The sequence below is a fragment of the Amphibalanus amphitrite genome, unplaced genomic scaffold (genome assembly GCF_019059575.1).
Source record: "Amphibalanus amphitrite isolate SeventyFive unplaced genomic scaffold, NRLGWU_Aamphi_draft 000138F_arrow, whole genome shotgun sequence".
Lineage (NCBI taxonomy): Eukaryota > Metazoa > Arthropoda > Thecostraca > Balanomorpha > Balanidae > Amphibalanus > Amphibalanus amphitrite.
This window is the reverse complement of record NW_024881633.1, coordinates 395,713-533,744: the sequence shown is the minus strand read 5'-3', so window position 1 is coordinate 533,744 and position 138,032 is coordinate 395,713. Positions and strand designations below refer to the sequence as shown.

Below are 138,032 nucleotides of genomic sequence, written 5' to 3'. Positions count from 1 at the left end.
CATCATATCATTTGCCCCCCCCCCCCCTCAAGCAACCGATGGGCCCCCATAGGTGTATGGGACCCTGGCCCTGATTCGATCGTCACGAGGCTAAAAAACACGCCCACACCGGTCTTTGAGCGTCCAACACTGACCTCTGAGGGAACTTCAGTGGCGGTCAAGCGCCCACGTTGACCGCTAAGAGCCCACATCGACCTCTGAGGCCCCACATCTGACCTATGAGGACCCTTTACCGGCCTCAGGGGCCCCAACCGGCGTCTGAGGGTCTCACACCGGTCTCTAGTGGCCTTATTGCTGTCTCTGGTGTCCCAAGACGAACATTTAGGTGCCAATGAGGGCCCCGCATTGGCTGCTGAAGACCCGATGCTGGCCTCTAAGGGCCTGCATTGGCCTCTGAGGAGGGCTCATCTTGGCCTTTGAGGGCCCTCTGCTGGCCTCTAGGTTCCAACGACGGCTCATTCCGGTCTTTTAGGGCCCCACGCTGACCTCTGAGGGCCCCATGTTGGCCTGTAATGAGTAGGACCCACATAAGCCTCCGAGACCCCAACTCGGTCTCTGATGGTCTCAAACTACTGGCCTTTGCAGTTTGCAGGCCCTGTACTGGTCTCTGAGGGCCCTAAACTGGCCTCTAAGTGAAAACATACATGGGTGGGCTTCTGAAGATCACAGGGCTCACGCAGACTCCTGCACAGCCGTACGTTGGTCTTGATCGAGATTACTTTACGTCCTGATGGTCCCGCGCAGATTTCCTCATATTTCGACGTCGGGACCCCATGAGCCGGTGTGGGTCCTGGGGCTGGCAGAGACTGATGAAGTCCTTAGGGCTCAGGGCAAGTCTTTTTAGCAGTAGGACTATAAGGCAGGTTGAGTGAGCCCCAATAGAGCCGTTGCGAGGCCCCGCGCGAGTCGTGCGCGGCCCTCAGATGCCAATTTTGAAAACCAAGAAGCTGTGGGGCCGGGGGTCTCCAGAGGTCGGTGTACCTATTCTCTCCCGCCGCCAAAGAACTATATGGGTAAATGTCATAGTCTGAAAATGATCTCTGGGTTTCACATGCTTGTTCAAAGCAAGAGGTATCCGTACTTTTCCGAATTGTTTTATTGTGGTAAGGTCATGAATCCGCGTGCCCGACCTTCCAGTATATGCTACACCGATCCGTCGCCATGGTGCAGTGGCCCGACCGGTGGAAACACCGTGGGACGGGAAATGGAACTGGTGCTTTTGCCTTAAATTGAGCTTAAAGATTTCACGCAAGAATGAGGTGGATGAAGCATAAGTAATGCCAACTGCGCGGCGCCTCGTGGACGTAAAAAATTAGCCGATCACCCCCCCCCCCCCCCGGTGACTGATGTTATGTTGATGTTAATGTTATGTCCCGCGAGTGTGACTTTGGCCCCCCCTTTTGCGAGCGGCTGCGACCGCCAGTGATTCTATAGCGATGAAAGACCAAGCATTCTTCTTAGAATCGTATAATGTCATTCGGGGTTAGGCATACCGTAGCGATCACCGTGTGATAGGGGAGAGTGGGGAAAGATGCCCAGGGTTTTGCTAATTGCTATGTCATATATTATTGGAAAATGACAACCGGAAAGCAAAAACTTGGAGTTTCAACGGAAGCCGACATCATTTTTCTCGAAAAATATCACACTTTCGTGCCTGAAATATGATAGCTTTTTTTTGCTATTAAGCATTTTCCTGAAGAAGTGAGAGGGAGCATCTTACCCTACAGGGTGGGAAAGACGCCCCCTGGGGTTGGAGAAGATGCCCCCTGCACTATAAGTGACATAAATGGGCACGTGCATCGCCTGAACGAATCAGTAGTCCCTTCGAGCCTGCAGTAGACACCAAACGTCATCGTAAGGGCCCTCAAAAGTAGTCGTAAGGGGCTTCAGAGGTCATCGTTAGGGCCATCATAGTCCAGCGCGGCCAAACAAGCCTCCGTGGTGGCGTTCGGAGACCACTGTGGGGCTTTTGTAGGTCTTCATGATTCTTAAGGGCCCTCGAGCCCATCGTGGGGACCTCAGATGCCAGCGCGGCCCGTGGAGCCAACGTGGGAGCCCTCAAAGGATGTCGTGAGGGGCCCTGGAGCCAATAATGGGGCCCACAGAGGCCGTCGTGAGGGCTCTCAGAGTCAGATGCCGCCCAAAAAGTCGCTGTGTGGGCCGAGAGACCGGCATGGGGAGCACCCGACCGTACTGGACTCTCAATAGTCCCAGATCGGCTTTTGTCTCTCATCACAAGTATGTAATAAATGATTTGATGGGCTGCTTGAAGGACAGCCTACGGATTTAGGGGGGGGGGGGCGTCTTTCCCCATCAGGACAGGGGGCATCTCACCCCAAGGTACCGAAGTAACATTAAATCAGTACAATTTGTTAGCCATAAAACTACACCCTGAAACAAACTGTTTGGGACACAGTACATGCATGTTAACCCTCGCCGGCCGAGGGGGGGGGGGGCGGGTGCCGCCCCCCCATAGGGTTTTTTCGCGATAGCTCCGAACATGCTGGCGATAGAGAGCTGAAACTTGGCATACCTGACCTTTGATCCAAGCCGCATCTTTTGACACCAACCGTATTTTTGGGTCAGGTCAGGTCACTGACCTATGACGTCATAAGTGAACCTCTGCACGGTCTTCAGATGTCGCAACTTCGCAACGCCCTCACTGCCAGAGGAGATGTCACAGGGAAATGAAACTTGCAGGATCTAGTATCCATTATGAGTCTCACAACTTGTATATCTCGGATTTTTCCTAAAGGTCATATGAGGTCAGGTAATTTTCGTGACCTCACCATTATAAGTCAATGGGGAAAAATGAAAACTGCTATTCTGTCGCCGGGAACGATCTCCAACTATCTCAAGCACACAGAATCGTGATTTGATGCACTCCTTGCAAGGTCAGATGCGTCACTTTTGCAATGTTGACCTTGCGTGACGTCATTTATGACGTCATCAAGGTCATATTAGTTTTTCGTCAATAACTCTTGATCAAATTGAGCTAGCGAGTCGGAAAAGCCACCAATGGACTCAGGAAGACCTTGCCGAATCGAATGATATGCGACATGACCCCTTTCGACCAACTTCGTGACCTGGGGGTGCTGACCTGACCTTGACCTGAGGTCAACATCCCAAGTTGACCTGACCCGGACAAAAAGTATATCATTCGACGCGCCTGAGCGAGGCGAACACGATGCTGCCAAAATCGCGGCGCTGCGGCCGTTTTTTGCGAAGTTATTCACCAAAAACTGAACCGTACCCTGGGGCACTTGACCTGACCTCAGAGGTCACCGGTTGACCTAGGACCTTAAAATCGGGTACCAATCTCTGCGTCTCGTAACGGCGCACACGCTCGTTTTTTCCGCGACGCGCTAGCTCCACCAGGGGCGAAACGGCGAGGGGGGGTCGTACCCGCACCCCCCCCCCCCCCCCTCGGCCGGCGCGTATGTAGAAAACCAATAGGTCCGGCGAGGGTTAATGTAGCACGACTACCTATAGCAAGGGACGCACAAATTATCCACCTTCTTTGATATTTACAATGTTTTGACACCAAAATATTTTTTGAAAGCAGCAAATAAAAAACATACAATCACCAGCCAGCCGTTGCCCAACTGAGCTTCGCAAATTTTTGTGCAGTTAGCAAGGCAGGCTTCCGCTTTACGCTAAGAACATTAATTTCCAGGTTCGATTCTTTGTTTCCCCGCTAGAGGGGGTGGGGCGTCTTTCCCACCCTGGGCATCTTACCCCACTCTCCCCTATGTTTGTCCCCTTAAGGAATCACCTACAGACATTACTGTGTGATATACCGTTCGGCGTTCGAAGCACCAATCTCGATCCTGCCGATCGGACAACTCAGCAACAAACAACCTACCAGGGTCGGTTCGTCGCGCGAGCAGAACAGAACGCATAGACGTGAAGAGGGTAAATGTGGCGGAATAAATATGCATCAGCTGAACTCGACGAACCGGTGAAGGTGAGCTGATCTCATAATCTGCCGAACGAATTAACAGACACGGCGCCGCTGCCGCCGAGCCCCGAGCACACCGACCTGCGGGTCACTGAATGATTCAGGGACTAAATGATAAGCATCGGACGTCAGTAACAAAGGTCAGGGGGCATCAAAGGCATAATCAGACAGATAATGTCATCAGCTTTTTTTTGCAGCACGAGTAGCAAAAAACTTTTCCTGGCCCTCAGTCTCAATATGTAAATTGCGAAGTGACCGTGGCGAAGGCGGCACGCAATTAGACTTCAGTCTCCGACCATGATATTACACCTGGCCGAGTCACGTGTGCCGCCTGGATTTCTCGGAAGAGACACATTTCAGAGTCACGAGGGGTCAGCGGCGCCGGTCCCACCGATCGTCCCATCACCGCCCTCAGGGGAGGTGGACTCCTTCACCAAGGCCGGTTGGAGCAATCCCAAACACCCTCCAACGAACAGAGATGCCGTGTCGAAAACCGCTCGTAAACCCGGCCCGAGGGACATCCCCAGCCTGGCTGCGTGGATTGCCCGGTGATGGCAGGGGCCATGGATGGGTTGACCCTAGGGTACCCGCCGCACTGTAATGGCTGACACCTGCTTGCTAATTGTGTGAACAGAGACGATAACAAGCGAACGGACTTCCCCGAAACATCGATGGGGACATGAGTTACAAATATTTATCTTATTAGGCATCATGCTACCTAAATTCATGATTTACGTATCGTTAGAGCTGAGGTGATTACCTATACAGTGAATACATATAAATATGAAATAAACACCTGCAACATCTCATACAGATTCGGAATGCATCCATTAAATCAATTTTAGATGCTGCTAAATCAAACTAAGCGACACCCCTGATATGAGCCTATAAAGGCGATGCGTTTAAATATGCGAATACAAACATTACCATTGTTTGTATGGAAACAATTTGCAAACAAAACGTGGGCAATGGGTGCACAGTGCACACTGCACATAAATCCTCTCAGGTCGAGAGTAAGATGTGCGCCGGCCTATTTTTTTGCGACTGCTCGGGGTGTGAGAAAGTAATACGTTGTCATACCATATATGCAATTATTCATTACATTATGTATCCTCATACTTTGTCTGAGCTCAAGCCGAACGGTTTGTCAATTACCTCATTTGAAGGTGAGGTCACTGGTCTATGATGTCATGCGTGAAGTGTATACGGTGCAAAAATGCATCATTCCGCGTTTTTTATCCTCTCGACCTCTCAGGTGTCATGAATCACCGCGGCCATCAGTTCCCTGTAGGTAACAGTGAAAAGAGGTGGCATTTCATGCTTCACGTAAGTACAGAATAGTGAAGCCACCCAACACACTGCTGACCGTGTCCAGTGACACGGTCAGAGCTGCCGTTGAGCTCCATTCGCGCGGTGACGGTCACTCTTTGTCTCTGTCCGGTGGCCAGTCACGAGAGCAGCTGGGGTAAACCATAGCCCAGCCCGGCAGCTCTCCCAAGGCCACGGCCAGACGCTGAATAACGACCCCCGCTGACTGGAAGGTCTCCACATCTCGGGTAGATCGAAATTCATTAGTGAACTTGGTCAGTCGCTTTGTGAAATGCGCTCAAGTCATGCTGAAGCGAATGTAGAATGACAGTCATTGCGCCCACCGTGAAGGTGGTTTCTCCAGACGGTAATTTATAATTTCACTGTCAATTTTATGCTCATTTTATCTGCCAAGCGCTATTTTCATACGATGCATCAATGAACGTTGCATTAAAATTGTTTATTTTGCACAGTTCATAGTGACTTCACACCGGACCATGCGACCATTCCTCATAAATTGTGTAGGTAGATCCACACGAGTCTTCCGATCACTCCAAGCCCCATCGGCCATCCCCGATGTTTTTACCTCATGCTTGGAGCCAAATGATCACCCGGACGGACCCACTCAGTCCATAATGACCCAGACCCAACCAAAGCCCTATATTGACATTCGGATTCGACAAACAGTGATATGATGCCTGAACGCTGTCAATGTAAAAGGCTGTAAAGGTGATGCAACTGTAATTGCACGACATTTCGCCCAAATCGCCTGCATTTACATTTCCTCTTGCCATTTTTCTCATCAGTCTGTCTATCCACATAACGCATTCGGAAACGCCTCCGCGCAATTTGGATTTATCTTGAAACGTAAAAATATCAGCACAGACCCGGAGGCCAGAGCAGACCGGTTTCGTACTCCAAACTCTCATTATGGGTCACCAGTACCACACGGGCTTCATACTCCTGAGAGTTTAGGATGCTACCTCGACTGCCAATCCTCCCCTTCCCAGTGGCCGCCCTTGCTTCCCGGTGCAGTTTTGCACGGCAATACGTACTTCAGGTGAGTCAGGCGACTGCCTGTAACTATCTGGTTCTGTCTGTATCTGCACTTCAGGTGGCCAGAGGGGCGAGGGCAGTCTCACGTCACCGCGCCGGTACAATAATCTGTTGAGCCGGCTATCGTCCACAGCGTGACGTGAGCCCACTCTCCACTGCGAATCGCTGCACTCAAGAGCTATCAAATCAATGATCTTATTTCGAGCAGTATCTGAAGACTCAAGGTAAAGGAATGTTGTGCAACGGCCAAGCCAACGCATTGCGGAATCACGATAAAACGTCAGCAAATGTTTTTTGTCAGTACCGGCGGAACACCTTCAATTAACCCGCGACCGCCTGGGGGGGGGTCGGATCCGACCCCCCCCTCCGTTTTTCTTGAATAACTCATGAACCACTTTCGCTATCTACTTGAAACTTGGCATACCTTCTCCCCTATCAATTTGACGTCTCCTGTGCAATTTTTAAGAAAAAATTTCCAAAAAATTTTGAGATATATCGATTTTAGTGATGTAACTACATGGCGTTTTTAGTCAAAAAGTGGTAAATGTTTAAAAAATCGCCAAAAATCAGGGTTTTAAGCAAATTGCAAATTAAGGACATGAAAAGACGCAGCTCAACGAGTTCTTTAAAATGGCTATCTCGGATTTTCCATAAAATGCGTTTTTCACCCCTAAAAATTCAAAAAACTATATTTTTTGGAAAACAGCTAATAAAATCCAAAATTTTGGGAATTTCCAAAAAACCGGAATATATGTTGTAGAACTCTATTAGAACATTAGATGCCCCAAATTTCAACTTTCTATCTTGATTTTTGACCCCCAAATTGTAAAAAAAAATAGCTCCAACATGCATAGGGCATGGTGACGTCATAAGCATTTTCGTGAATTAGAGGCACTTCTGAACATCGCATGTGAAAACAAATGGCACCACTAGATTCCTGGGACAAAGCTCGTCTAGAAAAGTGCATTTTTATGTCAAAAATAAAAAGTTGAAAAATTGACCTTTTTTCTCAGCCCTCGTATAGTACCTACCTATAAACGATTTTTTATGCTTTCAATGCACACTTATCACCAGCACAATGACTTGGGGTCACATATAACCATTACCATCGGATTCGGCGTGAAAAAATAAGCCATAAAACATGTGTCGCACGCCCATGTAACAGAAATTGAAAACCGTGACCTTTCGTGACCTGACCTGACCTTGACCCGTACTTAGTATGACCCCTATACGCACATGGTACCTTCACTAGGCCTTTGAGGTCATTTTTGGTGAGTTTCGAGCAGCAGCTATCGATTCCGCTGTCCGTAAGCCTAATCATGCAAAACCCCTGAATTTGACCTTTGACCTGACCTTGACCCGAAAGTTGACCTCAATCTTAAAATCTTAAGAGTGCTTTGGGAAGGTCTCGTAGAGACCTTTCGAACGCCGCCTCGCGGGGCTCGATACGACCATTGGTTCTCGAGATAACAGGGGGGGGGTCGGATCCGACCCCCCCCCAGGCTGTCGTGGGTACGGAAATAGCCCAGGCGGTGCCGGGTTAAGGGGGGAGGGGGGCACTGCCGAGTGCCGACTTTTGGTCCCATTCTTTCTATGCAAAGCCCATAGGGCTAATGTTAAAATGGCAAAATTAAGGAGAGGGGCACGGTGCCCCGATTCCCCCCCCCCCCCGTTCCGCCGCCTATGTATCAATGATCCTATTTCGACCAGTATCTGAAGACTCAAGGTGAAGGAATATTGTGCAACGACCAACGCATTGCGGAATCACTATAAAACGTCAGCAAACAATTTTTTGTGACCTGATAAGCCCACTTCAATCACCTGCACATATGAGCCATGCTGCTTGTGGGTGTTTCAAGGTAGAGACGGGAACGCCGGACAGGCGCTCAGTTACGCTACCCCACAGTTACGTTACCCGAGTCTGCACGGCCGACGATGACCGCAGCCCACCCACCGACAGCACCGGACTGCTCCCTGTCCCCCGGCAGTCGGCACCGCCCCGCTCGGCGTTCCGCTCGCCTGGTGACACAACCGGCTGGGTTTCCCGTGCCATGGGAGACCGAAACAGTGCCGGCGACGGCCAGCCGCGGGATATTACAAGGGCGGGGCGGTTCGATATGAGGATGATGGTTAATGCTCAGATGCCATAGCTTTGTCTCGAAGACCGTGTGACTTGTGAAAATGGTAGACGAGTAATGTGATGCATTTACAGGTGCTGATGATAAAAAATAAATGTGTGAGCATAAAAGTCGTAAATGAGCATAGGATGTGTACCTACTGAACTGTGGCGGGTGTTTAAATCATGCTAGCACCAATTTCGATGATGGGAAGACTTCACCGTCCTAACCGTTCAACGAATATCTATCACCGAAAGATTGCTGAGAAATAACGAAGCTGAAGAATTGTGTGACGAAGAGCGTGTCTCAAGTTCGTGGCCAGAGCCCACCCGGCTGTCATCGGCCCGCTGCAGCCCCGCCCGCAGAGGTGACCCAGATTAATTAGCGTTGCTCACGGTCAGGTTGCAGCTCCAGCTCGTGTGGCGCGTCACCCTACCGAGCCCCGAGCCCCGCCCGGCACGGGCGTGCTCCCCGCTCGCCGCATTCCTCTGTTTATTACCGCGGGACTCTGCGCAACACGGCAGGCCACCGGGCGACAGGCCGGCGCCGGGTACAGCGGCGGCCCAGTTGGCACCCATCGCCGACCGGTCAGCCCCGGGGGCACACCCCCGGCACCCGCCCGCCCGCGCCGCGCCCGCCCGTCCGGTGCCTCCGAACCTCGAGTCCGTCAGGCAGCTGCTCTGAGGGCCTGTGTGGCCCGCAGAGGGGTGGTGTGAGGTTCAAGGCCGCCCTCCCTGCCGTGAGCTGACACCCCCATCAACACGCCGAGGTGGCGACGCGCCGGGGCAGGACCGTATAACGAACTGCGGAGCGAGGAGGGAGCACCGACAATCAGGTCAGAGTCGAGGGGAGCCTGTGTTAGGGGTCCCAGCCAGAGAACAGAGTCGGCAGGGGACCAGTCATCTGACTGGATAGGACCGGTGAACGCCTATAGGCACCCCGACTGGCTCCCTCACGCCAGCTGGCCACGTTACCAGACTGAGTGCGAAAGGAGCCGTCATGATGACGGGCCATGAATAAGACAGGAGCTGGCCCATACAATGCGGCTGACACACTTACCAGATGACTTGGTCAAGGGGAGGCGGGCGGGCCGTATCACTCTGGCCATCTTCCAGTCATTTGGCGTGTGACACTGACATTGGCTCTCCACCGTATACCTGCAGCGGTGGCCCCTCAGTCGGAGTTCAAGTCAGCCACGGTGATTGGAGGGTCACGTTGGACAGAAGAAGTGAGGACAGGCGGCAAGGAAAATGTCCCGAGGCACAGAGTCAGGTATCAACTTGATAAATCTTGGATATGATTTTTAGTCGTCGGCTTATGTCAGTTTAATTGGTCAAAAATCAACTTCAACAATGAACAACCAATATGTATTGTCGAACGAATGACAAATGATGGAAACTCAAATGCAGTAGGCAATAAATCATCGATTCTGACTCCTGACAGTGGCGGATCCAGACAGTGGCAGTGGCAATGACAGTGGCAAAATGGGCATTTGCCCCCCCCCCCCCAAAACGGCATAATTTTAACATTACGCCTATGGACGATGCATGGAAAGAATCGATAAATTGTTATGGTTTGCCCCCCCCCAAACCTCTGAGCTGGATCCGCCTCTGACTCCTGATAACGCGACGCGCTCGCCACGCTCCTGTACCTTCTTTCAGTGTACCAGCGGTATGTTTTGCATTAATTTTCTTAAAACCTATACCGTGCCGGTTGGTTTCCCATTGCCCACGCCCCACATATCGATAGGCGGCTCGACAGACGGCACCTAGGGCATTTCACACTACACAGTCATAAAGTAATTGCACATAAGAGCCAGGGGAAGTAACAAGCAACCAAACCAAGTGCTGCTCCGATTTCAGCGAATGTCGTTACCTCAGTTATGAAACGGAGCATATGTGACATTGTATGAAGTTGGTTTTATGAACAGGTTTACGTACTCGTATGCCCACAACCGCACGGAGAGGTAATAGTTCACACCAGCGCGATAGCACAACTTCGGCAGCAAGTTACCCACATTGGCAGGTTTACTCACGTGAGTGACGACGTAACGGGTGGTCTCAACGCTCCGTGCTGTGCTTACCTACAGTTTATCACAATTCACACACATAACACTGAACATACCCAGCCCTTGGAAGCGTGCATTGCGGTAGAGCATTTTCCATTCCATTCTGATGTGATTTACTGATTACTGTGTTATATCCCGCAACACAGTAAAACATACAATATACCCAGTCCCGCGAGTAGTGCGGTGCAGCATACCAAGTTACTGTGTGTTGCGGTACAGCATACCTACCCAGTTCCGTGTGACGTGCGTTATACTTTTAACAACATACCCAGCTGTTGTGTGGATACCGTATAACACCCAGTTTTGTGTAACTGTATGTAGTACGGCACAGCATACAGTTGTGTAGTGCGGTACAGCATACCCAGACCAGTTTGTGTGTAGTGCGGTACAGTATACCCAGCTGTTGTGTGCATTGCCGTACGCCATACCCAGTTTTGTGTGTATGCGCCCTTACAAGTTACATTATATATACCCAGTCCCTGACAGCGCGTAGTGCGGTAGCTGTGTACAACATACCCAGTCTCTGTGTGTTGTAGTGCGGTGCAGCATATATCCTCAGGCTCAGCAACGTTACCCGTCCCTACGACAAGGTGAAGAGCAGTTGGCAGCAGACACTTACGCTCAGCTAATTGTATTTTTTCGGCTTTCCGCATCTATTTGTCGCTCATTACTCATACAAGGTTACTGATTAGGTACGTGATAGAAGGACATTTCATATAAAGTCATCGATATTACCGTAGCCCCTAATTGGCAGCCTTTACACAATCATGCATTGACTGTAGAGTGCTTTCTCAGGGTTCAATAGGACGTCATCACTCTGAATACGACGCTTAGAGCATAAATTTCGTCTCCTGTCTTATCACATTGTATAATATATGATCGCACGCTAAAATGGCACCATCATCAAGCGATGGTCGATGCCGATTACGGACAGACAGGACATTAAATTACTCAATAACAGCCAAGCCGGTTTTATCTATAAAACGGTTGAACCGTCGGGGGAATCTTCGGCCATTGGGAAACTCCCGAGACCATGTCATGACCCCAACGTTCACCTTTCATGAGCAAAAACCAGTTCTGACTCTGAGCTAAATACACCTTTTTGCACTCAAAATAGGCATCTTTTCATTCAATTTCGGCGAATTGCATTCAATTTTAGCGATCTCTCATTTGCTTCGAATAGAGAGATCGCTAAAATTGAATGCAATTCGCCGAAATTGAATGAAAAGATGCCTATTTTGAGTGCAAAAAGGTGTAGTTAGGCGCCGAGGCGCTGCCTATCACTAAACGCTTCCACGACACGTCTAAATCGATTTAGCGAAATTTCACATGCGTTTTTTTTTTCGGATAATTTTCACCTCATGCAAAAAAATGAACGCAGGCCAGCTAAACCCTATATGTGGTTTTAGCTGGCACCTAGTCCTATATTTACATTACTAAATGATGCCTAAATGCTATGATGGAGCATATCCATTTTGCAAAATTGGCTTAACTTGTGTCATGAAACGTAGTCTATGAAAGTGTCAGCTCAGCCAGTGTGCGTTGATCAGTCAGCCTCAGTCAGAGTCGATACGTAATGCAGGTGCACGCCCTACGCAAATAAGCTCCATTTGACGAGTTGGGATAGACAGCCGCGCGATGACGGGTACGTTCGTCTTTGTTTGCGCGCAGTCAGTCGGCAACATTCCACCACAACCCGTCTGGCCCGAGCTGGGAGCTGTATGAGGGGTTAACGTTTAGAGTTTGGCCCGACTTAGGAAACTGAACACAGGACACCGACCGGTGACACCCGGGTCTGCAGAGGGGGGGGGGGGGCGACACCGTAACCTGACACCGATTGGCGGATCGACGACGGATGATTGTGCGCGCGCTAGAAACTATACTCGATATTGATACCAGCTTATCCTCGATGACATGGCCTGTCGGGACCGAATTGCTAACTCTTTGAGCTACTTCGGTGCAACTGTTACGGGCGGCTGTGACCGCCCGTTGTGGCATGCCTGGCGCCGCCCGTGGCGCCTCCCCGGCTGGCCGCGCCCGGCGCCGCCCCTGCCGCGTGGCCCTCGGGCGGGGTCGAGGGCTGGCGCTGGCTGGGCGGTCGGCGGCCCGGGAGAGGCAGGGAGACCGTGGTTACGAGCGGTTGGCTCTGTGGTTCTTGTTTGGGCCTCTGCCGATAATACAGTAAAGCATCGAGTCTGAGTGTGTTCAGCTCCCGCAACATTTGGCGCGGTCGGTAGGACAGCAGAAGACGACAAAGGGTGAGTTCATTAATTTCATTTGATGATATTTATTGAAATTTAGTTCATGAATATTGATTGTCGTAACTAGTCTGTGCTCGACAAAAAGCGGGCGGTTTGCTCGAAAATAGAACGCCGATATTTTCTGTTCTGAGGGGAACGTTAGGAATAAGGCGGTCCGCCTGGGTGCAGTTTTGAATAATTTGGTGAATTGTTTCCGCTGGCCATGGATTTCAACGACACTATTTTGGTATCGCGAACCCCTCGTTTTGCGGGTATAGAGACAGATGATTGGGAGCGGTGGATATCTCGTTTCGAGTCGTTAACGGTGGGACTCGGAGACGTTGAGCGAGTTAAGCGGCTGTTGCCTCTGCTGGATGGCGTCGCACTCGATTATGCGCATTCGCTGTATCAGGGTGACAGTTCGTACTCTGAGATAAAGTCAGGACTTGGGGTCCGGTTTGGTCGGTTAATCGAGCCCTTACAGGCGCAGGCCGAGCTGGGGCGCGCCTCCCAGTCGCCGGGGGAATCAGCTGAGAGCTTCGCTGACCGTATTAAGAGACTGGGGCGGGCTGCGTTCCCTCATTCTACCGGTCCGTCAGGGGAGGGAAAAGGTCCTGAGGAAACGTATGCAGAGAGGGCGTTCGTGATGAAAACCCTGACAAGTCGGTTCATATGTGGACTTCGGGATGAGTGGCTCCAGACGAAACTGTGCCACCGTAATCCTGAGTCACTGTCTGCGGCTGTAGCGGTGATCCGAGAGCTGCATAAACGCCAGGAGGTCGTCCAGGCGGTACGCGCTGCTAACCCATCGACGCATACAGGTACTGGGCCCCTTCCCCTGGGTGCTGTAGCGTCAGCTGTTCATGCAGAGGTAGGAGGTGGGTCGCAGCAGGATGCAAGGATAGCTCAGCTGCAGCAGGAGATCGGCCAGCTGCGGTCTTCGTTGGAGGCGTTCGCCGTTGCCAAGACGGACCACCTGCCTGAGGCTGTCAAATGTTACGGGTGTGGTGCCCCCGGCCATTTTCGGCGTGACTGCCCGGTGGTACGCCGTGGTCAGCCGAGAACTGGACCGAGAGCCACCAGGGTGAAATGTTTTTCGTGCGGGCAGGAGGGTCACATTCGGAGTAACTGTCAGTCGGCTGTACAAGCTGCCACCCCGCTCCAACCGTTTTGTTTATTCTGTGGCGAGGCTGGGCACTGGATGGCGGCATGCCATTCTCGCCTGCAGCAGGGGCCTCCAGCAATGGGTGGACGTCGGGGGCTGATGTCGAGGGAAGCCCTTCCATCTGATAAGCCGGCGGAAAACTAGGGGCAGCTGGCCCTGTGGGACAAGAGCCGGCTGCGTGTATCCAGTCCCGATTAACTGCAACAGCCATTCGAGTCCACTTGGGCAGCCTCGAAGTATGGGCGCTGGTCGATTCGGGTGCCGACTTTTCCATGGTCAGGGATGGGCTCCAGCAGCGGTTGAAAACGGAACTGGCTTGTCAGGCCACCACCCCGACGCGGTCCGCGAAGGGAGCTGGTGGTAGCCCCCTGAACATCGTTGAGGTGCTCCGTGATGTCCCTATCCAGGTGGAGGAGGAGTCGATTGTGTGTCCACGACTGGCTGTGGTGTCGGGGCTGGTCTATGACGTGATCCTTGGACGTGACTTCTGTTGCCAAAACAGAACTATCATTGACGATGAGAAGGGGGTGATCCGTATGAAAGGGATGACGATTCCACTTCCAACATACCCTGAGATCCGTCCCCCGCGGGCTAGAGTCATTCTTGGCGATGCAGTAACACTACCAGGTCGTTCGGTAACAACGGTAGCAGCAGTGGTGCAGCGACTTGATGGCCAGGGACCTTTTGTGACGTCAGCAGGCTCGGTAAGTGGGATGATGGAGCCAAGCCGCACGGCGGAGCGTGAGGATCTATTGATTCCACGGGCTGTGGTGGTGATCGCCTCCAATGGCACCATACCTATCCGGTTGACGAATGTCGGAGCGGAGGGCGTCCGTCTCTTGAAGGGCTCTGATGTCGGGACGTTCCTTGCGTTTGGGGGCGGTGAAGACGCCCTGTGTGTTTTGTGTCCCGGGGCAGACTGTGCCGATTGCAATGTGGCGAGCTGTGGAGATGGAGGTAATCCAATCTGGCCGGGGATGAATGAGGACATCCGGAGCTTCTGTGCCTCGTGCACGCCGTGTCAGCGGCGGTACAGACCGGCACCCAAAAGACGAGCACCGATGGTTACCGAGGTTACCTCACGACCCTTCCAGAGAATAGCCATGGACATCACGGAGATGCCTGTGTCGAGAAGAGGCAACCGATATGTGCTCGTGATCATGGATTACTTCTCAAAGTTCGTACGAATCTTCCCGATGCCGAATCAGAAGACAGAAACGGTGATGGAGGCACTCCTTCACTGGGTTCAGGAGCTTGGTGTTCCCGAGAGGCTTCACACAGATCAGGGCGCTCAATTCGAATCTCTGATGATGCGTGAGCTGTATCAGAGGCTCGGCATCCACAAGACTAGAACAACGCCTTATCATCCTGAGAGCGACGGGATGGTGGAGCGCTTCATGAGGACCCTGAAAGACATGGTGTCGAAATACATCGACAGCCAGGGCCTTGACTGGGACGAAAGTACCAGATCATACGCCATGGCCTACAATTCTTCCCTCCACGAAACCACCGGTCACACACCTTTCTACATGATCCATGGCTTTGAGCCTCGGTTGCCTTTGGATGTAATGTACGGAACCGATGAAGTCGCAATACCAGCTGAAACCTTCCTGAACAAACGGCTGAAGAACATGAAGCGGGTCTTCGCACAGGTGAGGAGAGCCTCCTCCCAATCAGCTGCTCGAATGGCGGTTCGCCATGACAGCAAACTCAATTTTACCGCGTACCCAACGGGCTTGAAGGTGTGGGTACGAGACCACACTGCCGCTGTGGGAGGAAAACCGAAGCTGGGTCTGCCGTTTAAAGGACCGGTGACCATCGTCGAGAGAAGAGGCACACCGGGGGAGGAAGTTACCTACCGGATACAGGACGTCCGCGGCAAGACACGCGTCGTGCACCACAACGACCTCAAGGAGTTCATCCCTCGTCGGACCGACTTGCGGCCAGTTCAGGATCCGAGTGGTCCAAATGGACGTGGTGAGGCCGTGGGGGTGGATCCCGTGAGCGACTGTGGTAACGAGCATGGCGTTCTGCTCGAGGTGCCGCTAATGCACTTACTCGGGAGAGCTGGCCCATCTGGTGATGTGGGCGTCGCTCAGAGGGGAATGTTGCCGCCAATGTCATACGTGACCAGATCAGGCCGAGTGTCGCGACCACCTGAAAGGTTCCAGGCGGGACTATGAGTGTGGTGGAGGTGGTGAAGGCTGTGATTGTGTATATAGTTGTAATGTAAATAGCGTGTCGTAAGTGTCGCATTGTTCAATGTATGATTGTTTCCGTGAGGGGGGAGGGGTGTTACGGGCGGCTGTGACCGCCCGTTGTGGCATGCCTGGCGCCGCCCGTGGCGCCTCCCCGGCTGGCCGCGCCCGGCGCCGCCCCTGCCGCGTGGCCCTCGGGCGGGGTCGAGGGCTGGCGCTGGCTGGGCGGTCGGCGGCCCGGGAGAGGCAGGGAGACCGTGGTTACGAGCGGTTGGCTCTGTGGTTCTTGTTTGGGCCTCTGCCGATAATACAGTAAAGCATCGAGTCTGAGTGTGTTCAGCTCCCGCAACACAACCGTGATTCGAAGACAGTGAAGACAAAGAAATACCGTAAGGTGCAGGGGCGGCGCCACGGGTTTTCGATAGGGGGGGGACGGGGACCTGCCTGACCGAAAATCCCAAAAGTGGATACTGATCGTGTATGCAAAAAAAAAACAAACAAAAAAAAACGAGGCACGTAACGCCGCGAAACTTGGTAAAGCCCAAAACACATCGAATGGTGCATCCCGTTTCCAAACTTATCCTAGGACACCTAAGATCGATCACCTTTTCAAGCATCCTTGCCTCTAAATCAAAATTTGCAGTCTTGCCAACTCAAAGCTGGTTTCCTACAAGCTGCGAATTAGGTACTTAGGTATGATGAGTAGCAGTGCCAACCATTCTTACGTTTCGTACTTTCAAATTTTCAATCTTACGTCTGGTCAGCTTCATGGCTTCACCATCATATAGTCATGGAGGAAAAGTGGGAATGTCTTCTGCTCTGACAAGTGCGCCAAAACTGCAATATAATTTCAGAATCATGACATCACCACCACCACCTGATCCATATGCAACGGGCAGGGTGCAGCTAATGGCTAGCCTTCAGTGGTCATGTCATCGGTGGTCACTGAAAAGGTCATGCTAGGTCATGGAAGGTCACCAGCCATTATTTGATCACACTTTCTGATGGATTTTACTTACCAAGAGCTTCGCGGGAAAAACGAGCGCATGCATCGTTGAAAAAAAATGAGTGAAAGGGTCTCGGGTCCGGCGACCTCTGCAGGTGAAATGCCCCAGGGTAGGATTCCGATTTTCACAGCCGCTGACGTAAGAAGGGGAGTGGGGGGGTTGGCTCGATTAGACCCCCAGCCGTTCGGCCGCCGACCGAACTTATTTTTGCAGAAAAAAAACGAGTGCTATCGAACCCCTTGACGAGAGGGAGCCGATGCTACCCAATTATAAGGTCTTGGGCTACTGCGTGCTTTTTTGGTCCTGCCTGTGATCTATCCGAACACTTCTCCCCACAAGTGCTGGGGTTAAATGGCATAGATTTCAAATGGTTCCTGTGGTAGAACTGCCATGCTTGAATTCAACTAATTAGGAATGGAAAATATCCATATAGTAGCGGAAATCTATGGAATTTCAGTAAACTTGGTTTTGTCGGCAATGGGGTCTGGCAGTGGGGTGGGGAAGTAATAACCCTGCCTGGCGCCCCAAAAAGGGGGGGGGCACGATCCCCGAGGCCCTGCCGATCACCTTATAACTACAGGCATCACAGCTCCACACCTTTTGCAGATGGCCAGGACCCCCTGCGATACATCACAACAGCAATCTTTATTCAGAACCTGCCTTGATTAACCAACGATGCATTAAATGCGACGGATAACTCTACAATGCATTATTATCAACTATTGAACGGGCCTCGCCGATAGGGGGTACTGTACCCCCCCTAACTTTCGATAGCGGGGGACCTGTCCCCCCCGTCCCCCCCGGTGGCGCCGCCCATGGTAAGGTGGGGCTATTTGACACAGTGGGGCTATTTGAGACAGTATTTAACATTGTTATAAAATAAAAACCGTTTGAAAATTATGCTTAATTTTTGCTCAGGCGATGTATTCCACGCCTCCCTGAGCAAAAATATCAAACAAAAATTAACGATCTTCATTTTATAGCGATTTTAAATACTGTCTCAAATAGCCCCACTGTCTCAAATAGCCCCACTTTACGGTAATGGTTCTATCACCATACAGAAATCGCGGGTTCTTATAAAACAGATTTCTGGCGGATCAAGGGGGAGGGACACATGAGGCAGCTCCCGAAATCGAAAAAAGTTTGCGGTTTTTCGAGAATTAAACGAAAACTTAGCAACTTTTATTGGGAAAAGTTTGTTCTCAATTGCACAGCAGTGCGTAAGAAAGCGAAATCCGACGAGTTTTTGGAATTTGGAGAAACTTGTTTGGGGACCGATTCACACTTCCGATATTCACTCTCAGTCTCCGCCGAATGGCGAATGCCCAACTTAGCTGCCATCGGCGGCTGGGATAAGCCCTATGCATTTCACGTACCTAAAACCTCTGCATGCATGCGTGAATGGAGGTTTTAGCAGGGTGATCCGATTAAATGGAGCGTTTTTCACCTTTTTTTCTGGGTAATGATCATGAGCGACGAGAGTCTGCACAGGGGCCCTCTGCAGTGCGTCGGCTATCGCAGCCACTGTAATTCTACCGGTCGTTTTTGTCCAGAAATTTTAAAATTTCGAATTTTTCTGTTAAAAAAAACATGCCATAGCTAGAAGGAAAACTTCGTCACCATCGGATTCCTCGCACCATTGCGCGTCGAATGATATGTAAAACGAGTGAGTATCGACTGGGGAAAGGCAAGATTTAACACAAAAAAATGATTTGCCCCCCCCCCCCCAACCGAAAATCTCTGGTGACGCCTATGTTTGGGGTACGCCCCCCCCCCATGGAACGTCCAAGACCACCTTTCTGGATCCGCCAATGTTTTCATATATTTCCAATTTTGATTGCCCGTTATAATATAACCCTAAACACGCTCTATTCGTAATATGACGGTATCTTCAACGGGTAGCAACGTTCGGTGCGCCGTACTATTTTTCACGCAACGGTATAAAAATGATCGCTAGGTACTGGTATCTGAAGTCAGCAGAGGAAGCCGACTGCCGAGTTGTACGTGATGTAGTTATTTGCCGTTCTCGAAACGCTGACGTCTGCCAACAGAGCCGGCAGTAGTCAACACTGAACATATCGACGTCACCGCCTTGTCAGCAATGCATAATAAGCAAATGTGCCTACACCTGACCTTCGCCAACCGGGAAATACTCCAGTGAAGGCACTGCGGAATCCCTGCATTGCGCAACCACTTGCATGACTGCATAACCTATTGTTATGAACGCCAAATGACCTCGGCATGTAGAGCAGCCTCCATAAGAACTACAATCGCTCATTGGTGCCCAGTTCATTATTTTACCGCTGGAGATCAGCCAAGGGAGGCCCACCCGACGACTCGACGTCATGCTTTGCACCATGGAGAGGTGTGCTACTTCAGCAATGCCCCGCTTCCCCAGCACATTCGCATAAAGTTACATCCCATTCCCATCTGTATCTATAATATCTAGGTATAGCCGTATCGACGAAATACACCGGTCCCGCAATTTCGCCTAAAGGTAATGGCGTAATGCCGTCTGATTATATGGTTTGCAAGCATTTCCCCAAGGTTCGACTTAAAATCCCTCCCCGGCAGGCGGCACCAAAAACCGGACACCAACCTTAACTTTTGTACTTGACCTCATAGGTCACCGACTGACCTGAGATCTATAGCAATGAATGAGTAGTGACAACGCTCAAAAGGGAGTCAGAAGTTCGCTAACAAACATCAAACAATCATCAGTTATCCTATTCCCGACATCAAATACCCCGTGAGGATCGCTAGTCGCTACCATCGTTGAGATATTTCACAGAGCAGCTTCGTCTTCATACCACAGCAGTGCATGACTTGAAACACGGATGGGCCAATCTGACGCACAAAAAGTGGCCCGATCGCCGAGCGAGGCCGCTGTGATTCCATTCAAATAGGTCCGTCAAGCTCGCTCGGGCGCCATAGCCACGGTGCTAGTGTGAAGATGGACCTCATTGGAGAGGAGCTGATCGCTCCTGATCGGGTCAGCTCGGCACAGGTCAACAAGGGACAGGTCAGAGGTCTGGTAACATGACTGGCTGGTCACGAGACAAACAGTTTTCGGATCCAGTCATGCCATTGGTCAAACAAGACTGGAAAGCCGTGTGTTATTCCGGTGAACCCAACCGGTCCGGTGAACTCGGTTACTCAAACGCGCGCAATTTGGACATCCTCACTAAGGTGACAAAGAAAACCCCACACGCCTCGAGAGAGCATGAATTAGCTCAGCCTCAAAGCCAAAAGCATCCGCAGTTGCAATTCGGATAGCAGGAATATCGCATTTTCGGGACGTTATCCGAGTGGTGAAAGAGACCCGTCCGGCATCACGGTCCCGAAATGTCCCCACTAATTCGTAATGAAATTCATAATATAGATTAGGATTGCAAAAAACAACACACGTGACCCCGTAGAAGTGTCCGATTGACAATTCATTTCGATCTAACATTTCGTTTATCCACTAGGAAAGTTGTATTTACAAAACAGCAGCTTTATATCCCAGCACAGGAGCCACCATGAAGCATTTCGACATAAGCACCCTTCAGCAACATAGCCTAATATTCCAATAGTATTCCAATAAATAAGAGGACGGAGAACGCTGCAGTTAAATACAGATTGAGTAGGGATAACGGTCGACGGTGGTTGATATGTCACAAAAAATAAAACTCGATGTCTCATTTAATTTACTTGCCATAAATTTGTTTCCACTTTCGTTCATAAAACAGGTATCAATCATACGCGTTGTCTAGCGTTTGATGGCAATGTCGTAAACTTATACGAACATTGCACACAGGCAGGTTCCCCGGATTCGCTGAAGCCACGGCAATGCGCGGCCTTGTCAAAACAGCCGAGCTTTGATATGCGAGTCACTGGCTTCTCGAGATCGCAGTAAAGTCGCTCTAAACGACACTGCACCGCTGATAGGGCGCCTTGTGGTACGTATGAAACACCTACTAGTGCCAACAGGGTCACACTTTTTACACACCCCGGGACCCCATTTGGCAGTGAAGGCCGTATCAAGCACAAATGCACACTCAAACATGATCGCGCGCACACAAAGGCACACATGCACACTGCACAGTCTACGGAAGAAATAGAGCGGTGAAGGTGGGTGATGCGTCACTGTGACAAAAAAAAAAACCTATGACCATGACGATCACTAAAATATTACCCTTGCGTTACAAAACACTGCTAGTTATAAGAAGAGTCAAATACATATATGACCGACGGTAATTTTCATTTATAAAATAAGATACGTGCTATGAAACAATCAGTCGTTCTGTCGGGTCGGTAAAAATGATCGAATCGAATTACAATCGGTCCCAGTAGAACACAAAAGCATGATCTATCCAAAACATAGATCGAGTCGGCGAGTGATATAAATCGTATCTGCGATCGTGTCGGTCGTGAGCAAACGACCAATCGTGTTTCGTAGGCCGATCGTCTCGAGTCATTTTCATCGCGTCAGTCAAATTGCAACATCAATCCACGAATTCGTGCCCACCCGCTAAAAGTCCTCGCATTCTGTCGCCTTCTCTTTGGCCTGACTGATTTTGGTCTCCGCAAACTTTTGTCCGAGCAGTCGCATCACATCGGCATGTTTGGTGCCGGTGCCGGCGGAGCGCTTCATAGCGCTGTAGTGCTCCTTCACAAACAGGGCGAACGGCGCGGCGGCCCGCGGTGTGGCCGGGGTGGCTCCTCCCCCGCCCTCCTCGCCCCGGCGCGCCGTCAGGACACACTCGAACACGCCCCGGCAGCGGCCGCACACCTTCCTCGTCACGTCCAGCGACTTGGAGTGTCTGCCGAAGCTGTACCCGCAGCCGGTGCAGCGGTACGTGTACTTGCAGTGGATCTGGTAGCTGTGGCAGCGCGTCACTGGCGGCAGCTCTGGGAAGCGGCGCTGCACGCGCGCCGCCCAGCCGCGCCACACGGGTCCGTGGCCGCCCCGGTAGCCGGACACTATCCAGGCAGCCGCGTGGCACAGCTCGTGCACCAGCGTGTCCCTCAGTCGCTCGGCACTGTCCACCACCTTCTCGGAGAGTTCGACGCGCGCTGAGCGGCCGGCGGCGACGTCCGGGCCCGCGGACACCGCCTGTCGGCTGTAGCAATAGCCGGCCGTACGCAGCATCCGCTTGTTGAACTTGATCTCCATGTCGGGAGGCAGCTACAGGGCGGGGTCGGGGGCGGGTGTGATCGTAGTACCTACATCTTATTTTAGTAAGTGTGTAAACGTGACGGTAGCCGTGCTTCAGGCCTATGTTGTCGGCTAACTGCATATATCCACCCATAACTGCACCGTAAACCACCGTCGAGCCGCGACCCTTCCACTCGGTGGTTACAACAAATCTACAGAACCATAGCTAATTCCGTACACTAACCCAACAGCTACAGCGAACTATCACTTCAGCTAATATGAATGCGAATGAATGTTTACGTCATCCGGCAGGTAGCTAATTTTCATATATTCAGCTCGAATACACCAGCACTAGGCGCTTAAAGCGGGCATTAGTTGGGGAGTCAGCTGATTTAATTGGTCACATTTGTCGCGTAACAGATGTCGAATGAATCTGTTACGGAAAGTGATAAAACGGGTCCTAACGAGGTAGATAGTTTCGAAATGACTAGGATTTTGTCACCCAACGACGTCGCACTATTCCCCTATTATCCTTCACACCCCATCTAGCGGCGCCCTCTCTTGTCTTCCTTCTCTAACTCCGCCCCGCGGCTCCCTCCCCCTCCCCCCTCCGCTGCCCTCACCTTGCTGTCAAACACCTCCGAGTTCACCATATCAAACAGCCTCCTGGCCAGCTCCAGGCGCCGGCTCTTGAACCTGCCGACAAACGCAGCCGCCTCTGGGTGTCGCCGGGCGCCTTCCACTAGGTGAGAAGCCAGCGACGACATGAAGCTGAGCGTGCCGCCCTTCTGCGGGGTGGGAGTCGCACGCGCTGCGCCCGCCGGACGCCGACGCACCTAGCCGAAACGCGGGGTGATGGGTGTTAATGAGAGGGAGGGAGGGACGGAGAGAGAGAGAGAGAGAGAGAGAGAGAGAGAGAGAGAGAGAGAGAGAGAGAGAGAGAGAGAGAGAGCGAGAGAGAGAGAGAGAGAGAGAGAGAGTCAGAGGAGTCACAAGCTTTAGCATTGGGAGACAGAAAGGTGAACTTATCCCCAACAGTCACTTCGCGTCCTATTAAATCTGCTCACTCGGATACATTCAGCTCCCTCCCGATGCCTCCGGTACCCGCACTCTCATCCCGGTGCTCTCATTTCCCCCTGTTTCTCCCTCTCCCCTCTCCGGTACTCTGATGCCCTCCCTCCTCCCCAGCACCCCCTCTCTCCCTCACCTGCCCATATCGGGGTCAGCCCCGGCCCCGGCTCTGTGCCACCATTCCATCCAGTGCCCCAGTGCCGGCAGGCTCCCCTGGCATGCGCCGCGTGCCACCACGCCGTATGGCACTTCGCCACAAGGCCGGCCCACACCGGCAATCATAATGAGCAAAACGGTAGCTGACGCCGGCGGGCAGCTCACCCCGGACACACTCCGCTAACTGCGCACCAGATGACGTCACAGGGGGTACGGTAACGTCATAAGGGGGAATGACGGCCGTGTCATAACGATTATTGCACTGGGTTCGAGGAAGGAAGGTGCAGTCACCTGCCAAGACGTAATCTTATTTTGTTATTTGATTCACAGTAACGACGTGCATGGGGGCATTCCCTCGTCATAAAGAGACATCTGATCTGTTACTTTATCTATAAGACGTTGATAACGCTGAAGATCTCATTCTCGTGTCAGTATCCGTAACAATGCCGTGTTTTACGAAGCAAACCAATAAACCTGCCTGCCACTCCAAAGCACAAACCTCCTTGCACATCAGCCCACCGACCGTTAACCAGAGCCTTATCGAAACACGCCCAAACATTGACATCACGCCGCCGCGTTATCTGTTCGTGGCGTCGCTCTGACGGCACCTGCTCGACGCCGCATACCGCCCCCCCCCCCCCCCCACCGGACGACCGGACTAGATAATGGATATGTCAATCGGATTCAAACTTTTTGGTAAAATAATTCCGAGCCGATATGAGTTTAGCATTTGGTACTTACTACTTTCCATCCAATGTTTTTGATATTTTCTTGGCTTTAGATAGCGTCACCTATGTAGGTATAAAACCCTCTTGCTTTGGTAAAACATAGTATTTTTCTTCATATCCCAAGATGGTTTTGGTTTTGGGCATTCTTTGACGATTTTGTTGGATAGTTGGTTCGATACAGGCTCCCAAATATTCTGTTATTAACATCCCTAGAAAAAAACGACGAACGGACGACCACGTGGTCAGCCGCGGAGTATCGTTCACCCCTGTCGGGAGTGTGCCGGCCGCGGTCCTGGTCCACGGCAGGACCGTGGTAGCATCAACGGTGTTCCCGGGGGTTCACGAGCAGGTACCATGTTTGCAGGAGGTTTACCAGTGCTTAGTCAAACAGGAGCTAGACACGATAACCGGGCGCCAGTCGCGACAGCTGCACTTGAAAATAATCCGTGAGATTACGCTAAGGCAAGTGCAGCTATCCGAGCATGCTACCCAGTAATCATGCACGTCCATGTAATTTTGCTTGACAGAATGAAGCGACGGCGTGGGTCGCCGATGCATGTTGCCCAAATCAACCACGGACTAGTCCAGCCTGGACTAAAATATGCCTGAGAATCTCGCATTGAAACAAATGATTTACACACTTACGCGAACCCGCCTCGTGACAGCCATGTCTCACCTGCCAACGACAGCAATGTCTCACCTGTCTCGGTGGAGGAGGCAGGAACGGCTGCTCCTCTGGAGTCGTCTCGGCAGCCTCCAGAGACTCATCGCTGGCCCGAATCTGGGGATTCACACTGCCGGAGACACATCGGATCAGGTTAGGTCAAACAGCATTCCCAACGGACGTGTGAAATGATTATTAGACGACGGAGTGAGAACGTGGTCTATACATTTACACAAGAACATTCACATGTTCTTGTATTGCAACGCTATCGATGCAATAGAGCCAAATACCGACCGCCAACGACAAAATTAAAACCTAACGTAGCATATACAACAAAACTCCTGACAACTAATTCCGTAAAGCCTTTGAAGCTCGATAACACATCATACGCTACGCAGCGTAGGTACAATTAATCTCGACTACATAGTTCATAGACTGCAAAGCTCATGCGAGCGCAATGCCACGCATATCTAACGGCAGACGCGACCAGTCGGTGTAACGATGCTCCCATTTCGAAACACAGCAGACCGATAAAAAGACGCCCCGCGACCCGTCCAGACGGGTGACTGTGTACGCAGCATTAGCGGCGCGCTCAGAGAACGGCATCAGAAGCGGGTCGACAGTCAGGCGGGCGGTTACAGTGGATAATCGGAACGACGTATCAAATCAATTGAGTCTGCCCCCCTCCCCCCCCCCCCCAGCTCTGTCCAACTCCACTCTCACCCCTATATTTCTATTTTCTTCTCTTTCACTCTTTTTCTCTCTCACTCTTTCTCTTTCTGTCCTCTCTCTCTCTCTCTCTCTCTCTCTCTCTCTCTCTCTCTCTCTCTCTCTCTCTCTCTCTCTCTCTCTCTCCCCTCTCTCTCTTTCTTCCGACTCTCTCCCCTCCATTCATCTATCTCTTCCATTCTTCCATTCAGCGGCGCTTTGATTTATGCATTTTGTTCTTTCAACACGCCCATTTGTCTCCCTTATGTACTCACTACTACCATTTTGTTTACACATTTGAAATGAAATGAATTGTTTTTTCACATCACACATTTCCCCACCACCCTCTTTTCCTCTTCCCACGCCTCTCACCGTGGCGTTCGCCTGGCGGCCGAGTCGGTAGCCACAGCGCGATGGTAGCTGCTGTCGTCCGAGCTGATCGAGCCGTCGTCAATGAAGTTGTTCTCGCCGTCGGACGGCGACGGCTCGCGCGCCTTTCGAGGGGTCACAAATTGGCGTTTGACTGGGGGTCAGTGGAGAAGCGCGGGTCAAACACACACACAGTTAACGTTGGCCGAATGTTGAGTGAAAGGAAGTCAAGAACCAGTCAATTGTAAAACATGACATAAGACATAAAATACAAACTCTTAATGATGAAAACGTCGATTAAGGAGAATTCCATGCTGATTGGAAGCGTTTTTGTCCCACGTTTGACAGTGAAATTTGGTTAGCCTATTATCCCTCGCCCGCACATGGGGGGGGGGGGTGGTTGCCACCCCCCCCAGGCAGTCTTTCTGCTCTGCACTCAACATTTTTAGAGCTAGAAGGCTGATTTTTCGTATAGCTGCTCGTCTATCCTTTCTTGATGTCCACTGAAAATTTCAAGTTTCTGTGATTTTTTGTTTCGGAGATATGACCTTGTTTTTCAGGTCATGTCATGACCCAAATGGCCAATTTTCAACATCTTGCGTTTGCCATGGGCCTTGTGAGCTTTTGACACCCTGATTTCGGCCTTTTTTGCCAGTCTTACCTCCCACCTATCATGGAACATGTTGTTCGACGATGTACAGGGGTCAAGGTCAGGGTCAAGATCAACCTAGGTCATCTAAGATAATTGCGTTTTAGGCAAGCTGAATTTACTTTTTGTGAAGTATTTTTTGACTGCATTTTTGGTAAAAGCTTCTCAGATCATGATTTCATGTGATATGGACCCAAAAACAATCGGTGCACACATCAGTATACACACAGACACACACAGACATACAAACACATATAATTGACCTTGACCTAACTTGACCTGAAATGACCTCAGCAGCAAAATTCTGGTCGGATAGTGTCACAAAGAGGTTCTAGCTGGCTTGGCACCAGAAAACAGCATCGTCATCGGTATTTGATAAGCAGCGCACTTGATATCCAACGGTGACCCAAAACAGCAACATTTTTTAGTTTGACCTGACCTGGAAGGTCAATGACTGACCTGAGAAGGTAAAACTGGGTATCATTGGATTCGTCTCTTCCCAAAGAATCTTTTTGGTCTTCACTGCTAAGCTCTATCTCCAACAGGAACGAAATGGCGCGGGGGGGGGTGGCAACCCCCCCCCCCCCCCCATGTGCGTTCTAGGATGGGAAAATGGCATGTGCGGGCGAGGGTTATAAGCCAATAATATGATGGGTTTCAAATTCAGCAAAGCCACAATTCATTTTCTCGAGAAAGAATCAATGACCAATAGCATAGGTAAGTTAAGCTGCAGCCAGGCATGGTAAATCGTTCTCACATTTCTCGAGCTCGTCCTCTGACGCCGACGAGCCGGACGACTGGCGCCGAGTGTTGCGCGGCGGGGGCGCCTGTGGCGACCTCTCTGGCCGCGCCCGGCCGCTCCTGGGCCGCGGCGGCGGCGGCTCGAGGCCCGAGTCGGGCTCCACCAGCGCGGCGGCAGCGCGCTCAGACACGCTGAGCAGGTCCGAGTCGTCCCACTCGTGGTCCGAGTCGATCACCACCACATCTGACTCCTCCGAGACGGCCGACAGCAGCGGACTCTCCTCCAGCCAGCGCGCCACGTCCACGGCCGCCGAGACTCCGGGCGGCAGTCGCGGCGGGCGGGCCGCCGGTGACGCCGCCGGCCGCCCTCCTCCCGCCGCCGGGGCGCGCAGAGGAGCGCGGGCCGCCACTGCCGGGACGGCTGCCGGCGACGGAGGAGGGGAAGGCTGCCTGACCGCCGGCGGGGGCGGCTCCCTGACCGGCGATGGTGACGATTCGACCGGTCGCGCTGTCTTCTGCCGGCGAGCGGGCGCAGTCACTAACTCCACGGACGGGGAGGAATCCTCAGAGGTCTCCTCCGCGAGCGTGCGCTGCGCGGCGGGAGCTGCCCCTCTCCGGTACTCCCCCATGATGACAGACGAGCCCGCTCCCGACTGTTCCACGGCGGTGTTCGCTCCATGTCTCTCTCCACCGGCTTTAGACGCCACACCACCTGACAGCGCCCCTTCAGCCTTCTGCGGTGACCCTATCTTATTCAGCCGCGCAAGAGGCGGCGACGGCGTCGGATCCGCCTCCAATACCGGTGAGGGCATACCGGTGGCGTCCAGCCGCCAGCCAGCCGCCACACCCGGCGCAGGGGTGGACGTGGTGGCTGGTAGTCGGCGCAGGGCGCGAGTCAGCAGTGGCGCCTGCCTGCCGCCGCCGGCGTCACTGGCCTCGTCCGACGAACTAGAGCTCTCCTGGACGGCGGCGGGCGCTCGGCGCCGCGCCGGACGCCGCGGGGTGAAGTAGGGCAGACTGCGCTCGGAGCCGGAGTCAGAGTCAGAGTCGGAAGCTGAGCGTCTGACGGAGTCGGGTACAGGAGAGGCAGCTGTGACCGGAGGAGCGGCGCGTGCAGCGGGAGTGCGGGCCGCCGCCGGCCGACCCACCACAGGAGAAGACGCCGCGGAGACGAACGAGTCTGAGGACGGCTGGCGTGGCTCTGATTGTACCGCGGTCACTGGCGCAGGGTCCTCCGCGCTCCGTGACTCACTTCTGGCGGGAGAGGGCACGTCTGTTGGTCGGCCCGGTGCCGTACAGGACCCCGACGGCGACCGCCGTGGAGGTGCCCCCGTACACCGGCGATCCGGAGACTCGGCCGTCACCGGTATTCTGTCAGTCACCTCGACTGTGTCCGCTTCCTCATCTGCTGGAGTTGCTGTTGACCGCTCCTCGCCATCCAAGGCACCACGGGGCGCGGGCGCCTCTGACAGCGACATCTCTGTCATTTTCTGCAGTAGTGCGTCTGCCTCCAGCCTACTCTCCTTAGCTTCTTCACACAGTCGTGGTTCCGCAGGCGATCCTTGTGTCTGGGAAACCTTCTCCTTTCGGCGGCATCCTTCCATCAGTCCCGACTCCTGTGTGTTACTCTGCTGAACAACCGTCGGTCTAAGTGGCGGCCGGGCCTTCGGCAGACCCACAGGCGGCGGCGGCGGCGGGGGCGGCAGCTCGGCCACTGGCTCGATCTCGACTATCTCCGGCTGGGAGAATAGGCGGCGGCCCTGGCGGCGCGGGGTCAGCGGCGGCGCGTTCTCCTGGTCGGAGGGAGGGCCGGCTACCGGCTCCGGTCGGCGCAGTGACAGCTTACTGGAGCCTAGAGCAGGGAGTGGAGGGTCACTGCGTGGTCAGGGAGAGGGGAGAGACATGATGAGCCCATTAAAAACACATACAAATGACTCAGTTTGACACGGATGATTTGATCAAGACAGATGATCTAATATATTATGCAAATTATGACGAAAAATACAGCAACTTCTATAATATATCTGGTAATATAAATGGAGAATAGATAAATGTAATGTAAGTAATCCATTCTCAACAAAGAAAAAACATAACATATGATAATGCCACTCCTAACACTGAGCAGAACAACAACACCATCCTTCATCAAAACTGATGTTGAATCCATTGAATTCTTTGATCACTCACTTGCACCCTTTTTGCTGGACTTTGGACCTCTCCTTCTGGTGGTGACATTTCTGTCCATCATTCCAAATGGTGTTGTTGGATCATCTGGGCAAAACATGGACATTCTGATTGTTGAACTCTTCTTCATATCCCTGCAACAGAAAACAAATAGCATGGCCACTACGAGGCATTAAAGGCAGTAAGTAAAGCTAAAGGCCTAATATAAATAAGCTTACACAAAAAGAAGTAAAGCTGTTGTAGCTGACATTAATTACACATCCTAAAAGATGTCATAACAGAGCAGCATTCTAATGCAGGTCTACATAAACCCCTCAAGTGTCTGCACAGAAAGTTGAAGTACAACCCCCAAAAGAAATGTTGAAACAGAGGCATCCTCAAATCTCAGGTGCCATGCAATAATATTACATCAAAAGCTGCAGACTGCAGAGTAGGTATCAGGTCAAATACAAAATACCCATAAAAATACTAACAGCCAGTAATTTTTCTGTTGGTAAAACTGGTTGGTCTCAATTTCAATGTTATACGATTTGGCATAATAGCTCCAAATAGGATTAGACTTAATGAAATTCCTAATTCCTTCATCTTTTGTCACTACATCTTCCATTCAAATTTGCACTGAGAGCACTGATTTAATACGATAAACTGCTGCCTGACGCTTCAGCTTCCAGCCCCGGAGTAGAGCTGTTTGTTTGTTTGTTTGTTGGGGGTTAGGGGCGCACCGACTGCGAGGTCATTTTGCACCCATCCACAGTAGAGCTGAATTGGCTGCATTCCAAAAACAGGAATCGCTAAAAAATTATTCATACCAATTGGGAGCAAGCTATAATTTTTTTGTTGCATTTGATTCTTATAAATAAACCGACTAAATTAGCAATCTGAATCATACGCAGGGCCCCCTGTCCTTGACAAGCTGTGATGAGTTGGCTGAGGCTCAGACCACCTCAATGGTATTTGATTTTGATGCACCTGAAGCCACTTGCTAAATATGCTCAATAAGGGCACTGAATCGACACCTACCTATTCTTTAAAATCGCAAAAACTCCTAAAAAATACTTTCGAATTCCGCACCTGACGAATCAGGATTTGTCACTGACGCGTCAGATTTTTGAACTGCTACCAAATTGGAGGTTGCTACCATCTGAAGGATTTTCACTACGGTTGAAGTTTTTAGTGACCGGCCTCGAACCAAACAGGCGATAAAAGCTGAAAAAAGAGCTGTAGGCTGAATACTGAAAACTTTTTGCATAGATTTGAAGTCTCCATCCTGACTTGGGCCCTCTCGAGCAGTCTGCACTTTTTGGGAATCTTGGTCCGCACTTTATGGTAAGCCGGAAGAGGACACAGCCAGGATCAGCGCCATGGGCAACACAGCATAGTGCCCATTCTCCTCCCACCACAGTCAGCTTGAGGCCCATTACCCATACCATCAACGTATCTCCAAGCATCAACCTCAAAATCCGCCTCTCGGCTGTCCATACTCCGCGGATCACGTAGGTATGGGTATATGCTATGAGACATTTATGAGCTCCATTTTTCGCCTCATGCCAAACACCAAGCCGGCAACGATACAAATATATTGGCGTCTGTGCATATCCAGCTACACTGCATTATGCGGCACACAATGGAAACATTCAGCACTGGGTACTCGGGGGCAGGCTGTGGTCCGGCCCGCGGCAGCACCGGCTCGGGACTCGACTGAAGCGCGCGGGCGGCGCGGCCCGGCGGCTGCCGACACGGCCCGGCAGGCGGAGAAGCGCCGATCGCCGGCCGGCAGCGTCACGGAGGCATACGGCCGGGCGCCGCGCCCGCCCGGAATGACGGCCGGCCGCCGCCGCCGCCGCCGCCGCTACAAAATAGACCTATCACACCATCCACAGACGCACACAATGCGGCGTAAGAAAGACACGGTAACAAGCGGGCCGGCGGGCGGCCGGTGTGTCCGTCCGCCCGCCGCCGCCAATCTGCCCGGTCCCCCGATCATGCCCAGTCACCCGTTCAACAAAGCTCCACAAATGAACCTGATAGGCGCCGTGTGGACCATCCACTCTCATAATGAAAATTGTTCAGTGCTGGACATAACATCCCCAGCAAGTGCTCTAAAAATCCTTTATTACACATTGAACCCCTCCGCCCATAATATGTGCCTCTGGGTCGACAGCCTTCCACTCAATCACCCGGTACTTCACTCCCCTCCTAGACATAATTATCATCACAATTCCTGGCTATGGTAGAAACACATCTCTCTCTTCCCGTCCCCTCTCTCCCAAACTCCCATCCCTCTCTCCCCTCCCCTCCGTAATCCCCCCTGTTCACTCTGTCGCCTTCCACTTGTCGATGGCCTCTCGGCGCGCGTCGGGCGCCAGCTGGTTGCGCATGCCTCCCAGCACGTTGCTGGTGGCCTCCGAGGCCAGCAGTATGGGTTTGACCATGGTGGGGGGTATCTGTCGGAGCACGCCGCCCACGGCGCCCGACACGCCCTTCTGGTCGTGCTCCTCGGCGGCCACGCGCGCCAGAGTCTGCGCCGTCTCGCCCAGACCCTGTGGGTGGGTGGCGCGGGACGGGTCACTAGGAATCCCAATAGAGGGAGTGAGAGGCCAGAATGGGCGATTTACTCATCGGGATGTCAGAATATGATTCATTGCACTAAGCGGTTCAAACGTTATTGAACTGAGCAAAAGAAATCCATTGACGATTTAATTGGATGCGATGCCTGTGGAGTGTGGATCACACAAACACAGAACATTTTCATCCAATCCAAATGAATGTTTGTGATCTAAGCGCCTCATAAAAAACTAGCATTTGTATATAAAGACAAACCGATAAACATTTCAATTCTCCTCCCTTCTCTGTCACGAACTTTCAGCCTTTGGTTATCATTGTCATGATAACACCACAGTTCACACCGTCCTATGAACCTCGCAGCCATCCTCCAGCCATCAGGCCCGCATAACCCACCTCCTTGACGAGCTCGTAAGCGTTCGTGACGCCCTCCCGCAGGTCCTGCGGCAGGTTGGAGGTGCGGCGTCGGCTGCGCTTCTGGCGCCGCTTCTGTCGCATCGACGGTCCCGGCGACAGCATGTCGTAGGTGAACTCCGAGGCGCCCTGCCGGCGGACACACAGAGGGGAAACGGGTCAGCAGGCGGACAGAGGAGAAGGGAAAGGGAAATTGAGAAGCGCCCCAGTCCACTTACATTGAATGTATTCTTTTTTTTTTCTCCAAAGATATTAAGTCTAACTGAATAAACGGATGACTGTGGGCTCGGAAGCCACGCCAAGCGGTGCAGCACCACTAACCACTACTTAGCTTGTATCATCGTAACATGTACCAATCATCATGACTGCATAATATTTGTATCCATTTGCTTCTCACCCATGACTGCCCTTGACGCCTCATCAACCATCCGAGACACCCCCATAGAGATCTTATATACATAGAGATGACATGCACTTAAAATCGTGGCGATTCAGTGGGTCTTTTTAAGCAACTTATTTTCAGCCAGTAGCGTGCCAATATGGCTGAGGCATTGTTAGTCTGAAGAAATCATTACGGAGCGAGCGAAGCGAGCGTAGTCTTTCGTAGATTAACGGAAATTTCTGAGTATGAGCGGCCGGCCGGCCGTGGTTACGCTTTTGCGAGGCTTATATCTCAGCAATCACTTGACCGATTTACATGCAATAATTTTTGTACGGTAGCTTCATTCCTTCTACCAAGTATTCATTCCTTCTACCAAGTATTGGACTATTCTCGATGCATGTGGGTGACCGCTTATGCACGTGGCACGTGCAAAACGAAGAGGTGTCAGTTTTGTAATTGTTGCAATATCTTGGTAACTACTTGGCCGATTGCGCTGAAACATGGTATGTAGGTAGGCAACCACTAGGCAATGCATATCCATGTGCCACAGTTGGGGTGCTGCTGCACGTGCGCACGTGCAGGGGTCGATTCCAGATCTCGAGAACGGCTGAACCGATTGTGCTGAAATTTGGTACACCGCTAGCGACCGGTTAGAAGGGTGCTTTGCACAAGCCCGTTAGAAGTACCCTGTCGCCCTTCCGCACGTGCAGGGCTCACTATCTCGCTCGCTCGTTCTACGCCCAAAAGGCGTTTTACTGGTATGTATATATGTTGCTATTAGGGGTCACTGATAATACCATGTCAGGTCACAGGTCAGGTCACCAAGGGTCAGCACATGAACCCAACTTTACTTGGGTTGTGCTATGCATGTTTTATGGCCCCTCGACATGGTCCCCCCAAAAAGGTCACAGGTCTAAGGTCATTTGGGTCAGGTTCATGGAATTTTCAGGGTAGGTTTCTTGAGATTTGGTCAAGTTTGGCGCTTCCGGTCAACCGTCGTGAAAACGGCTGTTCTGAACCTTTCTGAGCACGGTGCAAGCTCAAATATACATATGTTACATGTTCCCATTCAATGATACATTAACCCTCCCCGGACCTATTGGTTTTCTACATACGCGCCGTCCGAGGGGTGGGGGGTACGATTTCCCTCGCCATTTCGCCCCTGATGAAGCTAGTAGTGATGTCAATTTCAGAAAACATATGTCCAATGTCCGTCCAATGTCCAATACTTACGTCGACTGTCCGTCCAAAAATGTCCAAGCCAGCCATTTGTCCAAAGATGTCCGACATCTACGCAATACTTTACATTCAACACCGTTAATTAATTTGCTTTTAATGTATCGTTACCAGCTCAAAAGTGGTAATCATATCGAAAGCTGAGCTTTCTAATAGCCAATCAATGTTTAACACGATTACTTTATAAGAATGTTGAGGTGTAGCAAGCGATTGTCCAAAGTTGTCCAAAGTGTGCTGTCATTGTCCAACCGAATTCCGAATTGGACATTGGACAAAATCGGAATTCCGAAGATTCAAGTTCCGATTGACACCACTAGAAGCTAGAGCGTCGCGGAAAAAAAAACAAGCGCGTGCGCCGTTGCAAGACGCAGCGAACCCGATTTTAAGGTCTCAGGTCAACCGGTGCCCTCTGAGGTCAGGTCAAGTGACCAAGGGCAAGGGTTCAGTTTTTCATAACTTCGCAAAAAACGGTCGGAGAGCCGCGATTTTGGCATCATCGTGTTCACCTCGCTCAGGCGCGTCGAATGGTATACTTTTTGTTCGGGTGAGGTCAACTTGAGGTGTTAACCTCGGGTCAAGGGCAGGTCAGCGCCCCCAGATCACGAAGATGATTGAAAGAGGTCATGTTACATATTACTCGAATCGGCAGGTCTTCCTGAGTTTTTTTTTTGTGGCCTTCCCGACTCGCTAACTCAATTTGATGGGGAGTTATTGATGAAAAACTCTAATGACCCAAGTGACCATAAATGACGTCACGCAATGTCAACAATGCAAAAGTGAAGAATCGGACGTTGCAAGGCGTGCAAGAAATCACGATTCCATGTGCTGGAGACAGTTTGAGATAGTTCTCGGCGCTAACATAGCAGTTTTCATTTTTCCCCATTGAGTTATACCTAATGGTGATTATTGGTGAGGTCACGTGGCCGACCTGACCTCATGTGATTTTTAGGGAAAATCCGAGATATACAAGCTGTGAGACCTCTGGAGGATACTACATCCTGTATGTAAGTTTCATCTCCCTGTGAAAGTTCCTCTGGCACTGACGGCGTTGCGAAGTTGCGACATCTGAGGACTGTGCAGAGGTTCACTTATGACGTCACAGGTCAGTGACCTGACCTGACCTGAAAATGCGGTTGGTGTCACAAAATGCGGCTTGGATCAAAGGTCAGGTAGATATGCCAAGTTTCAGCTCTCTATCGCCGGCGTGTTCGGAGCTATCGTGAAAAACCCTATGGGGGGCGGCACCCCCCCCCCCCCCCGTCGGCCGGCGAGGGTAAATGATACATGTAGTGCCTGATACGAGCATAAGGTTAAAACATGCCTAATTTCATTTCAATAATAACGCTCGAAAGCGTCACAGCTAGACAAAAAAGAAAAGCTGTACTTAAAAATAAGCGGATGTGAACACAATCTCCTTGACCGAATCCTTACAAAATGCAAGTCACGGGCCATGGCACCCCAGAAAACCTTGCTTAAAAAGACCCACTGAATCGCCACGAAATCAAGTGCTTTAACATAGGCGTGTCATCTCTATGTATATAAGATCTCTATGGACACCCCGCCCACCTGAACATATCCGACGAGCCGGTTGGTGAGCTCGAGGAAGGCCATGGCGGTGGAGGTGGTGAAGCTGTTGGCGCCCCGCTGCAGGCCCTTGTAGATCCTGCCGTCCTTCTGGTACTGCTCAATGGGCATCCACACCAGGTCGCGGATACCCTGGACTGCAGCCGGCGGCAGACCAAGGGAGTCAACATAGGGAGTAGTAACAGACATTTATAGTGAGTGGCTGAGGACGTCAGGGAAGGAGGTGGGTGCTGGCGGGACGGGCGTGACAGGCGGGAGTAGATGCGAGTCTTAGCGGAGAGACGAGGGACGAGATAAGCGACCATTGAAGCATTCCAAAACATAATCGACAAATACTGAAACGCTAAAGAAAAAATCACATTACACGTTTCAAGCACGTCCTACAAGTAACTCCAGGGCGAATTAACACTGCATATAAACCGACCACCCCGACGAAAATCATTCGCCCTCTTATTCAACACATCCTACCCCGACTCTCCAGTCCCCAACCTTCCCGACACCATCCCGCCACTCACACAGCTGGACGAAGGAGTGCATGGGTCCGATACCGCCGAGCACGCTGGGCAGCTGGTTCCGTCGGATGTCCGTCAGCCACTCGTTGAGCGCGTGCTGCACCAGACGGTCCAGGCCGAGCAGGCTGACGGGGCGGCGCGGAGAGAGGTCAGAGACTTACCGCGCAGGGTTCCCTTCAGTAAAGGTCTCTCATAAGCACTAACAAAGTACACTGAAGCGTACGCGATTGAAGCGCATACAGACTGATCACTGAATAGCAATGGTCTCTTAGCCATCATTTTAAAATCTGATCATTTTACAGCTGATGAGACCTGTGTGAGTGCGAACCAGCGTGCGCAAGCTAATAAAAGAGAACAGCCGACGTACCCGCTCTTGTGGCTGATGCGTTTGAGTCGAATCTCAGAGCAGCTGAGCTGGCCCAGTCCGATGATGAGTCCGATCACCGGTCCGAACTGGCCAATATCCACACGCTTCCCTTGGTAGTCGATTCGGATCAGTACCTCCGGGGAGAAGGTAAACGTTCTGCCGCAGAGGACGGGGGAGAGGGTCACGGCACGGCACTGCGGGTCAACACTTCAAACGATGGTGTCGTTTAATGATAAATCGCTATTGATCAACGACGGCAACTTGTCCGGCTGCCAGCTGGTGTAAGTAGTGGAACACGATGCACTCCATTTTGACGGTTTCTGATAAGAACTGTTGATTAAACGCCATATTCTTTATCAGTCACTCCAAAAGTAGGTAAAAACAAAGAAGCCTTTTGAATGCACTACCGCCAATAAGCAGCCAACAGCGCCTCACTATACGATATTGCTCCCGGTTAATTAAAAGCCCGATCATCTAACGCACTCTAGCCCTGCCCTCTCGGCACATACCTGAAGAACGTTTTTTGCGTGTCGGCGGCCGCCGAGCGGGCGGCCTGCGGGGGCAGCCTGTCCTCATCCTCTCCCTCATCGTCGTCATCGTCTTCTCCCTCTGCGTCGGCCCGATCGTCGGCCAGGTCAAACGGTGCGTCCTGCTGGGTGATGGATAGGACAGGGGCGTCCGAGCCGGCCGGCACCGGAACGCCGGAGCCGGAGCCGCCTGCCGGAGCGGGGAAGGGGGAGGTCAGAGTCGGCGAATGGGGAGGGGGGGGGGCAGAAAATGATGAAAACGATTAGGATAATTTATGCATAATGATGAAAGATGAACTAGCTAGCACACGAAACATAACATTTAACTACACTTGGCAGTATCCGGTAGGACACGCCATACGGTGAAACCGGTGTAAAAATAGATTCTAATGTCGCTAAAAATACTCTTATGTAGAGACACATCAGTCCTACGACTAAGCACATTAGTTTATATCCACACGGATGCCCCTTTGCTTACGGAAGGTCAAATCATCTGAACGTCCGCCCTCTAAACACAGATCTCATCAACATCCGTTCACCCAACCCCATCACTTCCCCGCACAAACCCTCCTACCCTCCCTGAGCACTCACCAGCCACGTCCCCTGCCACCTCCTTGAAGAAGTCCCGGAGGAAGAACAGGGCGTCCTGGTCGACGTTGAGGCGGATCGGACAGAGCGAGAGCCGTACGTCACACTCCTCCGTGTCCACGGCAGGGTCCGGCCGGCGGCTCAGCGCCTTCAGAAGAATCTGAGGAAGACAGAAGGAGAGTAAGCGATGTGAAACAGGCAGGCGGTGAACGGGTAAAGCGATGACGCTTTAATGATGTTTAGGTTTTAGGGGCGTCATAACTGCATTGATCCTTTAATATCAGTTTGAGTTTGAGTTTCAAAGTAACCTGCAAGATGTTGGTATCATTAATACAAAACGCGACGTTGGGAAAATGCCAACTGTACTTTGCACACGCATTACAAATAGATTTCGAGTTTTCAGTTTGGTGCGATAACATTTTCCCACCAAGCCTCTGTCCTGGCTCCAACATCACGCACCATATTGGAGTGCGCCTGTCGGGGACAGCTCTCTGACGAGTACTGGTAGAGGAACTTGTTGATGTCCGAGGTGGCGATCCTGTCCAGCATCTCCACGTCCTGGACGGCCAGTACAAACCGGCGCGCCTCCTCTGTGTTCTCCGGGTACTCCTCGGCCTGACAGCGCACCTGAGAGGGAGCGAGGAGGCGTCAGTTAAGACACCTGACAGGAATAGGGAGACGAGTTAGTTTAGACACCTGAGGGGGACGGGAAGGATCAGTTAAACGAAGAGATATGAAGAGCGAGGGACTTAGCTTTGGGAGGAGTGGAGTCTAGGGATCGATGACAAATCTGAGCTATTGAATTACACGCACGCAAAGAGGCCCGGTCAGTACTCAATCGCTCTCCTCTCCTAGTTCTACCCTCTCAATTCTCCGTCCCACCTTGTTGAGTCGCAGCTCCATCATGGTGCGGGGCAGCCGGCCGGGTCCTCCGCGCAGTCGGGCCGCCACCGTCGGACTGGGCGGCGGCGCTCCGTCCGGCGGTGTCAGCGTCCCGAACCGCACCTGTCGGGGGAACAACTGAAACGGCGACAGGGAGCCCCGTCACAGCGCACCGCGACCGGAGCGGCACCGCACCCAGGGGGCATGCGCAGCTGGCTACCAAAGGGAGGGGGCGGAGAGGGGCCCATAACCTGCGGGGTGGGGATGGTGGAGCCACAGCTCACACTACCGAGAGGTGTCTAGAAAGGTATGTTGTAAGATACAACTAATAAGAGTGACGCAGCTGTCATTCTGTCAGTAAGACACACCCAACACCCAGCGCGTAACGCGTAACCACTTCTACGAGCATTTGCATTCAGAAACCGGCAAACCACTGTTAATAATTATGAATCCAGTTTGAAAGGTAAATCACTTCGCAATGCATTCAGGAAGTTAGTAATTTTGCCTGGTTCCAATTATCCTTCGAGTGTTTAGTGATACACGAATTACAAAATACCATACCCTAACTCTACGTGTTCTTAACCAACGCCTCTAAGGTCACTTATATGCTGTTAGTGAATTCCCTCGATAGTCACACGGCCTATCCCGACACCATGAAAGATGAACACAGGCAGACACTAGCCACCAACACGTCATGGCAAGCACTAGCGGAAACCTTGTTGACAGTCGCAGGCAAACAGACCCGAAAATAATCCAATGAATCAGATACGTTAAACGAAAAGTCACAAACGTCATCGTTTGCCAGCAGGAGACAATTTTCCAGCTTTATCTTTAATTCTCTCAGCTTAACAGGTTTATTGATCTAATTTTGAATTTGACCATTCCAGCCACCACCAAATGGGCGGCATGACAGACAGGCCACATATCTATCTGACCGTCCGTCTGCCCTTGTCCAACCATCTGACCTTCCGTCTGGCCCTGTCTAACCATCTGACCATCCATCTGACCCTGTCTAACCATCTCACTGTCCGTCTGAGTCTGACCCTGTCCAACCACCTGACCGCCCGTCTGACCATCTGACCGTCCGTCTGACCCTGTCTAACCATCTGACCATCCGTCTGACCCGCCTGCCCCATATCTCGCACCTGCTGCGCGCCGTGTTTGCTGAAGGCCACCTCGATAGGCGAGCCGGCCGAGCGCTGACCGATGCGGGCCCGTGGACTGCCCGGAGGGGTGGCCGATGGCGACTCGATCCGAACCTGGAGGCACGATAATAATGGTGCTGTCGTGATTCATTAAATTCGTCACAAAGAATCGTGTTATGGTGCACGATATGACAGGATGGCCATCAGTTAAGTGGAAAGCATCAGTAATGTGAGCATATTAAAGATAAGTCACATCAATGACGGGAATATTAGATATTCCAATAGCGACATGTCTGGCCATTGTCTGTTTATTGGGGCTTTAGGGCGCGTGATGACTGCATAGGTCACTCATATTGCGCCCAGATATTTCTGGCCAAATATTCCCCACAGACCATTCCCTTTCATCAGGCGTCCTGTACCTTCCTAGCCTGTCTGGCGGCCGTGGTGCTGGCCAGGTCGTGTCCGCCGTACAGACTCCAGCTGACCGACATCTGCTGCAGGGTGCAGCGGCGCAGGGGAGCGGCCAGGTGCGCCGGGGCACGGAGCACGTCCGCACGACTCAGCGGGGTCGGCAGAAAGTTGTCCACTATGCGGATCGGCTCGGTGGTGAGCACACGCACTTGGGGTTCCCCTGAGCGAGACTGAAGGGAGGGGGAGGGATAGTGGAGTCAGCAGCGTCGACAACATGAGACCAACTACTATATGCCAGCTGGCTGACCGTAAACATACGTCCTGTTATCATATCCACATCTATTCGCGACTAGGATGTTGTGCCCTTTCATTACTCGACTCGCAAACTCCGTTGCTGATGAGGCAGATGCTAGAGTTCTAGAGGAGCCCGGTCTCCATAAATGCTATTCGTTCATTTTGTTTATGAGAACTAAAAAGTAACTGCAATTAAAATCACCACATAATATGTCAAGCTCAAGAGCCGCCTCAAATCCGTCCATCCCCAATTTTAATGTGATAGCCCGAGATCGCCCTTCCCGGTTGACTCACCCTGATTCCTGAGCCGGGGTCGTCATCCAGCAGACAGAAGCTCTCGTCGACGTCATCGAACTCGTCCTCAATGTCGGCCAGCGCCTCGGCCATCGTCGCCATCACCTGACCGGAGAGACGTTCGTGAGACGATAGCACGGAAATGGTAGAACAAAAAACCATTACTAGTGGCAGTACATCGTAATCGCCAACGCAGAGACCTTAATATGAGGTCAGATAATAACCGACGACTTATTGGCAAGTCAGAAAATACGGACACTAGGGCCTATAATTTTATACACTAAAATGAAAAAAACAGCAGCCGGTATTTCTGGTGCATTTTTTCGACATAACACGTGGCCCCGCACGGACACGCGCCTCGCGTGACCACCACACGGAAAGTGTTGGTCGTCTTACCGTGCTCGGAGGCTCATCAGTGGCCGGCTGGGGCGGTGGCGGCGGCGGGGAGCCCGGAGACACGTGGGGCTCGTTAGGGAAGAAGAAAACCTCCACGGGGCCCTGACTGGCCGGCGCCGTCGCTGAAAAAAGAAACAGCCAAGGTTAGGTTGAAAACACCTATGCCTCGAATCGCGATGTGATAAAGGCGAGCGTTGGCCGTTAACACTCAGACCCACTTTTCCAACTAGGATACTTGAATCTGCAACAGAATAGCAACATCTTCGCTGTCATAAGTGCAAAGCTACTTTTGTCATTGTAAAATAACCTGAAAACAATCATCACACCAACAATCGTTAAGCCCCGAAGCTGCCGACAAAGATAGTGTCAATACCCGTCCCCTACTCCCTAACTGTTCGGCCCACACGCTGAATCTATTACCCCACGTCTGCCCCCTCCGTCCCCTACTAACCGGGTCTCGGCGGGCTGGCCTCCTGCATGGCGTCCTCCATCAGGTCCGCCAGACCGGCCCCCTCTCCGGCCGCCTGGCGGGGCTGCACGCGCGGCGTTGGCGGCGGCGGGGGCGGCGGCGGCGCCGGCTCCGACTGATCACCCTCCCCAGCTGCCAGGTAGGTCACCAACTGAACCAGAGCGCGCAGCGAGTCCGCACACGTGCGAACCTGCACCGAGTTATTGCTGCAGCGAAAATCAAACAGTGGCTGACCGCCGACGGGCGCGTCGCTCTTCCGGACGGAGAGCTCGAGCAGACCGGCCTCGACGACACAGACGTACTGGGCCAGGATGTCGGCCAGCGCGCCGCCGCTGCGGTCGGCCACGTGCAGCGCGGCGTCCTCCAGGATGAAGCGCAGGACGGTGGTGCCGGTAGCAGCCGCCAGGTGGGAGGAGAGTGTGAAACTGTCCACCGACAACAGGTACTGGTACGGCAGGCTCAGCGGTCTGCGGAATCGGAGGGAGACAGATACGTTAGAATCAAACGTCTGGGACGAGCTCTTAAATACAAATTGCAACGTAACACGTGATCTCATACAGCTACATAAACACGAAACACGAGTATTTTATGTTACAGAAACACAGCCAGACAAACAATTGCAAACTATCAATGTTCGTCACCCAGGTACCATCGCTCATAATCAGCCACCAGAATCGGCGGTCTAACTGACCTGAAGTCGAGCGCCGAGTCGGCTACTCTGAGGTGCAGCTGGGTGACCGTCCCAGGCATCTCGTACCCAGCCACGGGGAAGTCGACCACGTCAAACATGTCCATCAGCTGGGCGACAAACAGCTGACGCGAGGGCAGCATCCGCGGCCGGAGCGCGCAGCCGTCCAGCCCCACCGCCACCGTGAACGTCTGTGAAAAGGGGGACGGGGTGATCAACGTCGTACACTAAGCAGAACAGAACTCGATCAGAAGAGAATCAAACAGAGCGGCGTCCACGATAAGAGTTAAATACAATTACAAAATACAAAAGCCGGTCCTCGATAAAAAGCCTTTCAGGTTTGTCTTATTATGCGCAATACAACACGGCGCATATCGCACATATTTTTTCCTGACTCCCATAGATGGAACTTCGTGTCGGACTGGGGGATGGGGGGGGGGGGGTGCCCGGGCACAAAAAAAAAATCCGCCGCCTCCGTCCTAGCATCCGCCGTTTGTTGAGGCTCCAAAACCAAGCTGGCGTGGAATTGGGAGAGTTCGGGCACCCCTAGCTCGGCATAAAACTCTACCTATGCTTACTCCTCTACCCAGCTCGTCCAATCCACAGCTCCTCACCTTTATGTTATTGGTCTCGTCCAGCTGGTACTGCACCGTCACGGACAGCATATCCGCGGTGGAGCGCTGTCCGACGCCGGCACCGGTCGGGTCCCGCTCATAGGGGGACACCAGTCGGTCCAGACAGGCCGGTATGGCGTCCAGACTGGGCAGCAGCGGTGACGAGCGGGTAGGCATCTGACCTGGGGTGAACGGGTCGGGTCAGGAGTGGAGAGGGCGGAGATGACATCTGAGATAGGGGTTATCCGGTCAGCTCATTTTCGAAAGGCCAAGTCTGAGACACATGCCATCCACCTTAGGTTTGCCATTAGCAGATCTTGTGGTAGAAGTTGCTCCGGAGCATTTAAACACCCACCTTTATGGTAGAGGCTGGCCCGGTGCGCCGACAGGCAGATGAAGCCGTGCCCGTACAGCCCGCCGTAGCCAGAGGCCACGAACAGGGAACCAGAGTCGACCGCCAGCTGCACCTCGCCGTGGTGGCCGGGAACGGGGGTGTCCTCCTCGGTCTGGGGAGAGGTCAGGTCAGGTCAGGTCAGCTAAACCTCGCCGTGGTGGCCGGGCACCGGAGTGTCCTCCTCGGTCTGGGGAGAGGTCAGGTCAGGTCAGGTAAGGTCAACTGTGTGGTGACCGGGCACGGGGATGTCCTCGGTCTGTGGAGAGGTATGGTCAGGTCAAGTCATCACTCATCAGGCCAGCTCTGCTTCACTTACTCGGTAGTTGTAGCGACTTGAATCAACTGGATCATCTTTCTAGATGCCCACTGAGGCGGTGGATATTGAAGTCCTCGCGTTAAATAAGTTATCTCGTAATCACTAAGTGCACATGTAAATTCCAAAACAACTTCATAAAGGAGATACAGAAATAAATAGCCAACGCGTAACAAAAGCAAACATCTCCTCCGTTTACTCATCCCTTGAAACATTCGACTGATCCACCCTTGCCGCTCTGCATCCCTGCTCACCAGACAGGGCGTCTGAAGGGCCGCGATGCCCTGTCCGAGCTGCAGCCGCAGACAGAACCGGCTCTGTCGGCTGCGCACAGCCTCATCCTGGTGTCTCTGCCGGCGCCGCTGTCGCCGCCGCTGGCTATACACTGACTCGTACACACTGGCCTCGGCGTCACCGTCAGAGTCGGAGTCTGCCGAGCGGGGGACGGAGTCAGTCGGGTGAGCCGAAAACGGGAGTCAGGTTCGGTAAGGCGGGCAGGAAGACAGGGAAAGGGTCAGATTCGCGGCCTACCTAACAGTATGGATGAGCCAGAATCCACCAACCGAAAAGGGCAAACGAGAGAACCAGAGCCGGATGGAGGGAGGGGGCGAGGACGACATGAAATCCCATCCCATGTCTACATGTTCCTGTGCATGCATACAAGTTCAACAATGTTCAAGTCAAACAAACAAAGCTCGAATGTTTCACAACTCCCTGCCGTGCAAAGGCAAAAACGCATAACTAACAATTTTGACAATTTTTTATACCATTCGATTCTTCTCGATGAGCTACACATGTTCATATCAATATTTAAGTTTAATAACTAAATATTTCATATATAAGTTTGGAAAAAGCACACACAACACAATTAGGCAGGCATCCACAGAGGCAAAAACACATAACTTGTACATATCTGCTCCTGTATGTATGTATGTATGTATTACATCAACAGACACTCCACACATGGTTGTGGCTATTCTGTGCCTTAAGTAAGATAGATAAAACAAAGTGTCAATGAGGTGGGAGGGATGTCACGCAACATGTACACAGCATACATACACGCACACACCGCTCATGCAGCACACACGGTCGTAAAAGCTACTGCAGTACCAGCGACTTGGCAGCGCGCTTAAAAGCAGACGGGCCCAGAGCTCGGGTCTCGATTGGTAGGCGGTTGAGAAGCGTCACAGCTCGGTAACTAAAAGATCGCTGTCCGGTCACGGTTCGGAAAGCCGGCGGCCGAAGACACCCGTCCTGTCTAGTTGGCCGGTCACAATTGCGCGCGTCGGAAAAGCACTGGAAGAGTGAGGCCAGTTCGGACGGCTCTCCACTGACAAGTATCTTGTGAGCTGCAGTCAAGGTATACAAATCATGCATTTGCCGCGGCACCATAAAACACAACTGATTTCGCGCTCGAGAGATGTGATCAGATTTCCTAAGACCGGTCCTGCTGGTAATCATCTGGATTAAATAATCATCCTTCCAAAACAAAACAAAAAACGCATATCTGTTGCAGATATGCGTATTGTTGGTCTCCGTGTGCAATAATTACGGAGCGAGCGAAGCGAGCGTAGTCTTTCCTTAGATTAACGGAAATTTCTGAGTATGAGCGGCCGGCCGTGGTCACGCTTTTGCGACGCTTATATCTCAGCAACCACTTGACCGATTTACACGCGGTAATTTTTGTAGGGTAGCTTCATTCCTTCTACCAAGTATTGGACTATTCCCGATGCATGTAGGTGACCCCTTATGCACGTGCCACGTGCAAAACGAAGAGGTGTCACTTTTGTAATTGTTGCAATATCTCGGTAACTACTTGGCCGATTGCGCTGAAAGTTGGCATGTAGGTAGGCACCCACTAGGCAATGCATATCCATGTGCCAGGGTTGGGGTGCTGCTGCACGTGCGCACGTGCAGGGGTCGATTCCAGATCTCGAGAACGGCTGGACCGATTGCGCTCAAATTTGGTACACGGTTACGGAGCAGTTAGTAGGGTGCCGTGCACAAGTCAGTTGGGAGTTGGGACCCATTTTGCACGTGCGCACGTGCAGGGTGCCGCTTCCAGATCTCGAGAACGGCTGGGCCGATTGTGCTCAAATTCGGCACATCGCTAGAGACCGGTTAGTAGGGTGCCGTGCACAAGTCAGTTGGAGGTACCCCCTCGCAATTTCGCACGTGCAAGGCCCACCCTCTCGCTCGCTCCGTTAGTCGCCCCATAAGGCGCTATACTGGTGTCTTTGCATTCCATTTTCCAAGACAAAAACGCATATCTGTGTAGATACGCGTTTTTGGCTTGGTAGTGGGTAAACGGTGAACGAGCAACGTGGAACTGGATGTGCGTTTTTGTCGTGGTGGAACGATTCACAATTATGTTCATTCGACGAGCTTTGCAGATATGCGTTTTTGACCGCTTCTCCTAAGCGGAGGTGTCGTAGTGAAACACGTGATTCTTTTTTCGATGTTTACCTACGCCTTGGCCTACGCTAGGTATCTTGGGCCTACGCACCTAAGATCCAGGCTCCAGCTAAGATCCTTTACCTAAGACATCGAAGACATCTGTATCTGTAAGAATCTTGCCTAAGACAAGGCCCTATATACTCCTAAGATCGGGTTCACTAAACTTGGTGGTGAGGAGTGCGAAACGAGTAGTAAAGCAATCTTGTGCGAAACATGCATGAGACACACAAGGCCGAGACACCAGAGCAGTGCCTCGAAGACGCATGCGAAATCTGTGTGACTAAGGTGCACATGGATGAGGTTCAAAAAGCAAGAGAAGAATATCGACGTGAAGCAGAGCAGCCATGGGACGATGGGGAAATGGTCGCAAGTGCCGACATGATGCGAGGCAACTAACTTCCACAGCTGCCGCACAAGACCTGCTTCTTTACCCGCCGAGTCGTAGCCTTCAATGAAACGTTCAGCCCATTGCAACCGAAGGAAAAAAGCAGGCACAGAGATCACCACTCCCTGGCCGTGCTGTGGCACGAAGGGGTGGCAGGACGAGAAGCGGCTGACGTCATCTCCGCTTACTGGGCTTTTTTTTTGTCTCCAACAGGGATCTGACAAAAATCACGATGTTCATAGACAACTGCAGCTCGCAGAACAAGTGCTGGACATTTTTTGGCTTCCTCTTGAGTGCAGTGAACTGCGACACCTTGGCCGCCGAGACGATCACTATCAAGTACCTGACGCGCGGCCACACGAGTATGAGCGCCGACTCCATTCACCAAACCATCACCAAGAGGCTGAAGTCCGCTAAAAAAGTGGAAGACTTCTCAGACTATGTGGACCTGGTGGAGAGCTGCTCCGGCGTTAAGACTGTCACGCTAAGGCCCGAAGGGCTGATCGAAACCGAAGATGCCTTCAGTCAGGCCAAACTGAGAAGTCTCCAGAGCACCGGCCAGCGCCCCTACCCGCGAAAGTTCAAAACCGTGCAGGTTCGCCGGGGACAGGGAAGCCTTTGGACGAAAACAGACTTCTGCCAAGAGTCATGGACTGTGTATGACATGGCCAGAGATTCTTTTGACCCAAAAGTGGTGGTCTTCAAGGCTGTACCTCGATGCGTGAACCAGTCGAAGATTGACCGGCTGTGCGAAGCAATGATGCCCCTGATGGCTCCTCACAAGTGCGTCTTCTGGAGAAACCTCCAGCGAGAGGCCAAAGAAGAATCGGGTGATCTCGCCTGAGGTCGACGCGAGCTCCTTGTATGTGACGTGTGCTAGCCTGTAGCGGCCCGGAGTCGCCGTTATAGGCCGCTGCCGGTCGGAATCGTTCTGTCCCGGCTCCTTGCCACCTTTACGACGCTGCACGTGCACAGCCGTACCAGGGTAGCACTGCACCGGCAGACGGCCACCGCCGGCTGCTATCCGTCGCCGTCGCGATGGGCAGCGTCTGTGCCCAGTGGTAGGCCGCAGACGGATTATGCTCATCAGTGGCATTGTGTGATGTGTTCGACAACCAGTGTTCTGTTACTGGTGTGTTGTTTTGTACTTCACTCCAATTAGTGTTTGTCGCGGAGAAAATATAGCCATTTCGCGCACATAAAAACTCTGTCGAGCTTGGTGGAACTGCAAAGGAGCGCCGAACACTCATATAGTTCATAATCCATAGTTAATGCTACGTTCTCTATAATGCCATTGCAATGTTTGAATGTCAACACCTATAGGATAATGACAATGGCCTATGCACCCACCAACGTTGCTTAGATGTGTAGGGCTTCTGACACAATAAGCGGGCAACACACAAAACTTCAAGGTCAAGGTCATTGGTTGACTTTTCAGGTCAGGTCAATGACCCCAAAGTCGGGAAAATTGGGTACTGCTAGAACTTCACAAAATAAAGCTGTAGTGCTTCGGGTGCTTATCACGAGTTCCGTAGCAGTTAACCCGGCGGCCGCTGGGCCTCCGCGCCACCCGCCGGCCGCTGGGGGGGGGGCATATAGTTGCCCCCCCTTTACTTCCGCGGCGATATCGTCGCAACGCGAAGAGATAGAGAAGCGAAACTTTGCACACATCTTTCTGAATACCTAGCCGAGGTTGTGTCCAAATTTCGTGTCGATCCCATTTGAAATGACGTCACAGTGACGTCATAAGTCAAATTATAGATTCGCGACTCTCAGTTTCCTCACGATACATCAGGTATATGGGACCGAATATAAAGGGCCGATTATTGGTTAGGAACTAGATGGAAGTGTACTTAGACGTTTTAGGATGACAGCAGGTGCTGTCTAGTTCATTTGCAGTTGAGTTTCATGCTCAGCGTCATCAGAAACGGTCCATATCGGAAAACGACAAAACTTTATGACGTCACTGTGACGTCATCGTAGATGCTACAACCACCAAACTTTCTTCAAACATTGCCTAGGTATTCATTTGAAGCTATGCCAAGTTTCACGTTCGTAGCTCATCAGGTTTCGGAGATATTCCACAAAACGTAAAGGGGGGGCAACTTTATGCCCCCCCCCAGCGGCTCGTGGGTTAATTCACAGATGATGTCCTCATGCATTCAGGCCAGGTCGGGTCCAGTCTGGTCAGCTCAATTAGAAGGTGTCCTGCCGGCTCTCCGAGGAGTCAGCCAGTACCGGCGTCGTGGTAACAAGTAACGAAGACACTTATAGTCCAAAACTACTTCTAAAACGTTCAAATGGATGCTCAATTCGAATTCAGCTCGAAAACCACCCTGGAAACAAATGAAACTCGAAACAGTGAGCCAAGGTCATAAAACGTCAATGACCACGGTCTGACGTTACGTGACCTTGACAGTTGACATCCACCATAATGTGTGGAACCGATAGCATTTCACATAATCAAACGTTTACAATTACATTAAGACTGGAAACGCGCGGACAATGTGAGTTGATATACGCCGAATCGCGATTTCGGCCAAACACGGTCTCGAGAAATAAGTCACAGCTCAAAGGTCATTTGGGTCAAGGTCATCAAATTGTTTCCGAGTAGGTGTAAAATTTCTAAACTCAAGGGCAAGTAAAGTTTTCTTGCGATCGGCCGCTTTTTGCGTGAGTAATTCTCGAAAAACCAAGGGGTCCATACGACCTCTCCCCCGCCCTACAAGTGCGAGGGTTTCAAGGCCGGCAACCTTTTTACGGAACCAGGCACTTGGGTGAGGATCCACGACAGCGTCACAACATTAGGCATACCACCCAATACCACCGCACAAACGTCTTGCAGCTATGTGAATCTGCATCTCCCGTAATTGATCACAGCGTGTGGTCAGTTACGTGTGCATATGTATGTATTTACGGGCATACGAGTAAGCTTTGTATGCACGAAATAACAAACGTATCACCCAATATGTTAGTTGTCTAGTTGGATAGGACGATTGTGGCAATTATGCATATCTTACTATACGTCTCTTTTCCAGCTAGCTGGTGGCGTCTGTGTCCAATGGCACGTGCGCATATCTCCCAATACGCGCATTTGCCTATAGTGCTACCGCCTTGTGTCGAGTGGCAAATACGCATATCTACCGTTGTGCGGATTAATGCCCAGATAGGGTACGCGCCAAGGTACGCGCAAGGCCATAGAAACTACAGGTAGCTCGACAACACGCGTTTGACCTTGAATTCCGCCGGCCGGCGGGTGACGTCACTGGCGGCGAGCCACTCGGCGGCCCCGTCCGGCGACGTACTAAAACCGACTGTTTCAAACCTCGTAATGGTAAAGTTTGTCTTAAAATGAGATGCATTTAAATGCATCACAAGGTAATATGAAAGCAGCCTTACCTTCTGATATGCCACGACGGCTCTTATTCACGCATATACATACTAAATACGATCCTGTCGGGCTGTCAACATCGACTACTCCTGTCAACATCGACAGGCGCCGGCACATGGAAGATTAAGAGCTCGTCGGCTATGTACGCATCCAAGCTGTAAAACTGCTATTTCAGTTTAAACTCCCATGTTAAAAGAAATATATTAACAATCGTCGTCGTCACCTCCCAGTAAACATGCCGACGTCGGCCCGACGTCGGGGTGACGTCGGCAACTCGGCATCGGCATGCCGACGTCGGCCCGACGTCGGTCCAACCTCGGCACGACGTCGGCTGGATGTCGGATATGCCCGCATGTTCCGACGTCCAGCCGAGGTCCAGCCGACGTCGGGCCGACGTCGGACCGAGATCAATTGCTGAGGTCCAGCCGACGTCGGGCCGACGTCGGGGCGACGTCGGACCGACATCGGCCGCTGTTTTGACCGTTAAAATAATATAAAATACATGTTTAATGTTTCATAAAGAGCTTCTGTATCCAAAATATCCTCAGGAAACTCAAATCTTCCTCCACGCCGCAACCCCCTGATCCGGACTGGACGGGAAACTTTATCCCATTTGGGATTGCCCGTAAGCCGAGCTCGCCCGTAGCCAGGTGCGGTGAGTGCTTTGGGGCTGCTCGGCCTATCCTTTGGTCAGGCTCAGCCCCGGCAACTCACCAGGGCCGGGGCCCAGTTCCCAGTTCATATAGAAAGGCCAGTCGGCAAGTGTCACTTTGCCAAAGTGCCACTTATCAAAGGGACACTTTGGGAAACGTTGGTGCAGGTGTGTAAGAGTGGCTATATGAATCCATTGTGGGGTCGCCCTTTCCAATAAGTGCCACGTAACAGCAATGGGACCAGGGACTCTATATGAACTGGACCCAGGGTGCTCGCCAAGAAGACCAATGTCTCCATCCTATCATCCTTCCGGCTCTGAAATGGACTTGTCAGACCGAAAGGGCATAACCCAACAAAACAAACCACATTCGTTAGCTGGATGCGTGGTGTAGTGATTAGCGCACTTACCCCGCGTTCGAATGACAGGGGGTTCGAATCCCATCGCCGGCAGATGCTTTTGGCGTGTTGTCCCAGTAAACATGCCGACGTCGGCGACTGGGGGGCTCGAATCCCGCCGCCGGTTGATATTTTTGGCGCGTTGTCCCAATAAACATGCCGACGTCGGCCCCGTCGGTCCAACGACAAACGATCTCGTCAACCTCGGCAAACGATCTCGCCCCGACGTCGGCTGGACTTCGTCTGGACGTCGGAACATGCGGGCATATCCGACGTCCAGCCGATGTCGGGCCAAGGTTGAACCGACGTTGGGCCGACGTCGGGCCGAGCCTCGGCCCGACGTCGGGCCGACGTCGTCATGTTTACTGGGCTGTGGCCACTTCGTCGACAGATGCGCGCAGCGCCAGACTCCCTCCTACAGCGCCGCTGTGGCGGCACACACTCGCTTTCCCGTGCTCCCTCCTAAGCCGCTGTAACAGCCACACACGCTGAAGTGGGGCTGGACCTTCACCGCGTGCACAAAGAACGAGCATCTTATCGGATGGACAATGCTAACATCGGACAAGACTGTTAGTTATCACTTGTGACTTTATTCAAACATGGTTCCGCCAGACGATTCCCGGCTCCCGGTCAGCGGAGAACACCGTGATCTGGGAGAAGTTTATCTCAAAGTTCTGCACGACGGACATCCACCAGACGGACGGCACATACAGCTGGCCCCGGCTCACCACTTGAAGCCATCCTCTTGGGTCCGGGACAGATGCTATTGCTCTTTTCCATGTCAAGCCTTCGGCCGAAGTGCCCCGCTGAAAGCAGAATAATATAAGCAGATGCATCTGAAAGCAGATTTCTGTACATACAGCTAGTAACATTCAAATACGCAAATTATTGAGCTTAGGAGTAGCTGCCGAAGACACTCCGACCACGAGCTTGATGTGGAACGAAGTATAGGGCCTCTGCAGATGCATCGTCCATCCTAACACAGAGTCTGCGGTCCAAATGGCGGCATTTTTGAGCCACGAAGCCCGCAGCGAAAGCCATCGTCTGGTAGGATATGTCGGCTTCGAGGCTGCTGGACTCTGAGTGGGCGGCACCGCGGACCTCTGCACTAGCCACGCGCTGGAGATCCTCCTCCAGTTCCGCCAGCTCATCTGTGATCGGTCCAGCCACGAAGGGCTCGTCGAGCTGGAAAAGTAACACCAGCTGCGTTAGTAAATTTAAGCTAATTGACACTGAGCGATACCATTGGGCATAGGAACTTGGCAACGAGCTGCGCAAGTCAAATGATGTTGCCATGGTTTGCAATGTCCGTTTCTTTTAAAATTAACTGAGCTATTGTAGACAAGCTAGAGCAATGGCATGGCAATGAAAAATAAACACAATCACCATGGAATGCAAACCAATTACGATTCACAAAACATGATTCTAAAGAAATACAAAAAGTTTATAATTCCAAAGGGAAAATACGAGGACCAGGAAAATCCCGTAACGTTTTTGATAATTCTCATAAATGATTTGTATTTCTAATTTCAAGTCCTAAAATTTCTATAAATTGAAAATAGCATTTTAAATACTACAAATTGACAAGTATCATAAATAATATACCTATTCCATACTACTGCTCGCTCAGCATTTATATTAATAAAAAAAACACCGCAAACGCTTACATTTACCAAGACATAAAAAAACAACTTTCCCATACTAAATATTGAGGTTACTCACCTTCACATCGATGCCTCCGGCTTCCAGAACAGAGTCCGACAGTGTGATTGGGCATTGCCAAGATTCTTCAAAATGTTGATATTGATATTGGGCAATGCAACCTCTTTGTTTACATATTAGTAGATTTTATTTATGAATTAGTCCAAAGTTCAACCACTTCACAACCAAGTAACCACTTAAAATGATATCAACTCACAAATAAACCTCTAAAATCAACTGGTTGTGTCAGCCCTATATGAGTGGCCATAGCAAGGGCCACGGTAACCATGGTAACGACGGTTACGACTTGTTTGTCACCTGAAAATAAATGAGCCCAAGGCGCCAATACTGTCTTTGCTTAATGTTCACAAGCAGCAGAGTCTGGTTTTTGTTAGCAAATTCCTGCGCTCTGATTGGCCGCCATCGGACGCCGCCAAGTACGTCATCGGAGCTTCTTCAGCAAGCAAAACCGTGACCAATGGCGTTCCATTAGGTGTCACCCCCCTGACGGTACGCGTTTGTTGTTGGCGTGGGTCACCCCAACAAAGAAAATATTGCAATGGCAGAAAAACCTTTATGTAATTATATGAATATTTATTACTTTTGGACGATGATACGCATGTATGTACATAGGTAGAGCGCGTTATTCTGTTTCGAATGATATATACATTGCTGCGCTTCTGGTCAAATGGAAGACCACAATGACCGAAAAACACAAAACTCGCTCCTGTGTAAAACTTTGTGCTGACAGAAAAAATGTTAGATATGCGTATTTGCCTTTGCACGACAGCAGTTGGCCGTGAAGTTGAACTTTGAAGCATGGACCAGTCCTCACCGTAATTAGTGGCCGATTTGCACATCTGGTATCCGTCTGTGAGCAGCATGAGCGGGTCGGCCGGCCGGTGCGCCGCCTCCGGGCTGGAGACGGTGGGCGCCGCCGGCTCCCACAGCGCCAGGTCCGTCGCCAGTCTGAGTGAGGGCAGATAGGGGGTACGTCAGAGAGGGACGGAGGGGTACGGTAACCACTGCCGGCTCCCACAGCGCCTGAGGTCCGTCGCCAGTCTGAGGGAAGCAGACAGGGTTGTCAGTGAGGACAGAGGACGGGGGCCGTTGCGTCAGAGACGGTGGGTGCCGCCGGCTCCCAGAGCGCCGGGTCCGTCACCAGCCTGGGGGAATCAGTGGGGGTACGTCAGGGGTACGTCAGGAGGACGGAGGGGAGACGGTGGGTGCCGCAAGCTCCCAGACAGCTAAATCTGTGGCCAGTCTGGGGAGGGAAAGGAGAGGTTCGTCACGCCGATTAGTGACCGGCTAATGGCTGACAAGGATTCTGTGAAACAATGATGCGTACAGGTGGGTTCTGCAAAATGGCTAAGAACGTCTTGTCATTGCAATATTCCAAAGTTAGTTAGGTACCACGGCGGCAGACTTCTCGCCCCACACCCAACGTGAGAAGTCAGTGGGAACGCCAGGATCACGTCCTCCCCACATCCTTCAGCGCAAAGTAAGTGCACACCTGTTGTAGATGAGCTCATAGAACCGTTTATTGGGCAGTATTGCCTCCATCACAGGCAGACTGAGCTCCAGCAGGGTCTGGCAGTTGGAGACGGTGTCCTCGACGAAGGCGTCCACCTCCTCCCGCGAGCCGGGGATCACCAGCTCCTCACCCTCTGCAGAAGGAGAGAGGGGGAGGGAGAGGTAACAAAAAGCACACAACAGTACAGCTCCACGGAAGCATATATATCCTCTAGACCGGCGCCAAAGGCTGCGGTAGACACCATCTTAAACGAAAAACTTATTTCAAATGCAACGGTTTTATTTGATGTCAACTTTTAGTTGACACACAAGTTTTCTTCCGATGAACTATCCTCATTTGCTCATCTGTTGACTCCCTGTCTACCTCTACCCACCTGAGGCGGTGTCCGGCTCGCCGCGCCAGTGCGCGTCGGTCTCATACACCACGCGGCGGCGGCCGAACGGACTCGGCTCGCGGTCGGCCGCCGCTGCTCTCAGACCGGCGAACGGTGATGACGAGGATGAGTCGGCGGCCGGCGAGGAGTCGCAGCCGCCGTCCGGCTGGTCGGCCTCCAGCAGCGGCGTGGAGCGGGTCGGGTATAGCGAGAGCACCGCCCGCGGCCAGTCCAGGCCCACCGCGCCGCCGGCCGACAGCGAGTCGCCGCCGGAGGCCGATACCTGGACGGGGCAGCGCAACGGGGACCGTCAGCAGGCGGCAGAGAGCCAGAGACAAGTCATCTGCAAGTGTCTCTTTTAGGATAAACCCATTGAAAAAAAAACCTTTGAGCCTTGAACGAGGCAACATAAATTTTTAGCTTTAACTCAGCATGTCCTCCAATTACTGAGACAACAAGTGAAAATACACCATGAAAATCATTGTCTATGAACGACCTATATGTATAATAACGCCTTAGTCGGTTTGCACTGCACATTACCTCCCAAGCCCATATTTTACACAGCGCTGCCTGATGATGATTCGGGGGTTTAGGGTGTCCGTACTGCGGCGGTCATCGGCGCCCATAACATCACATCAGAAAATAGTCAGACCATAGAAAGTTAAAGCAGGGTGCCACTCACATTGATGAACACGACGGGCGTTGCCGCCTCGGTCTCCTGGTACCCGACAGCGGCGTGCCGCGCCTGCAGCTCCAGCCGCGTGCTGTCGTCCCGAGAGTGCAGCGTGGAGCGTACTGACGCGTCGCGCAGTCGGATGTGGAACGAGTCGGGCCGCACGTGCCGCTGCCACCAGGACGGCCGGTCCATGTCGCTGAGAGGCCGCAGGTCCGGTATCGGGATCCTGAAAGGCCAGGGGGAGAGGGTGGATCAGTTGACAGATCGGGTCGGGCAGATCCTTAGGAGAGTGGAATGTGAAAGGGAGGGATCAGCAGCATCTGCTGGTAGTGTGCCCAAAAAACCTCGTGGGAGATTATATAGACCAAGACGGTGAAGAAACTAGGGCACAGCACAGAACAACCACAGCCTGGGCAACATTTCATACATATCACTAACATCGCACCGCAAAGAAGAGACACGTTTAGAGACCAACGTTGCTGCGACCATGGGATACGGTTCTTCTTCACATGTCTTACCGCCCTGACGTGCCTCACCTGAGCTGGACGTCCACCAGCGGCGCCGAGACGTGCACGTCGACCCGCGACTCGCCGCCGCCCGCTCGGTCGTCCATCGCCGCGTTAAAACACTGCTGCTTCGTCTGACAGAGGCGACGGAGAGAGGGAGCGGGAGTGGTTAGATTGTGGGGGACTAGCGATGCTGCCATGAGCAGGTAGACATGAAGATTACTCAGGGAAATATCCGGCAGGTCGTAAATGCTATATCTCTACAATACAAATCATGTTTATATCAGATTTGTTGCGCATACTCAGACAGTAAAATTTATATTCGGTTCATTCATTTTTGTCAGAAAGAAGCCATCTAGCGGCACGCGTAATGAATAAAGCTCGTATTGACGCAGTGGGCGGGGTCTCGGACTCACCACATCGGCGTGCTCGACACTGGAGGGCGTGGTCACGCGGTGGGCGGGGTCTCGGGGCGCGGGGTTGAGCAGGGTCGCCAGTCGGTCCGTCAGTGAGATATCCACCTCCGTCCGGCACGGAGCCAGCTTCAGCCTGACGGAGGACAGGTCAGATCGGGGTCAGATCGGGGTCAGATCGAGGTCACACTGGGTACAGATCGGGATGGGTCGGACTGGGGCGACTTAGAAACCTGCCAAGGAAGCACTGAGTTGACCAGAGATGTAGAACTAATGACAGAATGCATCCACATCAAATCTGACTGTTACAGAGTACACCAATTAAGTTGAAAAAAATCGCGTCCATTTAATCTAAAAAGGACCCTTATGTCTCAGCCCACCAGCTTTTTAAACCCCAGCTTCCCTGATTGTGTGGCTCTCTCTATGAGCCATGCCCATTCCACGGTACGACTGACACCCACCTGACATTGACGGCTGAGCTGGCGGAGTGTCGGTTCACCAGCGGCTGACTGTGACGCACCGTCAGAGTCAGGGCACCCTCGGACAGTACCTCGTCCGACCGACCGCCCGGCGGCGGCTCGCCGGTCTCGAACGTCAGCAACTGGTGGACAGCAAGACGGAAAAAAGAGAGGTTAGGGTGAGGGGAGCGAACCAAAGGCAGTTGCTTTTCGCAGGGTCCACTGTCAGAAAAGATGGGTCCGACAGTGTGAATGGCGGTGAGAAAGATTCAGGTCCATCACCTCCGCATATAGCGTGACGAGAGCGGTCGAGTCCCAGTTCATCTGTTTGAAAATGCAGCAGGAACGAGCATCGGGCCCCTACTTCCGTGCCAAAGGCAGCGACCATGCCCGGGTCCCTCATCTTGACTAGGTTCCCCAATTCAGTGGTAAGGACGATTAAAGCGGCCGGTTCACTCACCTCTGTGTAGAGCGCGGATGGAGCGCTGACTGAAGTGCGCCTCTCCACCAGACACTCCAGAAGCTCGGCAACGCCGGCCGTTAGCGTCAGCGAAAACACGCTCCTGCTGCCCCCTGATGGCCGCTCGCTGCACTCTAACTTCGTAGGAGCGGCCACCAGACTGAGACAAGGGAGACACGATATCTGTCAGACGCTCGAAGCTATGTCAATTAAAAAAGGTTACCACAGTGTAATGCAGTCCTGCAAGCATGCTCAAAAAGTTTGAATGAAAGGCATTTAATTGAAAAACAACAAATCCATACACAAATAATTAAATATCTTTCAAGCATCAACCCTCATCATTCAACTATTACCAACAAAACTCCTGTCATCCTCATTACCAGTACCCACCTGAGATGGCTGTGGGGACAGGCCTCGAGCAGGGCGGCCCGGGTGCCCCTGGCGCCATCGCCGGCCACACATACAGACGAGAGACGCGCCAGACCCGATTCGACAAGACGCTGCATCTGAGGACGGACGGACGCGTCATGACGTGCTTGTGTGTAAATTTGGGATGTTACCTAGCAGTCTAAAGTAAAATACGAGAAATAGCGAAAGATGCCTCGTTAATATACACGATCAATGGGGATTGACAATTTCTTAGTTACACTTGCCAGCAATGAAGCGTGACACATAAGACACATATTCCTGAACCCTCACAAACCTTCGCACAAAACACTCCGGTTCGCCCGCTCGGTTTCACCCTTCTTACCTGGCCGCGCATGTTCGATGTCGCCTATCAGCCCCCTTACCTTACTACCAAACGTCCCGTGACTAGCCTGTCTGAGACTAACCGACGTTAGCATCTGGCTGTCCGGTATTGTCCGCTGAGCCTTCCCTCGCACTCACCTGTCTGAGACTGGCTGACGTTAGCATCTGGCTGTCCGGTGCCGTCACCAGGACGTCCTCGTGTAGCAACAGAGCGCAGACAGTTCCCAGCTGCAGACGCAGCCGGATAGAGTCCTCACCCTGCTCGTCGTCTGGAGACAGCAGAGGTCTGGTCAGGAGAGAGTCAGGGCAGATCAGGAGAGAGTGGGGGGAAGGTAATGCAGAGTTAGTCAGAACTAAGCCCTGGGCTGGGATGGACAGAAATGACAAGACAGGGTGTAACTGAGGTACACAAGAACAGATGAAAATCGCACCTCAAAGTCAAAATATGCGCAGAACAATCAAAAGGAGTCAATTAAAATGACAAACGAACGAAAATCGTAAAACAAAGCAGCCTGCTCTCAAAATGTGAGCACCAGCTGACCTGATGACCCCTAATTCCCCTCTGATACCGTTCAGCCCGTTCCGTTCCGCAGGCGTTCGGACTGACAGAGCCACTCTCGCCTCACCTTTTCCCCTGTCGCGCCGTCTCCTCGGCCGTGACCGGGTGTATGAAAGCTCCGACCTGCAAACCACCACAACACGATCTCAAAATGCGTCAAAAACACAGAACAAACTAAACAATTGATATCATCTTCTATTCACATTGGTCAAGTGACTTCCGACTCGTCGGTCTAATGACAATCTCAAAGCCTCATTTCCTTCAGAATTCTTAACCCGCTGTCGCTGTCAACTACCAACAACCCTGGGTCCGGTGCAAGTCCGTCCGGGGCCCAACTTTCCCTACAGAAACTACCATCCGGGGCCCCGCCACGCGTCGCCTAAGCCCGTTGCCTACCTCTGCGCCACGGAGGCGCCGTCCGAGTGTAGACTGCCAGGGATTGTCCCGTCCCCACCTACACCTCACGGAGGGCCTTTGCCCAGTGCTCACCTCTGCGCCACGGAGGCTCCGTCCGAGTGCAGGCTGCCGGTCGCCGAGGACGTCATAGACGTGTCCAAGTCGGCCGATGTGGCCATGGAGGTAATACTGGCGCTGAGGGGCGGCTCGGCCGGCCGCAGGAACGGCAGAAACTCCTCGTCCTCGTCTTCTGTAGACAGACGGACGGATAGAGGGGTGTGGTGTGGATCGGTACACACAAAAACATACATCGCACAGACCGAAAGGGCAGACAGGAGATTTCCCGTGCTCCGACGGCAAATGCCAGAGAGGGCTGCATGGTACGAACCAGTGCACACAATAGCATACACAATACAGCCTAAAGGAATGCCAATGGTGAACGTGGTAAGTGTTTTTTTCCAGACGCGCCGATTGCCTCTCACAATCTATAAATTCCAGCTCCCCCATTCCATTCTTTCCCATACTGCTGCTGCCCTACCGCGGCCCTCTCCCACCGTCTAAATCCCGCCGTCTCACCGAGGTGACTCGACGACCATCCCTGAGTGCGCAGTGCCTGCGTAGTGAGCATCTCTCGGGCGGCCAGGTTCTTTCGCAGCAGCTGGTCCTCGATCACCTGATAGTCGGAGGGCGTCATCGGCTTCTCGCCCTGCCGTCCGCCGCCGGCCGGCCGAGGTGTGCTGTCGACAGAACCACGGAGGATGGAGGTTAGACAGACGGGATAGACGGAGGGGCGGAATGGTAGAGGGACAAAGAGACGGAGAGATAGAGGGACGGAGAGACGGGAGATGGATCAGGGCTAGGACAGAGAGGCAAAGGGTTTAAATCGCAAAGATGAAAAATCACGGAAGAAAACTTTGATTTTTAACGCAAATACAGCCATTCAACTAAACGACAATAAAACCATGCAGCTAAACGACCCACCGACGACCCGACCAAATTACAAGCCAGTGCCAACTGCTGACCTTTTCTCGACCTGCTGCGGGTCGACGATGCCGCTGAAGAGTTCGATCAGATCGTGCAGCTGCCGGGGGCCGAGCATCACGCAGAACGCGCCGGTAGACACCTGAAGACTCAGCTGGGGGTCGGAGAGCAGCGGGTCAGTGAGGGTGACGTACTCGCTCGTATGGGTCAGAGGTCATGGGTCACCTTTTTGCGAGTAGTAAGTACGTTTCATGATTATTAGCGAGCATTTCTTCATTTGTCTTTCTTTTGTCTCTCATTTAATCAATACATCTGCCAAAAGGAAAAGATAAACGAATTTGAAACAGGCATTAAAAGGCAATGAGCAGAGGAATTGATGCAAGATTTCTTCCACCCAAGCATTCACCATTCACCATTTATCTTCACTGACCTTGGGTCCTGGCGCGGCGTCGGCGACCTTGACCTCACAGCGGAGCTCGGTGCGCCCGTTGAACTGACCCAGGAGGATGGGATCGGCACCATCCTGCGGAGGGCCGCACGAGCCGTCCTCCTCCTCATCCTCCTGAGCGAGAAAACGGGTAGTCACGGGCCAGGCGTCATGAAGCAACATCAACTTACGAGGTCTCACAAATCATTATGCAGAGACTCTATGGTCACAGACTAGCAGTTTGAGGTCAAATGTCATGGAAAATGAACCGAGTGAGCCGCGGCAGCAACAACGGTAGAAACCGGAAACGCACGCTCTTATTCAAGAACTCACGAATGTCACACCGCTCTTTTGAGCAGCGCACAAAGTGAGTCATTTGGCTAAGAAACACCGATACACAAAAAAAGATTCAGCGTCACATAAACACCGCTGTTGTCCACTGAACAAGACATCTGGCAGACCACGCCTCAACTATCCACTAAAAGCTGCCTCAAACATCCCACCCTTCTCCCAAACACGCCCTACACACTCCGCCATGGACTGACCGCGTGTTCGGAGAACGATGCGGCCATGCTGCCGGGCTGGGCTCGCCGGTCGGCCGGGAACTCGACACTGTGCAGAGAGACGCCGTCCAGCGAGAGGCGCTTCACGGAGAGGGCGGCCGGAGCCAGCGGGCCCGCGGACGGCTCGGAGGACAGATCGCGGCCGGCCTCGTCCATGTAGTCCATGCTGGGGGATAGTATGGGCGAGCGTGGGGTTACTGAGCGGTGGATGGAAAGGCGGCGAGTTCACATCGTGAAATTGAAACAGCATAATCATTAATCAGCCAGAAGTTTTCCTCAGTGTGTCAGCGTCACTCACCAGGCGATCCTGAGCTCCACTCCGACGCCTCGGCCGCGTCCCTGACCCACGTGCTCCACACGCACCACCGTGTCCACGAACCGCACCTTGATCCGCAGCAGCACTGGGGATAGAGCACAACGGCTATGTAACTTATGCTAAATCACTAGTGTTCATACCACATGCAGCAGCACTTCGACCTTAAATACGGTGCGTAACAAAGTTATCGTGAACACGTTAGACATTTGCGGTGACTGATGCACTTCTCCCTCACGATCCAATCAAGAACCAAGTACATAATTTAGTCAATAACGTAGTCTGCCTTGCGCGCTCCAAGCTGACCACATAATACATATACCATCCCGTTGTAGCAGACGAACAGCTGTATACAAGTTCGCCTCATACACAAGCTAATGTCGTTAACATTCATTTCAACCAGAACCCCGAACTCTACCAGCCACCGTACCGGTGTCGATGGCGGTGGCCAGCGCCTCGATGCCGTCCAGAGTCTCCGATGCCGCCGCAGCCGCCGGGTCGACGCCGCGCGGGTCCACCTGGCTGAGACACTCCTTGGCCATGTCCATGGTGCTGGTGGACATGCTGTCCAGCATGGAGTCGAACATGGCGGCTGCTCGAGAGGACGGAGGAGAGAAGCGGTGAAGTCGGGCATCAACAACAGGCTAGACGTTGGTTTACTGGTCGATTGATATATCACTACAATAAGAGTATAGTTGAGTTGACAAATCACCCACTTGGAAAGGGACTTTAACGAACATAATCAATAAGAATGAAAACGAAATTTGAAAGACAAACAGCCTATCATACAATTAAGTAGTATCCACATAAAAATCAACAGCCTCCAATCACCCCTCCTCTCCGTCCTCTATCCACTGACCGTCATCGAGCATCTGTTTGGCCTGCACGGTGAGCATTAGGCCGCTGATCTCCACAGAGCTGCTGGCCGTCAGCAGCGTCGACCAGGGGATGCTGACGCGCACCTGGCGGATGTAGCCGTCCACAAACTCCAGTGGCAGGTTGTTGGCAGCGCCCACATCGTTCAGCGCCTGCCGCAGAGGGGAGAAGAGGGAAATGAACGGGGGTGATACGGCCCTACATTATGTTCGAGGTAGATGGGAGAGCATATAAAGGCCCCTCACCCTCACCCTAACCTCGATGCATTACGGTCGGTTGCGAAGTGATGTTGGGAGTTGTGACCGCCGGAATTGTAAGTCCCCGCCGAACCGGTCGGCTACGGGGCGCGCGAGTTGTGGGCCGCTGACCGGGACACGTGACCGGCCGCCTGCGGGCGAGTGGGCGGAGCCGACCCTCGGTGGCGACCGCCCGTCAGCAGTCGGTTGGCGTCCGGATCTCGAGCCCGTAAGGTACGGCCTTAATCTGCGGCCGACCTATTGCACACGGGGTAGAGTGACGGCACGTCAGCTCAGGCACCGGGAGAGTGCGGCTTAGTGGCCGACTCTTGCACCCCGGCTGCTGTACTGCTGTACCGCTGGTCGGCTTATCGGACAGTAGTGATGGAGGGTCGGCGGACGCTGGCAGCGCGTTGCAACCCGGTGTCGATCCCAAATTGGAACTTTTCCGGATAGATATCGGTAAGGTCATCCCAGTGCTGTTTTGACTGCGACGGTTGTCGTTTTTGATTGCGTATATCATCACAAGATATGGCGGTCATTTACTTAGTTCTTTGAATAGTCGGTTGAAACTTTTAGTTAATCCGGTCATATGTTTGTCTGAATACAGCCCACACTTTTATACACGGCCATAGTCGCTGCTGTGAGCGCCGTCTATTTGCTGCATGTGCTGGTCGTGTGACCGCTCGTGTGACCGCTCGTGTGACCGCCCGGGCCGCCGCTCGGCGCAGCTGACCGACTGACTGCCTGGGGGCGGGGTCGAAGGTCGGGGAGCTGCGCGGTCGAGACGAACCGCCGCTGACCGACTGATGGTCACTCTCTGACCGGCCGTGATCCAATACAGTCCGTCTGATGAAGAAATGCTTGTGAGTGAGACGGCGGCAACATAACAGTCGCAACAAGTGAATTGATTTATTGCATTTTCGGCCTTAAATGACGTTACATCTGGCATCACTGATGTCATTTGAGACCAAAACATTCTTCTTAAATAACTTCCGATGGAATTGGCGAATTCGGGTCGAATACGACACCAATAACCCCAGAACAAGCTGCTGATTCGAAAGATATGCAACGTGACCTTACTCGACAGGTTTCCTGGCCTTACCCTCATTGACCTACCTGACCTAAGTCGATACCCAAGATGGCCTGTCCCAAACAAAAGCATATCATCTGACGCTTCTGGACAGAAGAGACGCGATATTACTGAGACCGCTGCTCTGCGTACTGCAGGCATCCTTGTTGTTGTTCTTGTTGTTGTTACTCCTGCTGGGACCTCCTTACGGAGGACCACAGCCGAGCAGCTCCCTGTGGCGATGGTAGCCGGCCACCACGTCCATGGCAGCCACTGATCGGCGTCCCGCAGCCGCGACGGGTCGACATGTGTGCTGCTCTTTAGCCGCAGACGGCCGCCAGCGAGGGCGGGCAGCGGAGCAGCGCGTGCTCCGGCACGTCCGCTTCCTCCCGGCACACGGCGCAGAGCGCCGTGGGGCATCGCTTGTCAGGGCACTGCAGGCACGCCGCGGAGGGGAGACGGCCGATCCAGTGCAGATACTGGAGCGAACGGCCCCAGTGGCCCGCCCACCCTCATCTGCTGCACCGAAACGGCGGCCTCTCGGTCCTCTCCGGGGATGGGGAGCGGCAGAGCACTCCTCAAGACGGTCTTGAAGAAGGATTCGGGTCAGTTGTCGCGTAACTGACGAGTGGCCGCCCGATGGACTGCCCGTGTCAACAAGAAAGCCGCTTGTTTGGCCACTTCGTCCGCGCGTCCATTACCCTCGATCCCGCAGTGGACGGGAAACCACTGCAGTGTCACCTCACGGCGCTCGGCGATATCCATCAGAGTCGTCCAAATCTCCGCCCCGAGGGTGGAGGTCTGAGCGGCTGCTCCTGCGTTGAGTAGACTCAGGGCGACTCTCGAATCGGAGCAAGCAACGAGCGGGGTGAGAGACGGCTCGTCCCGGACCCTCTCCAGCGCCGCCCGCAGGGCGAAGAGCTCTGCGCGGGTGTTGGAGCACAGCTCTCCCGCTGCCACCCCAACCTCAACGGTCTCCCTCGAGGCGGTGAAGATGACGGCGCCGCCTCCTCCTCGCCTGACCCCTGCGTCTGCAGAGCCGTCCTACCAGATCCAGGTGGCCTGGGCTGGGAGCGTCGCCAGGGGTTCCCGTGCGGTCTCTCGTCGAACCTCGTTGGGGGCGTCCCGTCAGCCGCCGGGACCGACGTCCAGCTTGAAGACAATCGAGCGGTGGGCTGTTCAATGTTCATGGGAGGAGAGGAACCTGCTAACGCGGTTCCACCTCCAACCCCTCGGCGCCCGCCTCGAGCAGCGCCGACCGTCCCTGCTGACGCCAGCCGGTGGTCGATCTAAGGCGCGTTGGTGGATCGGCCTCCGCGGTGACATGCCGTCTGGAGGGATCCGCCTTCTCGAGGTGGCGGTCCGGCCGTGGAGAGCGGCCGGATTCACTACACGGATCCCATATGCCCCCCCCCCCCTGGGCGGGATGCCGTACAGCCGACGCGCTGCCCCCGGCGCTTCGCAGACGCGATCATTTTCGATCATTTTCGTCGACGTTATACATGCCAAAAATCGGATCCCGACCTTTGAGTTGTTACTTGACCTCAGAGGTCGCCAGTTGACCTGATGTCTCAAAACCAGATACCATTTGCTGGATCTTGTACCAAGCAATTTGCTCGCCCTCTTTCACGAGTTTCTGGCTAAATTAGTGGCGTTTTAGCCTCATAAAAACGATTGGTCCTGTGGGGATTTAACAAATGTGACAAACCTGAAACCGCTGCACCAATCCTTAGTCTAGCTTCAACTTCAGTTGGTCAAAACTGGGCACAGTAGCTTTTCAGCTTAAAAATAAGCATCTAGCTAGGCCCAATTCCCCTTGCTATTCATAATTTTTTTATTTCAGACAGGGACAGAGGAAATGTGCACAATAGCAAGTAAAACAATTGGCATGCAAAACCTTAGATGATATCAGCTGAGAAAGATCACTTTTATTAATGCCTTATGAAAATCTCTGGTGGCTTTTTGCACAATGCACTGAAACCTCAGGAATTTGGAATGCTTTACTGCATTGGGCAGCCAGTCATGTTGTACTCATCTTACACCAAAACAGAGAACTCTATATATCTTGAATAATAGATGAGCTCTTTTCACCCTCAGAAAGATGTCTGATAAGACACTTGCCTTGCAAAAAGGTCAAGTCCAAACCCATTGCTGGTGGCCTGTGGCATACATCCCAGTACCTTCCATCATCTGTGATTCATCACTTATCTGATCAGCTACCACCTACCTACTTAGACATTCTGGCAAATTTCATTATAGTAAGAATTAAAAAGTAAGTGGAAAGTATAAGCATAAGGTGTGATGAATACAATATATAACATATTACAAGACTGCAAAACTAAATATATGCATATGCAAGGAAATATGCATATATTTACAAGAGCATAATGTTCTTAAAGAGTCCTCTTCCAGCTACAACTTTGAAAAAGCTGAGCCTCTTCCATAAAGGATGTAGGACAATGCAAGGCACCTGAACATAACACAAAGACAACACAAAGCCAGCATGCAATGCCCTTTGCAATTTGTCTCCAATTTGGGCGCCACAAAGAAGGTAAGAGAAGAAAAGAGTTAAAATATGATTCAGCCTGCCTGAAATGATAACATTATATCAAAACTCATTTCAAGTACAGGCAGCAATAGAAGCAAGCAGTATAAGTCATTTTAATTGAGGACAAAACTAATGTTCCCAAATATTCCAATTCAGAATCCATTTGTTGTGATCCAACTGACATTAAGCAAATACAGCACTGATGCCCAGTGGCAGGAACTGCTCTGAAATCAGGCCAAGCATACAAATTATTCAGAAGAAAGGCAATAGTACTTGACGCGCAGACAAAGACACGCAGCTCGGGTTGCTTTACTTCCACCAATTTTCAAGCATGGCAGGTGCAGACCTTTGCCAGGGGAGGATAAAAAAGTAGCAAAATATTCCATTTTTTACTTACATCAACATCCAGAAGAATGTCCTTGATTTCTCCAGTGCCCTCGTAGATGTCGACGCTCAGCTGTTCCAAAGTGAGCTTCTCCTTTAGGAATTGACCTAGATATCGTTGCAGCAAATATCTACATGCTCGCTTCTTGATGCTATCTGACCATGGAAAACGCCAAACCATGGTGCAGCAAAGAAATAGTCCGCTAGTCAAATCCTCTCAAAGCATTTCCCAACAACAACAATGACAAAGACGTGCGACCCCAAGGCCTCACATCTGCGTTGTGCGTGACGTCATGTTTGTTTTGCTCGCAGCTGTGCTACCATATCCAAGGTAAGTTCAGCGCTACCATATGAAGGGAAAACAGGAGAAATCCTTCATTGCCACATAAGCATTGCATAAGCGCGTCAGATTGGGAAAAACACTGGGGTTTTGCATGTCATTTGTTACGCGCGTGTGCTAGCTAAAGCAAAACGGCTGCTCAAAGCCCAACGGCTTCTACCTAAATGTGTTGAGCCTACAATAATCATTTGAACGGGGAGTTGAATTCAGTGACTGACATCCATGTCCGATCGGCGATCTGGATTCACCATGATCCATTTATTTTTCTTCATTTTGCTTTGGGACTTGGGGTCAAATACAAAAGGTACAAGAGGGACAGTGATAACTGACCCTGCCTCTACATCTACGATAGATTGAAATTCATAACCGTGATAGCATACTTTCCGGCTTCCGCTTCGCAGTACACCGTGAGACCGCAATACGCATCCATTCATCCACCCGGCAGTCAGCTATGCTCCGCCGCGACCATCAGCAGCTTGTTTAGCCATCCGGCACCCGCTATCAGTCAAGCCACCGGCGTCTCGTAGTGACCCACCGGTCCACGTCCTCACCTGACCCGCTGCGCCCGACCAGAGCACGTGAGATACGCGCTTGCTTCGCCACTTCACTCCCGATAGGCGAGAACGGAAAACGAAACGACGAAGGACGAGTTCCACACTCTCGGCGACACGGCTGCGGCCCACCCGGTTCTCACATTCGAACCGACAACCTGAGGCTACACCTCACTCCACTCGAATGCCTATTCGTAATCAGAACAAGCCGGTGCATTTTTTAATGCATTTCTTATTCTATCACGCCATCGCTGTTTTTCCTGAGTTTTGGCACGTCATTTATTGTTTGCTGTATATGTTCCCTGAATCACATCTGAGCCACTTCAGGTGCATGAGCGAACCCAGTGGGAATAAATCAAGGCATGAAAACATGTGAACATACTAAAAGTTCCGACCCGTTTACATTTATACATATAAGTGTTCCCCTCGTGGCGTTATTAATGATTGAACGTACAATGTACTCACGACTTACTTGACAGTATTCACAAAAAAATGCAGCGAAATCACATAAAAATTGAAGAGGCATACACATTCGCACACCCCATGGACTAGGAAGCGACGCAAAACATTCCGTTCTTTTCTTGATGTTGAGAAAAGAAACGATATACCAAACGACACGAACACAAATCGTATGTATGCGATACAGGCAAGTACCGAATTATTAACATTCAGTGTATAATTAGCTCCCATATCTCGACAAAGTCTGCTCCCACCGCATGTGCGAGCATATGATAAAAAATCAAAGATAACCAATAATTATTCACCCACATTCCTCTGGAAAGTTTTAACTCCCCTTTTACCAAATAAAAACAACATAACGATTAACAAATAAAACGTCATGCTAATATAAAAATTTGATTTAAATGCGGCAGCAAATATGGCAGTTATAATGCAGGGAAATCTCGTTGGTTCCAAAACCTTGCATTGTAAAATTGACTAAAACATCCACAACATAGCATTTAGCCATAGACTAGCAGGTGCAACTCCTCGCATTTCATTCATACATTACCCTGCTAAGCACAGCCTATATAACGATAAAACATCCTTTTAAAACTCACTAAGAAATCCTAAGGCACGCTATCGGCGGGAAAACATATTCCTCTCACGTGATGGTTAGCGCATTGTTTTGCGGAGAGTGAGCAGGATGAGACGGCTCCCAGCTGCCTTCCGGGGGCGGAAAACGATGCCGTCAGCGTCCGCTACTCCTGATTGGGGAGGCTAGGCGGGCGGTACGCTCTGCCGCTACTCCTGCGCGGCACGGCAGGCAGATGGTAGGCGGACGGTAGGCAGGCCATAGGCGACTGGTCCCTACATTCGCTACTCCTGCGCGGCACGGTAGGCGGACGGTAGGCGGACGGTAGGCGGGCGGTAGGCGGGCGGTCTCTTCTGCCGCTACTCCTGCGCGGCACGGTAGGCGGGCGGCGCGATGGGCTCCAGCGACCACCGGCCACCGCCGAGCAGGTGCAGCTTCCAGTCGTGGTAGGATGTCAGACTCTCACGGTGGCCCACGCTGAACAGGGTCATTTGTAGCCGCAGACACTCCTGGCGGATATCACACAGACGTCAGCCGTCTCATGCAGTGGGCAGTACGTCTTTAGGCAGATAGTTCGTGAAACGGGCGAAGATACAGCAACTTATCGCTCAATGCATGCCATGCTGAGACGGCGCAATGAGGCACCCGTTGATTGACGCTTTGATTGCGCTAACTTTAAAATTCGAAAATGTTTTATCGGTAAGCAAACAAAACTTCAGAATGCAGCTTCATATGCAGGTCAGATGTCAAGTTTGAACGTCAAAATCCTGGTCCAGATATCGGCACAGGAGCTTTTCCATTATCACTGAATGGTTAAAGCTTGATATCGTAATTTCAGAAAAAAAAATCTTACCTGGTAGAGGATCTCTTCCATGTCGGGACTGACGGCGCTCGTGGCCTCGTCCATGAACACAAACGAGGGACGGTGGTGGAACAGACGAACGAAACAGAGCCTTTGCATCTCGCCCGGCGATAGCAGGTCGTACCTGAAGGGTTACGGACGGCACCGTCAGCCAGACGATAGGAGATGGTGGTCGTTCTAAATATCGGTGACGGCTCTTGATCCCCCGAGCGTTTGGTGGCACATATGGATAGCAAGTCGAACTTCACACTACTTTCGCAAGAAGCTTTAAAAAGGCGCCCTAGCATTTCCTAAAATTTGTCATATAATTTTCTGTCGCTATACGGCGAGAGCCAAGCACTCTTGCAGGCGAAAAACAACATTGGCCAGGCATCCCTTCCTTTTCTGTCGCGAGTGAGCGAATGATGAGTGCAGAAGCGGCAGAAGCTCCAGCCACTGACCAGTTTCTGGCGACGTCGGCATCCAGGCCGCCGCAGCGCTCAGCCAGACCGGTGAGCTGCGTCAGATGCAGGTAGTGCAGCATCTGCTCCGTCTCGGCCGCCGAGAAGCCGTCCTCCTTCAGACGCTCCGGGTACACAATCTGACAAGTAAATAAGGGCATGAAGCAAAGGTACCTATCATGACCGAGAGGGTTCGATGTACTGGATACAGGCAGCACAGGGCATGCCATGGTGCAATCGACCGGCTCGCTTACCTGCACTCAAATGCCAAACAGGCTCATTTTCAAGATTGTTTCTCTTGATGCATTTCTCCATTTGTTTGCTTTTATCAGATATTTAAACTGGCGAATATGTATTATTTTGACCCCTCATTTAGCCACAAGGTACCAAACCTTCCATCTCCCAGTTCACGCTGATATCGAGTGACACACCTGACCCCCAGCGCCTGTCCAAACACTCTGCCTCTCCCTTTCCTACACCCTATTCCCGTTACTAACCTGTTGCCGAAGCGACCCGTCAGTGAAGAACGGTCTCTGTGGCATGAAGAACACATGCCGCGGTCCGGGCAGCACGGTGCGGCGCACAGAGCCGGCCGCCGGCAGCCAGAGGCCGCGCAGCACGCGCAGCAGGCTGGTCTTGCCGCTGCTGCTGCTGCCGGTCACCAGCAGACTGCGGCCGCGGCGGACCGTGAGGCTGAGGTCGGCCACCAATGGCTGGCGGCCGCCGGGCGCGCGTACTGTCACCGAGTGTAGACGGTACGGAGTGTCGAACCGCGCGCTGGTCGGGTCCGCGTCAGCGCTGTAAGGGAGAGAGAGGGAAGGGAGCTACCGTTAGGGCCAGAGCAGACGCGGTGATTGTAGAAACGGTTAGTGACGTCAATCAAATCATACTCGTAGTCGTACAGGACAGCTGAGAAGGGTCATACAGAAAATAACATTTTATCCGAAGCAGTCGCATCTAGCGAAGTGCATTACGTATTCATCAGGAACGATTTCATTTGGAAAGTTTTTAATGTAAAATCGACGACACTCACCTTTCGTCCCCATCCTCCGCCTTCTTTTCATCACCACCTTTCATCACTTCCTCCTCCTTCACCTTTTCCCTTCCCTTCTCTCCCTCCCCCTCTCCTTCCTTTCCGGGCGGCGGCGGCGCCTTTCCGTCCCCACCGGCCGGCTCCGGGGACGGAGTGCGGCTCTCTCGCCTCCTCTGCAGAGTGTCCAGACGCTCCATAAGCTGACCGATACGGTGTGTGACGCCCACCACCTCTGTGGCGCTCGAGGACAGGTCCACCAGCTGGGTGAAGTTGTAGATGAGGTACATACAGACGAACGAGTTCTGGAACGGGAGGGGAATGAAGTCAGTCAGAGACGGAAACTGGCGATTGAGGTTGACGAGTTAATGACGAGAAGCATTCTTGAGCTGAATTCAGTAATGTTTGAGTCACTCAGCTCACTCAGCTCGCCTCATTCAGTTGCTCAGCTTTGAGCCCGAGATCGATGGTCTTTATTACTGAAGGAAATCACAATTGATAATATCGCATACCCACATCGAAAGTTTATATCAGCTTTACGACAGAAAAAAACGACTAAATGTGACAACATCTGCACTCTACACCCAATATGAGCCAGCTAGCAACAGTCAGAGTTCCCAATCCCACCCTCGGACAGGCATACCTGACTGATAATAGCGCTCAGCTGCTGCGGCGTCTTGTCGTCATACATCCCGGCGAAGATCGGGATGGCAATGACCAGGTAGTTGAGTATGCTGCCCAGGTAGTCGAACAGATTAACAACCAGCGTCAGCATGAAGCGCCGGTTGAAGAGTGCCAGCTGGGTGGCGACGAGCGCCCCGAGCCGGCGGTTACAGCGGTGCTCCTCCACCACGCTGCAGCCGTGGAAGCCTAGCGCCTCGGCGTGCACGCGGATCTGCATGTGCTTGAACCTAACGGAGAAAGAGATGGAAACGAGGTGGAATCTGGTAAGGGACGATCGGGACGATCCATTCGGGTTTTGCATCCAGTTGATGTATAGCCGGTCTAAAGGCTGAAACAGACTCTTTCCGCGTTCAGGAAATCGCATGCGAGAGCCTATTCAAATACCTACATTATAATTCTTCCTGCATCAATCGCATCCGGGAGGTGCGTGCGATTGATGCGAGCGTGCTTCCAAGTCCCATGGATTTGAATAGGCTCTCGCATGCGATTTCCTGACTGCGGAAAGAGTCTTGTTTCAGGCATAAGTGTATCGCCACTCGCCAGCCCTGTGACAATAGATGTCGCGGTAATCGAGCGCCTGATGCATACTGTGCCGCATGACACTAAGCTTCTCCATTTCGCCGGTAGATGTCTCTGAGATACAGCGCCTGCGGCATGCTGTGCCGCATGACACTAAGCTTCTCTATTTCGCCGATAGATGTCTCTGAGACACAGCGCCTGCTGCATGCTGTGCCGCATGACACTAAGCTTCTCTCTTTCGCCGATAGATGTCTCTAGGCGTTGCGCCTGTATCATGCTGTGCCGCAAAGCTCTAATCTTTACTTCGGCGAAAAATGTCTCTAGGGCTGGGCGTTGCGTCTGAACCATGCTGGACCGCAAGCCTCCAACCCCGATGAAACACGATATGCGTTACTTCAGGCATGAAAGTGTAGCCGGGACCCGTAGTCACTGCACCCGTAGCCGGGTGCAGTGAGTACTTTGGGGCTGGGTGGCCTGTCCTCTGGACGGGCACAGCCCCGGTGACTCACTAGGGTGCCTGCCCAAACCAATGTCTCCCCCTATATCCTATCATCCTCCCGGCTCTGAAATGGTCCCATTGGACGTAAGGGCCTAACCCAACAAAATAAAACAAAAATGAAATGAAACAACTTATTTGAACAAGACTTACACTACCGAAATGTTCAAATAAAGGGTTGACTTAATCGTTTTTTTTTTTAACCCGATCTACAACTGACAACATTCCGCAGCGGAATACCAGAATGCAACGCTGCGCAACGAAGCAGCGCACACACTGAGCACGACTGGAGCCCACGCCTTCCCTGACTAACCTGAAGGTTCCCTCCTTCTCCTCCTGACGCACCACGTACGTCACGATCGGCGTCATCATCACCTTGTTGACCACCGTCGCCACCACGAAGAAGCCGTAGATGCTCAGCACGCCGATGTAGCCCGTGCTGTGGACGATGGCGTAGGATTGCCACAGAACAACGAATTCGGAAGCGGGTATATCGAGCCAGATGACACAAGTTTACGGAACAATTTCGATGGAAGACTACCAATGTAAACATCCAGGAAATCAACTTCAGCAATGCTGGATGAAACATGCAAACAATAATTCCAGGTCTGGACAAAAAGAGACAGCGATTCTTCTCTCGTAGCAGTCGACTTACTTGGAGTATACAGCGTAGGTGTAGTATCCAATGATGAATGGAGCTACGAGTAGCTGGGCGATCATGGTGCTCAGAGTTTTACACATCTTGTCGACATCTTGAGTGATACGCTGGTCACTGCAAAAGGCAACGGAGGGTTACGGGAGGAGGAATATGAACGGCGGGACGACACATCGCAACAGAAACAAAACGCACAGCTAACAATTTACATTGCTAAAATAAAAAAATGATTTCCACGGGATTCATTCCAAACATTGGCCTATAACAGATAGAAATGTCAGCTTATGTTCGGTATACGAGTATGCTATAGTTCGTTTTTTTTAAGTTTGCCCCTCACTGTAAACGTCTTTTTGAACATAGCACGAGAATTGCTAGCTGAATTACTGAGAAAACTGGTTGGCGCACACTGATTTAACCAGATTTCACAGACGATCAATTTCATCAAATTTATTTACTATTTCACAGACTCGTAAATCGTATCTGTCAATACCTACAGCCCCACTGGGATAGACGACTTCTCAGGAATTATGTCTGAACTAATAAATAAATTGCACGGCGCTTAACATAACGTTAAATCGTCGGTGTTCAAAACTTATTTTTGAAAATATTATTCATATCTACAATACAATGTGCGCTAACCAGTTTTCTCAGTAATTCAGCGAGCAATTCTCGTGCTGTGTTCAAAGAGACGTTTACAGTGAGGGGCAAACTTAAGAAAAACGGACTATAGCTAAGTCCTAAATGATTGAGTAAATCGTTAAGCATCCCTATCAAACATATTATAGACAAAATACGAAAGATTTCAGCTTTGAGCACACGAAAGTGCAAGATGCAAAACAAAAACAAAATAAGAGGCGACTCTGATTCTTAAAATTCCCACTAGCCCAGTACTTAAGAACTAGCACTCACGGGTTATCGATGCGCTGATCGAGCACGTTCAGAAGGTAGTAGTTGATGCCGGTGAAGTAGCGACGGTGCAGCGCCCGATCGATCAGCTGCCGCCAGTTGACGTACAGCACCGTCGACAGAAAGATGCGGGTGCCCTTGACGAACGAGATGACCAGAACCAGGCCGAGACACTCGGACGTGAGAACACCGAACGCGTCCAAATCCTTGTCACCGAGCACTTGGTAGTACCGGCTGGGTATAATGCCCACCCAGTACACGACATACTGTTCGGCACCGCACGCCACCATTAGCGCCATTAGCAGGAACACAGTGTAAGCGCCGCACGACGGGAACATGACACCCAGCAGGACGCGCGCCCGACGACAAAAGGTCGCGTCCAGCCCATATCGGCGACTTGCCGGCTCCGGGCCGTCAGAGTCGGCGTCCTCGGGCTCCGACGGCGGCGACGGGTCGCCACCGACGGCCGGGTGAGGAGCCCGGTCGGCGGGGGGCACGAATGCGGCCTCGACGTCCGAGTCCCCGCCGCCGTGTGACGAGTGGTCCCCCGAGTCGGTCATAGTCGGCGACGGCAGGCGGGCCGACCGGAGAGAGTCGAGGGCGGCGGCTGAAACGACAAAGTAGTCCCGGTAAAAATATATTCCTGATCAATCACCGCAAGAGAATTGATAACACCAACTTTCCCGGTCCTGTAATACCTAAATGTTTTAGGGCAGAAATGCCCGAATGTCTTCCGCATCTAATGTTGCCCCGGCCCTTCACTAAGCGCTATAACGTCTTCATCGAGCGTGACTTCGTATGTCGTCTGCGCGGGGCGGCCGAATATGTTTCACGGCAATGGCATACACCGCCACTCGGCAGATCTGAAGTCTGCAGACTACCGTCGAGTTATTTTATCATTTAATATAACTATATTTTAGTCAGTAGTCACACTTTGTCGATGTTTGCCATGAGCCCCAAGCCCAGTATCTGCGCCGAAAGACGTGCAATTGACCCGGGGGGACACCTGTCCTCTCGAGTCAGGCATTCGGAGCTCGAGTGGTCAGTAGGCTGCAGTTCGCTTCGGATCGGGTCGCGTGATCTTGTCGCTATGGCCGTGCGGCGGGCGTGAGCGAGGTCCTCAGATCAGATAGCCGTCAGAGAAAATCGAGATCTGATCAATCAGACAATGGTGTAATCCAGTTTATTTCATTCAGGAATTGGAAAGTACTCCGGAAAGTAACTAAATTTTCCCAGATTCCCACCATTGATTGGCATGTTTAGCTTTTATTTGAAGTATTGGGCAGAAGATTCAGCCTTGGGTCTGAGGAACGACCGAAAGGGTATCTATTAGGCGAGAAGGAACACCAGCCGCCAGCCGCCTATTGTTATCGAGCCGTCAACGTCCGGACTACAGACACCACCGACTGCGACCGGTCAGTCCCCAGGGCTTGTCTATGAACGATTGGTCAATGATACAAACAACTATTTTCCCAAGTGAAAACAATATATTCACTATCCTCATCCTATGTGATATTACAAGAACTTATTGTCGATCATGGCATCTGAATATTTATCGTAAAAGCATTCGCATTTTGATTTCGGAAAGAAAAGCTAGATTACGAATTCGCTGATCGGACACATCCGGCATTGAATGTGCAGATTAGAACCTACCTCAGTTTGTGCACGAATTGCAGAAGATTATATCCAAGCGTGTCAGCTGTAGAAAATTAAAACCACCTAAGTTGCAGAAAGAATATCAACCAGTCAAGCACGGGGAAAATTTGCAATCACTATTTTGTCACAACAGCGCCATTAATGGAACAAAAAATTATTCTGTTCAAAAAAGGTGTTCGTTGGCCTCCGTAAGCCAAAAATACGTGAATGTCTCATTTCGATTTGCTCTCTAGCAGGAAAGCCCTAATACTCACTGCTGATTAGACTAAAGAATACTACTGGATTTATTTGTCTTCTTTTTGGTGCCCCAAATAATGCAAGTGGATGAAGAAGGATGTCGATGTTGTTTGTTGTTTCATTTTGGAATATTCACCGCCCTTGTGAGTGAATGGTTTCTGCACTTGAATAACAATGATGTTGCATCATGATTGATTTGCATGCATTGACATGAGTCATAGGCACCTAATTCATTTTTGATAAACTTCTTATATTGTCCCTTATTTCTTCACAGACAGAGACAGCCAAAATGGTGGCTGCTTTTCCACTGGCCAAGCTTGGCACACTGGTAATCAAACAGGTCAGCAAGCCACTGGCCAATGTCATCAAAGAGCGGGCTAAAAGGAGCTACTTTTTCCGCACCTACGTGTGCATGCCACCTGCACAATGTGAGTATTCATGGAAAATCAGTGCAATTCAGTAGTGACAAAAAGATGTCTACAGCTATGGAAATCCAGGCTATGAAGTACTATTTTATGCCTACCAGTCACTTATCAGTGACATCATGCATCATCCAGTCAAAAACATGTTTATCGGGCATGCCATTTTTATCACCTAAATCACATCATTAGCCCTTGTGGCCTCATCCCTGGTGCTAACTAGAAATTGTTGAACATAATGTGCTGTAACACTTTTTATAGACATTGGAAACTTGCAACAGATTGCAGATATAATGTATTCATCCACTGATCTAATTTTTAATGCCTATTAATTTGTGTAAAATAGTGCTTTATACATCATTTATCATAGGCACGTGTAATTGTACATCCTCCCAAGAGCCTGAATTAAAGCATTTTTATGATGAGTGTTTTATGTTCTTATAAACTTTTTTATTATGAGTATTTTACTGTTTAATGTTCTTATTGCTGTTGTTCCCAGTGTATCATTGGTGTGAGGTACGAACAAAGATGTGGATCATGAACTTGGGGAGGTCCGGAGATATTCCAAAGCTGAATGAAGCAATGGCTATCGATCTTGGGGCCAACATGCTTGGAGAAGGTAAGCCTGAAAAGAAATTTTGTTGTTCATCCATTCCCACTAATCAATGCTGACTCAGCTTCTCAAATAATACGGAATGGTCTACTTCTTCACCCTTTTATTAATTGTATTGCTTTGATAAAATATGATTGCATGAGTTTCATGAAGTTACCAAACACAGCCTTTTGCTGTCATAATGTTCACCACCTCTTAAATCTGCCCAAATGCACACACATGCCTGCAGCTGCGGTGCTCCTTAACCGGCGACTCGCGGCGCTCTCTCACAGGTGTCATTCTGGGTATCGCTACCGGCGTGCTACTCTACGAATACAACCGCTCGGCAGCCAAAGAGGAGGCCCGCGAGGCCGCCCAGCACGCCAGGTTGCGCTCCCTCGAGACGGCGCTGGACGACCTGCGCTTCACGGCCGAGGAGCAGGACACGCGACTCCGCGAGCTGACGCGCCGACTGGTGGCGCTGAACCCTCCGCCGGTGCCCCCACCGGCTCCAGCGGTGCCGGCCGGGACCACACCCCAGCAGCAGAGCGGCGAGGGTCGGCTGCAGACGGCGATAAAGGACGCGACGGGACGACTACGGGGCAGCTGAGGGGGCGAGCTGTGGGGAGAAGTGTGTGTAGCTGTAGATGTTATGGCTTCCTGTGAACGTTACCGTTGCGTTGTGTGGCATAATTCGCGCTGAGAGCTGCAGCCCTGGTGTCGTCGGCGTCGTGGCGACTACACTATGTTTTTTGTACCTGCTGGGATAAGTGAAACAATGCTCTTAAAACGAGAACCCATCACGGCACTCGAGATGCCCTGACAGCGACGAATCGTTGACATTATGATGTCCTGTGAACTGTATCCAGAGATGCGCGCAGCAGCTCGTGATCTATGTTTGGGCTCGGTTGTTCAATGTTCGTACCTCATTATCCACATGTCTGGCGGAGCAATGCTCGATAACGTTACCCCTGGGCCAGTTTGCGCTGTTTTTTGTTGGTGCTCCGATGTGACAGACTCCCAATACGCCCACCGGTTCGGGCGCCGCTGCCGTTGTGTGGTCTCGGACTGACGTCTGTTAGCCGCGGAGGGTTGGGTTATTTGGCGATCCCCGTGTCGGATGTGATAGTCCTTGCGATGGTGCAATACAGGACAGTGATAAGACAACAGGTGTTGTTTGTGTGGGATATCACGGAAGGAAATGACTGGTTTTTACATCATGAGAAAACAAAGTGGACTTCACTGTATGATGTTGATAAATAACGTTGACGATTATCGCTGGTCAGATTTTATTGACAGCGCTCTAAAACAGATACGTGTAACATCAACAGGCAACAGTTGGAGCGGAGCGACATCCGATGAAAGCATCACAATTCACACGTTCGATATGAGGCGACATTACAGCTGCGGTGATGCAAACGAGGAACATCGGCGACGCTGAATCGCAACCGATCCGTGGAAGTGACAACATATCACGATAAAGTAACTCAATTTGGCGAGTCGTTTTGACTAAGGGCGACACGTAACTCTCATTTTCTCGCAGCGGAGAGCTCGCGCCGTCTCAAATGGTCCCTTCCACTCTGCCACCTGGTGATCATGCAACGAACCTGTCGATCGTTTCTTTTCCGCTAGGCGGCAGCACATGATGGCAACACTAACGTCCGTTTGCCAGCACCGCGCTGCTCTCCGCCAAACGTTTGATTGACTATCACTGGCGTGTGCCCGGCCCGGAGACAAACCGAAGCACCGCGCCAAGCTCGTCACGAGGTGCGCCGGGTTCGTCACGAGCCGCTTGTGACGTGACGTGACGTGTGACGGCGGGTGGTGCGCACGCTCAGATGATCTTGATGGTGACGTTGCTGAAGAGCGCGCCGAGGCAGAGTCCGACGCCGAGGAAGGCCGCCATCATGGAGCTGGCCGTGTTCTGCTCCTCCGGCTCCACACACCTGTCGGACGAGGGGGGGGGGGGGACAGAGTCAGGACAGGGGTCACACACCTGCCGGACGAGAAGGGGAAAGGGGTCAGGCCAGGGGTCAGACGCCTGCTGAACGAGGCGGTGCTAGGGGTCAGGCCAGGGGTCATACGCCTGCCGAATGAGGCGGGGGATAGGGTCACGACAGGGGGCACACAACAGCTGAGGTGGGGGGAACAGGTCACACACCTGCCGAACTGGACGGGGGAAAAGGATCAGGCCCGGGGTCACTACCTGCCCATCGAGGAGGAGGGAGGAGGGTCAGGCACGGGGTCACACACCTGCCGACTGAGGCCGGGGGAGACTGGGTCAGGACCGGGTCACATATCTGTCGAAAGAGGCGGTGATACCGAGTCACCCAAGGATATACGCGGAAGTACCGTGTCACACAGCAAGGGACCAAGACGGAGGGTCTTTGGGCCACCAACCTACCCACCGAGAGGGGAAGGGACGGGACTATATGGCATTTAAACTCACCCAGGTCCGTAGATCATACAGAGCGTGGCCAGGTAGCCGTTACTGAGGCCGAAAAACGTCATGAAGATGATGTAGTATGCGTCGTGATTAAAGACGGTCGTCAGGTTCTTGTGGTCGATGTGGCAGTACATGAAGAGTGGCACGAACACCACGCGCAGGGCCACCAGCAGTAGCACAAAGTACCAGTGGTGCTTCTTCGGCTGCGGATCGGAGACAGAACGGTCATTGACGATACGAGCGTAACAGGGGTCGCGTATGCGTGGTTCGCAAGCATGACTTCGATTGACCTATTGGTTATATCACTAAACCATCCCACGCAGTTGGATATGCTGGTTAGATTTAACATCGCACATGGACACCAAATGGCCACCGCAGTCAGCACACCTTCAAGCCCTGATAAACAAACAACAATTAAACATCGCACATCAAGGATTCGCCGCCCATCAGGGTGTGTATTCACCGTCGCCTCGCTGGACGTCAGGGGGCATATTGAGGGATTGAGGGCGCCTTGGTGCTTTCCCAGACTTACCCAGACTGTGTATCCGCCGGCGATTCTGCCCAGGTAGTCGGTCAGATTGAATAGCAGGAAACAGCACACTGGCACAAAGTAATCACCTGAAACAATGAAGAGCATGCGATCAGTAGGAGCTTGTGTATGTATTGAAATTTGAGCTTCCGAGAAATCGTTATTCACGAGTTGTAGTCGACATAATTTTATGTATACTTGTTTTTTTTTAGCCGATTTTACGCGCTGCTATACAGGAAGGTAGTTTATTACGTTAAACTTAAATCCCGTTCCATGAGAAAACGGCATTTTGTTGGCTGCAGGCTGCAGCACATGCATACAGCTTCCCACAAACATCGAACCACCGCCGAGTGCCAGTTTTATAGGACCGGTGGGCTAATCCTGCGTTTCCTTCTCGGTGGATAGCGGTGCGGTGTCACTCACGTGCCCAGATGGAAGGGTGCTCCTTTGTTCCGGTGTACATGGGTCGAATCTTGGCAGTGATGGCCGGGAACATGGCCAGGGTGACCACAAACACGAGACACACGGACAGGGCGTACCACTTGATCTGGAGACACGGCAGGAGCGAGCACAGGTCACATTTTGGGGGCCCGGGGTACCGTGAAAAACATTACAGGATAAACTAACATTAATAATGTGTGCTTCGCAAGGTACACATTTGAAGTACGCACTTGGCGTAGAAAATACATAGAGATGGTATCAGTACATCGATGAGTATCTGGCGCGCTTTCAAGTGGTAATCGCAAAATGGATATTCATACTTCGGTTTTCTAGCACATCAACATTCCTACAATGCATGAGTCCAATGCATGAATGCGTCATACGGTGCACACGAACTCGACAGCTGCTCTTTGACCTACATCTGCACTATGAACCCAGCATGTGCACCTCAATATGGACCTCCTACGTCCGCGCTCGGCCCCTGACGCCGTCTCAGTCACGCGCAGCAGACGCTCACCTTCAGAAACACCTTCCAGACGTTGATGGAGGGCTTCTTGCCGGACAGAGCTGTGGTGATGGTGGCGCCCTCCTTGCCAGAGCTGGTGCCGTGCGACGACGTGTAGAACTGGTAGAACGCCTGTGAATGTACGGGCGGTACACAAATCAGTTAGAGACGGTGCATACACGTACCCAGACGGTACGCATGTCAGTTGTAAACGAAAAACGAAAGGTGCTTTTTCCATTTGGAAACGGTAGGCGAAAGGCAGCTACGTCGGTCTGAGATGACTGCGTTGAACTCGGAGGGACAGTGTTGAGGTGTGTTGCAATTCTCCTACATTTGCAACTAGAGTGATGATGATGTGTGTGTGTGTGTGTGACTGAATTTCTGAAAATTGTGATCTAAACATTGATGGTATCCTGAATACCCGGAGGCACTCAGTTTGTAATCCGTCAGAACTTTCCCGGGCTAATGGGAACAACGAGGGTTCACAGAAGGCGGGCTGCATTCTGTTGTCTGCTCAGAATAGAGTTAGCCGTGTTTGGCTGCAGCTCCATTACGGCTTATGAGACTTGTGATGCGCTGAATGAATCGTGTTGACTGACACCGTGAGGTCAGCCACGAACCCCCTGTCCTTAGGCGACAGGGCAGCACCCTCTCCACTGCGCCCTGCTCCCTGCGTCTCGGTCTTATCAAGCCTGTGACCCGTGCCCACCGCTCCGACCCGGCAGCAGTCCGATCCGATGGGGCAGCGAGCCCTATTCAGTCGCCACAATTGGAGAGCACTGGAGCCAATCGAAGCGCCGTGTTCCGGCGACCGCAACTAGAACGTCAATCCAGCGTATCTGACATGCTTGACAGAAGAGTAATAGAACGTCCCCGTTGCATGAAGTTCTCAAGTGGTTGCTTCCTACACGAGTTAGGCTATTCGGATGTGCAAGCTCAGAAAATAAATGATGCTAATAACCTTAAAAACAACTCAATAATCGGTGATAATCGCTTGACATGGTTCGCATTTCGTCGCTTGGTCGACGAAAGGTTCATCGAAAGTTCGACGAGCTTCGTATACATATGCAATCATAGCTCCTACGTTCCCGATGGTTCCCAAGTAGCCTGCTGTGACCTCCAACCTTCCCGTGACGTCACCGGCACCGCTTACCGTTTTGGTCATCCAGAGGAAGGCCACCATTGAGATAAGCAGGGTAATATCGGCCAGAGTAAAGTACACCAGTGCAGAGTTGACGGCCGCCGCTACCGCGTCCTCCCCAGCCACCGCGATCGACACGATCCTGGCGGATGGAAATAGGGGCATTCCACGTCAAATCGAACAAAAATCGGCTGTTTTGCACCTTACCATCAGCGATTTCATTATAAATTTGTGAGCGAGTTCCTGTGTCGCCCCGGACATTACATTGATGTTTTTTGCACATTCTGACCACAGGTCTTCTAAATATAGGGCATCAAATTTTTACAAAATGTTGCATCTTTATATTTTTGAACGGCCATAACTTTGGTTGTACTTGTTTGATTTGAATGAAATAAACCTTACTGTTTAGGAAATTTCTTAAGCATTTGTTTAGAATTGCATCGACTTAAATATATGACCTTGAAATTTGCTTAACTCTGTTCTTAAGCACAAAAATTGAAATAGCAAAAAACACGCCACCTTCGATTTGGCTCATTTTCATATATTTTATTGCCTACCATATTCTTAACAACCTGTGAAAAAATTAGAGTGGGCCATTCATAAGTTTTGAAGAAAATGGCCATAGGCGTAGGAACAGGGGGGGCCGGGGGGGCCATGGCCCCCCCACTTTCGGAGGTGGGGGGGCCAGCAATGTTAACTGCCCCCCCCACTTTTTGCTGACTTAAGTGTCTGTCTGTACCTAACCTACCACCCGGTAACTTGACAACTATTCAGCTTGCCCTTTAATGAGGATTCCTTTTTGTTTCTACAGCGTTATTGACCGCAATTTCCTTCACTCAATGAAGGAAACCATATCAGAGACAAGACTGTGAGTCCTGGTGACAGCATTTTGTTGAATACGAGGCGCGGGACAGCGAGCACTAAAAAGGTATAGGCAATACTAAGACAATACTAGCACGGTGCAGGAGAATGCGTATACAAACGACCAACGCTTGACCTTATCTGCTTGGGGTCGGCATAGTTCGTCAAAGACGTACTAGCTGGGGGCCAGGGTGACCGTGCCTCAGCCTCGTTTCAAACAGGCTGGGGGCCAGCAATGTCTGTTTCTGCCCCTCCCCCTTCCACTTTCAGTGCAGTGACGGTCGCAGAGGGGGATCAGGGCCATGCCCTTCCCCCCTCCAAAGGCTAATCAGGGGGCCATCATATCATTTGGCCCCCCCAAACAACCAATGGGCCCCCATGGGCGTATGGGGCTCTGGCCCTTATTCGATTGTCACGAGACTCAAGAATCCCACGCTAGCTATTAACAGCTCCCAAACCAGTCTTTGAGGGTCCTACACTGATCTCGGAGGGCCCTTCAGTGGCGGTCAAGCGCCCACATTGACCGCTGAGAACCCACATTGACCTCATTTGAGGGCCCCTAAACCGGCCTCAAGGGCCCAGCCGGCGTCTGAGGGCCTCACACCGGCCTCTGGTGGCCTCATTTCTGTCTCTGGGGTGCCTTTAGGTGCCTTTGAGGGCCCCGCACTGAATTCTGAAGACCCGATGCCGGCCTCTAAGGGTCCGCATCGGCCTCTGAGGGTCCACCTTGGCCTGAGGGGTCCAACGCCGGCCCATGCCGGTCTTTTAGGGCCCCACACTGACCTCTAAGGGCCCATGCTGACCTGTAAGGACCCACATTAGCCTATGAGGCCTTGCACGGGATTCTGAAGACCTGATGCCGGCCTCTGAGGCCCATCTTGGTTTTTGAGGGCCTTCTGCTGGTCTCTGGGTTCCAACACCGGCCCATGCCGGTATTTTAGGGTCCCACATTGACCTCTAAGGGCCCCGCACTGGATTCCGGAGATCCGATGCCGGTCTCCAACGGTCCGCATCGGCCTCTGAGGGCCCACCTTGGCCTATGAGGGCCCTCCGCTGGTCTCTAGGTTCCAAGTCCCTCCCATGCCGGTCTGTTACGGCCCCACACTGACCTCTAAGGGCCCATGCTGGCCTGTAAGGACACGCATTAGTCTCTGAGGGCCTTGCACTGGATTCTGAAGACCCGATGCTGGCCTCTGAGGCCCATCTTGGTTTTTGAGGGTCTTCTGCTGGCCTCTGGGGTCCAACACCGGCCCATGCCGGCATTTTAGGGTCCCACACTGACCTCTGAGGGCCCATACTGGCCTGTAAGGACCCACATTAGCCTCTGATGGCCCAAGTCGGCATCTTAAGGTCTCATCCTGCCCTTTGCAGGCCCTGTACTGGTCTCTGAGGGCCTTAACCCTCGCCAGCCGGGGGGGGGGGGGTGCCGCCCCTCCATAGTTTTTTTTTCGCGATAGCTCCGAACGCGCCGGCGATAGAGAGCTGAAGCTTGGCATACCTGACCTTTGAATCAAACGGGATCTTTTGACACCAACCGCATTTTCGGGTCAGATCAGGTCACTGACCCATGTGGTCATAAGTGAACCTCTGCACGGTCTTCAGATGTCGCAACTTCGCAACGCCCTCACTGCCAGAGGAGATTTCACAGGGAAATGAACCTTGGAGGACCTAGTATCCAATAGGAGTCTTTCAACTTGTATAATGTATATCTCGGATTTTTCCTAAAGTTCATATGAGGTCAGGTCATTTTCGTGACCTCACCATTAGGTATAAGTCAATGGGGATAAACTGAAAACTTTTTCTGGCGCCGGGAATGATCGATCTCCAACTATCTCAAGCACACCGAATCGTGATTTCATGCACTCCTTGCAAGGTTCGATGCGTCACTTTTGCAATGTTGACCTTGCGCGACGTCATTTATGAAGTTATAAGGGTCTTATTAGTTTTTCGTCAATAACTAGGTACCGATCAAATTGAGCTAGCGAGTCGGGAAAGCCACCTATGGACTCAAGAAGACCTGCCGAATCGAATGATATGCGACATGACCTCCTTCGACCAATTTCGTGACCTGGGGACGCCGACCTGACCGTGACCCGAGGTCAACACCCTGAGTTTACCTCACCCAAACAAAAAGTATATCATTCGACGCGCCTGAGAGAGGCGAACACGATGCTGGCAAAATCGCGGCTCTGCGGCCATTTTTTGCGAAGTTATTCACCAAAAACGGAACCGTGCCTTGAGGCACTTGACCTGACCTCAGAGTTCACCGGTTTTTGTTTGTTTTGTTGGGTTAGGCCCTTTCGGTCCAATGAGACCATTTCAGAGCCGGAAGGATGATATGATATAGGGGGAGACATTGGTCTGGGCAGGCACCCTAGTGAGTCGCCGGGGCTGAGCCCGTCCAGAGGACAGGCCACCCAGCCCCAAGGCACTCACTGCACCCGGCTACGGGGTGCGCTCCCTCGGGAGCAGCGGTGCCGCTCCAAGGGAGCAGCCCGCATGAGATAAAGTTGCCTGTCCAGCCCGGAGGGGGTTGCGGTGTGGAGGAGAAGGATTTCAGTATCCTGAGGATAGAAGCACGGAACGGTGTCAGAGGTCACCGGTTGACCTAGGACCATAAAATCGGGTATCGATCTCTGCGTCCCGTAACGGCGCACACGCTCGTTTTACCGCGACGCGCTAGCTCCACCTGGGGCGAAACGGCGAGGGGGTCGTACCCGCCGGCCCGCCCCTTCGGCCAGCGCGTATGTAGAAAACCTATAGGACCGGGCCGTGGAGGGTTAAACTGGCCTCTGAAGGCCCAGACCGTCTAAAAATCCCACACCGGCCTCTGATAAGTGATAGTCAATCAGCCCAGTTGCAGTGGTCGCTGATATAAAACCTCTTAAAAACGTTATAGGCCTGGCTGAGCCTAGCTGGGCCGTTCATGCTGCTTTTTATAGGTATATTGAAAAGACTCGCTTTGCACGTTTCACGCTTGCTCGTAATGAAAAAGTTGCTGGATGCCTCTGGAATTTGCAAGGGTGCCAACGGCTGCGGAGGTCAGGGGAACGCGTCCATCAGTTTGAGCTTATGGACGGGAGACTCCCTGAAATTTCAACCAATTTTTTTTCTTTTTTTGTCTCGATTTTTTTTTTTACCTCTGAGCATGTTTGCGAAAACAAAGTGGCCGAAATCCGAGGAGAAATCGGATTTTGGGGGTAGGTTAGGTTTTGGACCTCTGGGACCCTGGCCCCCCCACTTTCGAAAACGTTCCTACGCCTATGAAAATGGCACATATGCAAACGTATGTTAGCACGCGCAGTGGAGGGGGAAGAGTGAATTTCGCCCCACCCCTCCTGTTTTTCGCCAGTATCTCATAATAACGGGTGTCAAGTCCAAAATGAGACAAACGCAAAATTAAGGTAGACACTTTGTATCATAAGATATTTTAACGAAAGTTTCACCACATATACTTCGATCTGTCGCCAGTACACTGGTACTAGTGAATCTGCACCAGGGGTCCGTGCCTGTCTGCCAGATGCACGCGCTCTCACACTTTCTTCATCATCGATCGCGGCACCTCCGTGTCAATTTTCTTGATGCTGCTCAGGATTCTGGCACGCAGCTGCTGATCGGATGACGCTGTCCAGCCACCATGGTAAACTTCTTGTATAAGTATGCCGCAGAAGTCCTCTATTGGTCTCAGTTGCGGGACATTCGGGGTTTTTTCCTCGCGGCTTAAATATGGTATGCCAACCTCCTCCAGAAACTGGCACGTGGCACGTGCATAATGGGCTGAAGCAAAGTCTGACCAAAATACATATTCACCCCTTGGGTTGTTGGCCTCGATGAACGATTTTAGTTTGCTGTTCAGGCACTTTGTGATGTAGACATGGGCGTTCACATTCGTTGAACTGGGGTAAATTGTTGGTTTTGATTCTCCTTTGGGTGATATGCATTGTCTCAAGAAACTTACCTGGGAATTTCCCAATCGGACGGTACTTCACATTCGAGGTGTGTCTTCGACAGGCCCAGCGTAAAAACAACGGTTTATGACATTTCTGAGCCAGTATAAGTGAATAATCTTTCATCGTCCATGATAACATCTTGTTCTTGAGTGGCACTCAATTTTCCCCGGCTAAGGCGTCGCAGGCAGCCGTTTTTGAGATTTTTCTTGCTGAGCCGACTCCTGAGGAGCTCTCTGGCGCATCCCATATCTTACCTCTTCCTCTCTGAGAATTTGTCTTACTCTCATGCATTATTTTTTAAAGCGGAGGCCTAAGAGACGAAGTGAGACGCCGACTATGCCGTTTACCATGCGAACAAGGTCTTGGCGCCTCTTTGCTGACATTTTGGGAGCAGGCCTGCCATTTTGAGCTCGTCTTACGTGTCCTTTGTATAGGAATGTATTGATGGCGCGATATACAGTCGATCGTGGAACACCAAGTGGTTTAACGTGGCGGAAAACCTGAGCCTTAGTCAAGTTCGGGTTTTTAGCAATTACTCTCGCGACAATGTCTCTTGCGGCTTGCCTGCTCAAAGGGCTCATGACGACTGACCTCAATACGTAGCCAAAATATTTTAACATCATGAACGTGTAATTAACGCATGGACACTCTGTCAAAATTTCAAGTGAATATCTAAAGGCAGATTGAAAATAGAGCGACTTCAATTTTGTCTCATTTTGGACTTGACACCCGTTATTGATGCGAAATTACTTATGGCTACCTGTCCAGAATTGAATTGCACATCTCATCGTGCAAACAATAAGAAAATCGGTTCACAACTGTTCTAGTAATAGCGGTGTAAAGTGAACATCCTGTCGCCGCGGCGACGCGGCGACTCGGCAGCCGGCGCCGACCGCTACGCGCCGCCTGAATTGTAGACTGTGCCGGGACGGAACGGAACGGTTCCGTCTTTACATCGCGCTCCTTACCGCTGATTACGTTCGATTCGCGTCAAATTTTGTGAGAAGACTAAGAAATGTACAGGCAATCTTATGGTGAAAGAATTCTGAAAATAGGTTGGTAAACAATTGAAATATGAACGTGTAAACACAAAATTGTGACTGCTGCGTTTCCCGCGTCGGCCGATCCCGCCTCAGCCGGCGACATGTTACTCTTAGCAGGACTCTAACTGCCATATTTATTATCGGATTAACTAGAAATTCCCCATACATACTCAAAAATGTATGTTCTTTCGTATAGTGAAGATCAAAAGACGTGAAGATATCGTTGCGTGATAATGTTTTCGTTGAATTTATTTCATGATGCATTTCCACACGGCTCAAAATTCACCGCAAACTACCGTTTGCCTGAGACACTTTTACAATGGAACGTGAATGCTTGACTACGATGACTATGCATTTCCATTCTCGCAGAGTTTGGGATATCACTAATCAGCGATCATTCATTTCAGAAAGTGTACACAAGCAAGCATGTCTTGACTCTGTCTTTCAAGGTCACGCGCGGTTGCGTGATGTTGATGCATGAAAACGGCGTTTGCCGCGAAAGTTATGAATGGCCCACTCCAATTTTTTCACAGATGGTTAGGAACATTGTGACGGACATAATATGTAAAAATTACTCAAATCGAAGGTGGCGTGTTTTTTGCTATTTAAATTTTTCTGTTTTAATTCAAGGTCAAATGCATTTCAAGGTCACTTCAATTTCATTTTATAATTAAAAATCAAAGCCTTATCAATTGCCTACAAGACCCTGTTAATATCATTTTGATACCAGAAAAGGAACCAGAGTTATAAGCATTTAAAAAAATGATGTGTGGCATTTTTGGCTATATTTGATGACCTATATCTCGGCGATACGTTATCAAATTTCGAAAATATTACACGTAACTCAGTTTTGAACCATGCCCAGTCTGCCTACAAATTTTCAGAAAAATCGAAGGGGATGACGGATTTCGGTGTTTGATTTGACGTGGAATGCCCCAATAGTATTAATCAGCGTGGGTAGCGCGACATTTCTGTGTCTGATAGACAGAAACAGGGAAGTGCTAAAAATCCTTATGATATTACAACGTTCATTTGAGAGAGACGTCTAAGGCAACCCAACCTTCAGTAAGCTCATTTGCGAGCCACAAATATGAGAAAAATAGTCGTAAGCATTCTTCGGAAAACTTTGGACTCAATCGACATTTCTCTGCTTCATAATAAAAGCGGGTCAAGCCACTGTAGCACCCCACCTGCAGAGGCAGGCGAACACGGCTCCGAGCGCCTGGCCGGAGAGCACAGCCGACAGGTACTTGGAGGGGAACTGGGCCGACAGACCGAACAGACCGCCCTGGAACACGGCGGCGCCCACTGCAACACATAACATTACAGGGGGTTAACGAAAGGCCGAACAGACCGCCCCGTGGAACACGGCGGCGCCGACTGCAACACAGAGGCACGGTCAGAAATAGATACAGTCAGGGTATTTAATGCATTTTCATTCATTTATATTTAATTGCAAGTAAATGACGTTGTCCGTCAGTTCGTTAGGTACGACTTTTTCTGTTCCTTTGGGCTAGGCATCTTTTAATTTGTCGTGACCGTTGATGCATGCAAAATTCGTCTGTGGATAGACCTGACATTTGCAGATTGACCGTTCCCTCTTTTCTATCCTCAGGACAGACAAATTCTTCTCCTCCACACCTCTTTTCCCTGTTCCGGGCTGGAATTTATCCCATTTGGGTGGTTCCCACTGGAGCGTACCGCAGCTCCTAAGGGAGTTCACCCGTAACCGGGTGCAGTGAGTGCTTGGGGGAATGGTCGACCTGTCCTTTTGGGACGGGCTCAGTCCCAGTGACTCGCTAGGGTTCCTGCCCAGACCAATGTTTCCCTCAATTCCTATAAGTCTTCCGGCCCTGAAATGGTCTAGTCAGACCGAAAAGGCCTAACCCAGCAAAACAAATTTGCAGATCACCCGCGGTGTTGAATGCCCGTGGTCTCACCGTTGAGAGTGACGACTACGACCATCGTCAGCGCGAAGAAGGAGTACTGCCAGCTGTCCGAGTTGATGGGCACCAGGATCGTGGTGAAGATGAAGAACACAATGACGATGCTCAGCGCCACAACCAGCTTCAGCTGCTGGTTTATCCTGCAGCAAAAACAACCGTGCTGTGTTAATCAAGTAACAGGCGTCAACGATCAATAAACGAGTCAATACCATCCACCATTGCACTGGCAGCCCGAGTCAAAGCGATCGCATCCGTTTCAGCACGTCGCTTATCAAAGCACTTATTATTTTTCTTCTTTAAAACGCTAATGCTGCCTGTATTCCAAGGGCGCGGGAACTACTTTCCGACTGGGGGGGCACACCATAATAGAGATTAACCTAGGGTACCCCCAAATCTAGTTTTCTCACCGGTTTTAGGCCACTTATTTTTCACCCCTCGGCTTTTTCAACAAAAAAAAGAAAACATTTGCAAAAAAAGTGTGGTATTCCGTCTCAAAGCTGTGGGGGCACCGCCCCCACGGCCCCAGAGTTGGGGGGGCAAGCTGCCCCCACTGCCCCCCCGGCTCCCGCGCCTATGCTGTATTCACAGCATTCCAAAGCCCCCTTGGGCAGTGGCTCTAGTCTTATCCAGAATATGATGCAAGCCTACCATGCTGAGCATCCGAGATCAATACACATGTGAAATGAAGCGTGTCTGGAACATGATAAGTCGCTGTCCGAGGTATCTCACACGGTCCGAATTTAGCTCGAATTATGCTTCCGTGCAGTGGCGGCGCCACGAATTTTTGCCAGTGGGGGCAAGCTTGAGGTGACCCTACTGTTGTCTGACACCCCGATCTGCAGAATCCAGGAGCAGGAGCACCTTGCCCCTAGCCGTTGCCATCCAAAATTGTCCAGACGAAGGAAATGTTATGGCAAATAAAGGAATTTCTTTGCCATCATCACATCACCACAGCTTTGCATGGGAGTTTTTTAGCCTCGTTTGCATCATCGCAAGTCCTATCCCATCAGGAATATTGCATAGGTCTTCTGTTCCCTTTTCAATATCAGCCAAATTTTGTGGGGGCAAAAATATAGTTTTGCCCCCACGGCCTCCTGTCAGTGGGGGCAGTCTGCCCCCACTGCCCCCACGGTGGCGCCGCCCTTGCTTCCGTGCAGCGTAGTGGGTCGTGCCGGCGGCGCCATGGGCGGGCGAGCGCCGATTGGTCCGTTCTCGAACACACCCCCTGCTCTCATTGGTCGTCGGCGGCGTCACACCCACCACCTGACCGCGATGACCTTCAGCACGCGCGCTGGTCACCTTCAGCCGTCCCATTGATTTTCCCCGCCTCGGTCCGCACGGGTTCAACCTCTCCCCATATGTTGCAACAGTCTGTAGCCAGCCGGCGTGGCGCCATGGACGACAACCACGATCTGCACCAGATGTTTAAGGCCTAAAATGTAGGCATCGATCTAAGCATTTGCTGAACGTTTTACTCGTATACGTATCTGAGAAAATACGCCTCATAACCGATTGGGCAGTTATATATAATACTGAACGAGGCCGGTGTAAATAAATTTTCAAGACCGAGGTCCTTACTGGATTTTTGAACGAGGCCGAAGGCCGAGTTCAAAAATCAGTAAGGACTGAGGTCTTGAAAATTTATCACCGGCCGAGTTTGGTATGTATTTTACTGTATGCCAACGAAAAATTTATTTTCTGGACTGAAGCTCTTAGCCGACTTAGGAACGAGACCATCCCAAAATGTTGGCTTAAGTGCATTCTGGTAATACATTTTTGACCGTGGTCAATTTGCTTACACCAGTTATTACCACACCCCTCTGGCTAATGTATTTGAATAGGCCAGGCATACAGTAAATATGTAGAAGTTCCCGGCTTCATCATAGCACGTGTTACACTTGAGTCTGCGACTTGTCTACCTGCAATCGGCCAACGGGAAAATTTGGGGAAAATAGGGAATTCGGTTCTGGCGAGCCTCCAGTAGCCTAAAAGTATGACGTGAGGACATTTTATCCTCATCACATTTATTGATCAAACAGGTACCTATCACGAAATGTATATAAACGTCCTATTATTCTAGGCAAATTCGTAACTTATTTCAAGCTGTTATCAATAATTGCACTACGGATAAGAAGGAACCCAAAAGAGGCGCAGGGGCACATATGTCTGGCATCCTTAGCTCCTGCTGCCCCTTCCTCACAAATGCCGCGAGAGAAGGACGAGGTTCTCCTCCTTACACCGCGGAAGACATGCGAATCCGAATCCACAACTGGACAAACTCGCTCACAGGATCGACGCAAATTCCACGACCAGTCAAAGCTTCCACCGAAGAGAGGTCTGGCCTTCCAGAGATGTCAGCTGAAAGCTCGGCCATCACCTTTGTCAAAAGTGAGACCTCTTTTAGTCCAGAGGAAGGCGAAGGTGAGTGCAAAGTTATTCTGCCTGCTCGGGACGTATGTCCGGAACTGGACCAGGTGGTGGCAGCTGTTGTTGCCGCAGATTTCCATCCGATCCCGGATGGTGACTGGGAGAGTGAGAAGGGCCTCGAGGAAGAGGAGGTGACGCTACTTCAGTTGAGGCACGCCGGAGACGATGAGCTCAATGTTACATCGCTTGAGCGTAAGGCAGCACAAACTGTCCTACTAGTGAAGCCACAAGTAGCTCGTCAATCGTACGAACTTTCTTCCGCGCTGCCATTCAAAAGCAAATCAGTATCGAATCCTCCCTCCTTACCTCATATCCCGGAGCAGCCATCGGAGCCTTTACCTATCTCCGTCACGAAACCAACAAGTCTAGAAACACCAGAGGACATGTCTCAGGATATACCAGAGACTCCGGGTTCAACAGAGCAGATGGATGACAGCCGGACCGACCAGTCTACGCTAATCACAGTCTCAAACTCGTCCGATTCAACATCAGAAGTCGTGTCCCAAGAGATAACAGAGCCTCCGTCTTCAGCAGAAGTCATGTCCCAAGAGATACACGAGCCCCCATCTTCAGCAGAGGAGCCTCAAAACACAGCCGACACACCAACTGAGCTTTCGCTCGCATCACCCTCAGACAGTATTCCTCCGAAGCCTCCACTTCTGTCTGAGGATCCCACCCAGCCGTCTCCATCTACTGAGCTTCTGGACGCCATCTCCAGCCTCTCGGCAGCCCGCGGCGCCGCCAAATCCCGCCGCTCGCGTATGACCAGCACGCGCGCACCGACCCCGTGGTCCGCCACCGAGCCGGACGATGACGATGACGCCACTGACGAAGGTCTGGACGAGGACGAGCAACTGGAGCGTGCCGACTCCTCCGGCAGCAGCTCGCCGTTCGAGAGCGTGGCCGCCACCACGGACTCGTCGTACCACACCCTGCCGACGGCTTCGAGTTCGGTGGAGCGGGCTGACCAGGTGGGAGACCAGCCCGCGGAGGAGATTGTGCAGCCGCGACCGATGGCGGCGGCCGTGGCGGATGAGAAGACGGCGCAGGGAGCGGAGGTGAATGAGATGTCAGATGGGGGACGGGAGACCCACACAGACACGACAGACACGACCGAGACGGAAGTGACAGAAGAGGATAACTCTACAACGCCAAGAAACACCGCTACACATCCAGCAGCTCCCACAGAACCCGCAAATAGAACGCAACCCTCCTCAGGACTAGCTGTAGAGCCGCCTCTCATTTCACTACCTCCAGAGCAGGCAGCACACTCGACCGGCGCCCCTGCGGGCCGGGCGGTCACCGGAGGAGCCACCGCTGCCGGCGACCAGCCGCCAACCATCACCATCTCTGACGACGTGAGCCTGCGGTATTTCTGCGGTACTTTTCAGCCGGCCGACCACCACATGACACGCTACGCCGGTCTGGAGGGCGCGGCAGCGGCTCCGGAGCCGCGTCCCGTGCCCTCGGGCCGGTCCGACAGCGCGGTCACCCCGCCAGGAGAGGCGGCCGCTGGGAGGGGCCGCAGCGCCGCCTCCGATAGTCGGCTGGGGGTGAGGAGCTCCTCACCCAAACCACTGACCGGAGAGGACTCGGGTGTGCAGCTGGAGGCCAAACGATCCACCACCGACCTTCCGCCGCAGTAGCGCCGAGAGAGGATAGATGGGAGGGAGTCGTGATGGAAAGAGATTTAGCAATGGCAAGAAGGAATACGTAATGACTAGATTGGTCCAGCGAGAAGGCAAGATTGAGAACAGGCAAGAAGAATTAGAACTTGAGATTGACGGACGACGGTGGTTGGATTGGAATGACATCAAGCACTCGATCCTAAGGTGCGCATGGAAGCAAGTTTGCCCAAGCAGGTTCTCTCCGTATTGTTCACGGTTTGATTTATGTTAGAACTTCATACAGGTATGATGATAGAGGGCACACACGATAGTGTGATGATTGCGCCACTCATCATACTTGACACTCCTTGAAACGCTGTGCTGCCGATCGCAACTTAGTGCATGCTGGTACTCTACTACTCCGCATAGCTAACCCGTGGGCCTGTGCGAAACAGCACTTTATAACAAAACGCGCTTGAAAGTGGACAGCAACATGTACCAGTAGCCAGTAGCGACTGACTAAAAAACGTTCCGTGAGAAAATATACGTACTTAATACAAGCCCGATACCGAACCAAAGCGTCACGACACGAATACGATCTTATATGCTTTTTGATGATGTGTCTGAAACTGCGACCAAGCGACGACTACAGTTTTGTTCGGTTTTAAGGGCTGAAAGGGGACTTATGCTCTGAATTCCCATAAATACTTTAGCACCATGGGCCCAACATAACACACACATTGAGTCCGGTAGTCGGTGACTAACTTGTGCGCGAAGATGGCGTTGAGGGTGAGGAAGGTGGTGTTGGGCAGCATAGAGGCGACGGCCAGGTAGGCGGCAAAGTTGTACTGCAGCTCCGTCTTCGATTCCTCCGCAGTCGAGTTGTTGATGTCCACTGAGGCATTCCGGAACTTGTAGTTCCAGTACTGAAACAGGGCAGAACGAGCAGTCATATGTCTGTGATTGAATATTTGTTAATTTGTTTCGACGGCTCGACTCTGTCTGCCTCTCTCTCTCTCTCTCTCTCTCTCTCTCTCTCTCTCTCTCTCTCTCTCTCTCTCTCTCTCTCTCTCTCTCTCTCTCTCTCTCTCTCTCTCTCTCTCTCTCTCTCTCTCTCTCTCTCTCTCTCTCTCTCTCTCTCTCTCCATCCCACACCATTATCACTACATCTCATACATCTCATCACATCCCCATAGTTCACCGCAAAAATCAAGCTGCAACCAATGCGACCCTTTGACCTCAGATCAACACTGGCGCAAGACAGCAGTCACCACTGATATTGGTGGCAATAATGTGCCAGCAATCATACAGCAACAGGTGCTGGACACTCGTTCATAGTCCCATCACCCGCCCCCGGCGCCCATTAGACCACCTCGGACAGTAGTTAGATGGGCAGGGAGGGTGTTATACCAACATCCCTGTCGGGTAAGCACGGACCACTGAGCCTGGACCCGAGCCAACAGCGCTACTCTGCCAGACCACGCTGTGGGTCATGCCGACGTGCACTGCCGTAACGCTCTTATAGGGTTGGAAGGGTGAGCCAGTCGCGCTCAAAACCGGACGTTCCAGGACTGGTGGAAGTGCTAGCTTTACCAGTCCTTGCTAGCTTTATGTGGGTGAGAGAAATGCTCAGGAGAGCCACAACTCTGTCGCGTCACATTTCGGGCAGATGTGCCAGCGTGGGGTCTCGTCTCGTGGCACGTGGCGTGTTGAAATGGTGCCAAGAATGTGTTGGCACCGAATGCCGAGCACTATCCGGTGCAGGCAGGTCAGACTGCTCACCGAACAGTTTCAGAGACTACCGACTGAATCCTATAGTTCAAGTCAGACCAGAAACTTTGCGGTATAGCCCGATAAAAAGTTGTGAGCCGTCTCTGGACATGACATAGTGCTCCGATGACAGTGGTAAAAAGTAATCGCCCTCCCTCAGAGGTGAGCTCGAGGACTCTCAGTGAGCATTAATCAATTATCCAGCCATTAAACTTCTAAGCAAGTCATAAGAGAGTCAATAACTAATATGAATCATTGAAGGACGTTTAAGACCTCGAGAACAACAAAACCATTGAAGGAATAAATACAGCGCAATTATCTCGTCAATGAGCATCAATGGAATCGACAACGCTTTCACCGAAAACGGCATCAAGTTCAGGCCAGAGCATCAAAGTCATCTGACCAGCGCATAAGAGCTACACGACGGGATGAAAGCTATAAAAGGCTCCAGAAAAGCCAGAGCTAACTAGAGTCGCTCGCATCAAAGCTATATTATATAACTGCGACCAGACCGCCTTAAGGCCCAAGGGCTCCAGATAGTTAGCTGCATTAGATCCAAAACGGAAACTTGATCCGCTGAGCTGTGCCCCACTCTGTATCATGTCTCGCTGGCAGCAGTACACTAAGCGCCGCTTTCCATTGCGATAATCCCCTCATTTCCAGCAACGTTGCACCATGCCTCTCGCGCGTGCTCGGCACTCTCCGGCTAGCTAACCCTAAGCGGCCCCTCATCCAGAAACGGTGTACAAGTATGTGTACTCAGTAACTAGCCGTGGCTATGTCAAACTAGCATACTGACGACAGGACACGTGCCCCTGTGTGCGAGGTGTTTATTTTATCGACGGGCATACACGAGAACAGCCGTTGCTAATTACGATAATCTATCAACGCTGCAGGTAAGGCTATGAAGTATGAAATATATCAGTCTAAGCTCTAGTTAAAAAGGTGTAACCAAGAAAATCGGTTCTAAATACAAGCTCTTATTCATTTCAGACTTTTTCCTTGTTTCGTGCGCCTGAACTAAAATATTCAAATTATTCCAGCCCAGCAAATGTAGGCCGATACGGGCACCTTCCTCTGCATCTGTTATGTGAACACTAACCCCGACATTCAAGCACTGAGGAAGTAGCCTATACGATGACAATAAGACGGTCATCGGAGCCGATCAGCCTGACCACATGCCGTCCAAGTCCGGGAGACAGACGGAAAAGCAGCTACCGAGGCGCGCCGGACGTAGTCACATGAGATGGGTGTGGGCTGGACCGGGTGTAGGGACGACTGGGGGCGTGGCCAGATGGGGGGGGGGGCGTGCTCGTGCATCGGATACAGTCAGCAAGACAGCGAGCATGCCCACTACTGGATCGATCTCTGATCTCAGTAAATATTTTGTATTCTTTAATAAAGGTAAAAATTAATTTAACTTATTTAATATAGCCTTAAACGTTGCTGGCACCTTGCAAATTTTCTGGTGTCGCTTTACATTATGTCCTGTTTTGTTTCGAACAAATAAATTTACTGCAAAAAAAAACTTGATTATCGACCGCGTCTCAATCTCAACCCACCAATCAGCAAGCACCAGCGATCCAGCAATCAGCGGCGGCCGATCCGCTCGTTAGTCGGAGGCGGCCCCAATGGGTGACGGCACGGGTCAGAGGTCACAGACACCCCGGGCCTCCGGGGAAGTCCGTATCGACCCGTGGAGAGCGTCCGGTCAGCGCAGGTCACAGCAGATCGGCAGGGGTTGCGTCAGACGGCCTGTGACGTCAGACGCCGCATCGACCGGTGACGTCATACTAACCGGAATAGACTGTAACCGGAAGATTGCAGACCTAGACTAAAATGCATTGAACAAAATCTAGCAAGGGACACGGCCTACAGAATCAGTTAATGATTGTCAATTATCCTTGCCAATATTTTTACCATTATTTTCACATAGTGAAGAGCGGATCACCTCACACCTCAAATACAATAAACTAATTTGCAAGTTTGGGTGAGAAGCGACACCCAAATGAAAATAATTTTCCACTCTCACCTCCAATTTTCCAGAGCGATTTTCCACTCCCTATTTTACCAATCGGGAGCATCCGCGTGTATCTTTTACCTCTCTCCATATTTCATCATGTAATCATCCTATGCAGCTCGCCAGAGCACCCTCTAACATTCACAAATAAATTGTTGATCCCTGTTTTCAACTCTTTTTAGTGCCTTTCTGACTGGCAATTTTCCACTCTCAGCCCTCTTTGTACTGACAAATATTCCCCTCCGACACCCAAGCCAAAATATATTTTTGGGACACTGATATAAAGCCAGACTCAGATGTCTTACCCAATACCACAATAGTCACGTCAGAAAACATTCCTGCTCACTGCTCAGCATACACTATACGCCAGCTAGATAAGGGTACGCTTTCACCGATTGACAATTTCCGTTAGTTTCAGAGTGCCTGGTGCTAGTCCACCAGACGGGACCAGTCAATGGACACGAGTGATGGCGGATGGTGGTACGTGTCCCCCCCCCCCCATCGGCCTTGGCACTCATCAGAAATCGTCGGCCTTTTGTCCGGCTCCACCCCTGTCGTACGCTGCCAGCTACCAGACAATACTCGTACGTCGAGTAGTGAATGTGAACAGTGCCGGTAAATACGCCAGAGAAGGGGCGATCTCTAGCTAAAACTGGTGTACGAAATAAAGATGAGTTTGAGTATTAACGGCTCACGAAAAAGTCGGCATGACATTTGCCCGTAAACGAGTCATGTCTAGCAACCGGTCAGCACTAACAATCGAAATACGCACCTACCGACAGCATGCGGTAGAAAACAAGTTGGATAAAAATAGCTCTAACTCTATCGAGAAGCCGCTGGATGGACATTGAACTAAAGCTCACCAGACTAAACAAGCGCCAGGTTCTACGAGACTGCAAGCAGCATTTCCTGTAGCATGGAGTTGTGGTTTATGAGTAAATGAGCCAGAGGGGCTTCTGAGACATACATCACCCTCCCAGAAGCGTGCCTTGCTAATAGTTCCCGAGTCCCATCCGTGGCACCCAGTCCCACGCAGGCACCACATGCATGTATGAAGTCAGTACGTCAGTGCAAGCTCAATAATGTAGCCGGGAGTCGAGACCGCGGCGGAACTGCGCCGGGCCGAACGTGCGGCTGCCGGGACCGGGGTCCAACGGGACCGGGGTCCGCCCGTCGCGACCGTACGACAGATGCATTATCGTGCAGTGTGTAGGTACAGAGTAGGTGTGCCTACTGTCTGCGACTGGCCGACAGCTGGATGTGGTTTCGAGCACCGCAATCAACCATCTGGTGTAAAACAAACTAACCGAAACAGTGCTATAAAACCAGACTAACTTCTGAGTGTAAGGCCCTAAAAATGGCATTTTTAGTTGTTTCATATTTTTGACGATAGTGCTAACTGCGAACCAGTGCACATTAGTGCAATTTTATACAAGCATTTACCCTTAAAAAAGTTAAACAGAAGAAACGTGGGACTATTTATGCGTTCGAATTAGCAACGATTTAATGCTTTACAAATTTGAAGGGGTTCATTACTACATACAGGTTTCAGTCCTTCGTAGTTTATCAAGAGGCTCTATGCTATGACTATGAGCACTCATCAGCTTAGTTGCAAGATCTTGTTGGACAGCGCAGGGCGTTCATAAACGAAGTACATCCTAGTGTCACATGACAGCATAACATGAGTTATAGATAATTCATATCTTAATGACGAACTCTGTTTAACATTCCCTCCCAATCTCCTAAACGACATCCCGTTTATTTTTGAACACTAACTCCTTACAGCGTCTCCTACCCTGCTCTACTGGCGCCATCAGCTGTGAACCATACATATGGTAGCCGTCTATCGTCCCCCGTCCCTCTGCCAGCCTCCTCAACCGGGGAGGTCCTCTTCCTGTCACAAAAAAGCGGCGGGCGGACGGACTAATAAATTAGTGGCCGTGTCTGGGAGCGGGACACGTGTAGCTGGATACTCGTTTCTGCAGTCCGCTGGAGGCCTGCACGGCTCATCACACTCCGGGGAGGGAGGCAGGAGGTCACCCCGCCGGCCCCAGGACAGCTGCCGGAAGACTGATGGACCCCTGCTCTGGCCACACACCCCTGCTCTGGATTCATAGAGTGGGGCCTTCTTCAGGCACTGAGAACGGAACTGAACGTTACAGTAACGTCATATGACGCGACTCGCGACATTCAGTTCACGACCGCCGCCTATTCATTTATGCTAGTTGATCGCCGCTTTGTTTACACCATTGATACCCGATGCTACATTAACATTCCTCCCGATGACATTTTCTCGCACGCGATTGAAATATATCAGGACTCAGGAGGTTCCATTCTCCATGTCATCGACAGCATGCCCTCTCATTAACTTATCCCTCGAGGCCGGTGTCCTCGTGTGGATAAATTCCTGAGCGAAGACCTGCGAGACTTTATAAGCATATACCACCAACGTAAACTGTACCCATCGAGCTCTATAATCCCGTCTCTAAGATCCACTGCACGAGTCCGTTGAACTCCGACCAACCAGACATCAATCATCGCAGCCGGTCTTGTCAAACAGCACGATAAATGACCCTGAACCGTCCGACAGCACACTTCTGTTCCCGTTCCATTCCCCACATATGGTCTCTTGACGGAGGACGCGACAGTTTTCGTCCGTGGTCCGTCGAGGGCCGTCGACCTTCTGAGGGTGTCCTGAAACTCGCCAATCATACGCGCATAGATGGGCCTGGGGGTCAATGGGTGCGACTAAACACTCCAAAACCATTCAATGGGCGCAAAGAAGACGTTATGCGCCCATTTGCAAGACGGCTGGAGCCCATGGCAGTTTTATAGGGTCCGGATTACATCTATGATCAGACGAGAAATTTTGACCAGCATTGAGCGAGGAAAAAACAAATCGGGTTATCTGCCTTTTTGGCTTCAGGAAGCTTCATTAATTCGTTTCGAGAGTGAATAATGTTTTATGCTCTCCTTCCGATTTTCAATTTCCGGCAGTAGTGTGGTTTTACTGATAGCCCTGTCGGTCTTCTGAGGCCGTTACCCTGACACGTGCCGTGCCGCGGCCCCAATCCGGCTGTGTGCTCACCGTAGCCCTCCTGTGCCAGCGCCGTCACTGGCGGCGACACGCGGGATCGACGGAGCAGGTGGACGGTGACATAAATCCCCGTGAACGATATCTCGCCGGGACCGGCCCCCGAAACGATAGCACTGCCTTTATGTGACCGGAGTAAATACGGGTGACCACGTGGCGCATATCAACAGAACTTGTTCTCAAAATCGTCTATTGACATAAATATTAAATAAACAACTCAATATGAATGAGGCATAACAGAAGGTTTTCGTTCAGGGGGCGATTATCTAGAGAAAAACTAAAAATAATCTAATGACAAAAATAAACAAGTTTATATGAATGAGGCAAAACAGGTTTTCAAGAGGATTTCCGAACATCAAGTGTAAACGGGCGGTTATCTAAGAAAAAACTATCTGGATTGTCTCAGGAAATATGCCCAGAGGCTCTGGGTCCCTCTTTATCAGCTGGATGCTGCGGCGGCTCAACAAATGTTTATCAGTTATCAGTCGGGTATTGAGGCTGAACATACGTTTATCAGGGCTTCCTCCGTCTCCCAAAATAACATTTCCGGACCGGAGCGCACAGATGCACAAATCTATCAGTATTTCTTGATAGGTACCCATGTTCTGGAACATCTGGTACATATAATACAATTTGGCATCATTATCAGCAAAAATCAACTGGCCGAAAAACGTCATAATTTATCATCCAAACATGAGATAATTATTTGTCAGTGTGCGTAATAAATGAAAGCAAGAACTTTTCTGGACGCTAAATATCTATAATAAAACAATCACGAATGCATGGAGATAGTTTTGGTCTGCCGTTTGAGTGTCTGCTGAAATGACAGCTGGATTGAACTGGCCATCATCCGAATTACGACACATTTTTTTCAATTGAGCAGGCCAATTTAAAGTAATGTTTGACACCTTAGTTAACAATCAGTGCACTTGCACTTACAAAAGACAGCGTGATCTATGGCCACAAAAACCCTCCCTCGCCCCGAACCCTGTTCGCTCAATAACCTCTCCCTCGATGTCGGTTTTATGGTTGGCGGCGGAGGGGCGCCCCAGGCCGGGCGCCGTCGCCTAGCGGTGGGTGCCGTCACTGCCGAAAGCGTGGGTGGGGAAGGGGAGGAGGGGTGGGGGAGGGAGAGGGAAGGGCGCCGGAGCCGTCGGTGCCGATGAGCTGGCGTAGGTCGGTGTCTGAGGCCTCCTTGGCACGGTTCAGTATGGCCCGGCCGTGTGTCGGCGGGGTGGGGGAGGGGGATGCGTAGGAGAATCGTACAACGTCCGAGGCGTGGGGCAGTGAAAACGTGGGCTTTTGAAACGCGCGGGGCTATGACGCATGGGTGTCGTTTTGTATAGGCTTAGTAGGGCCCGAGCCCTACCAATTCTTTCAGGATCATTTCAACATTATTTCTATGGTGCTGCATGGTAAAAAATGGCTTGATATCCTTAAAGGGACTATCCCACCTTTAACATGGGGTTTGAGTTGGGATAGCCAAGTTTGCGGCGAGGTTCAGAAACCACTATCTATCTAGGTTGCAACCCCCGCGGCCTCTTGGTGTTGAAGAAATTCGTTCCCTTCATTTGAAAATGGGCCTTGTACAAGGCCCTATCTTCAACATGGAGCGACCGTTAGTGTGACGTCACCTCGTTTAGTCATTCTGATTTAAATGGGTTTGTTCGTTGAAAAATCGCTTAAAACTTGGTCTGAACTTTGTTGTGGTGCCTACAGAGTAAAAAGAATCAGCTTTATGACAGTAATGTGGCCTGGGGAAGGAGGTAATTTTGGGCTGTGACGTCACATATTTGAAAGTTTGTGTTTGGAATATGGGAAGCCTGAGATGTTTAATGAAAAATAAATGCCAGAACCGTGTTCCTGGTCATCCAATCTATAAAGTCGGGCACAATTTAACTGGTTTTAACAACATTTTAGAAGGTGGGATAGTCCCTTTAAATTACTCATTGATAGAGCCCTACTAATCAATTTAGGAAAGTGACGCCTGTGCTATGACGGCAGACTAAAAACGTCTACCGGGCAGCACAGCCCGTTTCTGTCCATGTAAGCCGGACTTTCCGTAATCCCAGACGGCCGCTGAGATCAGAGATCTCGGAGTTCCGCTGCACCGTGGCAACCCGAGACCATATAAACCAAACCGAGCCTGGCGACGCGGCATTTCCTTTCAAGCTCCTCAGCTCACGCCAACAGCCACCATGGCTGCCGGACAGCCGGAGCTGGAGTTGGAGTCGGCCCTCCGGAACATTTCACGGCAGCTAGCGGCACCGTCGCGTCGGAGTGGCGGCGCGCGCGGCCGACCGACGTCCATCGACCGACGCGGTCGACGGGGTCGTAGGAGACGGCGTCGGTTGGCAGACTGCCCCACGCGCCGCCGGCCGGGGCCAGCCGGCAGTGGCGGACGGCACGGCCGGCCGGCCCGGACCACGTGGTTAGTGGGATGCCGGGGCGGAGTTGAGGGATGTTGAACATTGCTCGGGAGTGACTAATAGGGGAGGCCAGTTTGATGGCCTGCGAATGGCACGAGTGAACCTTTGCGGAAGTAGGTAATGAGCCATGTGCAAGAAGCAAGGATTCAGGGTGCCGTGCGCTTATTGTTTAAGTGACAACTGTTTTAAGGCGGCGAACAAAAATCCAAAGAATGATGTATGTTGGAGCATTATAATTTTTTTCCCATATCACCTACGACATTTGTAGCTTGAAGTCCTCCTTTAACTTTTATCTTACTGTGCGACTATAAAGAAACTTGTTATTAATGGATCCCAATACTCAACCAAGCTTCTTCTAGACTGAGCGAGCATTGAACGAACGAAAAAGGCACACTGCATCGCGCCGGTTGGGCCAAAGCTGGTCGAATGAGACCGATGATACTGTTCCGCAACGCACAGGTGCAATGCGGTACGGTATAACCCTCAGTACGCTACGACGTAAAATATCACGTAGCACAAGGCTCGCCCCGCAGCCTTCTATGTTGTCATAAATTGTCATCACTTGGCTTCAGCGCGGAATATGTTGTGGCTTTCCAAAAAGACGGTTTATTTGTACGATATATGACCAGAAGTAACCATTGTAACCCATGACCATTACATGCGTAAACATTGTCCTGAAATCCATCACTTTTTAGGAATGCTTAGGCTACACAGAACGTCCCGCCTGGTATTTGACCATGGCATGGAGGGGGCGTGGGGGAGGGGGGCACCAGACACTATCCAGACGACATGCGATTAGCGGGCAGAGTGGCCAGTGGTCAGGGTCAGCTCCCGGGCGGACAGCGGCACCCCGTGGCGGAGACATTAGGACACATTACCGGCCGGACACAGAGCCTGGGATTGTCCGCTGTCCAGTGCTGGTCACTGGTGAGCACAGGGCCGCACAAATAGACGCAAGGATCCGGGATTGTCCAACGATATCTACTTGGTGCTGTCGAGTCACTCCCGACCCGCCACAGAGGTCCAGCTGTTTTAACGTCCACTGCGAAATGATTCTTGATATCAAAGACGACTGAATCCTTTGCGTCTTCGCTAGTAATTCAAGGAGCATTGTAATATGAAATGGGTTATATAACCAGAATGATATTTCCGTCGGAACCGACTTAATCTATCCGGAGCTTTCTATTTTGGCTATCCACAAATGAATTGAACCCACTCAGATTTCACAACCAGTGCGGATCCAGTTTAAAGAGCACCGAAATAATCGGCGGCCTGGTGCGGCCAGCTGGCGAAACGGAAGTCATCTGAGAGGGATTACGCATATGGCGTAGAAGTCATGCGTTTATATACAAATGTTCCAGATATGATCGTCATGTCTCCAGATCTCCAGTAATGTGCGTCCCAGCAGCGAGTCCTGGCCTTCTGGCTAGCAGCGTTCCGGATTGAGGATTTATATGGGACGTTAGGACATCACTAACTAGAATTGTGAATGATACCGCTACTGCACTCCTAAGAGGCTGTATGAAGTAGGTATGTTGAGCACAACAAATGCAACTATGATATTTTCCTACGGCACAAATAATACACCATGGCCCATGCAGTGAGGCTGTCACCGACGAAAGTGTTCGGACCAACCCGCGCTACCGCTGTGCCGCCGTTATAGCCGGCCGGCCGCCGTGACACCGCGGCGCCGCCGCCGCTCGCTGCAGCCTTCCCGCCGCCGCACTGCCGTCACCCCGTCCAGACTCAGGATGAGTTGTGAGGCATTGTGCAGGGCGGGGCCGCGAGCAGACGCGGCCGGCGGTCGGTACGCGTGCCGCCGACGCTGCCGAGACGCAGCAGCGCCGCGGCCGCCACCGAGACCGAGATATAAATTAAAGACACGTCGTTTTAAGGCACGTAGGCCGCCAAGCTGGCGCCTTCAGCCACCTCCCCGCTGCAGTGCAAGTTTGCACTCGTTTTGCACACGTCTTAAGCATTGCGTATAAAATGTGGGTCACGTACGACCCCGGCAGAGTCTCACTTCGACCGTCGCGCTGTGCGCACGGACTGATCTGCCCCGCTCGACGCCTCGCCCGGCTGAGCGGGGACAGAGTACAGAAGCACGCGCGCAGACCGACTCTCCTGCGCGCAGCCGCGCCCGGCGGGGCAGTGTCAGTGCTTCAGATTGTACAGTGAATGTGAATGGTGCTCCGTGTCTGCGTGTTTCATCTACCGGTTTTCTTCACAACTGCTTCCGCTTCTTGCTTCGCGTATACTTCAATAAATCCTCTACGGGAAATCTTCACGTCTATCTACTACTGTAAATCGCCGAACATCAAAACCCAGGAGCTCACATAGCAGGCGGGCGGGCTACGAATGTCGCACAAACTCACCGAATAAAATACAGTCCACATCCAACCAGAAAAGAACTCCGAGCGACAGTTTGTCGGCGACATTTGCTGGTCCTCCGGGCCGGATCCTGAACTATGGCAAGTGGAGAAGCAAGCCCGTCTCTAGAGCGAATGGGGGAAAGTGACAAAGAAGAAACCGCTGACATGGAAGAAGTACCAGCTGAACCAGCCGCTGCAGGTCAAGGACAAGCTGCAGTGACTACAGCCCGAGAAGAACCACGAGAAGGCCAATGCTCCAACGGGGAGTGGCGGCACCTCAGACAGGTGAGAGGTCGTCATCGGGCGGCTCTCACAAGGATTTTCCGGCGCGCTGAAGCTCTCGTGACAGATAGAGCCTCACGCGTCCAGTTTGGAAATATCCGCAGTGAAATGGACAGCGCTTTCCAAGCGTTGATGGCCGTTCACGAATGTATCTCTGGATACACGCAGAGTGAGGAAGAAAAAGAAAATGAGGCTCAATACTTAAACGAAGTTCGTACGGAGAAAGAGAGAATCGAGGAGAAAATCGAGACTTTCATGACAAGCACCACAGACGAACTACAGCTGACCTCTACGAGACAGACTGACTTCAGTGAGGATGGAGGAGGGCAACCTGAAGACGGCATGGGACGCTCAGTGTCACGCATGACCCGTAGCGTCGCTCGCCGAGCAAGGTCACAGGTCAGTGGCAGCTCGGCGGCCTCTCATGCATCAGCTGAAGCCAGGATATCATCCAAACTGAAGGAATTGCGCGTGCGCCAGCTGGAGCGAGAAAGGACACTAAGGAAGCAAGAGGAAGAACTGCAATTCGAGAGAGACCTTCAGAAAGCCAGAGATGAAGCTGAAGCTGCCCGATTGGAGGCGGACCTGAGGGAAGAAATGGAAGACGAGCTCAATGCAGACAGGCGAGACGATTTTGTGGATGAAAATCTGGGAGAACCAATCACCGAGAAAAGCGTTTCTCAAAGGCCGAACTGCTCCAGATCACAACTTCGTTTCTCCGAGCCAGTCTCCGTTACGCCCAGAGAACCTCTAGAACCTCTAACCGAAATCAGAGAAGAACCTCCGCAACTAGAACCTCCACGAATGGCGCCCAGTCCCGGTATGTCCACAAGCCAGACGTCATGGATAGATCAGCTGCGACCGACAGCTGCACCACGTCCGGCTCCTACGACATCCGCGTTCACTAAGAGCATCCCCCGTCTCCAGCTGCCGACCTTCTCAGGCAAGCCGTCTGAGTGGCCGCGCTGGATCGGACTGTTCCGAGCGCTCGTGCACGACCAGCCATCGCTCAGCGACGCGGAAAGAATGGCTCATCTGCAAGCGTCAGTGATGGGACAAGCGCAAGAAGCCATCGCTGGCATGTTATTTGACGGCAACCTCTACCAACAAGCCCTCAAAACTCTACAAGATCGTTTCGGCCGAAGCACGGATGTGATTAAGGTACATCTCGAGAAAGTGTTCTCGGCTGAACCTCCTCAGAAGAACAGTGTTCGATCGTTGGAGTACTTCCATTCCGCCCTGCACTGCGCGGTCACGCTCATGCAGGCCCAAGGATATGAGGCGGACCTGTACAGCACAGAGAATCTCCGAAGAACGGTGGTCAAACTTCCAGAATATCTACGGCGTGAATGGGGTAAACATGTGCTCGAACTCCACCCAAGACATCCATCACTCATCGACCTGGACGTTTGGCTGCTGAAGCAGGTCCAAATTGCATCGCTCTGCCAAACCGCTGAAACGCCGAGTGACAGGCGAGGGAGAACCAGAGGCCAGACGACCAAGCGAGCAGCGCATGCTACCGCAACTTCGTCACCAGCCTCTCCATCAACGGCACAGAAACCAGGTGGGAATGCGTCATGTCCGAAGTGCGGTGGTGAGCACAGACTGCACCAGTGTCGTGAGTTCAAAAATCTGGACGTCGAAAGAAGAATCGACCTAATATTCGACAAGGGACTGTGCCTCTGGTGTCTGCAAAGGGGACATCTCGCCAGAGAATGTCACAACACCAAGCTCTGTGGTGTAAATGGGTGCCAGAGACGCCATAATCAGCTGATACATGGCAGCACCAAACGAACCACGCCCCTCACCTACCGCTCGGGAGCCGTAGCCAGTCGGCCTGCCAATGAAACAACTTCAGCGGTAGAAGGAGAAGAGGTACGTGTGATGGCTGCATCTACCTCCATCGGAAAGACGGGCGGAACTCTTCTACAAATCGTTCCAGTTCGAATCCATGGAAAGAAGGCAGGAACTCACCGTGACACCTATGCTCTTCTCGATTCAGGGTCAGAATCTTCCTTCTGCAGTGAAGCTGTGCTGAACCAACTGGGAATCACAGGACAAGACGAACAGCTGTGTCTTCAGACAGTGGAAGGAACTGGAAAACCTCAAGCATCAACTACAGGGTGGGGCAGCATAATCGGGAATAAATATCAAACGGGATTATTTGGTCATGAATTTAAAAATATAGCTCCAAGCACTATTTTAACAACATCCCATCAATCGGTCACCTTTTACCTATCCCTCATCCTATTTGACCGCCCTTCGCGTCGATGACCTTCTCAAGGCGGGTCCAAAAGCACGCGCATGCACGTGCAGCCTCCTGCTTGTCCATGATCGCCCATCAGCTTCGTACCTTGCACTGAAGACCGTTTTTACTGATGATAAGTTGTTCATTAAACTTCTACCAAAAAACGCTCCATATAAAGAATTTGGTCGGATTTAAATCGGCGGAGTTGAAGGACCAGAAGTTTTTGGTTCATCTCAGGTGGAGGTGCCCTACACAATAACATGTCGTCCTCACTGCAGTACCAGCACGGACAGAGTCCTCGTAAGACGTGATCTGGACCGTCAGTGATCCTCTCTTCCGACGACTCCACGTGAGTCTGCCAGAGTGTGGATGTATTTACCAGAGGTGCTCGTTTTATCCGGGCTCGATGAAGTAGGGTGCACCACGTGCACCTCCCTTGAAGACCACCCATAGGTCCATCACCTCAACAGGATGTTTACTTTGCATGACCGCTGCAATATTCTCGATACAATCCCCTATATGGCATGCCATTCTTTTTTATCGTATTCCAGTCGGTGATAAGATTTTTGGTCGCTGAAGTTTTGAACATTGTTTCTTTTTAATATGCTCAAGAGCTTCTTCCTTATATTCAAGTGAGTCATCTTGTATGTCCTCTGCTAAGAGTTATTTTACGACGATTACGTTAACTTTTTGTCCTAAGTATCCCCACACAATCCTTATCGTCCGTGATAACACGTTGACCTGTCCAGCAACCTTTACGTGGAATGGCATTGTTTTAAACAAAATGTTCTTGTTTTACTCGTTTAACATTAGTGTCTATGGGCGCGCGCAAAGCACTTGGAGCACCGTCGAACTATTTTGCTGCTCTTTTCCAGGAAGTTGCATGCTCATGGATGTAGTCATGTCAGATGATGCACAACTTTTGGGCGTTTCATTGCCATGATATAATTTATCAAAATAATGCCATGCCTACTCATGACCAGAGCCCAAAAAGCATTCCCGATTATGCTGCCCCACCCTGTAGAGTGAAGCTAGAGCTGAGCTCTGTGGCCCCTGGGGAAACTCGAAGAATCATCGTGCCTGAGGCGTGGTCTGTTCCATCTCTCGACATCTCCATGCCGAACGTCTGCAAGAAGCAGCGGGAGAAGTGGCGTCACATCAAGGACTTGGACATTCCTCAGTGCTCCCATGGACAGGTGGAACTGTTGCTCGGAGCTAACGTCAGCGAAGCAGTCATCCAGCAAGAGGTCCGGGTGGGTCAACCAGGCCAACCGATAGCTGTACGTACTGCTTTTGGTTGGACCCTGACTGGCGCTGTGTCCGACCTGCACCCTGGAAAACATGGACGAACTAGAAGAGCGATGTTCATCCAGAAAGGCTCCGCTGCTGACGAGGAACTGGACAACATGCTGAAGGACTGGTGGACAACTGAATCCTTCGGAGCCAAGTATGAAAGGTCAGTGTCACAGTCGAAAGAAGACCGTCGAGCGCAAGAGCTTCTAGAGTCAACAACCACCAAGTTAACCGGCAACCGCTACGAGACTGGCCTCCTCTGGAAGACTGACGACGACACGCCGTTTCCAGACAGCAAGGTGATGGCTACAAAGAGACTACACGGCACCGAGAGGCGTCTGGTAAACGATCAAGAGAAAGCAGCAGCTTACCAGGCCACGATCGATGCATATGTAAAAAAGGGCCACGCCAGAAAGCTGTCCAGGGAGGAGGCACAGCTCCAGCTACCCAGACGCTGGTTCCTACCACACCATGCCGTGACTAATCCCAATAAGCCAGGCCGCTTCAGGATAGTCTTCGATGCGGCAGCCAGATCGTACGGAACATCGCTGAATGACAAGCTCCTGACCGGACCAGACCTGCTGAAGAACCTCACCGGCGTCCTGCTCCGTTTCCGAGAAGAAAAAGTCGGCATGGTGGCAGACATCCAAGAAATGTACCACCAGGTCCGTGTCATCGAGAAGGACCGACCTGCGCTCAGCTTCCTATGGCGCGACCTGGATCAAACTAGAGAACCAGACATCTACGAGATGCAGGTGACCATCTTCGGCGCCAAATCGTCTCCAGCGTCTGCCAACTACGTCCTCCAAAGAACAGTCGCGGACCATGGAGAAGACTGCGGGCTGCCAAAGAAGGCCGTGGAAACTGTGAAGAACAGTTTCTACATGGACGACTTCTTACGATCAGAAGAACATGAAGATGATGCATTGAAGACGACGAAGCAGGTGACAGAGACACTCTCCCGAGGCGGCTTCCATCTATCCAAGTGGGTAAGCAACTCGCGGCGCGTCCTGGAGAGCATTCCCCGAGAGAAGCGCGCCCAGCCGGAACTAGACCTCACAGAAGCGGAGCTGCCCACACAAGGTGCCTTGGGAGTGGTCTGGAATGCTGAAGAGGACAGTCTGAGCTTCAGATTCCGAGACTCAAGCGTCCCGATGACAAAGCGGGGAGTCCTCCAAAGGACTGCGTCGATCTTCGACCCTCTGGGGATCGCCGCGCCCTTCGTCATCAGAGCCAAAATGTTCATGCAGCAGCTCTGGACCAAGCAACTGGACTGGGACGACGAGCTGGATCGTGAGGAGCAGAAAGAATGGGAAGAATGGCTCCAAGAACTGCCAGCACTGAGAAACATCAGTGTCCCACGCTGCCTCCGTCCAACATCAAGTGACACAATAGCACGTCAGCTTCATGTCTTCTGCGACGCATCAGAGGGAGCGTTCGGAGCAGTCGCTTATCTCCGTACGACCTTACCAGACAGCACGCATCACTGCTCGTTCATCATGAGCAAGACACGAGTTGCACCGCTGAAGAGACTATCGATCGTCAGACTGGAGCTGCAGGCAGCAGTGCTCGCAGTGCGCTTGGTGGACGCGCTCCAAAAGGAGATACCAGATCAAGTCAAGAAGGTCACCTACTGGAGCGACAGCCGGGTCGTCCTGCAGTACATCAGCAACGAGAGCAGACGATTCCATACATTCGTCTCAAACAGAGTGGCAGAAATCCACGACCTGTCAGACAAAGGTCAGTGGCGTCACTGCCCAGGACGACTCAACCCAGCCGATCTGTGCTCCAGGGGTGAGACAGTGAAGGAGCTCGCCGACAACCCCCTCTGGCTATCCGGCCCAGACTTCCTCCGAGGCGACGAAGAAGGGTGGCCAGAGCAGCTTCACGTTCAGAAGCTGGCTGAAGAAGACGTAGAAGTGAAAGTTGGAGCCTTCGCCACAGTCACGGTGAGGGATCCAAAGGCAGCACTGCCGACACCGAGCAAATTCTCGTCTTGGACAAAATACAAGCGCACGGTGGCCTGGATCCTGCGCTTCCTCCGCAACTCGAAGCTGAAAGGCGAGCAGAAGCGACAGCGAAACCTAGGCCCACTGACCGTGTCAGAGCTCCATGACGCGGAGAAGACCATCCTCCAGATGGTGCAGGCGGAGGCCTACAGGACCGAGCTGCAGCAGTTACAGGCGGGTCAGCAGCTCAACAAGAAGAGCGGCATCGCCGATCTGTCACCAATTCTGGACGCTGATGGCATCTTACGAGTCGGGGGGCGACTAGAGAATGCCCCACTGGACGAAGACGCTCGCCATCCCATTCTACTCCCAGCAGGTTCTGATGTGGCGAGGATGGTCATCTACGAAACGCACCGTCAGCTCATGCACGCCGGCGCAGAACACACCCTGAACGAAGTTCGCCAGAAATTCTGGATTCCGAGGGGTCGTTCGCAGGTAAAACGAGTCCTTATCGACTGCGCCATCTGTCGCAAGAGAAGGGCGAGACCTCAGCCTCCAAGAATGGCCGATCTTCCCGCTGACCGGTTTAACACCTCCCATCCGTTCAGCTTCGTGGGGATCGACTATTTCGGGCCGATCACAGTCAGGCGGTTCCGCAAGACAGAAAAGAGGTACGGCCTGCTGGTGACGTGTCTGGCCACGCGAGCCATTCATCTGGAAGTGTCCAACAGCCTGGATACTGACAGCTTCCTGATGGCCTTCCGACGGTTCGTGGCACGCCGAGGTCGTCCAAAGAAGGTTTTCTCCGACAACGGAACAAACCTGAAAAGCGGTGAACGTGAACTCCGAGAGGCACTGACTCAGTGGAACCAGCAGAAGATCTCTGACGAGCTGAGCCAGCAGCAGATCGAATGGTGTTTCAACCCACCAGCCGCAAGCCACATGGGCGGCATATGGGAAAGAATGATCGGCGCAGTCAAGAGAGCGCTATCAGTCGTGCTCGGCGGCGAGGTGACAACAGACGAGGTGCTGTCAACTGTCTTCTGCGAAATAGAGAGCATGATCAACAGTAGACCGCTGACACACGTCACAGACGATGTGAGAGACCTGACAGCTCTCACACCGAACCATTATCTCCTGGGGAGGGGAAGCCGTTGTCTTCCCCCTGGAGTCTTCAGCAGCCAGGATCTGCACTCCAAAAGAAGATGGAGGTACGTTCAAGCACTGACGGACCATCTCTGGCGAAGATGGAAAAGGGAGTACCTCCATACCCTGATCCACAGGAGAAAATGGCAAGCTGACCAACGGAACCTAGCAGTCGGCGACGTGGTGCTGCTAGCAGAATCTGACACGCCCCGAGGTCACTGGCCGCTGGCGCGCGTGCTGCAAGTGTTCCCGGGGCCTGACGGCCGAGTCCGCGCCGTACAGCTCAAAACAGCGGCGGGTGGTACGTATACCCGGCCTGCCACGAAGGTGGCGCTTCTGGAACTTGCTCCGTCGCCTCCTCAGCCATCTCATTAGCCGACCGAACGCAAGCAAGAAATGACGCTGGCTGACGAAGGACTGACCAGCCAGAGCCCCCGAACCAGTTAAAGTAAGGAAGACTATTGTGCGCGTACGTGCCTACCGACGCACTCACTCTTCATCTGTATTTTGCATTGCCTGAACCTGAACTTCATAACTCGCGCATATGGCCGTTTGTGCTTTGTAGTTTATTGGATTTAGGCTTGTACTCGAAATCGTACTTGTTTGAACGTCTTTGTCGGTGATCGTGTCATTTTGTGTTCTCCCTGTGGTCAAACACGGGGGTGGAGTGATGTCACCGACGAAAGTGTTCGGACCAACCCGCGCTACCGCTGTGCCGCCGTTATAGCCGGCCGGCCGCCGTGACACCGCGGCGCCGCCGCCGCTCGCTGCAGCCTTCCCGCCGCCGCACTGCCGTCACCCCGTCCAGACTCAGGATGAGTTGTGAGGCATTGTGCAGGGCGGGGCCGCGAGCAGACGCGGCCGGCGGTCGGTACGCGTGCCGCCGACGCTGCCGAGACGCAGCAGCGCCGCGGCCGCCACCGAGACCGAGATATAAAGTTGATTAAAGACACGTCGTTTTAAGGCACGTAGGCCGCCAAGCTGGCGCCTTCAGCCACCTCCCCGCTGCAGTGCAAGTTTGCACTCGTTTTGCACACGTCTTAAGCATTGCGTATAAAATGTGGGTCACGTACGACCCCGGCAGAGTCTCACTTCGACCGTCGCGCTGTGCGCACGGACTGATCTGCCCCGCTCGACGCCTCGCCCGGCTGAGCGGGGACAGAGTACAGAAGCACGCGCGCAGACCGACTCTCCTGCGCGCAGCCGCGCCCGGCGGGGCAGTGTCAGTGCTTCAGATTGTACAGTGAATGTGAATGGTGCTCCGTGTCTGCGTGTTTCATCTACCGGTTTTCTTCACAACTGCTTCCGCTTCTTGCTTCGCGTATACTTCAATAAATCCTCTACGGGAAATCTTCACGTCTATCTACTACTGTAAATCGCCGAACATCAAAACCCAGGAGCTCACATAGCAGGCGGGCGGGCTACGAATGTCGCACAAACTCACCGAATAAAATACAGTCCACATCCAACCAGAAAAGAACTCCGAGCGACAGTTTGTCGGCGACAGAGGCCAAACATCATCAGTGGAAGCATATAATGCTGTCGGTCGAATTGTTTCACTTGTGGTTCATTAACCTGACGCTCATATCTGGTAGAATAGGCAGACGTGACAGGTAAGTGGCCTATGCTATTATCTTATCCATTTTCCACTTGACGGTGCTCTGAAAACTGAAGCATCCTCATCCTCTTATGTCTACCAACAATCAAAATAAGTACACATACGCGGTACTATCAAAATAAGTACACATACGCGGTACTTCTCACAAAAATGCACAAAAATAGCCGTTCAAAACACTAGGTCTGGGGGATACTGCACTGTTGAGCGTTGGGAAACGGGGCGAGGGGCGAGGGGGAGTTTGAACTGAGTACAAAATACTGTAGCGTCTGACATATGAGACACAGCAGCAGCAACTAGTGTTGACACGTGAAAGTTTTTACCAGTGGCTGTAAGAAATCACTGTCAGTTCGGGGTGGGGTGAGGCGGGGGTATAAGAACGAGCAATGGTGCCCATGGATGACGGTATGTGTTTAAGCTGCTTTTATCCCGAAACAGCAATGCAAGTGAATTAAAAAACGAATTATGATTTGAATTTCTACATACTGTTCCAAACCATTTCACTAAAACTATTACCTCGCAACGCTGATAACTGTCATTCGACTTACGAATGCACTAGCCGGTCGTCAGGGTCAGCTTCAATACGAAAAACGACGCCACAACGCACCACGCACAGTTCACACGCTACGTGATACATGTTCCACGGACACCGGTACTCACCGAGTCGGCAGTGATGAAGAAGTTCCACGGCAGAAGCGTGCCCATTCCCAGTAGGTAGAAGATGTAGTATATGATCTTCGGGCTGCGGCACACGCACAGACAACTGTCAGAAGGCATCGGCTGCACAAATCAGTAGCATCATGAAACCAATGGCAATCGCAATTGCACCATAATCATATAAACTTTTAACCGTTTACCCGATGACTGTTACCGAAAGCCATTTTATGTAACTGCCGTCTGCTATAAAACATATTGTGATCAACAATGAAACATAAACGATCGTTTATGCATGAATCATGGGTAGCAGGATCAGCGTTGACCGGCAACAGCGTTATTCTCCGTATACCCAACCTGAGAACCCCTCCTCCTGACGTCACTGAGTACTGTGTCACTGCACTATCCACTCTCGTCTCTTCCACTTCACCATCTAACTCCTTGTGACCTTCTCCTTGAAGCGTCATCCCTCTTACAGGTCACAACTCACAAGCACTCATAGGACAGCTACCAAGGAGAAACACCAGAGAGGAACACTGCACTGGATAGAACACGGAGGACGCTCTCCCAGTCTACCCCCGTCCAGGCCGGGGAGCCTCAATGATCTACCGACCACCGGCGGCGCTCGACATGCGTGCTCATGAGCAGGACATACGCCGGAGACGCTGGTCGTCGGTCGATGATGGATAGTCAGTAGCCAGCTGAGCGGGGAGCGGTATTACACGATACTACACGGTATTAGACGATACAGGAGCAGGACAGTTCGGTGCAGGACAGAGGAGTAGGAGGGACCGGGCTCTGTGCTCCAGGGCAACAGGTAAGATACGGACTACGTGTAGTGTAGACTGTATGTAGGTATGTGCTCACTTTCAGGATACAATCGAAGGCGGCGGATTGAACATTGGCTTATACGTGCGTGTGAATTTTGGAGGGAAGCTGGATCTAACGATTGATAGGAGACAGGAGACCGTTTCGTTATGTTTTTACATACCTATTGACTTGTTCAGCATGAACGTCACGCGGTAATAACTCAAAAACTGATAAGAAAAGGAAAAAAAAAGACTAGCACTTGCGACCTTTCGGCAAGATCTTCAAACCATTAGATTCGACAATGGTATGTTGACGGCTATCAGTATCCAAGGCTCCGACAAACGAAGCCAATATTGTGCAACACACACCAGCGGAGGAAGCACCGCTGCTCGCAAAAACGTCTCAAACTTAATCCAGGTATCATATTTCACCATCTAATCGCCATCCGAGCGAAATCGATACCAATTACCGTCTGCATTCTGATAGGTGATACCGATATGCATGCGTCGCATTTCTAACATGAGGAAACATCGGAAGGATCTATGTAATGTAGGAATAGGTCATTTTGCTGGAGCGTCTGATGTTTGCTGTTAAGTGTGCTGTGGCAGTATCGTCTGCAAATTGGCAGAAGGAACAAAACATGAATGAACCAATTCCATTCAGTCGAATGTTGTGACTTGGGAGACTTTGCAATTTAGACATATCGAAGTATTATCTTCTTTATGGTCAATAATCGTGCTGAAAAATAATAAAATATTCCATCGGCACTATACATTCCGGATTTCACTGTCTGTTGTCTTGCCTGTTCGCAGCTGTCTACCGACCACTGCGCCGTGCTCTCTGAGAAAGTGTAAAGAAAAGGGAAATGAATGTTGGATACACAAATAATTGTTTCGTCAGGGCATACACATATATTAGATTCCCTTATGGAGTATGCGGCTTTCAAAGCCTGAGCGTGAATTGAGCCACCCTGGACAGGTCCCAGAGGGACAGAGCGCCATTACTGAGGGGTCATCGTCACCGACCCTATACACAGAGGGTACGGCAACTGACCCTGCGGCCTGCGGTAGACGGCATGTGACACTGTATTTATACCATACCAACGGGACGGAGTGCCATTACCGAGGGAACGCTGACCCCAGGGAGTCGGAGACTTATCTCAACCGTAGCCGTGTGTACTGCGTATTAAATATACCACCATGGAGGGGTCGCCGTCCGCATACCCATAGAGTCTGACCTCCCCAGCGCACGGTGTAGGTATACCATGTGTGCAGCCCGCAGTGTTTACAGGACTGACTGCTAGCTCTCCAGCCAGGCTGTGACTGTGCTGAGGGACCTCGACAGGACTGCGGAGTTTGTATGTACAGACATGCTGTGTATGTATATGTAGAACGTGCAGTTATAGTTCAAGGAGTGGCTTTGTTCAAACGATCTGCACACGAAGGACAAACAATCGTCGTAGATCTCGATAGTGCGACCTGATGTGCATCCGCAGATCGAGGCTCGAGCTTACGTACTTTCTGATCTAATGTTTTTATTGCGCTCCATTTTTGCAAGAGATAGCCCACCTCATGGAACCGTAGTGTTTACGTTGCGAATTTACCACATGCCTTAATTGTTGACACTAGAGAAGCTCAAGAATGCCATAACGCGGAAGAGCATCTTTAAATTGCAGTTAGAAATGTACGGCCTTTATCGCCCAAACATATGAGCACGAGCATCGTAGCTAAGGTGTAGCTAAAATCATAGATGTAATATACAATATCAGATATCTATGGCTAAAATACCACGAAATGATTATTGTAAAACAATTGCATTGCATGTAGTTAGGACGTGAAAAAAGAGAGCCTTACTCCATATTGCATTCATGCCGATCAGTGACTGAAAAAGAGGGCAGTCCCGGATACATAATTCGCACATGTACTGTAATTCAGTGCTGCCTGGGCAGGACCCTCTGGAGAGGCCGCGAACATGTGCCGTAGCCGGGTAAAGGCTGGCCCCAGTACAAGACGGCGGCTGCTCCTGGGTCGGATTTAGGCAGCACTGACATTACAGAAGAAAAGGGAAAAGCTTTTCCTGACAATTTTGATTCATATTCACAAGCCGCAAATGCAGGATCTTTTGATGTCAGGTAATCATCTTGTTGAGACGAAAGTAAGTAAATCGTTCGGCAGGACAAGTCATGAAAGTGACCTAATTATAATGAGATAGCATAGCTCGGGTAAGATGCCTCTCACCCCGTATCCCAGAAAGGACTTTTGATATTGAAGGGAAACGGCCTGCTCACCTAACAGGGATAAAAACATTAAACAAAAATGATGCCGCGGTATCAAATGAAGAAACTTAAGCCTTCATACTCAAAATAATGCCGACCATCGTCCACACAACGAAACTATGATTGCAAGCACTTTTTGAGCTCATAAGTTAGAGTACAAGTAAACGAAAGTCTGATCAAAACTTCAACACGACAAATGTCGGACACACACAGCACCAGTCTAAAGAACCCGTATCACAGAATATCCGAGAACAGAACAACAGGGAACAGTAAATCAGAAAACAACTAACATCAGAAAACATATAATCGGAGAAAAACATCATAGAACATAACATCAGCGAACATAACACCAGAGGACAGAACATCAGAGAACAGAAAACCACGGAGAACAAAACACGTTTTACCCACGTGAGAGGTAATGGATAGCACACTTACGCATCAGGCTCCACGTGAGTTTCGATCATTGACGCCTCGACCTCCTTGGAGCTGAGGTGCTGCGGCGAGCCGGCACCGTTACGGTCGTCGTTGAGTGCCACATCCTCCTGTGACCCGGCCCCCATGGCGGCTTCCCGTCGTCACTGCAGAAGTCGTCGGAGCGTCTTCGTCGACGACCGTCGACGATTGGGCACGGGGCGCGAGTGACGCCCGGGGCGACAGGCCGCCGGCCGCGCCGCGGGGGGCTCGTCTCCGCCGGCAGCGACACGCGGCGGGAGCCGCTGGAAACAGGCGGTCGCGCGCGCAGGGGCTCCATGCCCGGAGGGTATGTGAAGGTCGCCCGGCGCGGCGCTGGAGGCGCGCTGTCCAGGGGGCGGTGCCATATCGCTGACCAGAGCTTATAGGAAGAGTTGTGGTATGGAGGTTACGTCATGCAGTTACGCCTCTTTCTGAAGGGCTGGTATGGTATCGTCGAAAATATGTTACCGACTTTGCATATTGACTGGAAGCGTATTTCTCATTTGTCAGTCGAAAACAAAAACAAAAGATAGCCCCAGCGGTAGGCGGAAGTGCGAGCAATAAAACTCTGGACGATTCTACGGAAATCAAATAAATACACACGGGTCGGGGTCGCCAATTTTTACCAGCTTTTGTAATAAGTGAGAGGGAGACGGAGGAGGAGATATAATGCCATTGGTGCTTCTACACCGGGCCTGCTCAAACGGCCCTGCATGTCTAAGGGGCTTCGAGTGGACACAGTGCCCCGGCAGGCGGCACAACTTCCCAGTTTCATTAGCTAAGTGATGGATATGGACGAGCCAGGTAGGTACGTCAATTCTAACTGAGCCATCAGTCAATTTTTGATCTTATCACTTTTATCATTAGTCCTTCCGGCCTTTGTCTACGCGGTGCCATTCAGCGTAATGACATACATGGTACGCCAATTGGAAACGGAATATCGCGAAAGAATACGTGTAGGTGTGTGTGTGCGTTATGTTAGCTCCTCCGTGAACACATTTTTCGTAAGCTGCTGGATGTTTGACCTGTGAAATTACTCTGACACGGCTCGTTCACCAACTGTTTAGAAATAAATCCTAAAATCGATACAGGCTCCAGTTTTGACTGACGACACCTTGATAACCGCAGATAGCACTGGCGGGCGAAGCGCTCTATATCGATCGTATACTCAGCAAACAACCTTATACTAACAACCGAAGCGATAACATTAACGTTCGCACTGCTGTAGTACACGTAAAAGTACACCGCGACTTCATCCATAAAACTTATAAAACAGAAGCCCAGTAGCCGATTAACTGTATTCGCTTTTTTTCGGCGAAAACCAAACATCTGATGACACACAAGTACACGATGAATGACGATGGTAGGGTCACGACAGCAGGACAGAGCTTCCAGCAGACCTAGGGATAACGTGAGAGGTCTGGGGGCTGACGACACTGCCAAATCGATGCGGCAAAGCTCTCTGGACTTATGGAGCCGGTTACGTCAGTCAGAGTCTAACCGTTCTGGAGCTTCTGGAAAACGCTGAATGAAATGCCAGCATTTGGTCAATATGTGGCAGAGTTTGTCTATGAAACCTTTGAGAGGAATTTTGCGCATGTATCAAAGATCAGAACGAGAACGCATCAATGAACATTTTCACGCGATGTAGGAATATTCACTTCCCAGCTTTCTAGGATTGGGTGTTTTTAGCCTGAGCCCGTAAGCACAAACGTCTCCTAGCACTGTTAGTGGTTTTGTGTAACGTAAGACTGTTACACAAAACCACAGCTCCCCTTAGATCTGGCGATAGTATTCAGCTGAGACACCATTTGGTTCACTTGGGGTGGTATGTGCGGCTTGGACCAAAGCGTGTCATTCACAGCTCCACGGCACCAGCGACATCAGATAGGCCGACTGGTGTAAGTAGGTCCGGGCAGCGTGCATCCGGGCAACTATCACACCGCACAGGCTCCGTCAAAGTCCCCTCTCAGCTTCACCGCCAGAGAACTCCCATTCAGCGAGCACTCGAGCTGCTGTGCCGGGCTGACCGCTAGTGACCCGTCAGCTATCGGGACGAAGAATGATGGCAATGGTAGCGGGGTTCTGGATCGCGCAAGACCACTCCGCCCTTCGTATGTCACACTGTATGCCACACGACCGCTGTTCTCCTCTAGAAATCGCCTGTCGGTTGAGACGAAACTGTCGCACAGTTTGCAGCTGTGAGATCCGTTCAACAGCGATACACACCACATGAGCCGCTCTGATGACACGAATTAGACACAACACGCCGCATGTTCTGCTGGACTGAGGCTAATAAAGATACACGTCGTGGACGAGCATCACAACAGTCCGAACGCAGCTCGCTCCTTTTGCTTCTTTCGGACAACATCGATCTGCCGGTCGCGCCACTGGCTCTTCCTCAGCTTGATCGGTCTGCTGCCCACGTACTTTCCTACAGGGGAGCACGTTACGGGTCAGATGGGCAGGGGCCAGAAACGATGGATCATCTATTAACTTGAAAACAGTGTGTTAGCACGATAAAAAAACAAGTTGATAACAGCCAGAAGAGCTTATGTGAACAAGTTGGCAACCTGTAAAGGAAAGCAATAAGTTGTCTGAAACGTTAGAGCGTATGGATTAAAACATGCACGATTATTTTATCCGCATGAAACCTGAAGCTATGGAAGCCATGAACGCAAGCAACAAAAAAAGCTTTAAAACATCTTGTTATCACGCAGGGAGCAAAATTCGTAAGATCAGTTGGTAGTTCTGCAGATATCATCTTTCAAAAGGGAATATTAAAACAAAAATCCTATTTGTCAGAAAAAATTCAGATGAGGAATGAGGCAAAGGTTAAACTTACGATTTATGTTATTTCAAGCCAGGTTGCAGCTCTCGGTAAAAATGAATAAAAAGCAATACGAGAACAACACATGGTGCAAATTAGGGATAAAAAAATAGAGCCAGTGTACTTCTCTAATCCTAACCCAGACATAAAGCCCCATTAAGACGGCAAACTTATGCGCATGCTCAGTGCTCACCACGTGCATTCCAAGCGAGCCCCGTTATCCACAAAGCTGCAGCATCCACCAGCCCAATTACGTACCAATATCAACTATCCAATATCCACGAAGGCTAAAATCCTTCTTGCAGTGCATGCACATCACCAGTCCCGCCAAGTAATCGTTAAAACTATTTCACGACACAGACAATTTGATCCGAGGATGGAAGAATAACCTTAGTCATAAATCAAGAACTGTGAATTTAGGTCTCAGATAAGACGACTGTTTCAAAGAGTTCCCTGTTTTGTCACCAGATGGCAGCCTGATCGGCGCCTGTAACTATGCTGTGCCGCACTGCCAGAATTAATCCCCATTCCTGCCACCAGGGGGTAGTAGGATGAAAGGCTGGAACGTAAATGCGCGTCTCGTAATCTCGAATGCAGCACAGTTCCAGAACAAAAGAAGCATATCTTAAGATAAGACAGCCGTGTCCGCTGGACTCGTAAGCGGGACGACGTTGACGGCACACGGGGAGTTATTGCAACAGAAAGTTAGGTGGGTACGTCATCTGACGCATCCAGCAATATCTAATTAACGAGGCCACTTGACTGATCACTGGGCGGCCATCGCCCGGTCAAGAAATCTATATCGCCAGATGTGCTCGGTGTATGATGCAGAAAGCCGATACATGATATGAAACTTAAGCGTTGTACGTATATTATTATGTTGCTAGAATACATCAACTCATCGTATGTGCATGACGAAATCGGTGTCCTTGATTTGGGCATTGGGGCGCGCAGAAATGAAGTTATATGGCATCTATGCCAATCAGTCGTTGACTGCGGTCCACGTAAGCAAACTGACGCTATCCGGGACAGCTTCATGAACGGATAATTGTTTCAGCCAAGCTCAAAGAACCGACAATTTAGCGCAGGGGTCGGCAAATGGTGGGGCATGCCCCCTTTGGGGGTAATGGAGTCCTTTCGGTGGGGGTAATGAGGGATTCTGAGAAAGCCTATCTTTTTAGAGTTTGTAGCTCCAGTGATGGAGCCATCGTGACTGTTGCATCCCAGGGTTCAAAGATTAGCCCAGGCCAAAGGCACAGCAGTCAGTACACATTGATTAGATACCAAATTTCACGTACCTGTACGCCTCACCATCTCACCCCTCCGTACAGTCGTACAAAAGCAGCTGCAACTTTTGACCGTCGCCCGTCTGTTGGCGTTTCAACAGCCGCTAACGTAAGGGGGAGGAGTCGATCGGACCCCCGCGGCCTCTCGGACTCTGATATGGAGCTGTGCATAAAAAAGACGAGCGTGCTACCCATGACAATAGGAAGCCGCTGCTGCCCATTTTTAAGGTCCTTGGTCATTCCGTCTCATTCAAGAGGGCAATGACAAGTGTCGAGAAAATCGGGACCCGCTATAACTCCTTGAAGTTAGAGTTTATGGCACAAGATGATCTCCAGAAAAAGCTCATAAGCCAACGGTCATTATGGGTCCAGAGGCCAGTTTTACCAACAGAAAAACAGCCGCCTGCCGGAATTTTTGCCTAAAGATCGTTTCACATATGGAGCGTAAACGGTACAGCCCTATCCGCTTACGAGTCCATCGCGTTTACGCTCCGTATGTGAAGCGGTCTTGAGGCAAAAATTCCGGCAGGCGGTTATTTTTCTGTTGGTAAAACTGGTCTCAGGTCATGATATTTTCCGGGCTGGTAAAAAAATATGATGGGCTCGAGGGTACAATTTGGTCGTGATCCAATGCCTTTTACGTGAGCTTTTAACGAAAAACCACCCGCCGCCCCTACGTACAAGGGTTAACCCGGCAGTTGCTTGGGTATTTCGCCACCCACCGTTTGCTGGGGGGGGGGGGGGGCGTTAAACGCCCCCAGCCGATAACTCGAGAACCAATAGGCGCAGCGAAACGCACGAGGCGGCAAACGAAAGAACGCGACGAGACGCTTCAGATGAGTACTTTAAAGTTGAATTTTGAGGTCACAGGTCGGGTCAAGGTCAGGTCAAACACCTGAAATTGGGCTTTCAGTAGCATGGACTTCAGGACTTCGCAATGGGCGCCTCTCGTCATAAACTCTGTCAAAACGGTGCACAATCCATCATATAAAGTCTACAAGAGTGTCAGCTCCATGTAGGGGTCAGTCAAGCATAGGTCAGGGTCAAGGTCAGGTCAACCGGGTAGGCACATATCCCCGAAAATCAAAACTGATATTCGCAGCCTGTGACACATGTTTTATGGGTAATTTGGGGCGTAGAACACGATGGTGACATTCATTTTATCATATGTGTACGTGTTTGGCTCAAAAAGTTCAATTAAAGAAATGCATGTATCATGGTCATGAAGTAGTCACGAGAAATTGCCAAGATTCAGTTCAAGATTTTGGAAAATGCGGAACGATAATCAATAATCGAAGATAGCCATGTGATTGCTCATGGTATTGCCAGTCTAATGGCGTTTACGGCATGTCTGTATGTCTATTCTGTGATTTTATATGATTTTTTTTAACATATGTCGTTTTTGGTCGAAAACTCAGAAATCATGACGTCACTAAAACCTCGATATCTCAAAAATTTTCCGACCGATTTTTTCGAAACTTTGTCACAATAAATTTCAATCAATTCCCTACAGGTACCCAAAATTTGGCGCGCCTACGGCGCGCCGTTTTTATGGCCCGGCGAAAAAAGTGGGGGCGTTTAACGCCCCCCCCCCTCCCCAGCAACTCGCGGGTCAAATGGGATATAGCATAGGCGGCGGAACGGGAAGGGCACAGGGGCACCGTGCACCCTTTGATTTTTGCATTTTAACATTAGCCCTATGGGCGTTGCATGGAAAGAATGGGACCAAAAGTCAGCAGTGCCCCCGGCCTCCCCTCCCCCTTAATGGAAGGTGTTCCGCCGCTACTGGGATATAGGCATTAAATGTTTTGTGGAGGAAGTGTCATGTTTTAAACTTGATGCATTGGAAATGCACAAATACCCAAAGAGTTCCAGGACGGTATGGAATTTCAGTAAACTTGGTTGTGTCAGCAATGAGGTCTGGTAGGTGGGGGTAATGACCCTGCCTGGCGCCCAAAAAGGGGGCACGACCCCGAATGACCTGCCGACCACTGATTTAGCGGAAAAAGTTTAAGTGTCCAATGCTGATTCAGGATCAATTAATCATTTTCGTCTGGCAACACTCGCAAATGGACAATCGAGCAAGGAAGAATAAAGCAGATAAACCAAAACCACTAAATCACCTACAACAATATACCACAAACTGAAAACATCCGCATCCGTTACACGTAACTTGAGCAAGCGTACCCGACACCAACAAATCCGACATCCACCACCACAACGCATGCGCCCATTATACCCCTGCGTTCCTTCTCCCTGATTCCCTCATCTCACCATTCATCTCCTTCATGGCGCGTACGTAGTCGTCCGACTCGCGGAAGCTGATGAACCCGTAGCCCTTGGTCTTGTTGGAGCGCTTGTCGCGCACCACCTTGGCCTTGACGAAGGACGGGTAGACGGAAAAGTAGCGCGTAAGCACGTCCTCCGTCACGTCGTTACCCAAGTCGCCGGCGAAGATGCGGAAGTCATCTGCAGAGAACAGACAGAACGGCGGTTATAAAAGAAGTACATGAGTGTCATAGGTCAGTTTAGAGGGATAGCAGACATGACTCGTTAAGCACAGACTTAAGTTGCATTGTCATAATAATAGCATTATAATAGCATTGCAAAATAGCGATTTTTTTCTCAATAGGTCCGTACAGCCCTCCAGCATTAAGCGGTTGGCAAGGATGCCAACATTACAATGATCCATCAGTATTGATGAATAAGTCTTAGGTTTTTTTTCTTCACGCTTTAGCACTTCTTCAATTCGTCGAGAGTTCTGCGATCAGTTTACGAACAGTGCCAGAAAGGCGGGCACCAAACCAGTTGAATGTTTCGAAAGATTTACAACAAGTTGCGAATCATGTGGACTGTTTACAATGAAAAAGTAGCCAGAGACAGTGTGCAATATCATTCTGCGCACAGTGCCGATTACGTACTAAATTCCCCGCTAAAACGTTCTCCACACCCCACTCACCCTGGTCCCAGTCATGCAGGGAGCGGTCCTCCCAGATCTGACCACCGGCCGTGCGGATGAACTTCTTCGGTCGCTTCTGTTTCTGTTGTTTGCCCTGCTTTCCCCCGTGCTGGTGACCGCTGCCGCCGCTGCCGCCGGGTTTACTGCCGTCCACCACAGTCGTGGTACTGGAGGCCACCCGTTCAGCCATCGCCGCCGCTTTGGACTTCTTTGACGAGCCGCCGGCGGAGGCAGCAGAGGGCGAGGGTTTGGCGTCGGCGGCGGCGGCCGGAGAGGCAGCGGGCTCCTCCTCGGCGGGCGCGGGCCGCTTCAGCTGAGGTTTGGAGGCGTATACCTTGGGCCCGGAGCTGGGGGACGAGATGGCGGGTCAAAGGGACGCTGGTAACAGGACAAAGTACCCTGGGGACTACACAAACCTTCGGCCCGGAGCTGGGGACGTGATAAAGGGTCAACACTCAACAGGACGCCGCGCTGAAACGCTCTGTGTATCACTATGCTGGTATCATACGTTAGACAAACACACGAATTAAAGTTGTAAGCAGCCAATGAGCATCAACTAACCTCAACGCTTAACGTCACGCGTGACGCAGCGTTGAAAAAAGATGAGGATACCTATCACTGACCAGTGACCAGCACACCTCCTGTCATGACCTATTCATAAACATCCATTCAGTCCCAACCACGCCCACCCCCTTGCCTGTACCCAGCAAGGACACACCCCTCCATCTTCCCCTCACCTGATGACAGGTGCCGAGATGACAGGTCGCGGCGGCGCCGGGCCCCTCCAGCCGGGCGGCGGGCCGGGGCCGCGCACATAGCCCGGAGGCGGTGGCACGAATCCGCCCGGCGGGCCCATGCCCGGCCCGGGCCCGTAGTGGTGCGGCACGTAGCCGGGTGGAGGAGGCGGCGGGGGCGGGGGCGGAGGGGGCGGAGGAGCCGCGCCACCCACCGCGGTCACCGGCGGACCTCCAATCTCTGGCAGCTCCGGCAGCGGAGGCGGCGGCGGAGGCGGGGGCAGCGGACCTGACGACGGCAGGTGGTGAGTTAGGTATTACATGTTAAATATTATAGACTCAGACAGACAGCTGCCACCCAACGCATCAGTGAGCAGCTGTTAGATGTGCAGTTAAAGTCGGTGCAGTAGCCTACTAACATTACGTCAAAGCTCAGAGACTGACCTGACGGTTTGCTAAGCTGGTGAGGTACGAACATATTGGCCGGCCTAGGTGGCGCTGCGGCAGCCACTGCACCACCGTAGCCCTCCGAAGCTATTTGTGTGAGCTTATCCTGAACCTGTCAAAACAAGGATGTGGAGTCAATATCTCATGAGTCCATGTTGCAATAAATTACTATGCATCAACCGCAGTTCTGTAGACAATGACATGGCTCAAATGTGGATGAAAACCTGTGCCCAATTGCTCCCCATATTACGATAAAGTTGTAATACCTCTCCTAAGACGATGCGGGAGGCGTTATCCCCAAAGGCGGTCATCAGACCTCGCCTCATGAAATATCATCTAAGGAAAAGGCGCACCTTATCATCTGCCTTTTATTCTATGTATAGGCATGTTGTTCAAATATATCTTAGCTAGTTAATCAGCTAACTAGCTCATTTAGCACAGCAGCAGAACAGTCTGTCGCCGCCCGAGGCGCAGCTGGCCGCCACTCACCGAGGTGAAGGTGTTGGCGGCGATGACTGGCGGCCGTGGCTCGGCAGAGACGACCTCCGGGGCCACGGCAACACCGGCGCCGCCGCCGATCTGCTGCTCGAACCTGACACAGACAGGCAACACAGGAAAATCAGACATGGGAAATGGGAAATGGGAACAAAGAGGGGAATAGGAAATTGCCCAATCCTACCACTGTGGAAAGGGAACACATAAAACAGCACTGAATGCAATTACCTGAGTCATCAGTGATCAGCGATTAGACATCATGGAAATGAACAGGTAATGCACCAGAGCTCAAAGGTGACTGACACATGCATGTAGCAAAAAATGTGTGGCAAGATTTTATAAATAGCAAAAGAAAGCACCCATCATGATCACAAGCCATTTCCCAGTAGTCTCCAAGCTGTGTTGAAAACACAAGTGCATGTGTTGTTATACTCACATGTTCATCTCTGCCTCCAACATTCCCTGACCAGTATCCATTGTGGCTTGGAGTGGTCACAGACAAACTCAGATGCTGGAAGACAGTGTGTTATCATCAGCATTTTATGTTCGCTTGAATAGGTGCAACAAAGACAAAGAAACACTTTTCTGGACAAATAAGGCAAAGAAAACAAATAAAAAGTGTACAAGTGTTGCTGGTAACATAAGTGAGTCAGGTAAGATGACTTTGAATGATGTATTACCTACCTACATAATAAGAATACACCTTTTACTTTTAAAAGGAATATAACACTTTCCTGAAATTAGTTTTTTTTTTGCTAGTTAAAATGATCAGAAAAGAAATGATAAATATCTTTATCTAAAAAAGGAAAATTATCATTTTTTGTAGGAAGAACATTTTTCATCTTTAATGCAGGCTATAAAGTGTTTGGAGCAGAATTCTATTTACACACTGACCCATCACATTACCTAGTTCAGTTCAAAAATATATATTTTTGATGCCTAACCCAGGCTTTTGTCATTAGTGTAGCTCATATTCCTACTAGGTGCTACACACTTCACTTTACACACTGCACTGTGGTACTGAGCGTTTTCAGCACCTGCCAAGCAGGCCAGTCTTGCCCACATGCTTCCTGTCCTGTCATTCAGTGTACCCCAGGTTGCACTGGTGTGCACGCTGGGGCACCTGTGTGCAGTGTGCACGCTGTTGAATGTCTTGTCATTGATACTTTTCTGTTATTATGATTTCTAGGCATATAACAGTGCTGCAATTGCAATGAACACATCTTGTAATGGTAACATTCTTCTCTAAAAAACAAAAATTGTATGGCAAATGAATCTTATGCCAAGCTAGAAAACTAATTAGGATTCATAATTTGGTACCTATGGCTATGTCTTTCCTGCCTCTTGTCTCTCGACATGAGTTGAACATTATATGTTAATTGTTACTAATCCAGCTCATGTAAGCTGAAGCATAACAACAAATAATGACTAACTTGTCAAAAAGAGTACAATCCACTTAATACATTATCGGATAATAAACCCAGCCGCTTATGGTGGCCACTTGAGCTGGTTTGCTCACAGATTTCTCCATAGAAGCATAACTGACTCCAGTTAATAAAGCAGCCCCTTAATAAGTCCAAAACACTGTGTCACCAGGATGGATTTATTTAGTGGATTTTGCTGATATTTGTAAATAATAGCAAAGTGAAAATCAAGGAAAAGCAACATAATGACAAGCATAACGCTAGTGTAAATTTACAAGCCACTTATGTCCTCATTCATTCATGGTTGCAACATGACCAGAAAATGAAATATAAAATAGAATATCATACAAACAAAATGTTCAAAAACATAAAAAATTGCACAATACACGCCAAATCAAAACTTCGAACAGATTACCTACAAATTATCAGTAGTCACTTAACAGGCAAAACACTTCTGCAAATCAATGAAAAAAAAGAATGCAATGAAATCAAAATAAAATTATCTCCAATGCAACTGATTCCGTGTCAATGTTGTCAGTGGTGTCCAACAAAAGCACAAGAACAAGAAGTACTGCTAGCCTAACCTCAAATACAATACCTGAAGTTTTATGTAAGCATTTACCAGAAATTGCGGGGTAACAAGGCTAAAAGCAAGGTCAAAAACGATATGAATATAATACGAAATTCAAAACGCAGAAAAAACGTTTCAGTGTTTTGTGCGCCGCGGCTGCAGCTTAGGCGTTTCGCCATATTTGTCGCATAAACCTCAGAAGTGTCTTTTGTTCATTTGCTGCCATTTCTGAAATTTTTGCAACGATATTAAGGTTTCCTTTACAGCAGTAGCAAAAAAAAACGCATTTCTCAGGGTGGGGGTCGAACGGACGTCCCCCTCCTCGGTTTTTCGCGAATAACGCGCGAAAAAAGCGGCTGATCTCGACGAAACTTTCAGTACCCTAGAGTCAATCAATTTTACACATGCCCTGAAAATGTCATGACCCAATTACCTTTGACCTGTGACCTATTTCTCGAGACCTTGTTCGGCGGAATCATCGCGATTCGGCGTGTGTCGGCTCATATTGATCTTCGCAGTCCGAACGTTTGCAGTCTTTTCGTGTTTTAAGCGTTCATACCTTAGCCGTCAAACATGGGAATGGATGGCAGCAACGTTTTAACCCTCGCTGAACCTATCGGTTTTCTACATACGCGCCGGCCGAGGGGGGGGGGGGGGCGGGTAGGTACGAACCCCCTCGCCGTTTCGCCTCTGGTAGAGCTAAAGCGTCGCGTAAAAAACAAGCGTGTGCGCCGTTACGAGACGCAGAGAGCCAGAGATTGATACCCGATTTTAAGGTCCTAGGTCAACCGGTGACCTCTGAGGTCAGGTCAAGTGCCCCAAGGTACGGTTCCGTTTTTGGTGAATTCCTTCGCAAAAAACGGCTGCAGAGCCGCGATTTTGGCAGCATCATGTTCGCCTCGCTCAGGCGCGTCGAATGATATACTTTTTATTTGGGTGAGGTCAACTTAGGGTGTTGACCTCAGATCACGGGTCAGCACCCCCAGGTCACGAAATTGGTCGAAATAGGTCATGTCGCATATCATTCGATTCGGCAGGTCTTCTTGAGTCCATTGGTGGCTTTTCCGACTCGCTAACTCAATTTGATCGGGAGTTAATGGCTAAAAACTACTAAGACCCTAATGACGTCATAATTGACGTCACGCAAGGTCAACATTGCAAACATAACGCATTTAACCTTGCAAGGAGTGCACTAAATCACGATTCTGTATGCTTGAGATAGTTGGAGATCGTTCCCGGCGCCAGAATAGCAGTTTTTATTTTTCCCCATTGACTTATAATGGTGAGGTCACGAAAATGACCCGACCTCATATGACCTTTAGGAAAAATTCGAGATATGCAAGCTGTGAGAATCCTAATGGATACTAGGTTCTGCAAGTTTCATTTCCCTGTGAAGGCTTCTCTGGCAGTGAGGGCGTTGCGAAGTTGTGACATCTGAAGACCGTGCAGAGGTTCACTTATGACGTCATAGGTCAGTTACCTGACCTGACCGGAAAATGCAGTTAGTGTCACAAGATTTAACTTGAATCAATGGTCAGGTATGCCAATTTTCAGCTTTCTATCACTCGCGTGGTCGGAGCTATCGCGAAAAAAACCCTATGGGGTGGTGGGCGGCACCCGCCCCCACCCCCTCGGCCGGCGAGGGTTAAATTTGTTCCACTCATTAGTCATATTGTTCCTTGGATATATGCCTAAATATACCTTCCTACCTCACCTTGATCGTTAAAAATTACAAAAACGTGTTACCAAGTAATATCTTCATTTATTGTTTGCATTCGTTTGTGCCACGCCAGTTATTATATTTACCTACCATACCTATACCTACCACATAAAGAAGTCATCGTATGGGCTCCATATCAAAGCATACAAAATCCTATCATACAATCATCAAAACATACAAAATCGTAACATACAACGCGCAAAACCTACAAAACAGGCCGGGTAGGGGACAGTCAAAACATACAAAAGCGCAGCATACAAAATCGTGTCATACAAAATCGCAAGGTACAAAATCGTTTCACACAAAAAGGCAGTGGAAAATTAATGGCATTAATCAAAGTAAGCATCATACAAAACCATTTCATATAAATTTACATCATTTCGTCGTCCTTGAGATGTCAATTTTCAGTTGGATCAAAACCTACAATCTCAACTGCGCTTCAAGCGACATCTTTGAAAGAAGTTTGTGTAGTTACGAAATATTCCACTAGATGCCTCCTCTGTCAAAGCACAGCCAAGCTTTGCACGGCCAGCGTTTTTTGCTTGTTTATACAGTGAGCGCCGGTCTCGGAGCGACGGGGCGTCCCGGTGGCGCCGTCGTCCCCCTCCCTCAGACTGGGCAAGGTCTCCCCTCCCTCGGCAGACGGCGCGGTCCCAGAGGAAACGGCCAAGGCCGTGCCTGACTTACATCCCCGCTCTCTGCGGGCCGGAGAACGAAGTTGCGCTTGGTACATTGAGCAGCATTCTGCTCATTTTGACCATAGCTGCCGGAACATAATTCGTAACTTAAATAATTTAACTGACTTAACCCTCGCCCGTATAGGGGGGGGGGGGTCGAACGGACCCCCACCCCCATGGTTTTTCGCGAATAACTCGCGTAAAAAGCGGTTGATCGCGATGAGACTTTCAAAACTGTCGAGTCAATCAATTGTACACTTACCCTTAAAAGTTCATGACCCTGTCCCATATAAACCTTGACCTGTGGACTATTTTTCGAGACCATGTTTGGCCGGGATCGCGATTCGGCGTATGTTGGCTCGTATTAGCCGTGCGTTTGCAGTATTTTTGCGGTTTCAAGCGTCCAAACATGTGATATGATGTTGGTCCCAGGCATTATGGTGGGTGTCAAGGTCACCTGAAGGTCAGGTCAGATCATTGACCTTTGATGACCTAGGTTCACTTCTTCGAGTTTTACATGTTTCTAGGCTACTTTTTGGAGCTGATTTCAAATTAAGCAACCATTTCAGCATTTACGAAGTTGTTTTGGTGTCTTCGTTACATGTTACGAAGCTGTCAGTAACGGCTGACACGTACTATGAATACCTGGCAGGACGTCTACTGATTGGCCTGACCTGACCTGGCCTAAATGCATTAAGGGGGGCGGTCCAACGGACCCGCCCCCCCCCCCCCCCCCGCCCCTATACGTTCGAGGCTGGCAAAACATCAATACGGGCGAGGGTTAACCCGGCAGTTGCTGGAGTATTTCGCCACACACCACTTGCTGGCTAGGGGTGGGAGGGGGGGGGGGGGGGTAAACTTTCCCAGCCCATAGCTCGAGAACCCATAGCCCATAGCCCATAGCTCGAGGTGCAGCGAAACGGGCGAGGCAGCAAACAAAATAACGCTACGAGAGGCTTCTGATGAGTACCTTCAAGTGGAGTTTCGAGGTCACAGGTCGGTTCAAGATTATTTTAAATACCTGAAATTAGGCTTTTAATAGCATGGAATTTAAACCTCGAACTGGGCGTCTCTCGTAACAAACTATGTCTCCAAGGGAGCCCCCCCCCCCATATACGTTCGCGGCTGGCAAAACACCAGTACGGGCGAGGATTAAGGACTTATTTGTTTGTATGCTCTTTGAAACTCCTTCCGTGACCGCGTTTTCAGCCGCTAGCATATAATTAGGGGGGGGGGGGGAATTCTGTTGGATCCCCAATCGTTCAGTCCCTAACCGAACTATAGCTTCGCGAAAACATGAACGTCCTACCGTAACTAAAGGAAGCCGATGATACCCGATTTTAAGATCGCCGGTCATTAGTTGGCATTTCAATTCGGGTAAATGACTTAAAAGTCAGGGAAATCGTGGCCTATTTTAACTTTTTAAAATGAGGTTGTTAGTGAGTTTTTTCGGGGTTCTGATTTCGAATTTCGTGCTAGTTTTGATCTAAGACGATGTATTGGGTAGGTGGGGTCAGGTCAGCTCAACCATTACGCGTCACCGCCGACATCCAAATGGGTGTTTACCGCCACCAACAGCTTAGTTACACATAAAGATATGATGTGGACTGTGGAGTTTGTTAATGCAATAAGTGAATGAGAGCTTCACTCCACAAGAAATCGTTCGGGTCAGAGCTTTCAAATCGTATTTACAAAACTTCGTCAGCGAGTCGTAATCGGGTTCAGGGGGTATCGGTCGCAAAATATGTAGCATAGACACTAAAACTGTTTCTTACAATGCACTATGGGACCGGAGCGAGAATTAGCGCGACATCGGTACTTTTTCGTGTTTCGTGCCCGCTTTTCACATGAAAGGGATGATAGAATCATACAAATGGTAGTCGGTGTACTTTCGAAGCAATTCCTGATAAATTTAATTAAATAATCATTAGTCATTTAATTAATTAATTAACCCTCGCCGGACCTATTGGTTTTCTACATACGCGCCGGCCGAGGGGGGGGGGGGCCGGGTACGACCCCCCCCCCTCACCGTTTCGCCCCTGGTGGAGCTAGCGCGTCGCAGAAAAAACGAGCGTGTGCGCCGTTACAAGACGCAGAGATTGGTACCCGATTTTAAGGTCCTAGGTCAACCGGTGACCTCTGAGGTCAGGTCAAGTGCCCCAGGGTACGGTTCAGTTTTTGGTGGATAACTTCGCAAAAAACGGCCGCAGAGCCGCGATTTTGGCAGCATCGTGTTCGCCTCGCTTAGGCGCGTCGAATGATATAACTTTTGTTGGGGTCAGGTCAACTTAGGGTGTTGACCTCAGGTCAAGGTCAGGTCAGCACCCCCAGGTCACGAAGTTGGTCGAAAGAGGTCATGTCGCATATCATTCGATTCGGCAGGTCTTCCTGAGTCCATTGGTGGCTTTCTCGACTCGCTAGCTCAATTTGATCAAGAGTTATTGACGAAAAACTAATATGACCTTGATGACGTCATAAATGACGTCACGGAAGGTCAACATTGCAAAAGTGACGCATCTAACCTTGCAAGGAGTGCATCAAATCACGATTCTGTGTGCTTGAGATAGTTGGGTATCGTTCCCGGCGCCAGAATAGCAGTTTTCATTTTTCCCCATTGACTTATAATGGTGAGGTCACGAAAATGACCTGACCTTATATGACCTTTAGGAAAAATCCGAGATATAAAAGTTGTGAGACTCATAATGGATACTAGATGCTGCAAGTTTCATTTCCCTGTGACATCTCCTCTGGCAGTGAGGGCGTTGCGAAGTTGCGACATCTGAAGACCGTGCAGAGGTTCACTTATGACGTCATAGGTCAGTGACCTGACCTGACCCAAAAATGCGGTTGGTGTCAAAAGATGCGGCTTGGATCAAAGGTTAGGTATGCCAAGTTTCAGCTCTCTATCGCCAGCGTGTTCGGAGCTATCGCGAAAAAACCCTATGGGGGGCGGCACCCGCCCCCCCCTCTCGGCCGGCGAGGGTTAATTAATTAATCAGTTGACCTGCGTTGACCTTGACTCGGTTCGGTCATGTGATAAGATGGCATCACCTGCCAGGTCAAGTCATGACGGAACCGGAAATTCCCATAAGCAAATAGTGTAGCCACCAAAACCATGATGGGAATCTGATAGCCTGATAACAAATAAAGTGAGGGTCAGAAAAGTGTGTCAGACACTCCGATAGCAGGTACGGATATTTCCGGACAAAACTTAAATATAGTTGGCACTTGGCAGCATTGTTCGACTCCTAGGAGGATCTGTCGATCTGTTACTCTCAGCTTCCGGCCGGCTCGTGGTAACCGCGCACGGCCAGCGCCGGCGACCTGAAATAAAAACAAAAATGCCCCTCATTTTCGATGTAGCAGGCTGAAGCAGCTAAATTATACATTTTCTGAAAGGCAATTGATCGGTAAAGACCATATTTATAAAAGAAGAGCGCGACCTAGCGGGACGTTTCATATCGGCATTCTAGAATGTTTATAACAGTAAAATTAACTCACAATTTTAAAAGCACCTACAAACTTAACATTTGAAGCGTATTTATATATTCCGTTATAAGTTTTTTCCATCGTGAAGCCCATGATCTAAACATTTCTTGTTACGGAGCGAGCGAAGCGAGCGTAGTCTTTCCTTAGATTAACGGAAATTTCTGAGTATGAGCGGCCGGCCGGCCGGCCGGCCGTGGTCACGCTTTTGCGAGGCTTATATCTCAGCAACCACTTGACCGATTTACATGCGGTAATTTTTGTAGGGTAGCTTCATTCCTTCTACCAAGTATTGGACTATTGCCGATGCATGTGGGTGACCCCTTATGCACGTGCCACTGCCACGTGCAAAACGAAGAGGTGTCACTTTTGTAATTGTTGCAATATCTCGGTAACTACTTTGCCGATTGCGCTGAAAGTTGGCATGTAGGTAGGCACCCACTAGGCAATACATATCCATGTGCCAGAATTGGGGTGCTGCTGCACGTGCGCACGTGCAGGGGTCGATTCCAGATCTCGAGAACGGCTGGACCGATGGCGCTCAAATTTGGCACATGGTTAGGACCGGTTAGTAGGGTGCCGTGCAAAACTCAGTTGGGACCCATTTTGCACGTGCGCACGTGCAGGGTGCCGCTTCCAGATCTCGAGAACGGCTGGGCCGATTGTGCTCAAATTTGGCACATCGCTAGAGACCGGTTAGTAGGGTGCCGTGCACAAGTCAGCTGGAGGTACCTCGTCGAAATTTCGCACGTGCAAGGCTCACCCTCTCGCTCGCTCCGTTAGTCGCCCCAAAAGGCGTTATACTGGTTTCATGGTCTAAAGGTTAGACCACGAAAATATTGATAAAGCCGTCTAATACACATTTTTCTTACCTACATTAGCTGCTACTTTTCTCCGTACGAAAACGGGTCTACGATGCTTGTCACAAAACTTTGTATTTGGGCTGATGTGGCGCGGACGCTATATACCATGGACGAAAAATATTTGCAGATTCGTGGTCCAGGGAATTGGACATTTCTGCACTACGTGGAACAGTCTAACTCAGTTTGGGAAAGGGCGGCAAATCCACCAATGTCGCGCTAATTCCGGCCGCGGTCCCATCGTGCAATGGCCCGTCTTTTTCAAGTTCAACCCTCACTGTAAACATCCTGTTGAACACATTTACAATGTTTGCTAGGTTAACCGCTCAAAAACTGGTTGGTTCACATATGATTTAACCCTCGCCCGTATTGGTGTTTTGCCAGCGTCTAACGTATCGTGCGTTGTTACTAACGTCACGATTTATATTTGACCTGAGGTCGAATCTAACAACAACACTCGGAAAGGCCTTTAAAAATGGCGCGTTGGGAGCGCCGGAAGTCGGCAAGGTCACAGTCGGCGGCAGAAATTCGAGAAATCAAAATTTAAATTTTTGAAATCTGATTGTATTTTTGGATTTGGGAGGTCCATTTGCTCCCTATAGAAGCTAATATTGCTGCATATTCCCATTGAGGTGACAAGAATTAGCAAAATAGTGGTTCGGGCGCTTTTCAAAAATAGTACCGGACGCTGTTCCTCTTGTGACGTCATAGCTCCGTGACCTGACCTGACCCGGTCAAGTTTCTTATACCATATGATAGCCAATACTTGCCCCAACATGCATGGGAAGTTTCATCACGATCCATCAACCGATGACCGTACCACCGGCAGGAAACCTCGGGCGTTGGCACTCAGTTTGTGAAAATCCGGCCGGAGGCTGTTCCCTTTGTGACGTCATAACTCCGTGACCTGACATGACCCGGTCAATTTTTTTTATCAAAAGATGCGCAAGGTTTGCCCCATAAGATACCCAAAATTTGGCGGCGCTGCGCGCCGCCGTTTTTGCACTATTTCCGAAAAGCCTCAGGGGGGGGGGTTGCACCAACCCCCCCCCCTACATGGGCGAGGGTTAAAAGAGCTGTTGAATGCGCTTTTCTGTGGCGCTGTAGCTCTATTGGTTCCCGAGTTATACGTTGAGTGTTTGGGAAAATGTTGAAATAGGCAACATTTTACCTTTGATGACCTCTGGTGACGTGACCATTGACCCAGGAGCCGAGTTAGACGGGGACGTGAAAACGCCTCCCCCCAGCACGACACGGAAAACTTAGGCCACCATCACGGCGCGGGTTAAGTTCGACCCTCGATGTAAACAACACAGCACGATATTTGCTAGCTGAATTACTGAGAAAACTGGTCAGCGCGCATTGTATTGAAGATATTTATATTTTCCAAATGTGTTTTAACCCGCGCCCCGATGGGGGTCCTGGATTTCCACGCCCTGCTGGGGGGGGGGTGTTTGAACACCCACTTCTAACTCGACTCCTGGGCCACGTGGCGATTCGCGGAAGGCGGCGTTCGAAAGAGCGCCAAAAATAATAACGAAATCACTTTGGTCACTTTTTTGGTTAGGCTAAAGGTCAGGTCACCAGTGGTCAAAGGCAAAATTTCGCCGATTTTCAGGCCAAATGTCGACAGTTTCCAAGAAGCCAACGCATAACTCGGGAACCGATATAGCTACAGCGCCGCGGAAAAGCGACTTCGATAGCCCTATTAACGCCCTTTCTGAATAATTCTCTCAGATTTGACCTAGCGCCAACGGTTTTGCCTGCAGGGGGCAAAAACTGCCAAAATAACCGATTTTTTGGAAAGTGTTTCTGCAATAACTTTTGACTCAAGCCTTGCACGAGCTTACTTTTACCAACATGACCTGACCGGAAAGGGTCATGTTGCATATCAGTCGATCCGTATCGTCGAGCTGAACACATCCAAGGCGTTTTCATCGCTCTAGCATGCCTCTATCAAAAGGTATTCGCGAAAAACTGTTAGATACTATCCGTGACCTGAGATGACCTCAGGGGCATAAACAGGGGTCTCGGATACTATTTTCATGTTCAATGTGTCTTAGTTTCTTGTAATTCAGTGTTTGGGAGTGTCTATAATGGCTTTGGTCCAAAAGAGGCGCCTTTCAATTTTCTCCCATTGACTTATAATGGGGAGGTCGCAAAATTGACCTGACCTTTGGTCATCGATATCAAAACTCTGAGATATGCAGAGTTTATCTCAGTATAGTTTACAGCGCGGAGCGCCGCCGTTTTTGGCACACCTTATAATACATCAATTCTACACATGTTTTAAAAATTTCAGACCAAGGTCATTTAAGGTCAGGTCACCAGGTCACTTGAAGTGACCTCACCTCATGCAAGGTTTCAATGTCCGCCATAGCTACACCAAGTGACCGATCGCTTCGAAAGTTTCAACGATTGCTAAGAGCAATAGTATGTACAAAATGTAAAACGGCGGCGCTCCGCGCTGCCGTTTTTGAGATATTTGTGAAAAAACACAGCGGGGGTGTGTGTGTTCAGACACCCCCCCCCCCCAGCAGGGCGCGGGTTAAACACCGATGATGTACCGTTATGTTAAACGCCATGCGATTGACTAACCGGCGCCGGGCCGGTGCTCGGCGCCACCTGCACTGGGGGGGGGGGGGGGGTGTTTGAACACCCTCCTTCTCACTCGGCTCCTGGGCCACGTAGCGACACGCCGTAGAC

The 138,032-nt window shown here is 51.1% G+C and overlaps 6 protein-coding genes across 14 annotated transcripts; 1 reads left to right on the top strand and 5 right to left on the bottom strand.

The window, feature by feature from the left end:
- Positions 1-21,280: 21,280 nt before the first annotated feature.
- Positions 21,281-30,605, bottom strand: LOC122382392 (nascent polypeptide-associated complex subunit alpha, muscle-specific form-like). The gene is made up of 7 exons (XM_043367631.1): positions 30,587-30,605; positions 29,534-29,664; positions 27,363-29,198; positions 25,960-26,110; positions 24,916-25,009; positions 22,884-23,096; positions 21,281-22,290 (listed from the first exon to the last, which is right to left on the bottom strand). Exons 2-7 carry the CDS (start codon positions 29,658-29,660, stop codon positions 21,634-21,636), a joined length of 3,078 nt encoding a protein of 1,025 aa, XP_043223566.1. The 5' UTR covers positions 29,661-29,664; positions 30,587-30,605; the 3' UTR covers positions 21,281-21,633.
- A 485-nt stretch (positions 30,606-31,090) lies between these two features.
- Positions 31,091-66,383, bottom strand: LOC122382383 (autophagy-related protein 2 homolog A-like). Of its 2 annotated transcripts, none has more exons than XM_043367620.1 (38): positions 66,125-66,383; positions 61,855-62,023; positions 61,426-61,587; positions 60,981-61,083; positions 60,665-60,848; positions 60,123-60,254; positions 59,734-59,846; positions 59,288-59,448; positions 58,805-58,961; positions 58,383-58,438; positions 57,895-58,025; positions 57,397-57,512; positions 57,007-57,166; positions 56,550-56,689; positions 56,092-56,224; positions 55,706-55,809; positions 55,176-55,395; positions 54,494-54,776; positions 54,100-54,253; positions 53,422-53,555; positions 43,857-44,032; positions 43,251-43,401; positions 42,896-43,077; positions 42,285-42,472; positions 41,576-42,060; positions 41,125-41,246; positions 40,729-40,833; positions 40,149-40,370; positions 39,730-39,843; positions 38,585-38,722; positions 38,162-38,329; positions 37,706-37,862; positions 37,097-37,304; positions 36,588-36,743; positions 36,224-36,345; positions 35,691-35,845; positions 32,489-32,635; positions 31,091-32,070 (listed from the first exon to the last, which is right to left on the bottom strand). In XM_043367620.1, the coding sequence occupies exons 1-38, from the start codon at positions 66,290-66,292 to the stop codon at positions 31,843-31,845; spliced, it is 6,204 nt and encodes a 2,067-aa protein (XP_043223555.1). In that variant the 5' UTR covers positions 66,293-66,383; the 3' UTR covers positions 31,091-31,842. The 2 variants fall into 2 exon arrangements, with proteins under 2 accessions (XP_043223555.1, XP_043223556.1); XM_043367621.1 differs by having other exon boundaries at positions 38,585-38,707; positions 66,125-66,375.
- Positions 66,384-67,263: 880 nt separating this feature from the next.
- LOC122382386 (lysosomal cobalamin transporter ABCD4-like) lies at positions 67,264-75,398 on the bottom strand. The gene is made up of 10 exons (XM_043367625.1): positions 75,281-75,398; positions 73,631-74,234; positions 72,722-72,838; positions 72,380-72,505; positions 71,011-71,278; positions 70,371-70,672; positions 69,835-70,135; positions 69,338-69,477; positions 68,889-69,021; positions 67,264-68,544 (listed from the first exon to the last, which is right to left on the bottom strand). The coding sequence occupies exons 2-10, from the start codon at positions 74,185-74,187 to the stop codon at positions 68,395-68,397; spliced, it is 2,094 nt and encodes a 697-aa protein (XP_043223560.1). The 5' UTR covers positions 74,188-74,234; positions 75,281-75,398; the 3' UTR covers positions 67,264-68,394.
- A 93-nt stretch (positions 75,399-75,491) lies between these two features.
- Positions 75,492-77,695, top strand: LOC122382385 (putative OPA3-like protein CG13603). The gene is made up of 4 exons (XM_043367624.1): positions 75,492-75,663; positions 75,795-75,948; positions 76,439-76,558; positions 76,825-77,695. The coding sequence occupies exons 1-4, from the start codon at positions 75,598-75,600 to the stop codon at positions 77,139-77,141; spliced, it is 657 nt and encodes a 218-aa protein (XP_043223559.1). The 5' UTR covers positions 75,492-75,597; the 3' UTR covers positions 77,142-77,695.
- A 101-nt stretch (positions 77,696-77,796) lies between these two features.
- Positions 77,797-118,446, bottom strand: LOC122382374 (equilibrative nucleoside transporter 1-like). Its single transcript, XM_043367610.1, has 11 exons — positions 117,820-118,446; positions 114,306-114,387; positions 94,193-94,353; positions 89,388-89,533; positions 88,638-88,755; positions 81,606-81,735; positions 80,465-80,584; positions 79,930-80,053; positions 79,510-79,595; positions 78,981-79,180; positions 77,797-78,477 (listed from the first exon to the last, which is right to left on the bottom strand). Exons 1-11 carry the CDS (start codon positions 117,942-117,944, stop codon positions 78,366-78,368), a joined length of 1,404 nt encoding a protein of 467 aa, XP_043223545.1. The 5' UTR covers positions 117,945-118,446; the 3' UTR covers positions 77,797-78,365.
- A 672-nt stretch (positions 118,447-119,118) lies between these two features.
- LOC122382372 (RNA-binding protein 42-like) lies at positions 119,119-128,773 on the bottom strand. 8 transcript variants are annotated; one of them, XM_043367603.1, is made up of 8 exons: positions 128,635-128,773; positions 127,025-127,099; positions 126,583-126,685; positions 126,091-126,205; positions 125,650-125,935; positions 124,913-125,259; positions 124,228-124,422; positions 119,119-120,271 (listed from the first exon to the last, which is right to left on the bottom strand). In XM_043367603.1, the coding sequence occupies exons 2-8, from the start codon at positions 127,063-127,065 to the stop codon at positions 120,159-120,161; spliced, it is 1,200 nt and encodes a 399-aa protein (XP_043223538.1). In that variant the 5' UTR covers positions 127,066-127,099; positions 128,635-128,773; the 3' UTR covers positions 119,119-120,158. The 8 variants fall into 8 exon arrangements, with proteins under 8 accessions (XP_043223538.1, XP_043223541.1, XP_043223539.1 ...); XM_043367606.1 differs by having other exon boundaries at positions 128,716-128,766; XM_043367604.1 differs by having other exon boundaries at positions 128,611-128,754.
- Positions 128,774-138,032: the final 9,259 nt, after the last annotated feature.

Bases quoted from the DNA above. Each gene is read 5' to 3' on its own strand.
- LOC122382383 (XM_043367620.1), bottom strand. From the start codon at position 66,292: ATGGTTTGGCGTTTTCCATGGTCAGATAGCATCAAGAAGCGAGCATGT. The intron at 43,402-43,856 runs GTGAGCAGGGAT...ACCTCTCCCCAG, and splicing joins CCCTTCAGACGCCCTGTCTG to ACCGAGGAGGACACCCCCGT. The intron at 40,371-40,728 runs GTGAGTCAACCG...CCCTCCCTTCAG, and splicing joins ACCCCGGCTCAGGAATCAGG to TCTCGCTCAGGGGAACCCCA.
- LOC122382385 (XM_043367624.1), top strand. From the start codon at position 75,598: ATGCAAGTGGATGAAGAAGGATGTCGATGTTGTTTGTTGTTTCATTTT. The intron at 75,664-75,794 runs GTGAGTGAATGG...ATTTCTTCACAG, and splicing joins TTGGAATATTCACCGCCCTT to ACAGAGACAGCCAAAATGGT. The intron at 75,949-76,438 runs GTGAGTATTCAT...TGTTGTTCCCAG, and splicing joins GTGCATGCCACCTGCACAAT to TGTATCATTGGTGTGAGGTA.
- LOC122382374 (XM_043367610.1), bottom strand. From the start codon at position 117,944: ATGGGGGCCGGGTCACAGGAGGATGTGGCACTCAACGACGACCGTAAC. The intron at 114,388-117,819 runs GTAAGTGTGCTA...CGTGTGCCGCAG, and splicing joins ACTCACGTGGAGCCTGATGC to CCCGAAGATCATATACTACA. The intron at 80,585-81,605 runs GTAAGCGGTGCC...GTACATTCACAG, and splicing joins TCCTCTGGATGACCAAAACG to GCGTTCTACCAGTTCTACAC.
- LOC122382392 (XM_043367631.1), bottom strand. From the start codon at position 29,660: ATGAAGAAGAGTTCAACAATCAGAATGTCCATGTTTTGCCCAGATGAT. The intron at 29,199-29,533 runs GTGAGTGATCAA...TCCCTGCTCTAG, and splicing joins GTCCAGCAAAAAGGGTGCAA to GCTCCAGTAAGCTGTCACTG. The intron at 23,097-24,915 runs GTGAGACATTGC...CGTTTCGGCTAG, and splicing joins TGCCTCCTCCACCGAGACAG to GTGCGTCGGCGTCCGGCGGG.
- LOC122382372 (XM_043367603.1), bottom strand. From the start codon at position 127,065: ATGGATACTGGTCAGGGAATGTTGGAGGCAGAGATGAACAT. The intron at 126,206-126,582 runs GTGAGTGGCGGC...TTGTTTTGACAG, and splicing joins CCGCCAACACCTTCACCTCG to GTTCAGGATAAGCTCACACA. The intron at 125,936-126,090 runs GTCAGTCTCTGA...TGCCGTCGTCAG, and splicing joins CCAGCTTAGCAAACCGTCAG to GTCCGCTGCCCCCGCCTCCG.
- LOC122382386 (XM_043367625.1), bottom strand. From the start codon at position 74,187: ATGACCGACTCGGGGGACCACTCGTCACACGGCGGCGGGGACTCGGAC. The intron at 70,136-70,370 runs GTGAGTGTCGTC...TCTCCCTTACAG, and splicing joins GCGGAGGATGGGGACGAAAG to CGCTGACGCGGACCCGACCA. The intron at 69,022-69,337 runs GTCAGTGGCTGG...GTAACCCTTCAG, and splicing joins GCCGACGTCGCCAGAAACTG to GTACGACCTGCTATCGCCGG.